The sequence below is a fragment of the Drosophila obscura genome, unplaced genomic scaffold (genome assembly GCF_018151105.1).
Source record: "Drosophila obscura isolate BZ-5 IFL unplaced genomic scaffold, ASM1815110v1 contig_73, whole genome shotgun sequence".
Taxonomy (NCBI): Eukaryota; Metazoa; Arthropoda; class Insecta; order Diptera; family Drosophilidae; genus Drosophila; species Drosophila obscura.
The window spans coordinates 2,503,472-2,625,367 of NW_024542865.1; the positions used below are offsets into that span (position 1 = coordinate 2,503,472).

General features: G+C 45.5%; 4 protein-coding genes across 5 annotated transcripts; 2 read left to right on the forward strand and 2 right to left on the reverse strand.

Annotated features, from left to right (window-relative positions):
- The first annotated feature begins 4,681 nt into the window (after positions 1–4,681).
- Positions 4,682–11,848, forward strand: LOC111064964 (solute carrier family 46 member 3). Of its 2 annotated transcripts, none has more exons than XM_022352879.2 (5): positions 4,682–4,965; positions 9,509–9,933; positions 10,009–10,410; positions 10,479–11,219; positions 11,310–11,848. In XM_022352879.2, exons 2-5 carry the CDS (start codon positions 9,527–9,529, stop codon positions 11,599–11,601), a joined length of 1,842 nt encoding a protein of 613 aa, XP_022208571.2. In that variant the 5' UTR covers positions 4,682–4,965; positions 9,509–9,526; the 3' UTR covers positions 11,602–11,848. The 2 variants fall into 2 exon arrangements, with proteins under 2 accessions (XP_022208571.2, XP_022208572.2); XM_022352880.2 differs by having other exon boundaries at positions 4,713–4,735.
- Positions 11,849–25,089: 13,241 nt separating this feature from the next.
- On the forward strand, positions 25,090–92,487 carry LOC111064965 (netrin-B). Its single transcript, XM_022352881.2, has 7 exons — positions 25,090–27,345; positions 88,131–88,319; positions 88,617–88,766; positions 88,868–88,984; positions 89,062–89,127; positions 89,194–89,425; positions 90,172–92,487. The coding sequence occupies exons 1-7, from the start codon at positions 25,809–25,811 to the stop codon at positions 90,311–90,313; spliced, it is 2,433 nt and encodes an 810-aa protein (XP_022208573.2). The 5' UTR covers positions 25,090–25,808; the 3' UTR covers positions 90,314–92,487.
- An 8,177-nt stretch (positions 92,488–100,664) lies between these two features.
- On the reverse strand, positions 100,665–102,205 carry LOC111065132 (gamma-butyrobetaine dioxygenase). Its single transcript, XM_022353133.2, is given in 3 exon segments — positions 100,665–101,101; positions 101,199–101,998; positions 102,001–102,205. Coding segments are annotated over 3 exon segments (1,266 nt in total). The 5' UTR covers positions 102,145–102,205; the 3' UTR covers positions 100,665–100,779.
- Positions 102,206–102,406: 201 nt separating this feature from the next.
- LOC111065133 (protein phosphatase 1 regulatory subunit 7-like) lies at positions 102,407–103,649 on the reverse strand. The gene has a single exon (XM_041595434.1). The coding sequence runs from the start codon at positions 103,541–103,543 to the stop codon at positions 102,536–102,538; it is 1,008 nt and encodes a 335-aa protein (XP_041451368.1). The 5' UTR covers positions 103,544–103,649; the 3' UTR covers positions 102,407–102,535.
- Between the last annotated feature and the right edge of the window lie 18,247 nt (positions 103,650–121,896).

The window sequence follows — 121,896 nt, forward strand, 5'->3', positions numbered from 1 at the left end:
TTAATTGCATACACATACATAGCTTATAATGTTTTGACTCGACAAATTTCAGGCACAAAAATCGTCTGTCATGGGCGCTGCGCTGCCATTCTGATTGTTGTCGTGAGCGTCTGTCCGTCCGCTCAGGCTGTGATTTTGCTTAACTTATTTGCTTGTTGTCTTCATTGTTGTTGCTAATTTTTTTTTTTTTTGGTTTGCTTTAACTTCATTTCTCCAGCAGTGGCGTACCATGCAATGATGTAGTTCATGCGGCATATTGGGTTGCATGACGAAGAAAAAAATCAGAAGGTACAGCGGTACAGACTTTTCTGATGTTCTGGCTCATAAATGATTGGATCAGCTATTAGATGTCTGTACTAAATTCTTTAAAAAAAACACTCGGAATATTTTAAGCACACAAAACCAGAAAACATAAATTTAATCTACCATTTCCTAGAAAAATGTAAAATTAGTTGCTATGAACAGCAAAGCTGCACGCTCCATTAGCTACTGCTCGCATATTTTAAATTTAATATTTTTTATTAGCCTTAAATTAATTAAATAAAATAATATTAAATATCTACCAAAACTCTTCGAGTTTGCATCACTCAGAAATGGCAATCAAAATTGAAGTATAATTATTTTCATTGCCATTTAAAGTAGGCTATTTTTTGCCCCTTAAAACTGAGAAAATCCAACAATTTCTATCTATAAAATGCAAAGGGTATTTTTTAGTTGAAACAAGCAATTTTTTGTGCCACTGTTTCTTTGTCCAAGTCACCCACAGACCCAGCCGGTGGAGAAGGCGAATCAGCAAACTGCCATTAAAACTCGAACAGAATTAGATACAACTTGTTATTTCTTGTTATATCCATTGTCATGGAGGCTTTGGACCATGGACCACGAACGTTATAGCTGCTGCCCTCGGACCATCGTCTTCCGTTGCGCTGGACAAACTTTTGACACCTGCCCCGTGGCAGCCAGTTTGCCATCTCGGCCAAAAGTTAACCCAAAAAAAAAAAAAATAAAAAAAAAACCAAAACAAAAACAAGATATATTAAATATGTATACATAATGGAAATTGGCGATGTCGCGGGCTGCTGCGGAGCTAAACAGCTCATTTGGTGGCACGTGATTTGGCCCGTTCCGAGGCACAGGCAATGCTCTAACGAAACAGAGAGTTGCACGCTACTTTGAGGCATAGTGTGTGTGCCACATAATGGCAATGAGATAAAAATTATTCTAGTATTACTCTAAGCAAAGAAAAAGCATTGAAAATCCCCTCAAAATAATCTAAAGCTGTGAATAAACAAATTGTTGAATATATATACAATAAATAAATGTATATGTATATTGAATGGCATTATCAAGTGTGTGTTCAAATGCTGTTTAGTGCTTTCTATCAACATCACAGGCCATGCCATTTGAATACTGACTCCACAGGTTCTGATTGTGATGCGATGCGATGCTCTAATTGTTCCAAGAGCTCCAGAAAGAGCTTCGCACTGGCGTCGCGACAATCGATTTGGGATCAATGCCTTATAGGCAGACAACTAAGCAATTAAATATTGCATTTAATTCCGAGATAACGATAGCTAGCCCAACAAGCGATGAGAAAGTACAAAACCAATAACTGAGATCTACATTTTTTGTTTGCTAAAAGAAAGGAAGCGGATTGGTTTGGGAGCTCTTCGTTGGGTGGTTTCCAAATGGATCTGAGATAGTATTTTAAAAGCAATTGAAAGAGCTGAAAACGAGCTGCCATATATTTTGTTGCCTCAATCGAATTTAAAGAAAACTTTTGTTGACTTTTGAAATGCCATTGGATGGCATTCGAAAAGCAGCTTACATTTATGGCATTTGCATGTGCATGTGCCAGAGCAAACAAAATGGAAGCGATCAAACTGTTTAAACAACAGTCTGTTTGTGCCATGGAAAACTCAGCTTACACAAAGAGAATACTTTGGCGAGTATAGAACAAATGTTTATGGCACAAAGCAGACAGAATGAATCAGTTAGGTAAGGGTATTCGGCAACATTGTATTATCGGGATACGCTTTTATCGTTTCTTGTTTTTTTTTTTTCTGCTTGTTTACCTTTCGCTTTGCTGTTTCTGCTGTTTATTTAACGATCTAACAAGCGCCACAAAAAACCAAAAAAAAAAAAAACGAAAAAATAAATAAAATTGATAATCAAGAAGAAACAACAAAAAATTATGCAAAATCGCAGCTGTCATGATATTTGGTTAATTAACCAAATAACAACAATTAATCAACGGCATAGCCGTCGATCGAGTGAAAGTGTCGCCGCAATGGCATTTGTTTGGGCACACTCAATGCTCAATGGGTGAAAACTATTTATAAATAATAAAACTATCATTGCTGAAATGATGTCACCAACAAAACAAAACAAAAAACAAAAAACATATCCTATGTAGCGTGTGTACATATATTCCTCGAAGATCAGGTTTCCCCTTGGTTAACTATGTCAGAGTTGGGGGGGTTTCGTTTCAGGTAAATCGAGTCGAGTCGAGTCGAGTCGAGTCGAAAGAGACCCGCGACCAGAGGGCTCAACGATTACCATATTAACAATCGAATATGCCAAGTCGTTGCTTGATTTATCGATACTCTGCGAAGCAGCGGTAATTGCAACAGACTCCACTCCACCTGCCACCTGCCACCCGCCAACTGCCACTTGCTGTCTGCCGAATGCCAAATGCCGCTGCTTGATTCCCTGACAGTTGTCGTTGCCGCATTGGGTTGCATTGTCTGTTTTCGATCTAAGGTTTCCATTAATTATGCTAAAACAAAACTGCAATTGCACAAAGAAACAAAAATCAAAGAAAAGAAAAAAAAAACACAATTAGCATGCTACAAAAGAGCCACAGAAAACAGTTGCAAATGGCTGAAAATGTGCACTGAGCGCAAAAATATAGCGATTAAAATTAGAAGAATTCTCTGGGATCAGTAATAGTCATATAATTTTGTATATTTATATTTAATATACTTCGCTAATACGAGAACAAATCAAATGTTGGAAATGAAAAAGAAACAACTCGAATTATATTTAGTAAATATTCTTTGCCATCCCTCTGTCAGTCTGCCGTTTTCGTATCACAGATCGTTGGTTTTGTTTGTTTTCTCTCAGTGTGCCATCCAATTGGAAATCCATCATCAATTTCTCCCTCAGTAGCGAAGCCATAAGCACAGCCCAGCACAGCCCAGCCCAGCCCAGCCCAGTAAGTAGCTATTAAGAGTGGCAAGTGGCAGCTGCCTGAGCCAGCAGTACGAGGCCCAGCCGTGTACCTGGCGCTTTTCATTCCCCCAGAACAATGTGCACATTTATTTATTATCGTGCATTAAATTACCAAATAACTAAGTATTATTATATTATTATAGATAGATAGATGCACTGGCTGTAGAGTGACAGGGGGTTGGGGGGTTGGTGCTGCCAGCTATGCCTGTTATGCTATGCCTGTCCCGCTAATCGGCCTCTCGTTACACTCCAGCAATGACGGGGTACGGAGAGACCAGAGATGAGTTTCACCGCCCTTCCGAGGCCCCACCCCCCCCTCACCACATTACCAGTCCCTGAGCTGCGCGAGTCTCCGGTTGCGGTCTCTGCCGGCATTTGCGGCTTTGTAAGTCAGGGCCCTTCAGAGGCGTTCAACTCCAATCGATGCCATGCAACGAGCCATGAATTAATAAAGCAAACTTAGCATTAAAGACATTTAAAGAGAAAAAAAAAAAAAAAATATTTTTTGTTAAAAAAGTAAAAAAAAAAAAAAATTATTTGGCTTATATATAAGCGATCTATAACGTTCTTACTTAAAATAGAAGTTTTATTTTATAATTTTATTTTACATTTTATAAATCTAAGCCTCTTCAGCTGTCAAAGACAGTGGCTGCAGGCAGGTGGTGACTGGGAGGCTCTTTGGCAGACGCATTGAAATGCGTTTCATCATCATGTGACAGGTAACATCATGTTGGGGTAGGTATCCACCCATGAGAGACCATTGAGGCGGGATTCCAGTGCATCATTGAGCAGCTAAGCAATCCAACTTTGCCTTTGCATATCCTGCTACTCAAATGTTTAAATGGCTACAAAAAAATCTGCGCTACCGAACAATAGTTCTAGGATCTAGGATCGATCTACCAACAGTACGAACCCATCGCATTAGGGGGTGCGGGTTGGAGTTTGATGGGCACACAAATTTCCCTTCAATTATTTTACATTTCGTTTGTTTGTTTGTTTTACTCAATTATAATCGCTAATAATAATGGAGAGAACTTTAATTTTTGTTTTTTGGCTAATTGAGGCTTCCGCGACACATTGCACACTAACACACACACACACAGAATACAGATATAGATACAGATACAATTGTAACTTTATTTTGCCCTATTATAGTCGAAAAATAATGTTTTTTTCTGTTGTTGTATTTCTTTACTGTTGTTCCCAGCTGTTTCCAGTGCTTATCGCTGGCGTCGCACCGATCGTGGCACACAGATACAACGACAACGACAACGACGACACCTCTGTGGAAGCAATGCTGACAGCGGCAGAGTAGCCAGTGCCAGTGGCAGTGGCAGCGACAGAGGCAGAGCCAGCAGCGGCAGCAGCAGCAGCAGCAGCAGCACGTATTTTACCGTGCTATGGGCTGTGGGCTGTGTGGCGGCACTCATCAAATCCAATGCGAGTGCGGGCATTTGTAGTCGCTGAGTTCAGCTCAACGCCGCTGGTTTAGACACTCCCCGTAAGCTCAAAATACGCTCCAGCCAGAGGCTGGAACTAAAAAACTGCAAATAGATATCGGCCACCGCCTCCCCACACACCCCCCCCACCAGCAAACACACAGGCAGCAGCAGAGCAGCCATGCTTAACTAGACGTAAAAAAAAAAACCAAAGAAGTACACAAAAATAGTTCATCAAGGGAGAGCCGATTGCAGGATATTCCCAGAGACAACAAAAAAGAGAGAGTCACAGGTAAAACTAAACGAGGATTAATCCCCATTAAAAGTGCAGAGTATCAACAGTGTCTGTGTGTGTGTGTGTGACTGTGTGTGTTTGTGTGTTTCTGTGTGTGTGTGTGTGGTCTCTCTTTCTTTTTTTTGTTTGTCTACTAATTTTATTAACGACATGTAAATTAAATGAAATTCGCGCGAATCGCCGCTTATGGGTCTCCGGTCCCGGTCCCCGGTTCCACACACTCTCTCTTTCTCTCTCTCTCTCTCTCTCTCTTTCCCGCTCGACCGCTTTCGCTGTTTACTCGTTTATGTGTGTAGATTTTTGTGGGATACAAAAATTACGAAATTCCAAGCCATTTGTCAAGCCAAATTAATTATAATTATTTAAATCAATTTAGTTTACGCTTTTGATTCTTTTTTTTTTTTTGTTTTTTTTTTTGACTGTTGTTTTGACTTGAAGATTTCTCAGTCACACATTTTATTATTTGTTTTGTTTTGTTTTGTTTTGCTGCTGCCGGAACGGAAGATCGTGTGTGTGTGGTGTGTTCAACTATTTTTAGCAGTTAATTTTACCATTGAATTGTGCATAAATAAATCCCCCAAAAAAAGAGAGAGAGCGAAAAGTTACGCCAGGCTAATTGTATTTAATTATTCTCAATTTAGTCAGGGACTAAGGCAGAACTTGTGCCTCGGTGTCACACACAGAACAGACGACGGACTCCCCCCCCCACCCGCCTATCACGGCTATGCCACACGTGTAAATATGTATTAGGTGTGTGTGTGTGTGTGCACAATGTATTTGTATTTTAGACATGCAATTAATAACGTAACTGGGCAATTTGGAGCGCCATCGTTTGTTCGATTCGTTTTTGTGTGTGAAAAGTTTTGTAGCGCGCCCGCCCGCAGCCGGAAATGAAGCGCTTCGAAAAATTGTCCCTAACAAAGCAAAACAAAACAAAACAAAACCAAAAAAAAAAAAAAACACAACCAAAACCAAAATGAGTTAATTAAATAATATTGCAAAAATTGTCACTCGAGTGGCTAAATAAATTTGTTGTAATTGCGTGGGAGAGAGACAGAGAGAGAGAGCTTTGCAATTGTTTTTTGACATGAAATATGCCTAAATGACTTCTGCTGCTGCTGCTGCTGCAGCTGCTGCCAAATCCGATAAAAAAAAATTGATTGTAAAAATGCTTCCTGGAGTTAAATGTACTCTCGCACCCGCACTCGTACTATCCATAAAACTATAGCCATATTCAGCGGTAAAGTTAGTTAATATGCCAAACACACACACACACACACACACACATAGAAGAGACACCGACAATCCAAGCACCGATCACCGAATCGGGGGAAGGGCGCCTGAACGACCTCAATAGCTCTTCTTCCCCATACCTCATGCCCATACCCATACTGTGCATTGTTTGCTGTACGTTTTTGAGTGTTGTGTAGGTTGGTTGGAGCGGGTGGGGTTCAACGCACGTCTGCCGCATGTTCGTGTGGCATTGACGGCCGTGCCGTGCCGTTCGTTCTGCATTCAGCTTCAAAATGCAAACAGAATCGCGAGACAAGCTCAAGATCTGCGCTATCCAAGCGATCCACGCGCACAGATCTCAATGTCAAGAGTATCAAGTACCGTACCGTACCCTCCCCCCCACACACACAACTCTCAAGAATAATGATTCATTCAGTGTTGAAATTGAGTCTGCCACAAGTTGCCACTTCAGATTGTGCATAAACGATAATGATGCCACAAACTAAGAGGCACGTCATCGATGCTGCCCTGAAATGGGAGTCGAGTCGTAGCTTTGAATACTTCAGGGATTCTTTGGAGTTGCAAATAAAATATTTTAGATGGGTTGGCAATTCACTTGGGATTTTTCTTTGCTACAAAAGAGTATCGGCGATACTTTCTGCAATTTATGCTTACAGATTTATAATCATAAAATGCATATAGATTTGTTTAAAAATATTTAAACTGGAAAAAGTTCGATTGAAAGCATTTAAGGCCCAGCATTGAAATTATAATTGGTTGCTTCTTCAATTAAATCTAAGAAATAAAAGTACAAATAGAATTATGTATCATTAAGGTAGAAGCAGGAATACATTTCTTTAAATATAAATACGAATGTGCCTACAAATGGCAGTGCATTTCTTGAAAGTAAACTCTGAGAATAAACCAAAATTGATTGGGCTTTAGCAGCCGTTTATTAATGTGCTAAATTGTATATTAAATAAGAATATTACTCAGCAAATACCATTCTAATAGTAGGTATTCCATAATATACCCCATTGCTAAATTTAAAAGCAATTACTAGCAAATCCCTTTGGCACTTTTATTCAGCAATTTTTGCACTGCCCGTTTTTGTTGTTGTTATTATTATTGTCTTGATTCTAAAAAGCTTTTTATTTAGTTTGAAACTCTGGTGTCTTAAATGTTTATTTTTGAGCCAGCAGCAATTAAAGGCAATTGAAGCCAAAGGCAAAAGCAAAAGCAAACGAGATTTGCCAGTTGTGGTGACCTGCACAATGCCCTGAGATAATGAACCATATATCCATCTGCCATACATATGTATGTACGAGTCGAAATACAGTGACGCCACAGTCAAGAGATCTTTGAATGTTGATTGTACTTGTACTGCCGCTGTACTGTCGCTCTTTGGCAGGTACTACTGTAGATCAAATTACCAAATACAAAGACTGCGTCATCGCTAGACGGAAGTTGAAGATTAAAACGCTCAGTGATGCACTTTATGGGTCGCTAGACCCCCTCACTCTCTCTCTATATGTATATAGGGGTGCATGTGTGTGTGTGTGTGGTGTGTCAAGGTCAATTAGCTTTTGACTAAGTTTTGGGTAATTTTCAGAGTACGAGTACTTGCTGATTAAATTAAAGCCATTGCCAATGGGACTTACATTTTGCACAGACAAACAGAGAGGGAGAGCCGCCATAAAAATTGTTGCTACTAAATGCAGATGGAGGAGAAGTCTCTTAATGATAGGAAATTGTATACAAAACATTCGAAGAACTATGCTGTGGGATAGAGAATATTATTAGGGACCACAACCAGTGGGTAGGCTATGGGTTCTGGCAGACAAAAAACTGGGGAAAAATCAGCTTAATGGGTGGCAAATATGTGCTGAATGTTTCCAGTTCTGGTATGCAACATAAAAATACCTAAAATAATGAAAATACCCTCTTATCTAGTGCACTTTTAAAGCCCAAAGTGGCGTCTGCTTGGCCAAGCCAATGACTGCAATCTGTGCCCAATTTGAGTGGCAGAAGCAAAAGTATTTCTAGATCTAAAAATTCCATTCCAGAGAGAGTAATTTGCACAGAAAGTATTTGCCTTAAGTTAAAATAACAATTCTAGCAATTACAGTGCCAAATTATCTTTAAAACTCAGCAAACAAACAAAATGAGCCCTAATAAAGGGTTAATGCGCTGTTTAAACGTGATTGACTGATTGACTGATTGGTAATGGGTTTTTGTACAGCAAAAAACGGAGGAGGGGAAAGCCAAAGCTGCCTGCCGCAACAATTGTGTAAACACTTTCGTCGAATGCACTTGAAAAAACAATTAAATGCGATATCAAAAAAAAAAAAATTGGGAATGTAAAAAAATGGAATTTCCAAAGTCGCCGAAGCAGCCCAAAGAACTCAGCGGGTAACGAGAGTTATCTCTGCGAGAGACAGAGAGAGAGAGAGAGAGTGGGAGTTTCACTAATTACATTTCAAAATTCGATTATCAAGATACACACGAGACACAGCGGCAGCAGCGGCTGCCTGATCAGTAGTTTTCCACTACATATCGTACAATTGATATTCAGTAATGACGATGGAGCGGCAACAGGCATCATTAGCGTGTGTCAAAGCGGATGCTGCGAGCAGAACGGAGTGGGAAAACCCCACACCACCCCACACGGGGTGCTGCGAGGAGTGATAACGAGTAACAGAGAGAGAGAGAGTGAGAGAGTGAGAGAGTGGGAGACCTGCGATAACAAACGATACCCATGCGTGCGTGTACCCAAGAACTCAGAGGTCGCATTTTGATTGTTGCCGAACGCCGAACGCACGAGGGGGGAGTGGCGAGGGGGCGGCAACAACAAACAGTAACCGAATAAAAGGTGAATGAAAACGAAATGATGATACAGTAAGAGTACTGTACTGGTAGTATTCATCACGACAAAACGATCCAATCAAAGGCACACACACACACACACACACACACACACACAAAAGCCATGCAAAACTTTGGTGAGTGTCGCCTGCCACGCATACCCTGGAAAAGTGGCAAAAAGCAAGCAAAATTCTTAACAAAATTAAATAATTTATTGCCTAAAAAAAGTCAATGTTAATTCGATTGAAATAATTAATAATAATTTAAAACACGAGGCAACTGTAGCGTATTAATGGATTATGTTGCTTATGTTTAGCTGGTTAGCATAATTCGTATTATTTTCAATTTATTCTTAGACATTGAAAGGTTATTCTATTCTATTTGGAGACGCAAACAAAGATATAATAACAATATGCCTGCTCTGCCATTTGTGTGCCCTTAGAGATCATCAACCAGCAGCATGTCGCCCAAAGACGGTAGCCTGGACGATGCCAAATATACTGTCAGTGATTCGCCACCATCCTCGCCAGCGGCTGCAGCCCAACCCACACAGCCCACACAGCCGGAACAGGCCTCAGCCGCCGCCGCGTGCCCCGTGAAGATGACACCAAAAGCGACTGCAACTGGGACTGGGACTGGGACGACTGGGACCACGGCAGATGTGAAGCGAACATGGCGCGAAAAGTTTCGCCTGATATCGAATAATATCACCGTGGAGCCCATACTGGCGGCATACATTATGCCCAGCGTGCTGTCCAATTTGGCCACACAGAATCTCAATCTGGAGAAGGCATGTCGCGTGAATATGGCCTACGGGGATGTGGTGTGCGATGCTCTAACACGCCGCCAAACGGCCAATTATACCATGTAAGAATGGGCTAGAAGGGATGAGTTTTGCCCCTATAGACAGGCATTTAATGCGCCATTTATATCTGCTTTCAGGGAAGAGGAAACGGTGCAGCAGATGGTGGCTAGAATGGCCGCCTGGAAGACAGTGATCCAATCGCTATTCCCCTGCCTGTTGATCCTGTTTTGGGGCTCGTGGAGTGATCGTCATCGACGTCGCAAGCCCTGCATGCTCATACCAGTGGTGGGTGAATTTCTGGGCGTTGTCGGTCTGATGCTGTGCGTTTACTTTGAGGATACACCCATGGAGGTGGCCGCCCTCACGGAGGCCATCTTTCCATCCCTGAGTGGGGGCTGGTTCACCATGCTGATGGGCGTTTTCAGTTACATTGCGGACATCACCACCGAGGAGGAGCGCACTCTAAGGATTGGCATACTCAACGTTTGCTTCTCTGTGGGTGTGCCCATTGGCATGGCCTTCAGTGGGGTGCTACTCAAGTGAGTGGTGGTGACCAGCCCACCATACAATTGGCATTTTTAATTAATTCATTTATATTTTGTGGCAGGCAAATCGGTTTCTATGGCGTCTTCTCCATCTCGGCCTTCTTCTATGTGGTGGCCTTTGTCTATGGCTTCTTCTTTCTGGAGGAGCCGACGGCCCGGCCCGAGAAGAGTCCCACGCAAAAGAGCCTGCTGGCCGATTTCTTTGACAAGGAGCATGTGGTGCAGACGTTCCGTGTGGCGTTCAAGAAGGGCGAGAATCAGCGACGCAAACGCGTCATTCTGCTGATGATCGTTGTGATGGTGATCATTGGTCCGCTGCATGGCGAGATGGCTGTGACGTATCTGTTCACCAGATTCCGCTTCAACTGGTCGGAGGTGGAGTTCAGCTTCTTCTCCACCTATGCCATGTTCACGGGCCTCATCGGTGTCATCTTCTGCGTGGGCATTCTCTCGCACAAGCTGGGCATTGACGATGCCCTCGTGGGCGTTCTGTCCAGCACCTCGAAGATCCTGTCCGGCTTTGTCTATGCCTTTGCCACGGTGCCGTGGCACATGTATCTGGGCGGACTGGTGGAGATCTTCAATGGCACCGCCTTCATTGCCATGCGCTCGATAGCCACCAAGCTGGTCTCCAAGGACGAACTGGGCAAGGTTAACTCGCTGTTTGGTGTCGCCGAGGCCCTAATGCCCATGGTATTTGCACCGATGTACACGACACTGTACGCGGCCACACTGAGGGTGCTGCCGGGCGCCTTCTTTCTGCTTGGCGGTGGCCTAACCATGTTCTCCGTTGTCATCTTTCTGTAAGTGCCCACCATCATCCGATCCAGCCAGTTAACCCTGATCTGATCAATTTTATTCTCCCTTTTTTGTCGCCCCATCCATACGTCCAGTTGGATGTACCGCTTCCAGGTGCAGCAACGTCGCCAGCTGGCGCGCACCGATGCGGAACGGGCATCGATCAAGGATCCCAATGGCAACATCAACACCATTGAGGCTCTGGCCCTGGCCAGCGAGGCCAAGGGTCAAATGAATGGCATCATTTCCAATGTGATACACGAATCCCTCGAAACATCCGCTCCAGCTTCAGTTCCAGCTTCAGTTCCAGTTCCATCGCCGCCTATTCTGGGCATTGAGAATCAGGCCTATGTGCCTGAGGAGCAGGGCAAGGCCAAGGAGGCCTAGGGCTACGATTGGTTGGGTATTTGTCTGTGTAACATATGCGTATTATCCTTTTGTTTGTCCTATTGTACATATACATATTCTGCTGTGGGAATGCATACAGGGAGATCAATCGATTGGAGTTACGTTTCCAGAGTTTCTAGTGCATCTTTTTCGATCAAAGCTCCCACGAAGACAATTTCCATACGCTGCTGGCTCTGCTGTTCTCTCCTGCATGCCCCCCCCCCCCCCCGCTCTAACCGTACTTTATTATTATTATTATTATTTTTTGTAAATTATTTTTAAGCTTTTTGAAGTATTTGCATATTTTTGTGTTCACTGTAATTATAATTTTCCACTTTGCTATTATGACTATATGCATATACATATACATATACATACATATATATACATATACATACATATACATATATATATTTACAATTTTTTTTTCTGTTTAGCTCTAAGGACCGTGTAGAAGTATTGAATAAATTTAACAATGTCCCCAATAAAAAAAAAAAATAGCCAACACCAAAGGAAACAGCCGAAACACCGAAGGCAGGAAGGACAGGAAGGGCAGGAAGGGCAGGAAGGGCTTGAAAGGGGTATGGGGGTGTATGTATAACCAGAGGGCGTGACCCGGACATGGATGCCGTGAATTTCGACTATTATTGAACACCGTAATCAGTGTAGCCTGGCAAACAATTACACACACAAATGAACCCGCTCTGGAGTGGACTCTGGAGTGGAGTGTGTAGATGGTGCGGTCAATGGAGTCCGGTCCGAGTCCTGGCTCCAGGCCTATCTATCGCTCTCTTCCTGCACGGACACACACACACACACACACAGGCACTGACAAAGGATAACCCTGTCGCCATGGACAATGGAAAATGGAGTACCCCTGGCACAAGCGGGCCACTGAACAATTGGTTTGCTCATGTCGCTGATAATTGTCGTTTCGGTTGCACAAAACGGATGCATTCTGTTGTCGTTATTGTTGTTCTTTTTGGTGGCTGCCACATGGACAGAGAGAGACAGAGATAGAGAGAGAGTGTATCCACTCTCTGATAAGTTCGGTGGCATCCTATGTGGTTCAGGCTAATGTGCGGCAGGCAGGCATTCGCAGGCAGACTTGTAAAGGCTAAAACACACACACACCTAATGGATGTCGAAGTGTTGCGGATTATATCGGGTTTATATCTACTACTTTTATTACTTCCCCTGCACAGTTTTCAGCCATTTGCAAATGGAAAGAGCATCTCTCTGTTCGTTGCATTACCGCAGCCCCACTTCATTTGCCATTTTCTTGTTGTTGCCTTTTTGCCTTTTTTCGTTGACCGCATGTGGCACGTATTGCACTTGACAGCCAAGTGCTGGGCGGTAGGCGTGGCAATGTGCAACGTTTAACTGCGACTGGCATCAGCATTTAGCATCATCATCATCATCATCGTGGCGGCGGTGGCAGCGGCGGTGGAGGTTTCCATTCCTGCCACGCTTGCCTTTAATTACTTTTTTGCGATATCGACTGCGCGCCCACCTGAGGGACACGCCCTGCCCCAGGCCCTGCCGAACCGAAAAGCAAATAAAACAACAAGAAAGAGAAGGTATTGCAACGCGGCGCCCACTCGATCGCCAAAGCCAATTCCTTTGGCAGCACTCGCAGACAGTCAGGTTCCGTCCATCCCCCGTCCCCCCTGCCGACCAGACCCCAGCAGCCTGCTGGCAACATGTGGCAAGAGAAACTCACCATTCAGCTGCCTTGGCAACATGCTGCAATGCGAATAAACCCGTTTGGCCTGGGCTCAAATTGGTTTAGGAATAAAAAAAATATAAGATTGACATTGGGATGCTACACATGATTTGTCATTGAATTAAAGACGATCCTACGGAATATTGCTGGGGCCCCACACCCACACATCCCATCCCACGACTCAATCAAATGGATGATTTCATGATGCAGTTATATATTATTATATGTATAAGGTGGTCCCGTCGGCTGCCGAATCGTTCGGTTTTTGGTCCTTTAACGTTCAATGCGTGCTCGCTTGTTGAACAGAAAGGTTGCGTGCGGCCAAATTTTTTTCGGAAGCCATAAGCCTTGTGCACAACAAAAATGATGTATTGTAGTTTTTGCCGCAAGCCAGTGCAAGGTGTAGCAGGAGCAGGAGGGACAAAATGCAACATTATTGATTGCAGCAGCCTCTAGAGCAGAGGCCGACAAAATCTCGGGCAGCGCAATCGGCACACGTACAGCGTACAAGCTGCGTGTAGATCGGCTCGGCTGCCGCAGCGGCAGAGAACTAACTTTGGCTGTTGCTCGCCTGTTTTATTCCTCCAATCTTTCGATTGGAACAAGAGGGGCTCATGGGCCGAAGTGGAAGTGCAAAAAGTGAAGGAGAATGGATTGAATTGGGATGATGTATATATGATCAAGGATATATTTGATCATTGGGTTTAATGAATACTTTGGTTTTGGCTTCGGGAACAGCTAACCATGTGGTCCAATGAAATCAACCAGTGGTCTGCGCAATCACAGCAGCCACTGTTGAGGTCACTCCAGGAACAAGGAAAGATGGAACAGTTACAGTATTCGCCAGCGGTGCCGTCACCAGCGAAGACGACAACAGCGATGACGACAGCCGCGAAGACGAAATGGCCAAACATCTATCTAATATTAACCGCTATCAATTTTTGTGCTACTTGTGCAAGAAGCGAGGAAACCTCACCAACGAGCATAAGAAGGGGGTAAAGATGACCAATGGAGAGGGAGGGAAAGAAAAACTCGCAAAGAAGCATGACCCAGTCTGAACAGCCTATTGGAGAGAGAAGCGACAGCGCTAGAATTTACTGTCTAAGGGAACCGACTCTCCGACATAATATATTTTATAATTGAATTTAAACTCAAATAATTTTGCATAAACTGTTTACGGATACAAACACGCATACATACAAATAAATATGTGTTGCCGCTCACTCGCACTGACATTAAGGTCAGTGATGCCCAATTTAGCTTCTTTCAGCATATTCTGCCATTTGTAGCATATAAGTAGTAGCTTTGGCACTTTTAGCTTCTTTCAGGCTAAATCTGATAATAATAATAATAATTATAATCTTCTAATTATATTCAGGATGTTTTTTTGCTTTGCATCTTTTGTTTATCGCTGCATAAAAAATAGATATGCAATTAAATTGCATTGTTTTTATAAATGTTGAATGATCAGGAATAAATAACGCCCCCGTGGACAGAGGGCGCATAATTGTAATTTTACCTCTTGTTTATTCGTCTTTGACTGCTCGTGAAGTCGCTCAGTCGCTCCAACAACAAGAAGGGCTTGGCGAGGCCGTTACTTTTCGGGCACATGTCGGCCCAAGGAAAAAAAAGAAAAAAAACTATGTTGCTGGGGCAATTCTACGGAATGCTTTGGGAGGGATTTCCACGAAGCATCACTGCATATTTTTCTGTTTTTGTATTGTCGTTGACAATACATTTTAAAGTTCCCTAATGGTTGGATCCATGTGTACAAATCTGCCACAACATGTGGCAAGAGAAATTCACCATTGTGGCGCAGCCTTGCAACATGCTGCGGGGGTCAACTTTGAAGGCATCATTGAAATTTGATAGCCTGCCTTTCTTGACTTGTTCATGTCGTTCATTTTTTACCCATAAATAATTGGAGTTAACAATAGGAGCGAAACGAATTCGTATTCGAATCAGGGGGGGGAATCAGTGGAGTGGACCTTTTGGGGCAGAGTGTGTGGGGAGGGGAAAACATGGGGGCAAGGGCTGACATGGTGGCTAGTGGCTGTGGCTCAATAAATCAACAATGAAATGCATTTAATCTGGCTTAAACACGCATTTTCTTGACAATTTCACAGTTAACCGTTCGCTGGCCCATGTTCCAGAGCGAGTTTTTGAGGGGTAAAATTAATGGTGCCCTATGCCGATGGTTTGTATTACCACCACCGGTTCCCTTGGATATGAGCATGAGTCCACTTTCGAGACGCCTGATTACTCAGACCCGAGACCCTGCCGTCAAATCAAAGGCTTATCCTCGCAATCCAATGAAAGCGATGTAAATCCATTTAAAATCGAGACACTCAACACTGAAATGCCAGCGCCAATGCAGAAAAGGTTCTATAAATTTAGCAGCACAGCAGCTATTCCAGTTATTCATAGTAAAGGTATTACAAATGGGTTTGAGCTGTTCTCTCCGCGACGAGTGGAAAGTATTAGCCTGCGTTCTGTTTTGGATAAAATATGGCCAAAAAACTAGTACCCAAAACAGAAACACACACAAAACGAAAGGCTAACAATGGCTACCTGAATTTTATTAAAAAAAGTTTGGAGGGACCCATGGAAAAGTCAATAAGTTCAGCTGTGCAGCAGCAGTTCCAGAAGCGAACACTTCCTTGTGCTTCATCAAGCGATGCCGAAGACAGGGCTTTTAATGGGTTGTTTATCATTGAAGGAATGGAGGGACCATCAGCGGCTGAAAAATGGTTTGATGTAATTGCTTAAAGATTATACGAAACCTAACAAAACCATAAAATCCATAAAGTCCTAGTTTTACAAATAAATAAATAAAAAAAAAACTTTTACTGGTCAATTATATTATTTATATTTTCTGAGCCGCTTTGACAACACTTTGCAAACGGAACAAAGCAGCATAATTTTGCCCTTAAACTACCGCCGGGTACAGTTTTTCTGGCGGAGTCGCAGGCTCCACGAAAATCGGTTGCTGTGCACGTGTACGTACTTGCAGGTTCTGTGCGTACTTCTCTTCCCCAAGAGATGATTATACATGATCCATTTGCCCCATTCGAGTCACAAGTTTAGCAGCACAGCAGACGGGCATTCAGCTGTGGAGCAATCTCAGTATTTCAAAAGAGCCAAATTCCAGCAGGCAACAACAGCGCCAAGAGGCACCCCTGGGCTAGGAGGAACAACCAGCCCAAGCTCAACCTGAACAAGAATTCAAATTAAAATTCTTTTAGTATATTCTTTAAAATTATATTATTATTTATCACTCAAGACTATTTAAATGTTAAATAAAAATTGTATTTATTAAGAAATAGTAAGTCAAAATAAATGGAGGAGAACTTGTCTCCATGACGCCCAAACGGGAAGTGAGGCCTGCCGCTGAAACACAGTCGCACGTCGACTGCCTTTCGCTTTTCATTCTGTTGGCAGGCCTGTTGCTAGGCATCAGATCTAGGGATGGGCGTCGGGCCTTGGGATGAGAATGCACTAGAGATGGGCAATTTTTCGATACGACCCAACAGGGCACAAAAACTAAAATTTGCACACGCACGGTAAATAGTTTTCCGAGCACAGTCCAACACGCCAGATAATATTAAACAATATAAAGCTTAGGGTCATAGTTTAAGTATTGAACAAATTATCGGTTATGGATTTTTTTTTTTTTGCTTGTTTAGTAAATCTGAGTAAAAAACACGCTCTGATTGGAAAATGAAATCTGTTCTTGCGCGAATAAATTCTCGTCGTGTTTTTTTCGTGCCAATACCGTACTGAACGAACACGCACGCCCATGGACAAAATTAAATTTTTCAACATGCGGGCGACCGTCGCGACACAACGAGAGCACGGTCCATGCCCACGATACAAAAGTTAGAAGAGCAAAGCTATAGTGACGCGTATGACGTATGTATATAATGTACGACCGAACACCTGGTTTGAAATCAGCGAACATTTCGGCGTAGCAACTGAAAATAAATTTCTTCATTCTGGCTATAATAATAATCAAAACTGATCCAGATTCGGCAATCTTGTAGACATGAACATTCTTTATGATTCTGCGTTTTCGGGTTTCTCGTATTCTTTAAATTGTGGATACCGCAGATTTTCGCCCCTTTTTGTGAGGCGGAGCGAAGGTTTGAAATACACATGTAGCAGCGTCACATAACAGAAGTCTGGATATAAAATTTGGTTGCTCTAGCTCTTATAGTCTCTGAGATGGATGGACCGACGGACATGGCTTATCGACTCGGCGATTGATGCTGGTCAAGAATATACATATTTATGTATATAGTTTATGGGAGGCGTTACACACATCTACTTGACCATACAACTAATATATCCCCAATACAGGGTATTATTTTGTAATTTTCCCTTAACTGGCAACCTTAAACACAATAAGTGTGAGCGAGATGCATATATGCGCTCTGTTGTTGGCAAGCGACATTTTTGACGCATATATGAGCAAAATGAGTACAAAATGGCGGCATTCTTTGCGCCATCTTGTTTTTCTGTATCGTGGTCTATGCGTACTTTTAATGGTGTGTTTCTTGCTCGAAAATCGCTGGTAAAACTCTCAAATTTAGATCCGTTAAGCAGAGATAGTCCCAATATAAAAAAAAGAAAAATAAAATCACCAAATGCCAACGTTAAATATCTGCAACTATCGAACAGGGCTATCGATGTGCAATCTCTCATCTCTAGGAACAGCTGTTTTTTTTTTTTTTTTGAAAATTTCAACCATTATTAAATTTTGTTCCAGAGATGCGCAAATTTGTTGGCATGGATGAGTAAATGATTGGGAAATATAAAATAATCTGTGATTAAATTCAATAATACGATTTTGGAAGGTAGGAATGGACAGAAATTAAGTGCTGGTGGCAGAATGCAGAGCTGCTGGGATTTTTAGGGTGAGTATAAATTGTTACATGTACAAATATGATGAATATGTATATTAATAAAGCCACTGGGCTACCGATAGCCATTGATTCTGGCTTCTTTAAGGCTAGAAATCTGTTGATTCGAGCCAAATATGACATGGAAAAGTAAAAAATATCCCCACGAGTAAAAATAAAGCCCCATGAGCTGAAGAAAGCCCCCAAAAGAGCCTCAAGGAATTTGCTCTTTGGACAGGAAGAAGTCAAGCGATTTGACCGTTAAATTCCCGCAAAAGGGACTTAATAGAAGTGGGAGGAGGCTAAGTGGGCCAACAGACAGACAGGCAGACAGACAGATAAACAGACAAACAGACTGAGAAACAGAGAGACAGAGACACACATGTCAGTAAGCCTATTTTGTCTCTTGACCTCATTCCCCGGTCTGGGCTTTCGCTTTTTTGCCATTTTCGTTTTTCCTTTTTGCTTTTGCTTTCTGCTTTGTGTTTCAGTTGCTTTTGCTCTGTTTCCGCTACCGTTTCCGCCACCAGCCTTCGCCTTTTGGGCTTCAACTTCAACTCTGGGAGTCCAGACTCCGCCTCCGTCCCCGTTTCCGTCTGCGTCTCTGAGTCCCACTTTTGCCAGCAGAAGTTGGATGGCGGCAAATGCTAAGTAGTTTCGCTTTTAGTGCAAAACACTTGCCACCTTCCATGGTGGCCCCTGACCGGCGAGGAGTTGTTGCCCCACTTCTGCCACACACACTTCACATTTGTTTGACTTTGATATTTGCCACACTCAACGAAGACGATGGCGATGGCGACGGCGGCGGCGGGGCATGCCTCTCGCTCTTTTTGCACTGTGCTGGCAATTTCCCCCTCAAGGGCGGGACTTATTGCTCCATCCACATACCAAATCGCCATGTTGCCTGCCATAATCAATGAAATTGTTGTGGCCCTTTGACCGGGGATCAGGTCCATCATTGATTGCTTCGCGGAAATTAGGGGGGACCTGCGGGTGGTCCTCAAAGGAATGTTCTACGCACCGCACCGCTTGGCTTGGAATGCAGAGTCCATCCCGTTCCCGTTCTTCGGCTTTGTTTGCAGTTGCAGTGCGCTGGCAATTAAGTCAAACAATTGCAGCAGGAAGTCATTGTCTACTCCAGCGACTCCTTCACGCTTCCCTTCCTGCTACACCAGCAGCAGCAGCGGCAGCGGCAGCTCTCCTCACTTGTCAAGTCAATTGGTTTGCCACGAAGAACATTAAGGTGGGAAACCACCTCCATCCACCAGCAGACTGAGCAAACTGAGCAGACTCCCTCCCTTCGATTCAGACTGGGGCTTAAGTAAATATTTGGCCTACGTGCCCATTACGTGATTTCCCGATAGTCGTTGTCTCCCATCGATGACGATGCCGCCAGCGACGACGACGACGGCGATGAGCATAGGCTGAGGATGATGATGAGGCTGATGCACTTGAGATATGACCATACAACGCCTGGGTCTCTCTCTCTCTCTCTCTGTCTGCCTGCCTGCCTGGCACTTGAGCAGAGCGTAGAGGAACGATGCAGGCCCCGCGGCAAAAGTGGAGGAACGTTGCAGTTGCAGTTGCAAAGGAATGAAAAGATATGCCTCAATGCCGAACCGAAATGGGAACTGGGAAATGCGAGTTTCGATTCGAAATCCTATGTTGAAATTTCCCTCGTGTTTTTTTTTTTTTTTCTTGGTTCATTTGATTTGGTAATCCCACCAGCAATTGGTTTTGGATTGGATCGATGGGAACGGCATCGTACATGGGAAAGCCATAAAAAGAAAGCAGCAGCAGGGGAGAGTTGTAGAATCGTAGAGAATAACCATATCTTCCAGATTGCCGAAACTCGATCAGATCGGCTCATTATTATGAAAATACCAAATTGCAGTGGCATACTCAATCTCCCTCTCTCTCTCTCACACACAGTTTTCCTCGTGCAGTGTGCACTCTCTGGCGGAGGAGATCGAGGAGAGAACGACGTTTTGGTGTGAGAGCAAAGCCACACAGATTTAGCAAAATTAAAAACAATAGCGAAAAAATGGAAGCAATGAGTGCCCGGTATAAAAGTAGAGTCGCTGCTTTTGCAGCAGCTCACAACGTTGCCGTTTTTTAATTAAAAATTAGTTAAATTTTCAAGTATTCATGCAAAATATAAATAAATACCAGGCTAAGGCATACATTTATCTATTACGATTAAGTTCTTAAAGAGCTGACAAATATTTCAATTAAGCCACTTATTTTTATGACCATCATTTAGCATTTAAATCTTCTATTTTAAGGCACTTAAGACCCATCTTAAAAAGAGTTTCTTCTTGTATATAAGTATGTACATTTTGCAGGATTGTTTGATGGACATGCCTGATTGGATACAAATAAGGATACAACACACAGCTTTGGCTTCTTCAACAAACAACAGAAGCGGCAAGGAGGCGGAACCCCACAACAAAATACACAATGTATTCTGCCTTCCTTCCTTCCCTCGTTCAATTCCATTAGGACTTCCATTGACTCTCTGCCCGCTTCTCTCTTGCCTCCTTCTCTTGTATTGTAATTTTCTAATTTGTTGATTTAATATTTCCTGCAAATGAAAAATGCCTATTTAATATCCTGTCAGGAGCAGAGCGAACCAACGAACGAATGAAAACTGCACAAAGTATATTTACATATGTATATACATACATATGTATATGTACATACGTGTATTTTTTGGGGAAAACCACACAGCAATGTACAGTGAAGACGTTCCTTAGAGGACAGTTTTCCTGAGAGCAAAATCAGGTCAGTGTGGTGGAAGCTTCTGAGCTTGTAGCGTTCTTTAAGTACTGTTTTCACTGTATACCACATCTGCAAGCCAAGTTTTTGCGTTCATTAACTGAATGTGGGAGAAAGATAAAGAGCGAGAGCGAGAGAGAGAGAGAGAGAGAGTGAGAAGCAAACAGCCACAGAGTCAAGAGCTACAGCAATGAGGATATGTTTCGTGTCTGTCTGTCCATTGCCATGTCCTTCCGTTCCAAAACCTGCACCGCCCCGCCCCGCGCCACCCCGCTACCTCTCTGCTCCTCCTCATATACATACATATAGGGGAAACAGTATGCTTCGTTAAAAATGATGTACAAATCAAATGCCAGAAGCAATTTCCCCCGCACACAAAAACAAGACCAGAACCAAAAATTCTGACCAGAAACAATGCGGCGCTGGCCCCCCAAGATATGTGATGGGTGGGGAAGGGGGGGGCCCCCCGAAGTAGTATACGGGGCATGCCAGCCAACTCCTACAAAAGTCAGAGATTATTTTCGTGCGTCTGCATTGCATGCCGAAAGCTTTGCGAATGAGCAAAAATAAATAAATCATTTAAATGAAACAAATTACACACACACACACAGACACACACGCACACACACATGAGAGGCAGTGGTCCAGTCCGAGACCAGGACTGGGACCGGGACTCGACTCCAGTCACCCATAAGGCTCATTAGAAATACATAGAAGCCGCAAGAACAACTCCCCCGGAACTCTGAACCCCACAAAAAACCATTGGGGCGAGTGCGGAAAATAACAAATATTCTGGCAAACATTTTGCAAAGCAGTAAAGCGAGATATTTTTCCGGAAAATGAATTGAAAATTTAACACAAATGCAAATAAATAAATACATGCGAGAAACAGTGGGTGGAAACCAGAAGGGGGGGACTCTGTGGTCTACATCGGTGGTATGTCTGTGTATGACCGAAAAACTATATGGCATGGATACACGGCATAAATAACTTTGCTCCAGCGGAGTAGTTGAAAGAGTGGGGGGGAAAACTCTGATTGCGTTTGTTACGATGAAAAGGTGACGCATGGGGGCAGATGCTTCAACTTGTGACGTCAAAGGTTGTTGCTAAGACACACTGTGGAGAGAGCGGGAGAGCGACAAATTGTATTTGCAGTAGAATATTTTAGAACCTTCTTTATCATGGATTATTATATATATAGATATAACCTTAAAATAACCTTTGGAAATTCTTCCCAAATATATTTTTTTATTTGAAAATATTTTCAAAAATCATTGGGAAAACAGTGCGTCACCCTACGACGATGCATCCTGGCTTTATGTTGCCTCAGAACCTCAGAGAGACCGAAAAGAGAGTGAAGTGAAAATAGTTTGATTTGTGTGTTGGTTGGTCATTTGCCTGGCCTGTCTGCCATTTTATGATTTTGGAATTTGTTTAAGAAGAGCCGGTGCCCAATGCCTGCAAGCTCCTGGATGTATGCATGTGTTTGTGTGTGTGTGTGTGTCATAATTATTCTTAGCAATTTATGGCATTGGATTGCAGCTCCAGAAAGCGTTGATAAGCTTGATTTAAGTGAAAATGTTTCCAAAATGGCTTTGAAACGCATTTAATGAATTTTCAAAGAATTTCAATTCATTTCGATGAGGAATGTTCCCATTTTAAAGGCTAAATCATTCCAGGACAAGAGGAAAAACATTGTTGGTAAGAGCCTATTAGAGTGAAAGTATTTCTCTTTTTTTGGAAACATCTTTTGAATCCATCAACGCGCAGTTTTTGGAGTACGCCTTCAATGCCACAGAGGCCCCATCATAATGATCATAATGATCATGGCCATTTAGCGGCACTCGACCAAGTGGCCCCGGCGTCATAATTACACCTTTCTGCTCCACTGAACGCCACGAACCCCGGAGCCATCCCATCCTCCAACGGAGGAGACAATCGCTGACAATAGTCGGATCTGGAACTGGAGCTCCAGCTCCAGCTCTGGAGTGCAGTGGAATGGAGTGCTGTGCTGTGCTGTGCTCTGGGGGCTGATTTCACTCGAAAAGAAAAAAAGAAATCGCCTGCCACTTTCCTAGGAGCTGCGGGATGTACGCAAATAAAATTAAAATTCCATTACGGACAGCACGAAATATTGTATAAAAAATGCGGACCCAAATCAAAATAAAAATCCCAAAACACAAAAGCAAATTAGTTGTTGCGACTTGCAGATACCCTCTCAGTAAAAGATAATTCTTGCCATAGAAATAATTTCGATATGATAAAGTCATCGAATATTAATCAATTTTTGCAGAATTATTTAATAATCTATTATAATAAAAAATAATAACTAAATAATAGTGAATAAATAATTTATGGTTTTTCTTTTTTATGGAACCGTTTATAAAAAGTTTAAAAAGGCGGCAGCGTCGTATGCACTGTGCATAGGAAAAAATTTCGAGCAGCGCAGTCGGCACACGTACAGCGTAAAGACTTCGTGTGGTTTCGTTATTCTGCGCTGCTTACGTAGCGGCAGAGAAAATTCTGCCCCACTGACGTAGCGGGCAGAGAAACATGCTTCGCGCTATGCACAAACGGCTTCATATTCTGCTCGCTTGCCTCAGCGGCAGAGAAGCATTCGTGTGCCCTATGCACAATTCCTCGGCTTTCGCAGCGGCAGAGAAATAAGTAACGTATTTGACTTCGTGTCTGTTGTCTTCGCACACAAACGCACCAAAAAAATATGTGAGGCTGTGCGCGGACCCCTGGTATACACAGAAGAGAAACAAAATCCACAGCAGGTCAAAAAATAAGCAAAAAAGGAATCATAAAGGGAGAACCACTATCCATCTCTCCTTCTTTCCGCTCTCCCCGGCTCAGCACTCGCGGTCTCTCTTTGTCCCTTTCCCACTTACCCATAAATATTTATAAACAATGCACGACGAAAGGCCCAAATCCGTTATAAATAAAACATAACGACGGGGATTTCTGAACGCAGAGGAAAGGGCAAGGGGGGCAACCACTTGAAGCGCAGCCCCGACGTCAACGTCGACTTCGGCTGCGGCTGCGACTTCGAATCGGACTCGAAAGCCGAAGAAATGTCACAAGCAATAAATCAAAGAGAAATAAGCCAAGGCAATGGGGGGATCGAAGCATTGAATACCCTGTGTTCTGATTTTCGTTCAATTAGGTTCCTGGGCAGTGCTCAGAGCAGAGATCAGTAGTAATCACTCGTTATGATATACTAGCTGTCCAAGTTTCCTTTAAATTGTTTGCATTTAAAAATATCCGCAATATCCACACGCAAACCTCTTTACAAAGGGTATCAAAATCAGCAGAGCAGCGGCAGCGCAGTGACTGTGAGAGTGTGTGAGAGAAGAGGTGGAGAAAACAACAAAGGTATAACGGAAGCTCAGCGAAGATCTCCCACGGCACGTTCCCTCTCGTGGCACTGTGGGTGAGTGTGAGCGGGAGAGCGCGAGTGCGGGTGTGTGGGTCACAGGTAATGCGCTCTTTACAAATTGCTAAGCACTGCAGGAGGTGTGGCGGGCGGGGGGAAGAGCATGCCGTGGGTTAAGCTTTGAGTATTAAAATCCATTTGCAGGAAGCGCTGCTTAAGTGGAAGAGGCAGCGACGAACGAAACGCATGCTGAGAAGATTGCGCAGGCGTCGCTCTGTCTATGCTGCTCTCTCTCTCTCAGTCTCGCTCTTTCTCTGTCTTGCATGTTCTTGGTAGACAACGGATGTTGCGAAGCTTTTGCTTTTATTTCACTTGTGGGATTTCCTGTTTAAGGAGTTCTGCAGACAAACGCATTAATTCGCAGATTTGGTAAGGATTAAACCCATTTAAAATATGTCTAGATCCCCTTTAGATTCCCCCTCCATCATTTATGTATACAAGTCCCTAGCAACAATTGTTGCTAAGCAAGCAGCACACAAGCGAAGCGAGTGTGAGCACGCAGCAGCAGCAGCAGCAAGTGTTGCTCAGCAACACTCGCAACACTGGCCAGCAGCATCATCTGTTGGCAACACTCCAGCATCAGCATCATGTTCTGTGGCCCCTGCATTCATGCATTCATTCATTTATTCATTCATTCAAAACCGTTAGCCAGGTGAACAACGTGAAGCGGCGCAAGCGAGAGAGACAGACAAAGCGAAGCGTAAAAGCCGAAGCGTAAAAGCCGAAACGAAAACGTAACCCTCCGTCGTGTTCCACGCATTTTTGTTGTTATCTTTTTTTTCGTGTGCGAGTTCGTTCGTGTTAGCTGGCTGTGTCTGTCTGTGTGTGTGTGTGCAGCAGCCTCCGCAACATGCGTCCGGCCCCCAGCCACCCCCAGTGGTGAGTTTTACCAAGCAGCACAGCAGCAGAGCAGCAGAGCAGCAGCAGCAGCAGGATACTGCCGCCAAGGAAGCGACAGCAGAGAACAGAGCAGCGCCGAAGGTTGACCGAGTTGGAAGAGAGCACCGGCTGTTGTACAATAAACACTGAACGAAAGAGAGCGTGAAGCGTAAGTGGTGCTGGCTGGCCTGGTGGCTGCCCCAATAAGAGACATTACGACGAGCGCGCGGGCAGCTGTTGCATGTTGCATGCGGCCGCCGCTGCTGCCAGACTCAGTGACGCCTGTGACGATCCGATCAATCGCGTGTGTGCCGCGCTATAACTGTTGTATTTTTTTTTTCTGTTTGTGTGTGTGTGACTGATCCTCGCGAGTGAAGAGAAGAGAAACAAAACTGAACGAAGAGCAGAGCCTTTGAGCCGCAGCAAGAGAGAGTGAGAGAGTGGTAGAGAGAGAGAGACCGAGAGAGAGTGAAACGAACACGATATGGAGCTTTTGGTGCTCTTCCTGGCCTTGGCCCCCCTCTGCATCTCCGGCGGCATTGCCCCCAACGATCCGTGCTACTTCGAGGGGAAGCCGCGCAAGTGTCTGCCAAGCTTCGTGAATGCCGCCTACGGGAATCCCGTTCAGGCCTCCAGCATCTGCGGCGGCCAGCGGCCGGAACGCTACTGCGAACTGCAGCGTGATGGCTCGCTGGGTGAATGCCGGGTATGCGAGCGGCATGCCGCCGGCGGTGGTGGCGCCTCCGCATTGACGGACCTGAACAATCCCAGCAACGTGACCTGCTGGCGCTCGGCGGGCGTCAATGTGCCCCACGATCCGGACACAGCGCCACCCGATAATGTGACCTTGACCCTGTCGCTGGGCAAGAAATACGAGCTTACGTACATCTCGCTGTCGTTCTGCCCCCGTGCGGCACGACCCGACTCCCTGGCGATCTTCAAGAGCTCCGATTTCGGGCAGACCTGGCAGCCCTTCCAGTTCTACAGCTCCCAGTGCCAGAAGTTCTACGGCCGTCCGGATCGCGCCAAAATTTCGAAATTCAACGAGCAGGAGGCGCGGTGCATCAACTCGCAACATGACATTGGTGGCGCCGCCCAGAGGTTCGCCTTCAATACGCTGGAGGGCAGGCCGTCGGCCAACGATTTGGACTCGTCGCTGGTGCTGCAGGATTGGGTGACGGCCACCGACATTCGTGTGGTGTTCCATCGACTGGAGTTGCCGCCGCAGCTGCTGCTGCAGAAGGAGCGCAACGCGAATAGTTTCAGCGACGAGATGAGCGCCAGCCAGGAGGCCGAACTGGAGCTGGACGAGCACGAGGACGACTACGACTACAATCTGCAGGACAACGACAGCGCCGGCTATGACGAGGAGTACGAGGAGCCCAAGAAGCATCTCGAGCTGGACGACGATCTCCACTTGGACTATGCCGCCGACAGCGGCAGCGATGGGCCCAGCGGCAAGCGACACTCCAAGCAGCACAAGGGCGGCAGCAGCGCCTACGAGAAGCACTACCAGACGAAACTTGCCACAGCGGCGGCTGCCGCCTCGGCCACCACCCCCAGTCCACAATTGAAGGCTGCCGCCGCCGCCGCTGCCGCCGCAGCCTCTGCGTCCGCCACAGCGCCACCGTCAGCGGAGCTGCCACTGCCACCCATCACGCAGCACTATGCTGTGTCGGACTTTGCCGTCGGCGGACGTTGCAAGTGCAACGGTCATGCCTCCGAGTGTGTGGCAACCATTGGCTCTGCGGTCTCCGCCTCCGCCACCGACACGGATGATGGCCAGGATGATGATGCCCCATCGCCAGGAGCTGCGGCAGGAGGCGCACTCTCCCATGGACACTTTGGACGCCCTGCCTCCGGCTTGCAGCTGCAGCTGCATGGCCAGATGAGCTCCAAGCTGACGATGACATGCGCCTGCAAGCACAACACCGCCGGCGATGAGTGCGAACGTTGCAAGCCCTTCTACTTTGATCGCCCCTGGGGCCGTGCCACCGATAATGATGCCAACGAATGTAAAAGTGAGTACAGCGCCCCCTTCCTTTTCACTCTGGGGCATGCCCCCGCACCTGTAATATCCATTGCCATTGGAAGGCCCTAAGTCTTTGGGGCATTCTTGTCCAAATTCTCTGTTCAAGGAGGCCTCCAAAGGCGTTCTTGGGTTTTATTTCCCTAATTTTTTACTGCAACTAAAGGAGAGAAAAATTCCCATAAAATGCATAAATGTTCCTGCCAAAGAATTTTCCTAAAGAAACCCTCGAAAATATCACTGTTATCAGCGGACATTCCATAGATAAAGCTGATAATTTGAACTTGAAGAAAAAAGCATTTTTTAATCTGAGAAAACAAAAGTTAGTTAAGTGTTCTATGGGGATGTCTCGCATTTAAATGATGACAACTACAAAGCATAAATAAATAAATGTTGTCTAACATTAAAGGAAAAATAAAGGAGCATGCTGCTAGGATATTAAAGTACTTGATTTCCATAAATATAAATAACAAATTTATATGAATTTCTGGCTGTGGTTTCCATAGAATATAATGGAAATATTGGCAACGCGTTTTGGCATTTATTCGAACTGCATTCCTGATTTAAAACTGTGTGTTAAAGATTATGCACAAGCCTAGAAAAAATATAAAACACATAAATCAGCATCCATCAATGGATGGTAAAACGTGAGATGTGGGAATGACTGGGTATACGGAGATACTCTGACTGTAATTGTACTCCCAAATGTGCAGCTATTATCTGGGCACTGTTCTTATCCGTAACTCAAGAAATATATACACGAATCTTATCTGTTGTGTGTGGTGTAGTGGCTGTTGAAAGGAGGTTCATTCATTCATTCATGCACAGATTCATTCATTAAGTCTTTTACTTGAGCCACCGATTTCCGATTTCCTCCCCTTGATGCCTCATGCCACTCATGCCCCTCTCGTCTCTTGCAACCCTCGATTGAAGCCTCAAGTTCAAAGTTCTTTTCATGGTCATTCGCGTGGCATTGGACACTGCTGCGGAAAATCAAGTGCATCATCGCTGGGGCATCATCGAGTGCCGTTTTCAATTGCAGGCATTGTCTGTCTGCCCCTCGCCATTGGGGGGCACTATCCTACACGGCCCCAAGGCCCCACTGCTCTGGCAATTGAGCGTCGATTCCAAAATTGCCATCCAACATTCTTTCTTTCTTTCTCTCTCTTTTTTTTTGGATTTTTTTTGTGTGTTTTATTTGAACACTTGGAATGGCATAGCATAGCCGCTCGTTGTGAAATTGCCGCTGCCTTCTGGTATTCCCTGTGGCGCTGCTCGATGTCTCTTACTGGACTTCCATTTCCATGTGTCACATTGTTGTCAAAAATATTGTCATCTATATCAGAATTATGCCGGAAATTCTCTTTAGGGAAAACACTGGAAAACAAGAACCCCTTTAAGGCCTTGAAAATATTTAAGGCATGAGAAATATATGCACAAAATTAATAAGAAACGATTTTAGAAGAGAAGAAAAAACGGACAGAAGCAGATAGTTTCCCCACAAGACATTTGCTTCAAGCGGACATTGGTTTCCATAGTCAGAGATTTCGAGGAGTTCTTACAGAAGACTCCAAATTAAAATCCACAAATTGAGAACATTCTTTACCTAGATCATAAATGTTGTTTATATTTTGAGCTGCAAATGCCACAACTTAATTTCCACTGAATCCAATAAATTCCCTTAAAATATTATGCTGTAGAATTTCCCAGTTGTCATTAAATATTTCCTTCAGTGCAGTGCAGTGTCTTACCTTTTGGATGGGCACGCCCCCTAAGCCGCCTCCAGAGAGCCATAAATTACAAACGATTAACTTTTTGTAGGCCATCGATGTCGTCTTTGTCTTTGTCTTTGTCGTCGTTGTCGTTGTCCTCCATCCAAATATTAATCAAAAAGACAGGACTCAGTGCCGTGGGTGTGGATCTGTGGATCTGTGTGTGGGTGTGTGGGTGGGTGTGGGAGTGTCATTCAGGCGGGGGTTGAAAGGTCAGCGGCTTAAAGACTCAACCGGTAAAACGTCAGTGAAAGAGCTAATTTATGGCCCTCACTCAACATCCCATGACAATTGCAAAGGGGCAGTGAAAAGTGGAGAAGGAGAGGGTGAAAAAAAATAAAGAGAAGTGCGATTACAAGATTAATTCAACTAATTATAGGAAAAGCTCTCTGCTGCACGAATACTCCCCTAAGACAAGGGACAGGGAGAGATATTTCCTGGCATTATCTTTTTTGTGTTTTCATTGGCATCATCTTGGGGAATAATAGGTAGTACTCCCTTTAAACTCTGACCTTGAAGCGGCAGGAGTGTCCCCCCCCCCCCAGAAATATTGTTTGTGCTTATCCCATGCCATTTCCTTGGTTTTCCATCATCTGCCCATCCTCGTATCTGTGCCGGAAGAGGAGTAGCTGGCCGGGTGCTGTTTCCAGGAAAATATTAATTTTCTATGGCTTAAATTTGAATTAGTCTACGGCGGAATACACCAGAATAGTCCACCCGTACTTCATTACAAATGCAACGAAACAGGAAGAAAGCCCAGGGATAAAAAAGCGACAGAGAGGCAACGAGAGAGAGAGAGAGCGCGAGTGAGAAATAGAGAGAGAGATAGAGATATGGGGATGGCAAGTGATAAAAAATATTTATGTCTAAAGCGAAAGAAATTTCCAGCCGATTTTCAGTCCGTCCACTGGGATGTCCGTACCCCCGCCGGTGTCCGTTTTGTGTCCCATTTCCATATTTTATCTTCTCCTCTGTCGCTCACTTTCTCTGTCGCTGCCTGCCTCTGCCTGGCTTTGTGGCATGCAGCAGGCAGCAGGGCAGGCAGGCAGGCAGGCAGCCTCCCGTCCAAAGAGTAAATATGCGGGCTTGACCCGCAACGACGATAGAATTTAAATAAAAAAAAATTACTTTCACCCCCCCGCTCGGGGGGGGGGGCCCTTGGGCGGGGGGGCATGCTGCGGACTCGCGCGCGCGCGCGGCGGCGCGCTGTCTCCCCTTTTGAGTAGGTAAAAAGGAACGCGAACGCGAAACAGAGTTTTGCTACCTGCCGCATGGCTTATCTCGGGCGGGGAGCAGGCACCTTCAGGCGGCTCTGCTTTGCGCTCTCCCTCTTGTGGCATGCCCCAGCCACTGCCACTGCCCCTGCTTGTGGCAGCTCGTTTCCGACTCATTGAGTCGCACATTAATATTTAGATTTGCTTTATTCGTTGACGATTTGTTTCGATTTCGTTTGGTTTGTTGCTCGTCGAGTAAATTGCTCCGATGTCCGATGGATGTCCATGTCATCCTCCCCCGCACCCACACAAGCAGCCAACCGCTGACTGTGGCACAAAAGTAGTTAAAAACTGAATTGGAAAATTGTATATATATTTGTTTAAGCAAAAGAAGTTTTCTAGCTAGAACAGTAGAGGGGAATCCTTGCTAGAAATGGACTACAGAAGAATGTAAAAATTGAGATACAAATCCAATCCAATACAGACACATTAATGGAATTTACTGAGTTATTAATACAAGAAATAATCACTTGATGAAATTATAGCAAATAAAAGAAAACACATAAATCGTTTATTGAGATTTGGATTAATAAGTTTCCTTCTTTCATTCAGAAATCTTTCAGTGCCATTCATTTGATTGCTTTATTTTTTGTATTATTTTTCACACTCAATAATTAGCCTGTTCGTGCCACAGTGCCACAGTGCTGCTGCGGCATGGCTCAGCGCTCGCTCGCTTGTCCGCTCGCGGGTCTCTGGGGTCGAGTGAGGCGCATCTAATGCGAGACATCTGTTAAATTTTTGGCTGCAATCGCTACGGGTGTGTGTGTGTGGGGGGGGGAGAGAGTGGGTTTTTAGGAGTGGTATGTGGCATGAGGCATGAGGCAAATGTGGGAAATGGAAATGGAAACCGAGAAGCCAAAGGGCATTGTTATACGAGGAGTCTGCTGCCCATTCGACTGGACTCTCATTGAGATGCTGCCTGCCTGCCTGCCTCTGCCTGCCTGCTGCCTGCCATTTCTATAAAACATTTATTTTTGTGTGTGATTTTCATATGTTTCCTCCACCCCGCCTCTGCCTCTGCCTCTGGCTCTGTTCACAGTGCTGTTTGCGAGGGTGTGTCCTGGGCCGCACTCCGTACTGTGTTCCATGTGGCAAGGGGTGCAAGGGCAAGGGTCTGCTCTCGGGGGGCTCGTGCGACTAATTCGCTGCGTTTACATTTGCAAATTCCGCCCGGTAATCCCGGCAGCTGTGCGCATTTAACACACAGTACGGCGAGGGGAGAGAGCAGAGAGGAGTGCGGAGAAAGGAGTTCCATAGAGCCATAAATATACAGATAGATCCACAAACACTGACTTGCAACAAATTGCAAAAGCTTAAGTTACGGTTCTTGTGGCAGGAACTGTGGCTGCAGGAACATACTGATAGAATTTGTGGGCGGATGAGTACCTGAGTGCTGGAGGGAGATTTGAAGATGGAAACAGTTTTGAGGATCAGTGTTGAAAGAAGGAACAGAGTGTTGGAAAAGATGGAGTGTTGAGCAGCCAACAGCCAAAGGAAACAGTTGAAGGCGTTGGAGGAGCAATACTCCAGGCAAGGGCTGAAGAAAATGATTACCAGAAGCAGTTTAAGAAACAGTTGGAGGGAGAGTGCCTGCCAGGAGTATTCGGGGGAGGAGCAGTGTTGCACAATGAATGTTGAAGAAAGGGTTTTTGTGGCAGCCACGAATGAATAGTTGTAGGAAGTGTTGAGAAACTTATTAAGAGTGACGCTCCAAGGGACAGTTGCAAGAACACCAAGAGGGAACAGTGTTGTGTGGGAACAGTGTTGCACAATTAGTTTGAGGCACAGTCCTAGGCACTAAAGAACTTCGGTGAACAATTAAAGGAACGACACCGTTTGAGGAAATACTCGTAATAGTCTAGGTCTTGCCGGAGAAGAGAAGTAATCGGAACATATGGCGCGTGTACCAGTTGCAGGTGCAACAGCAGCAACAGCAGCAGCAGCAGTGAGAGCTATCTAGTGGTTGTGTGGCACAGTCAAGCTTGTTGGAACACACACTCACACGTGCAACCAGAAGGATTCTGGGGCGGGGCGGATGCAGAGCAGGACAGACATTGCCATTGCCGGTCTGTGGCAATGTATGCAAACCGAAAGCAAAATGCAACATTTTATTGCATAACCGCAACACTGTGGCTCCCATGGCAGAAGGGGCAGCGGCAAGCCAGGCTGTGGGCAGCAGAGGCAGGAACAGGAGGCGTGTCAATGTGATAAAATGTGCTGGGCAGAGGCTGCGCTTCCACTTGGTTCCGTTTCGTTTTTGTTTGCATTTTGCCTGGTTCTGCTTCTGCTTTTGCCCTTGCCTTTTTCTTTTGCTTTAGCTGGCGCTTCGTTTTGTTGCACGGTAACTTAATCGAGGTGTCAGGGCATTCCGTTTCTGGATGGAGATTATGCGAAAGGATCTATGGAGACTTTTGAGAGAGCTTTTGTTTTACGGGATGTGTACGGACATTCCTGCATCTGGGCTGGCTAAGGGTTTGGGAATATTCCAGTGATTTCTTGGAACGATACACCAAAATGCACAACACTTCAATAAATATTACAATCGAAGCAGGAAGATCTGCCAAGTGATCTCTGCCATAAGGGGTATCCTTTAGCGGGCATCCTTTTTTGGCTTATTGCTTTTGAAGCATAAACTGCATAGTTTTTTTTTAGCTCTTCTTTTTGGCTGGCAACGCAACTGGCACAAAAAGTGTTGGGGCATTTAAAATAATCCATGGAAATAAAAACTCCTGGCAAAGGCAAGCAGAAAGCGGAAGAGAGAGAGAGAGAGAGATAGAGAGAGTGTGTAAGTAAGGGAGAAAGGGAGTAAGAAAAAGTGGGAGTATGAAGCGGAGCGCGGAAGTGCATAATGAGTGTCCTTTGTGTAGTGGCAGGACTCGAGACTGTACTTAATTTGCATGCAACCGGGCATCGAGGCAGGGCAGTCGGCAGGCAGCCAGAGCCAGTAGCCGTGCCAACGAGTTATGTGATGTGATTTTGTTGCCCCACAGAGACTGCGAGAGAATCATAGAGAAATGCAAGCGGAATTTCGCTAGCGAATTGCACAAGAAATGCGCAATGGGAATCTTAATAAGGTTGAATTACACTTGCCGTATAGCCAGCCGGGACTGTACTTGTGTTCTTGTGTGCCATTCCACTGCATGGAATGTGTGGTGCTTTGAGGGCAGGAGAAAGCAAAACAAAAAAAATAAGCGAATAATCGGTGGGAGTACTCGCAGTAGTCGTTCTCGTATTGGAATGCACACAAAAGGATTCATTTGAGCCTTTGCCTCAAAAGCATTCCACAGAGACGTTCTCTGTGCAACGAATAACTACAATTAAAAGGTTGCATGTGGCGTGTGGCAGTACGCTTGATAATCGAGAAACCACACATTGGAAAAGGAATCAATAGAATGTTAGAAATACAGAAAGATTAAGAGAGAGAGAAATATATTCAGTAGAAGGTAAATTCTGCATTCAAATGCAATTCTTTATCCAGATGGCTAAATGGAAATATACTAAAAAAAAAAATATCATTCCATGCGCTGACTGTACTTCTTTTCATTGCAAATTGAGGAAAGATATTTCTCGAGTGCATAGAAATGGCAGAAGATTATAAATAAATGCAAGTAAACAAATGATTTTATATGGCAAAATGATTGCGCAATGATCGTGAAATGTGATGCCTGTATTTTAATTGAGGTTCAATGCCAATGTGGGTACTGTACTTTGTAAAAGAAATTCAATTAAAAAAATTTTAAGCCATGAACAATTTTTAAAAGTGTTTGAAATTTCGAACAAAAATGGTTCTATTGCTTGAAGATGGACACATCGATTTCCAACCGATGCACACTGCTGCATGACGCATGAATCACCAAACGGTGACTGCACTTTAAATGCAATGAAAAATGAATAAAAATAATTGGTTAAACATGGAATGCACAAAGACCACCAAAAGAAAGAGTTTAGTCATAAAAATAAATTCAAAAAAAGTAATTAGAGGCACACTTCGGGCATTTTCCTGACTCTAATTTGTGCGCAGCAGCAACTGTACTTTATTTACGCCATGCAGCAACTGTACTTATTTGCCTGCGGGTAAAACGAATACCCTGGCAGTAGATTTGTGGACCAGGAGGAGATGCAGTGGCACCACCAGTTGCAAGAGCAACAGCAGCAGCAGCAGCAGCAGCACTCTGCTTTGGGCTCTCGTGCCGTCACATTTTGATTCATCACTTTCGACTCCTATTTAATTGCTCCCCATAGCAAATGCGATTCTTGGCCATCAGTTCTTTTTTTTTTTGTTTTTTTGCTGGTCTCCACTCCTGCCCGCACCCCAATGCCATGCAACACTTGGCAAAACATTGGCAGATTGCTTTTGCTGGAGCCACAGATTCACAGATCCACAGACGGTGGCAGCCCCCCCGTCTCCACATGGCCTTGCCGTTGCGCGTTCTATTGTTCGATGGAGACGGGAACCTGGATACGGGAAACGGAAAACGGGCACCGAAAAACAACGATAAGTTGATGACTTGTTGGCTTTTAGCTGGCAACTTGAAACCTTTCAACTTGCAACTACGAAACATTCCGCAGACTTCTGCTGCTGCCTGCTGCCTTCTGCCCTGCCTGCAGCCTCCTGCCCTGTCTGCTGCCTCCTGCCCTGCCTCTTGCCTGCTGCCTCCTGACCTGCTGCTGCTGTTTGTTGCATATTTTCTGTTTCTGACTTTTTCTCAAGCAATTACTTTTTAATTTGCGCAAGCATTTTGCGCCACAGCAACAACGACACCATCCGTGTGGCAGTGGCAGCAACGGCAACGGCAACGGCAACGCATCACGACGGTAGTCATTGTTCACGCCCCCTTAAGAGGCAAGGCTACGGCTACGGCTACTTGTCTTACGTTCAACGTTTTAGCGGATTTGCAGGGTACCCGTACCCTGCTATTACACGGTTTCAATGGGGCATATAACCTCCAGTTTAATGCCAGAGTTCAATCGAAGAATTTCCTCAAGCAATGGCTGTCTGTGGCTATGGAAAAGAATTTCAGAGCTTCGAAGAATTTAAAGAAACCTAAAAAAAAGTATAGATTAAAAATTAGAAAAAATTACAGCCCAAAAGAGATTCCTCTGTGGAGATCTCACTTAGCAAGGATGTCACAGCCACCCCATGATAATTCTGACCACCAAAAGGTATGCCAAGCGTCGTAATATCGACTATCCAAAGCGTTTTCACTGCTGCATATTTTTTTTTTTCGAGGTATGTAGCCACTTTTGGCTGTTCTATTTGGAGCGGTTTTTTCGTGATTTTTTTTGTGTTGATTTTTTCGGATGTTGGATGACAAGGTGGTGGTGGGGGGACGGCGGTCGACCACAAGCTGCTTAAGCCAACACAAGCCTCTCCCGCCCACACGGTGCCCCAACGGAATGGAATTGTTGCACGAGCACGAGTATCGTTTCTTCTCTTCTCTGCTCTTCTCTTCTCGTCTTCTCTTCTCTATGGTGTGTTTTTGTGTGTGTGCTTTAGCCCATATGGAAGTGGTTGACCGCCGCCCCTTCTGGTCGCATCAACTCGTGTTTTTTATGACTCTTTTGGCTGGCTGTCTGTTTTTGGCCAGGTCCAGATCAAGCAGCAGCAGCAGCAGCAGCTGTTGGAGCTGTTGGATCTCTGTGGCTAGAAGCACTTCAAAGAGCTGCTGCTGCTGCTGCTGCTGCTGTCGTCATCGTCGTCGTCTTTTTCGTTGTTGATGTTGCTCCAATTAGTTTTCGTTATAAAATTTAAATTGTAATTTATGATTTCGAAACAACTGACCAAAAAATGTAGCCACAGAAAACACTCGTCTCAGGCTCTGCCTTTGCCTCTGCCTTTGCCTCTCCTTTTGGTCTGCCAACTGGTTGATGGCTTCTTCTGTTGGCTTTTGCGGGGCTAATTTATTACTTAACTCGACAGCATTTCACAGATTTACAAACATATGTATGTAGGTATTGTATGGATTGCTCCTTTGCGCCTCTGTGGTTGTTCAGGGCTGTACTTATCGCTTTTAGGTATCCTCCAGAAACCCCATATGTGCGTACACATATATTTCCTTCTGGTTTTCCACTTTCTCAATGCCCAATGAAAATGCATTTTCTAGCAGGTAAATTTCCCCATTGCTCGTTGACCTTCTTGGTGATTTGTTTATTGCGGCTTTTTATTCACTGGCGGCACTCGGACAAAACCTGTGGCCACCTGTCTGTCCGGCGGTATTTTAATTGCCAAATGCTTTTGTACCAAAGCCGCAGAAACAACTGGGGAAAACAAACCAACAAACAACTGCGATTACATTCGGTACCAGAAAAAATAAAAAGAACAAAACGGAAATAATGTGTGTGGGCCAGTGGGCACGGCATGGCATGGCAGGGCAGAGGTTTTTCTGGGTTTAATTTTCCCCAGAAGCCGCCACTGCCGCCACCGCCGCCGCACAGAACTTCATTTAAAAGCAATTTTCATTGCAATCTAAATGCTTTTTTGGTGCCGGGGTGGATGGTGGGGAAATCGAATGGCGTTTTGTCTCCATGGCCTCCTCATTCATTTTCCCCACTTCCACTTCCACTTCCCATTTTGCCCCATCTACAGTTGCCACCTCAACTTCTCGTTAGCTGACTTGAAAATTCACATAAATTAAAGGCACGGAAAAACTATTAAAGCATTTTGTCGTGCCCATTGGCTGTGGTGTGTGTTCATGAGGGTGTATCTGTTAATCTGTGCATCTGTGCATCTGTATGTTTTGGGGTGTATCTCTGCGGTTTCTGTCTCTGGGTTAATGAAGAAAATTAGATGCTTGGAGCAGCCAGCGACACGGTGGAAAATGCCGCCTGCTTACAATAGTCGGAAGAACATCAGCAACGGCACTACAAGCCAAACAAATTTGTGTGTGCTCCCGGTATTTAAATGGTTCCCTTAGGGATGGAACAGAGCAACAGAAAAAGGTGTACTTTTGAGCGATTCGTGAGGGTTTAAACGTGAGAATTTTAAGGTAAATTGTGCCGTAAAATATATTCTAGAGTTTGTTGTGCCCGTATGACTCTATGATTTACTTCTGAAAGCTTTTCTTGGTTCCACTCATAAGTCTCTTGATAGGTTTTTCTATTCTGAAAGGATTTTGCGGTTTAATATAGGATTTTTAGTATATTTCTAAAATTTTCAATTAATTGAAAGTATGCTATTTTCATTAACTTTATTTTCTACAATTGTTCATAGTACTCTTTAAATATTTTTGTGGTATATTTTCTATTCATTTTCTGGAATTATTTATAGCATTAATTGTGGTTTTCCTTGTTATAATTTCCAGTAATTTTCCGATATTATTTTTAGTAGTTTTGCTATTATTTTGTAGTATCTTTGCTCTGTTAATTGCTAATATTTTTTTTTTATATAATTTCTATTTCTATTATTTATTATATCTAGAATTAAAATGTTTATTATTTTATAGTTTCGTTTGTTTGTTTTAGTTTAAAGTATTTTTAATTTTATAGTATATTTTTCGTAGCATTATTTCACGGCTCAATTGTTGCGTGCCACATACGTGTTGTATGTTCTGACCTGCTATGAAAAAAGAAAAGTATTTCCAGAAGCTGCCACAAAAGCAAATACTTGTCCATCGCTCACGACTCTAATGGGTGCCGTGCCCCCTCCCCACATAACCCATCTCTAGGGCCATGATTCGATCAAAGTGCGGGGGTTAAGGGACGTGTGTGTGTGTGTGTGTGCAACACAACGGGGAGTCCCCCGACACGCACACAAATTAATTTTCAAGCAGCATTTTGGATGGCCTTTTCCTCTCCTCTCGCCTGGAAAATGTGTGGCAATGGGGGGCTGGTGGGGAGGAGGGGATAGTCGTCGGTTGTCGGTTGTCCATGGGGGGAGTTGTTAATAAGTTGCAGCGATTTGTTGCCTGTCTCTGGATATCGCCCCTGCCCTGCTCTGACACCCTTGCCCCTCCCTCCCTCCCTCCATCCACCCGAACCCCATTTGAGGGGCACCTCATTCAAGTGTTAATTACTTCCAATTCGAATTTGTTTTTGTGTATATAATTTTTGTTCCCCTTCTTTGTGTGTGTTTGCTTGTGTTTTTGTTTTTGTTTGTGTGTTTGTTGTTGTTTTGAGGGGAAATATTAATGTAGACTTTTAACGCAAAACACTTAAGGCTGTGGGAAGGCGTTCGTTGCATGCAGCATGGGGCAAGAGTAGGCGTCGCTTTAATGGCAACTTCTGTTTTGAGTTCCATTTGCAGTCTCATCCATTTTGGCTCTGTGAATCGGACTGACTGCCAGCCGAGTGGAGCAGTGTCCCAGGGATGTTGCAGGGGTGCGGTGGCCGAAGGGAGAGTGTCCAGAGTGCCAGTGTGGCAGTGTGGTAAAAGGCAGTTAAAAACTGCGGCACGTAGTCACCGCAGTTGCATGTTGAAAAGCGCGAAAGCGTAGCCGTTGACTGCCAAATGAAAAGCCAGTCCAAAGGCAAATAAAAGCCGGTCAAAAGGGCCTTCCACTGTTGATGATGATGATGATGATGGTGCAGCATGGTGGGGCATGGTGCGGCAGAGGGATTCGATTACACACTGACCCACGCGTGCAACAGAGACAGAGCAAGAGAGAGAGAGAGAGAGAGAGTGAGTGTGTGCAGGGGGGGAGGCATTCACAGTGCAACCGCAGAATCATGCGGCTTCGGCCTTCGGTTTGAAATCGTTTTCTCTCCTTGCGCAAAAAGCATTCACAGATTCCATTTCCATTTCTTTCTCTATGCAAAAAAAAAAAACCCCCCTCCCCACCCTGTTCTTCCCACCGTGTTGCCATTGCCTTTGACTTGCCTCAAACGGGGGAGGGCACGCAGAAGGTTGCAGCGCGGATTGCTGGGTTAGTTGAGTGCGTCTCGTTGCACTTCATTGAGCCGTGCAAGTGTTAAAAGTGTAGCAAATTGCGTGGTTTTTATGCCACCACCCCACTCCACCCCACTCCACCCCACTCCACCCCCCTCCACCCATCCCTCGCATTCCCCTTGAACCCTTGCCACACAAAATGAAAGAGATAGCAGCACATTCTGTAGGTAAATGCCCCATGAAGAGAGTGTCTTAATGATGCACACATAGCGAAGGGATTGCGATTGCGATTGGGATCCGCTTTTTCTGTTGAATTTTCAGCATGATCTTTGTGGGAGTTTATCAATCTAGATTTGATGTGTATCTATATGGATATATATTCTAAAGATTTTTCATTTCATTTATTCCATTTGCATATATCAGGAGAGAGAGAGAGAGAGAGAGAGGGGGAGTGAGAGATTTATCTTCCAGGCAGAATTTCCAATGTGAAGGGCTTCCATTTTACAGTGCAACATGAGGCAGAGCAGCTTATAAAGCAGAGCAATGAGGCTGAAAATGCGAAAAAAATCTAAAATTTTATTTTTTATTTTTAGATTTTGATTTCACACTGTCCATTTCAATTGATATTCCCCACCGATTTAATTAATAAATATATTTGCAATAAATGTCTTTGCACAATTAAGACACTTGTGTCTCCTATATGTAAATGCAGCTTTATCTCTCAACTTCTATTAATTCTTTCCCCAAGGAATTCAAAGGCGAAAAAAACACTTGAGGCAGCAAATTAATTTTCAATCAATTTCGTTCACAAAAACAAACTCCAAAGGTTAATTTCTGGCGACTGCAGCATGCAACTTAAAGTTTTCTTGTGGATATGGATAGGATTTAAATTCCCTATGGCTCCATGCCCTGCACTGGCTGCTGCTGCTGCCGCTGCGTCTGGCTGCATGGATGGTTGGGGCATATTAATATTGAATTATTTGTCATTTTGGCCAGCGGCTGCTCAAACAATGGAAAATTAATTGACGAGTTCATTAACTCTCAAATGAATATGCTAACAAGAGAGGAAAAGCAGCAACAACATCGATAAAACCATTAACAACAAATAAAAGGGAATAAATAAAAAAAAAAAAATTCAAGAGGCAATTTAATTTTAAACTGTCGCTAATAACATTTTTTTTTTCTCCCAACCAAACAGTTGCCCAATGAATGGCCGATAAACTAATGAAGGCCTTAAATGATGTATTGTTTGTGGCATGCCACCGGTCCATGCCACTGCCACTGCCACTGCAGCCGCCGCTGGCTAATGAGTTGTATAGCGGCGGCAGGGCGGGGGGGGGGCAATAAAATGCAGGCTAATTAAAAACCAAAAATATAATATAAATTAAAAATGGGAATGGAAATGTGTGTGGAGTGTATTTTACATTAAATTTGAATAATCCGCATGTGTGTCAAAAAACTGATGGAGCATTAAGTCATCCAGCATTAACTGGCCAACAGTTTAACTGACAGTTTAAGTAGGTGTTAAAATGTTGGGTACTGCAATAACTAGGAATGTTTCTTTCACATGCAATAAAAGAATCGCCAAAGCATAATACAGAAAAAAAACTAAAACTTAGAACAACAAAACACCAGAAAATATTACCACTAAAATAATAGAAATATTTCTGCAAAATATAATTAAATTAAAAGAGCTGGAAGGAAATATTGCCAGAAATAGTTCCAAAAATAGCACAACAAATTGGGTTCTCATAGGGCTATAAATTAATATGGAAAGTGTGCTCTTAAAGATCAAACTTCTGTTTCTTGGAGATAACTTTTTAGATAATTCTTAAGCTCTTCTTTGGCATCATTATGCCCTATTTTAGAGAGCACCTGTAATTACAGGGTATCGGCTGCTGCTGCTGCTGCTGCTGGTTTGCAAAAAGCAAACGAGAGCTGCTTAACAATGTGATTTAGTTTCCACTCCACGCCACTGCACAGTTTTCCCTGTTTTCAGCAGGGTTCATTACGCAATATTTATGGCCGCAAAAGGCAGAGGAAACAAAAGCGATGAAAAACAATCCATCGACAGACCATCCAGACCATTCCATCCATTCTCGCACCCACTCACACTCACACATCGTTGATAAACAATAAAATGCACTAATAAAATCTCACATATTTTTGACTTCATTAAAATGTAGCATGCATCATTTGTTTTTTGTTTTTTCGTTTTTTGTTTTTATTGTTGTTGTTGCTGCTGCTCCAGAGCATTATTATTATTAGCATAACAGTGAAGAGCCATAGCCATAGCCATGGCTGCATGCAATTTAAGCTTTCATTCATACATTCAAAGAGAAAAATGCTCGTGTGGAAAATGCCATTAAGTTCTTATTTGGCCAATGCGGCGTATGCTTTATATTTGAAATTCGTTAATTGTCCAGCGATTTGACCACCACAGAAAGGAGGTGGTGCAGCTGGAAAAATCGAAAAGCCACAATGCCAAAAACGTGTCTATGCATCAAATTGCCGTAATTTTATTTTGTGGTAATTTTTTCGAATAAATAAAATCGTGGCAAAATGTGGCCTAAAATTTTCGATTGAAGCAAATAATTAAGCAATTAAATTGAGAAATACTCGAATGCAAAGCCCTCTATACATAAGCTTCATTTTCAGTGCATTTTCTGTACATTTGCCGCACAGCTTGCTGCTTTCTCCAACAAATATACTTCCATTGTTTTCACAATCCTCATTGAAGGCATTAAAGTCGTTTAACAATCACTTAATACGCGTATTCGTACTCCTACTCGGATTCGGATTCGGATTCGTATATTCGTTTATTTTCGTTCACTCGTTGCCTGTGCTTGCCACAAAAAGCCGCACAATTAACTGCAGCAACGCATGGCATCGCATCGACTCTGCTGCTGCCGCTGATTGGATTGGATTTCAGTGAAAAGTTGGGCTGGGGTCTGGGGCAGAGTTCGTGCCTGAAATTTATACGCGATAATTAAATCGAATGCATTTTTAAGCTTCGCACAAATGAGTGCAATCAATTTTCGGTTGATTTAACCAGCAGTTAACGATACGTCTCGAACGAGTACGTCTGTCTGTGTGTGTGCCTGGGCGTGTGTGTGTGTGTGTGTGTTTTGTGGCACACCTGGCGTATGAGTGATGCCCACGAACTTGCCCTTAAATCAGCGCTGAGTGAATCAATCCCAAAGAACAAAAAAAAAAAAACAAAGAGATGTACTCTAACTAGCAGTTAGTTGTGCCATTAGTCACTTGCTTCAGGGGTCTCCGGATTGAGTTCTCATTTGCTTTGGCATGAGTCAGTTTTTGGCCTGAGAAATGTTTCTGCTTTTGAGTGGTTGAATGAATGGTGCTAGTGAATGAAATCGTTAAGCGCAGTCAAGGAACAATTGGAGTTGTGGCTTAGCCCAGAATTAGATATCAAGTAATGCCAATTATCTAATCAATTGCTGTTTATCCCTCAAACGCCATTCATTATTTTGATTATTTGATTAATGCTCAATGGATTCTCGTAAGTCGTTATGTAGTTGGCAGACTTTTGCATTGAAATTCATTTAAAAGAAATATTATATTGAATGAAATTTCTGGCCCATTGAGCCTCAAATATAATGAAAATATGAAATTCAGACAATTATATTGATATATTCTACAAATGGAGCGGTAAATTGAAAATTAATCGACTCTAAAACGATTTACTCACTTTAAACAATCGAATCTGCCATCAAATGAATAATGTTTTTTTTTTTTTTCCGCTTAATGAATGAGAAAATATTTATTTTCGAGTAATTTCTTGGATTAGGCATTAGGCATTTCCTGAAGCTTTACAAAATGTGGTACCCCCCATATTGGAATTGAATTCTACCTCCTTCCACCAACGAAAAATATTCTTTATTTAAACTGAAATTTTCATATTGCCAATTGATGCAAAAATTCGTTTACATTTGCCGCTCAATGGACAAGCCAACCCAACCCAGCAAGCAGATGATGATTGCGATGCGAATGGAGTGGAATGGAATGGCATAGGGATGATGGTGCTGACGGGATGACATCAATAGCTGGGCTTTGATTACAGTTCAGTTTCAATTTACCGCCCACACCACTTTTTTTTTTTTTGGGGTATAGCTTTCCTCAGGCAAAACAAAGAAAATGAAAATTATTTTGCGGTTTTGGAAAAAGAAAAAAAGCGGAAAAGCAGCACCAAACAACAGGAAAAATGAACCAAGAAAAATCATCAACAGGCAGGCCCTTGCTAGAGAGGGCCAGAGGCAGGGCAGGGGCAGGGGCAGGGGCAGGGTACAAACCGGAAGAAGGGAGAGTTCTCGCTTTACGCCGGAAATGAATAAATTATTTTTTAAAATTAAATATTTGAAATGGCAAAGTTATTCATAAAATAAAAAAAAAGAAGAAATCCGAAGCGAAGCGAATTATGCGAGCGAACAAACCAAAAAATGAAGAGAAGAAAAAATAAGGAAAAAAAAATATAAAAGAAAATATAGAGAGGCAGAAAGAGACAGGGGGTATTGGATGATGCCCCCCCAACCCCCAACCCCCACCCCCCACCAGCAAACGGCAGCGTCCCAGCGGCGGATGTGGCCGGCCGTTAAAACACTCGAAATGAACTGTCGGAAACACATCCCCAGAAAACGCACAAGAAAAAGATGAGATGAGATGAGGAGATGGAGGTTGGAGGCTGGAGATTTGTTTGTGTGTGTGTGTGTGTGTGGAGCTGTCGGCCACCGCGATATTAATTTTATGCAAAGTGTGGAGCATTCAAATGATTGTCCGTCGTATGTCCGTCTGTCCCCATCGTCAAATCAGTCGACTGGACATAATGCGATACCTTCACTCGCGCAACGAGAGACTTAGACAGAGAGCGAGAGCTAGAGAGAGATAGAGAGAGGGGCGTAGGTCAAGCAGAAGTTTTGTTACAGCAACTGCGGGTATATGTGCTAAGGGAAGAGCGACGCAACAGGCAGGGAGAGGAAATGCTTGGGATTTGGATTATAGTTTAGGAGATTTTTTTTAGCTAATTTTTTGGCAGATTTCTAAGCGAAGATTTACAACAAAAATCATCTTTATGTGGGGACTATTTTGGGGGAGAATATGCAGAAGAATTTGCGCATATTTTTGAGCGCTACTTGGGAGCTGCTTTGAGAAATCCAATCCAATCAAAATGCACCTTGCCAGAGCTCCAATGAGTGCAATAAGTGAGGGTAGGTAGGGTATACCCTAGTCGCTTGTGTGTGGCGGTGCGTCATGGGTTTGGGCTTTGGTTCGGTTGCATATGAGAAGTGGAAGATGGAAGATGAGTCGCTGACAAGCTGTCTAGGCCTTGGCATAGACACGAAGCCCAAAGGGCAATCGTGGCTGCAGCAACCAGCAACCGGCAACCAGCAGCAGAAGCAGAAACAGAAGCACAGTGGCAGCGGCAGCGGCAGGAACTTCATGTCGAGTCTTTTGGCCAGTGGCAGAAACAGCAGGGGGGGGGGGAGTAGCCCCCGCAAGAACCGAAGGCCCCCAATGCTGAAGAGGCACCCAGGGTGGGCTTGGGGGGGTGTGGGCAGCTTTGGGGCACGACTCGAGTGACAAGTACGTGCAAATGATACTACAGCGTACGATGTACTTGACTTTGCCCCGACTTTGTTGCTGTTGCTGTGGCTGCTGTTGGCTGCTGTTGTTGTTTTGACTTCAATGTTGCCACTGCATGTTGCATGTTGCTGCGGTGCGCGGCGTTGTATTTATTACACTTTTAATGACAACGACAGGCAACGACGGCCTTTCGAGCCGTAACTCCAGGGCCGGAATAACCTTGTACTAATCTGTGACATCTATTACTTGGCACCGCTCCTGAGAAAGCGAAAGAGTTGGCTGAAGAGAGACAGTGAGGGGGGGGGGGGGCTTATAACGAAAGAGAAAGAGACTTTTGATACCCTTTCAGAGTGGCAGTGCTTGAGGGATTTGCCTTTGCTTTTGTTTACTATCAGAAGGTCTCTCTTTCTAAGGCTAGCTCTCTCCCAGTGTGGATTAGCCTGTTGTAAAAATATGCAACAGACAAATAGTTAAATAAATATATATGTAAAAAGTCGCGTCACATGGGCCTCTACACTCAGCGCACTCAGTACTCTTGAAGCTTAATTATCGATGGCAAAACAAGCCACATAACAGCCAAGAACTGCTCCGAAAACAAAGCCACTTGAAGGGTATCTTCGCCAGCGACTTCTGGCCCCCGATTGTTTCGGCGAGGCGCCTCGCTGTATTTACCTTTGACTGCGTTTTTGGGGCAAACACAACACTGAGTGAAAGGTGCTTTTCACAAGAGGGGTGTGAGTTTACTGGAAGGCAAAGGCCAAGGCAGTGCCTCTTGTTGGGGCACGCGCGTTGTTTTCTGTTTGCTGTTGTTGTTGTTGTTGTTGGTCTGAGCATTTCCGGCTATGGCTGGCATCGTAGTCGCTTCGAGTGGGGGAATGTGTCTCCTGCTCCCTTTTCGCTTCTTTTTTTGCCATCTTTTGCTGTATCGGCATGCAGATAGAGTGAGAAAGATACCACCCCACAATCGCAAGAATAAGAGAAAATACTCGTACTCTCGCAGTCACAGTCATTGTTGGAGCAGGATGGTAAGGGGGGCGGGGAGGGGGTAACATTTTTATGCGCTTTAATGAAAATCCTCTTATGCTTCCGTCGACTGGCGACTGCCGACTGCCGCCTGCCGCCTGCCGCCTCCCGTCAGAGAGAGGGCAAATTCTCGCAGTGAAGTCACGAGCCGACACTGTGATTGTTATTATAACGTGATTTGTGAAAGCGCAAAGCGGCTTAAAAATGGGCGAATATTCTCTTAGTTTTTCGGTATTCACGAGTGCACAGAGGAGTGGAGCAAGCGCACGGATGTGGCCATGTGAATGGAGTGACATGAGAGGGCTTACAGGTCACCAAGTCACTGCACAAAAGTCACCAATAAAATGCTGCAAAAAAAATAACAGCCCGCAATGTGCCTTGACCCTAACGATGCCTCCTCAGGACTCGTACAATTTATTGTTTGTGTCGTTTAATTAATTTTTAGAGACACTTTCGAGTGGGTTGCACTTCAAAGTAATTCCACAAGCTAACAGATTCACATACGATTGTGGCCCCGAGTCACATTTGAGCTTGTGATTTCAGTAGCCCCAAGGCACTCGCTGCTCATCTCTGTGCAACAAATAGCTTGCAACAAATAATACGAACCAACCAAGGCGGGGAGCTGCAACAGCAGGCAGCCAGGCAGCCAGGCAGGCAGCCAGGCAGCTTTGTGCCAAGTTTTGTTTAAAGTTTACTTGGGTTTTTTTTCCTTTGCATGACGACGATGACGATGTGGCATCCACATTCACATTCACGACCGCATCCAGACAGCGGAGAGGAGAGTTGCAACAACAACAACAGCAACAACAGCAACAACAACAATCTGAAGAGTTGTCGACGCTTGACGATGTCGTTGCGGCTGTTTGGATGCTGCAACATCAGACGTTGCTGACGTTGTCTATTTACCTTTGAGTTAGTTAAACCCGATGCCGATGCCCCCCTGCCCCTCTGCCACCTGTCACCCCCTGCCCCACTGTCTCTGTCGCTGCGTGTATATTTTACTAATTTAGATTAACCTGCAGCAAAAGCAGAAGAAGCAAAAAAAAAAACTGAAAGAATATAAAGACTGGCGCTGCAGGCGAAGCGAAGCAAGGGATACCCTGCATTTAGGTGGGGGGTTTTTTTTTGTATCCCCATAGAGGGTACACAGGCTGTAATTGATTGAGAGAGTTAGTGGATTACCCTGTGCAAAGCTTGTTTAAAAATATCTGCAGAAATTCACAGCCCAAGGTGAAAGCAAAGAATCGGCCGAGGGGCGCTGCTGCATGACGTTCATTTAATGCTTCCACTGGCAGTATCGTATAGCGAGTATCATCTATATGGCAGTACCTTAAAAAGAGCAGCCCTGAAAGAGATCTGAGGATCGTTGCTGCTTCCTTTTACGTACGAGTATAAATGCCAGTCTGCATGCAGGGTATATCGAAAGATGAGGAGGAAAAAAAGAAAAGAAAATTCTATCGCATTGCACACATGAGCACGTATGTACGTGGCTGGGTTCCAAACCAACCAACCAACCAACCAACCAACCATCGCAGCCCAAACAACTAGCAAAACCTCACCGAAACCCTCAACGAACCTGCGCGACTGGGGTCTGTGGGCCTGTGCCTGGGCCTCTCGCAATTTAAGATTATGAACCACAACGCAGACAACGGGGCTACATTGCGACAGCGGCAGAAAGATAGGGAGAAATTATATACACGAAGAGAGCCGAGAGCGGAGAGTGGAGACAGAGGCAGTGGCAGTGGCTGTGGCAGAGCCAGTGGAGGCCTAGAGGCATGGTCTAGGCCTTGGCATATGCTTTGGCTATGGCTCTGGCGCATGGCCAAGAGCCGGTACAGGTGCAGGTTACGTTTTTTTCGTTGTTGTTGTTGTTGTTGCTGTCTCTCCTTCTTTCCAGCTCCGTTGTCGCCTGGGAGGTCTCTGGTGGTATGTGGGACTTGGTCTGGGTCTGAGTCTATGATGCTCCCGATTGCCTTGCCAGCAAATTGTAATTGTGGGAATTAGCAGTCCCCACACACACACACACACACAAACACACAGCCACACAGCACTCCCCTCATTGGTGGCACGCCTTCGTGCGGGTCTGCCCCCAGACGCTGTCCTGCCACTGCCACACAGCGACTTCATTGCATATTGTAATTGAAAAGTTTAATCAAATTATAAGCTAAAATTTCATGTAATTGCAATTGAGTTTGAGCATTTTGCTGAGGCAACACCCACCGTTACGTGCCCAGCTAAATTGAAGGCGTTCATGGGTGGCATGGATTGGTTGGTGCACGGGGCTCGCACAGGCAGTGGCAGTGGTAGTGGCACCTGCAACTTGCTGCCTTTGGGGGAACGTGTGCCCAGGCGTGTGGGTGGTCGGTCAATGAATATGCATGCAACAGCATTCTGATTACGAGCTGGCTCTCAGATGATGATGATCGCGAGCGGAGGCAAAGGAATTGCCGTTTGGGGCTGGAATGGAAAGTGATGGAATGACCAGAATATACCATTAAATTCCATTTCAAGCTTTGATGTTGATCTAAACACTTTGGTGGCACTTATCGATACATTTTCGATAAATTATCTTTAGGCTATCGAACATTTGTTTGACTTTTATTCGCTTAAAGCCATATTAAACGCTTTTAATGAGCTTTTAATTATAAATCGAAGCTAAACTGAATTTATCGATAGCTGATTCTAAATGTGATCGATATGTAGTAATGTAGTAGAAATAGTTTAGCTTTAATTGATATCTATGCAGTTTAATAATGAAATTCTTAGCAGTTTTGTTACAATTTATCGATAAATAATCGATATATAGCTATCGAAATAAGCCAAAACCAAGCGTAAATCCCCAAATATCACAACAATGGGAACTTTAAATTAAAATCAAAACCACTAACGACCCCACTGCTCCACACCGCAACACCACCCCCTCGCTACCCCTCACTCTATGCTGCACTCCACCACCATCCGGGAATGTACTACTCGGCAGACCTGAATGCAGAAACTCAACAAAACTGACAGATGCACTGAAAGTGAGATTGCAATTTGACATTTGCTCTGTGACCCCCCCCCCGCCCACTAACCCCCTGCCACTCCTGCCCCCCCACAACGTAGTAGTAGTTGGAGCCCAAGCCCGTAGACAACTGCTCTCTGGCGTGTTCTCGTCAGCACGTCAGCTGTCAGCTCGTCAGAGTTCTGTGTTATGAAACATTAAACACTTTGGATGTGAAGTGATGTATCCAAAGTTTTGGTTGCTTGCTTCGCTGCATTTTCAGCAGAGGTGCAGCAAGCAAGCAAGGGGCTGGCACAGAGGCAGGAGCAGGAGCAGGAGGAGCATGTGGCATGTGGCAGGCGGTTACAAAACATTAACAGACATTAATTTTGCTTTTGCATGTGTCGACGGAGATGCCCGTCGCTCAGTTTTCGCTTCTGGGGGCGCATTGTTATCGCTGGCACACATCGGATCGGTGGCCACAGACCAGAGAGAGAGAGAGAGAGAGAGACAGCCCAGAGACCCAGACGCTGCGGTACAAATCCAACCATAGACCAGAGAACAGAGACCAGAGACCAGAGACCTGTAGACCAAAGTCCCCCCCCCACCCAAAACAGTAGCATCGAAGAGCAGTCGGAGGCTGCTGCAACACGCACACAAAATGTTTGCCGACATCTAAGATTGCCAAAACGTAGCCCCCGGGTTGCACGGGCAACGCTCAACAATGATGTGGATGATGATGATGATGATGATGATGATGATGTGGGCGCGCACACACACTGGCTGTAGCGGTGGCCTGGCGGGGAGAGGTGGGCTCTGCGGCTGGGGGTTGGGGCAACTGGCAAACGTTGTTAATTGTTATCTATGTAACTGCCTCTGTTGTCCTTCGTTTTTGTTTCAACGCCCCACACAACAGCAACAACAGCAGCAGCATTAACTACCAGAGGGAGAGGGAGGAAAAGAGAGAGGGAGGGAGAGAGAGGGAGAGAGAGGGAGGGAGAGAGAGGGCGGGAGAGGGAGGGAGAGAGAGGGAGGGAGAGAGAGAGGAGCAGCCAACAACGTTCTGTGGAGTCACAAGAGCAGCGATTGGGAGGCTGAGGCTGAGGTTCAGGTGCCACAGTGGAACAGATGAGCGCAGGAGATGGACGGGTAGCGGAGCTAAGGAGGGATATCTGTGTGGATAGATTTACTCATTTGATAATTGAGAGTCTGAGCTATGTCTGCTGCCCCGAAATCGAATTTTAAAGATCAAATTATCGGGTGCAGAAACGAACAAAAACTACGCCTGTTTCTCTCCGGTTCCTCACTGATCTCTCGGGTTCTATCTCACGTTTCTTTTCCATTATCATTCCATGTAGTTTATCAATCGGTTTTTGTTAGCTGCGATTACTTTATCCTTCGCCCCCCTTTGGCTGGCTGCAGGAATTCTTCACACTAACCGTCGCAATTGTCGCCATTGTGCCCGACATTCGTTTATGGCCAACCCCATGCCGTTTATGTCTACACCTCTCTGCCATTCCTCCCATTCCTCTCCTCTCTCTCTCTCTCTCTCTCTCGTTCGCTCGCTCTATATTTCTAGCACGCTCCTCTCTTGCTGTGGCAAATCAGAGTCAGCAGAGTGAACACGCTGCGCTGCGTTGCGTATACGTTATGCTTAGGTTAAATGTGTGTCTGCCACTGCCTACCCACCACGTGCCCCCGTGTCCCATGGCTATGGGATGAAGATGAAGATGAGAATGGCCTGGCCTATGCCCTGGCTCTGTGCCAGTGTCTCCTCATCCTCCTCATCCTCCTCCTCCAAACACTCCTTACCAACACTCCCCAACGTTCCCATCGTCGCCATCTCCCGACAATGTCTGCTCGGTGTGTGTGTGTGTGTGTGCTCTGCTGTGCTGTGCGCCTTTTGAGTTAATTGCGTTTTGCTCAATTTAATATTGAATTTAATTAGGGGCGCATTTTTGCTGAGGTAAGGCAGAGCCAGGGCAGTGGAGGGGGCGTGCCAGCATTCCGCCGAATGCTGATGACAGTAGGGGCGCCGGGCCAGAGCCAGAGCCGGGGCCCACCCAAGACACATTAAAAGCTTTTAGGGCAAATGAGCAAATTAAATTTGATATGCGATGCGACCGCCCTCCCCATCCCCATCCCCATCCCCATCCCCATCCGTGCCCAAAGCCCAAAGCAGGACCAAATGGAGGACACGGGAACGTGGCCCATCGCTTCCATCTACTGCTGGCATAATCCCATAAAATTAATGCGTTTAATTGAAAGTGTTAAGCATTTCTTCTGGCCTCGGGCCATTCGACAGCGAGAGACAGAAACAGAGACCGAGACAGTGTCAGGGACAGGGACAGGGACAGAGTCAGGGACATCGAGGGGCAAAGCATTTGTTTAATTGCGGCAGGCAGCATTCACATTTTCGCTTGCTGCCCCGCCGCGGGGGCAAAAGTGGCGCAGTGGCCAGCAACAGCAAAAGTGTTGCCAACACAATTGACAAACTAATTGACAAATTGTCGCTGGAAAGTAGGCAATGCCTGGGGGTGTGGGTGGTGGGTGGTGGGTGGTGGATGGTAGGTGGGTTGCCGTGGAGTCCTTGGCAATCAATTGCTCATTAAAATGCTGTAGATCCGGCAAATTGTATGGACAAAACAGAGCAGGCAAAACATCAACGAACGGACACGCGGTCCAGACACGGCAAAACGGAAACACGGAGTTCTCGCAACGCATTTGCAGCTCGTTTCGCCATGTTGCATGCCACAAAATCATCAACACGTTAATTGAATTGTTGACTGACACACACATAGGCGGAGAGCGGAGTGGATTGGGTTGGATCAGGGGGCAGGGGCAGGGGCAGCAGCACTGCCGGACAGGCTTCGTGCGAATGCGGTTCACCGCTTTTGCCGTAGAAGAGTGAGAGAGAGACTGAGAGGCAAAGAGGCAAAGAGGCGTGTGCCCCTTGTTGCAGGGGAATGCGTTTGCTTTCATGGTTCGCTTCGCTAGTGGCATGCAGCAGGAGCAGCAGCAACAGGGGCACCCTGGGTCCGTTCTGGCAGTCACGTCAGCGCCATTTTCGAAAAGCCTCCCAACTATAAAATGGCTGCAAGTGGCAGTCAGGCAGGCAGGCAGGCAGGCAGCAGAGGCAACATCAGAGCCATGTCTGGCCACGTCTGCCACTGTCTATGGAGTGTGTGGATCCTGTGTGTGTGTGTGAGTGTGTGGGTGTGCGTGAGTGTCTGTGTGTGAGTGACTGGTAATTAATGAAATTGCAACGCATTTGAATTTTAATTAAAACAAAGCGCGCAAATTACGACAGTTGCAAAAGTGATAGAGAATTGGAGTCATAGAGGAAAGTAGACGGAACTGGAGTCATAGAGGAAGAGCAAGAGAGCAAAGAGACAGAGAGAGAGGGAGAGGGGACAGGACAGGACAGCAGAGAAGAAGATTGAGGATACAGACAGAGAGGGCGAAGGATAAAAGTCACTTGAGAAGTCATTGGATATGCGACGCTACACGTGCACTCGTATTTAGAAACCAAAGAAGTAGCCCCTCGACTGACACTGAGTCAGATGGAATGGATTGCAATACACGCATGAGAGGGCAGTGAACAAAAATTAAATAAAGGCATGCAATGCATGCACATTCGATGAGCAAATCATTGGACTTCCACAGAAGTGTCGATAGATCAGAATGGAAAATCTTTTACATTGATTTATTGATTGACATTAACATTAGCATTGAAATTTCTCTTACCAAATGTATATTGAGAAACATAAAATAGTCGATTTATCGGTAATCGTTAATCGTTAAAAAAACCGATCAATTATAATCGATAATTATCGATTAATATTGAAAAATTGGCCACATTTTAAAAGCTAAGGAATTTCGGAGGAAGTTCGAGACAGATAACAAATATCAATCGATATAAAATCGATATTTCTTATCAATAAATATGTTTGATAAATCCATTAAAACAAAAAAAAATTGATAAATAATAAAAATCGATGAAAAATACTTAAATAAATAATCAAAACTCAATCTCGTTCACTGCCAATATTCAATATTACCGCAATGGGATTTGTCGGTGAGGGAATCACAGCGCTTTAAAATATACAAGAGGAGTGTCCTTGCTCATCCTTACAGTCAAGTGATTTTTCAATCGCTGCTCGGTAGACTCTCAGCGCTCACCGGTGCTGGCTCTGGCTCCCCATCTTGCCAGCTCCCAGCTTGCCAGCTACCAACTCCCAGCGGTGCCATTGCCAATTCCTTGGCCTCGGCCTTTTTAGCAGCTAAATTGCTTGCTTCCGTTAACTTGCCCAGAGGGCAGGGCCCACACACAGCCAACTACGAGCATACAAAAAAAACGTAGAAAATAAAAAAACAAAACAAAACAACAACAAAATGAAAAAAAAAAGAACAAACAAACTTCTTCTGCTACCTGGGATACCTGGTTGAGCGGTTGAGGCTCAGAGACAAAAGCTCGAGTCAGTCCAAGTGGCTGCCTATTATGCGAGTAAGTGTGTCCCCCCCTCTCTCTCTCTCCCTCTCTCTTTCTCGCTCTCTCTCTCTTTCTCTCTCTCTCTTTCTCTCTGTGTGAAGGATGCACCGAGAGAAAAGAAACACTAATATCAGGGGTCGAAAGTGCATTGAGTGATACTAAGTCGAAAGTTTCAGTGCAGAAATTGAAAACCAACCGAGTTGCACTGCTGCATGACAAGTGACACGAAGGCTAAGGGAACCCTCAGGAATTATTGGATCATGTACTATTCCATCTATTACTATTTAAACGATTTTTTTTGGAATGAATAAAACGGCAACCATCCTCTTCCTAGATTTTTAAATATTATTTAAAGCTTGCAGGTGCTAGAAAGATTTTCTTTTGTGCAAAATGACAGATGATGGCTTCCTCTTTGCTAGTATAAAAAGCATAATCGATTTGGGTCATTGATTAGTTAATTATTATTGTTTTTCCTACTGTTTGGTGTTCCCTTTGGGATTATATTTGGCAGTTGCATATTTCTTAAATCAATTAAAATAATTTAAATGCATGCCCACTGTTCTCTCAGTGCACGCGTCGTCTATTGAATGCTTCACAATGTTCAATAAGCCCTTGGGGAGCCCAAGGAGAAGCGGGGGAGCACAGTCTGGGCTCGCCCGACGGGCAATTGCTTTTGTTTCGCTGGGCATCCCCGCCTCAGCCTCAGAAATATTCCCACATGGAGGAGGAACCCGTAGTATAGTCCTCCAATGCCGTTGTCCGAGTGAGAGAGTCCGTGTAATTGCGTTTGTGATATTAGCCTGAAGTCCACTTTGCTGTTGCTGATTTTTTTTTCTTTTTTATATTTTTTTTCTTGTTGCTTCCCTGCTGCTGCTGTTGCTGCTGATTTTTTTCTGCCATCGCTTCACTTGAAGTTTTTGCCTCTGTTGCAGTTTTCAATGGGGCACATGGCCCCCAGGAGCAACTGCCCATCCATCCATCCATCCATCCATTGCCATACGATCCATTGGGCCTCCCTTTGGACCATGTTTAATTTGAATTGTTTTCATTTACAGTTGCCATTTATTCATTGACCAAACGTCGACGCAGAAGCACGGAGAACGGGAGCATGGTGGGGGGAGGCAGTGCCACTTGATTGGCAAAAACCAGAAAAACCAAAAAACAAAAAGAAAGAGGAGAAAGAGCTGGGGAAGGTGGCTACATTTTAATATGATTTTTGTGTGTATATTTTGGCTGTAGCTTTTCATACAAATTGAATTTCATATGTGTGTGCATTGCACTACACTGGAAAATACTGGCATGGAGCTGTTTCGTTGCTGTTGTTGTTTGTGGTGTTTCCCTGCAGCTGGCTGGTTGCTCATTTTGCACATGTTGAGAGATACATTGGGCCATTGTAAGGGAAGGGCTAAATCAAGGGTAAATTCTTCCTTGAGTGTCATTGTACAGTATTTCTATTGGAAGGTGTGTGTGTTGCTGCGGCTCTTCTTTGCTGCCGGGCCATTGGCATTGCTGGAGGTGTCCTTGACTGCCTTGAGTCGGCGCTTGAACTCGGTGATAGCTCAGGCTTAGCCAGCTTCTGTGTGTCGCTGATGCAGAAAAAATTGGGCGCTTAGCAGGGCAAGAGAATAAAAATTAAATAAATCATATCACACGATAATAATAATAATATTAATGTCCGAATTATTCATGCATCAAATATAACTCTGTAGTTTTGTGAGTCCACAAATGTTAGTCACGGGACATATGTATGTATGTATGTATGTGTATGTATGATTGAAAGGGAAGATTAAGGGCATAATTGATTGATTCTTTTCTTAAGCTAAATTTTCACTCGAAAGTTAATGGACTATTTTTTCATTCTAAGTTATCTGCTAATCTACTCTGTAATAGATGCTGATCACTTTTTACTGCCAAGCTACACCGTGTGTGAAAGAGAGAGAGAGCTAGAGGCAGGTTAGTCAGCCAAAGGAAATTCATTTTCAGAGCTGCATTCTGATGGAATTTCAGGAAAATATTCTTGAAAATGAGTGTTATAAATTCTTGTGCATTTATCTAAATATTTTCGGGGTAATATATTAAATTTTATTGCCTTAAAGTGCTTTATGCCATAGTTGATGGGTATTCTTCAGATCTTTCAGTGGACTTTCTCCGCCAATCCTATGAGTGTTTTTGTTTTTGGTATCCTGTAAAATTACTTTGATTAATTTTCTTTAGTAAACCGCATGAGGGGGAAGCCCTTCCAGGCATGAAGTAACACTGATGTAGAGCATTGATTTATGTGGCTCTGTAGGGCGCACTTTTCACTTTTCAGATATCGTATGGAGATAGAAAGCTCTTGGGAATCAGAGAGAATTATGAGCCAGCTCCATGGATGCACCTAAAAGGGGAACTTAAAAGTGAGGCAAAGATTAAGCGAAGGTTAATCCGCAAAACTGAATGCAAAATAAAGTCCATCCTTCATGACTCGTGAGTCACGTGGCAGATTGCATTGCGAGATATTTGCATTGCGCATACGACACGTTGACCCAGTTTCTGGGGCCGCCCCCCCCGGCTGTCTGCCTTCTCTTTTATGAAACGAGGAGTGCGGGGGGGGGCATATAAATTATAATTTCTCTTTGTTGATGTTGTCATTTGTTGTTAAGCGTATTTTTGGCTAATTAAAAAAGAGCGACAGGCGAATAAAGCAGCAAAGACGACAGCGAGAACTAAGACCAAGACCAAGACGCAGACGAAGATGAAGATGGGGAGAAACTGAAGAAGAATGCAAATTAAATGAAGAAAAATGCGTCCAACGGATGAGGTGCAGAGGGAGCTGTGGAGCTGTGGAGAACCAACAAAATACAAGCGAAGCTAAATTGAAAAAAAAAACAATGATAAATGTATAAAAAAAAGGTTTACAAAATTATATAAAAATGATATGAAAAGCGGGAAAAACGGAATGGGATGGGAAGGCAGCAAACAAGAATAAAGCCACGTCAAACAAATTTCATTCTGACAAATTATGATTTATTTTACAGCCGAATGCTGCCACTGCCCCTGTCCCTGTCCCTGCCCCTGCCACTGCCACTGCCTGGCTGCCGTTTGTGCTTGTTGTTTTTTTTTTCTTTTACCTTTTGTTTGGTGCTTGTCGTGCGGTTGTCACTGCCTTTGACGTGGGCGCCGATGCGATGGGGTAAACGCAGCTGCAAAGCCAACTTGTGGCTGATCAACAATTTTTCGGATGAAACAAAGGCCCAGCATGATGTGAATGCCGTGATTCACGCGTGACACGTTGACACAGCATGCCCCCGAAAGCTGGAAGGGTCCTCTGCAGTGTGAGAAGTATGGGTGACAGAACATGACATATGTACATACACACAATGCATTTATTTGCATTTGAATTTTGGGCATTTTAGGGCCAGAAGTTTCACCTAAATTCCACAGACAGAAAAGAAAGAAAATGCACGCAAAAAATGATGGAAATATGAGGCTAAAAAGACAGTGAAAGCATCTCTAAATCAGTAGATATATTCCTGAACAAGACTCATGTGAAAAACTACAGGAAGATTTCATGGCTTCTAAGCCAAACGAATTGAATCAAGTGCCCCTTGTCAGAGAGCCCACAGCCCCCGTCGCTTGCTGCCCTCGAGGAATGCTCAAACATCGATGAATGATTGCTCGTAATACAATATACTCGAGCGAGTACGAGTACGAGTACAAGTACGAATACGAGTGCGTGTACTCGTACTCGTAAATGCATTTGCCAGCTGTTTTTCTTGGCAGTGAGTGCGGGGTACAGAGCAGCACAGAACGCATCTATGCCCCTGGGGCATATGGTAAAAGGCTTGACGCTTCAATTACACACACACACACACATACACACACAAGCTGGAGTGTGGAAGAAGAGAGAGAGAGAACGAGATGGAGCTTCGCTGACCAGCGGCGATCGTTAAAATCCAGAAAGCATCAAACCCGAATGTCTGGACACATACTGCTCCTGGGGCGCTACTCCTGCGAGGACTGCTGCAACTACAACTACAACTACAACTACTATGTACAACTACTCTAGCAGCTGCCACAAACTACTGCCTGCCACACGGCTACGCTGCTGCTGCTGCTGTTGCTGCTCTTTCAACTTGTGCCTTCTGTTTCTGCCGCCTGTTGAGAGTTGACAACTGTGCACTTGCATGGCCTACGGCTATGGCTATGGCTAGAGCCATGAAATATCTTTGCAACGATTGCATGCCTCCCGCCTCCTGCCCCACGCCGCATGCCTCCTGCAGGTTGTCATGCAAAATCAGCAGTTGCAAGCAATAAGAGGGGGACTGGAACTGGGATTGGGGCAGCCCAGACGGAGTGCTGGCATGCGATTTGGTCAAACATTTCTCAGTTGCTCCTCCAGGCAGGAGGCATTTACATTTACTCGACCATTTCTCATGCTCATCGACAGAGCGAACGGACAGTGGACGGTGGACAGTGGCATGGGGATTGCAGCACTGGAAATGGAAGTAGCAGAAGCAGCAGAAGCCGGAGGAGTTGGAGGAGTTGGTGGGACAGTGTTTAAGGCAGAGTATTAGTGACAGTAGCAATATATGGGAGCAGAATGCTAAGCAGTACGGGTAACAGTATGAACAGTGATTGCAGTGGGAATTCGCCTTAGAAGAGGCAACTGTGATTGCAGTTATCATTGGCATGGAATCAGCAGACACAACAGTGGCAGAGAAGTATCCGAAAATTGATTAGCTAGTCAGTGAATGCAGATTACTGGCCAAATAATGGGCAATATCACTGGAAAAATGTGTTTAAAAGTAGAAGAAATATTTACAGTGATAGCTTGAAATGATGGAAAAATAAGTGTAACAGGAGGCGGATGAAGGAAATGCTTTTTGGATGAGTAAAAGTAGCCTAGAAAGTAGCCAGAGAACAGTACAGCATTATCACCAAAAGATAGCAGCGGTGGTGCTAAGCCACATTGGAAGAGAGAGAGAGAGAAGAGCAGCAGAAGAATGCACAGAAAGATTAGGAGAGGCGTAGAGAGAGAGTGAGAGAGCGAGAGTGAGAGAGAGCAAGGTGATATGCAAACCTCAAACTTAACTGCTAAGCCACACTGTAAGAGAAGGAGCGGGAACAGTAGCAGTCACTGTCACAGTCACCGTATGCCCATCGCATCGCTCATCTCTGACGACCACTCAATGCGATGGCTTCTCGTTTTGTTCGGTATCATCTCTCATTCAGGTCTCCCTGCTTCCTTTTTACCTACTCTGGGGACGATGCCGTTTAACTCGAAATTCAAACACACTTTTCGGTCTAGCGCTGATTGTGAAATCTTGTTTGTTTGTTGCCCCATCCAATGCTGCATGCTGCATGCTGCATGCACCACTGCCACTGGTTTAGCTACCACTCTCTCTCTCTCCCCCTCTCTCTCTCTATCTCTCTGGCAGTGCCACCCACTCAATCATCGAACATTGGCCATTGTCCAGTTTTCGAGTGGAAGCTCCTTTCGGGCATCCTCTTTTGAACTCGCCTGCGGAGAACAAGTTTATAGACGAAGGATAAGGCAGAGCACACAGCGCACAGCGCACATTTCCATTGGCAAATTGAGTCATGGACCACAAAAATTGAAATTCAATCAGCGTTGGAGGCGGCTTCGGTGGCTTCCGTGCCACAAGGTGTCGCTAGACAACGCACACACGCCACATCTACCAGCGATCCCCAATCTGATCCGAAGGCGATGCGATGCGATCAACTCCACAGCGTGTGAGTGGAGGGGATCGCGTGTCGACCTTAAAGGAAGGGCGGGGGCAACAGAGAGTGGGGCAGGGGCAGGGGCAGGGGCAAAAGCATCGCGTCAAAACTAATTAAATAACTCGTTCCTTACGACCAAGCGGTGCGGTGCCCCCACAGATGTTAACGAAGCTGCAGATGGCGGAGCTGGAATCTGATGCTGATGTTGAAGTTGAAGCTCTCCCTGGCTCATGTTCAGCTGTCGAAAGCAATTAATTTTCAATTATCTCTGGGAAATTAGACAAAAAGCCCAGAACTTGGACTTGGATGAGAATGGGAGAATGGGAACGGCGAACGGAGAATGGAGAATGGAGAACGGGTGTCAAAGCAAACAAATACCAGCGTGGAAAATATTTTCATAAAAGTCGGCCAAGCAAATTGGCCAATTAAAGGGCCGCAAAAGTGTTTGATCAAATCAAAACTTTTCAGAGAGAAAAACAAAAAAGAAAAAGGGAAAACGTTGGCCAGCATAAACCATAATTATTATAATTTCATGTTTGGTTTTGGCTTGGAGAAGTTATTCCCCAAGTTTTCCATTGTTCCATGAGAACTATGGCGGGAGAGAGGGAGAGGGAAAAGTAGTTCTCGGAGTGGGTAAAAGAAAACAACTTGGGAGTCAGCTAAAAGAGACACAGAAATAAGAGATGTGAGATCTTTGCTGCTAAGCCACACTGGGAAGGGGCTTACAGTGCTCTCGCCTTGAAAAGCGATTAAGTCCATAGGTAGATTTTATTTTATATTTTATTTGACTTATTTTATTTTTGAATAATTCCCAGCCTTAAAATGAATTTTTAAATGCAAGCGAATGAAACCTAAAATAAGTATTATCGCAGTTTGAGGTTCGAGCAGTCAGTGTGCCCGAATCAATGCCAATATCCATTGCAATAATCATAATTCTTTTTCCTCTTCTTGCAGGTAAGTTGAAGATCCGTTTTTATCTGTAAGCGTATTGTGTGATATGCAATCGGTTAATCCAAGGGTAAGCCAGCGAGAAACTTGCTTAAATTTATATAAATTCATACAAGCATCCATTTGAGTTGCCATTTATGCTCTGCTTTTGTTTGAAATGTTTATTTAATAAATCAAAGGCCAATATCCACCTGAAGAATGTCTGTCCATGTTTGCCAATGCAAAATGTGGATATGGTAATGGCTTTTAGCCGAGATTCGAGCGAATGTCTACAGAGTGCAATTCAATTAAATTCAAATGGAAATGCAAATGCAAATGCGAATGCGACTGCGAATGCAATTTCAATTGGAGAAGCAACCAAAGATGCAAGCCGACACTCAGCGCCTCATTTTGACCGCAGCTTTTTGGCCAGACTGCGGCTGTGGCTCTGACTCCCCAGCTCTCTCTCTCTCTCTCTTGCTGTCTCTCTCTCTCTGGTTATGGCAGTGGCCGCCCATAGGTAGGTCCACCGGCAACAGCTTGTCTGTTGCTTGTGTTTCTGGCAGCCCCCTGTGGCAGCGTCTTGTGTCTGCGCCGTTTTGTCTGCATCTGCAACTGCATCTGCATCTGCATCTGTTTTATCCCTGCCCCAGAGACCAGGGAGAGCACAGAGCCCTGCCCCCTGCCCCGTGCCCCGTGCCGCTCGATTCTGTCGTCATTTAAAAATAGCTTCAGCAAACGGCAGGAGGAGGGTCGCCGCGAGGCAGGTTAAGCTAAAAATATGACAGCAGCAGCGGCTGCCTTCTGTACACTGTGCGGAAAGTTGTATTCCGTTTCATGGAAGGCTTCAAATAATTTTCAACTATTTTTTATGCCTTTTGGTTACCCCTGGAGTTCGATTTAGATGTTTAACTATTTATTAGCAATTATTTTCTGGGATTTACTTTACTTATTTAAAGGGTTTTCGATCTGGCTATGCAGCTGCTAACTGTATCGAATTTCGAGCCGCAATCTTTTGCCATTTTCTGTCAGATATCGCACAGATATCGTAAGTTCTCTGGTAGTAAGTCCCTTCCGTAGCGGGCCATCAATTTGAGGCTTCCATAAATTGATTCCTTCTGTCTTTGCAAAAAATACTACAAACAGACACAGACACAGACACAGAGATATTTCGCTACTTTTATCTGCCGTTGCGAACTCTTAACCAGTTTCTGACCATTCCATGCCATTCCCCCTGTGCTGTCCTGTGCTGTGCTGTCCCTTTGGGGGCCCATGCACCTTCATCACCGTCGCCCCCGTCGTTTGTGAATCCACAATGTCCATTGTCACATTGGCAGAGCGATTAACTTATTTGAGTAGGAGACAGCTCTACAGACTCCACTCCTGATGACTGGCAGCATCATCATCATCTGCTGCTGCTGCTGCTGCTGCTGCTGCTGCTGCTGGTGGCCGCCTTCCTTGGGTGTTTGGGGGTGTCCCTCCGTTGCGTTTCTCTGCTGGCTGTTTGCGTTGCGTCTTTTGCTTAAAGTGTAAATATTATTTCAAGATACTTAGCCATGTTGTTGCCATCGTTCTTTTGGATACCCAGCAAGTCCCCAGAAGTGCCAGCAGTGCCAGCAGTGCCAGCAGTGCCAGCAGTACGGGGATGGATTAGCTTATTCCGCTGGAGAAACGTCCTTGTCCCTGTTACTGTTACTCTGTTCCCTTTCCAGTGTTTGCTGAATGACTGAATGACTGATGGATTGACTGACTGACTGACTGACAGACTGACAGACTGTTGGCTTGTTTGCTTGTTTGCCTGTTGAACGCTGTGTGCCACTGACAGGCAAACGGATATAAAAGTCAGAGAACGTCTGGCAGTCTGGCCAATTAATAAGCCGCACTAATGGCATTGCCCGCTGACGGATATGATGCAGCGACGACTTCCAAAGAAGATGCCACGCTGCGTTGCAGCTCATTTGATGGGGCATGGGGGCTCCCGTCCCTTCCCCGCTCTCTTTGAGCACATATTTAGGCAAAACATCATCATCAGCAGCAGCAGCAGCAGCAGCAGCCTCCACTCTATATATATCGTATCGTTTCGTTTCGTTTCGTATATATATCTCGTATCTGGAGATTGGAGGCAGCAACAAACGCGCTGCACAGACGGAAACTCATTAGCGAAACTGTGTCTTGCCGCTGCTGCACCCTTTATCAAGCGTACTGCCGCTTCCTGCCACACAGTTGCCCAGTTCCCTTTTTGCATGGCAGTCACCTGGCAGCATCGTTATGACGCGCCCGGAATTTCTTTTTCGCACAGGTCCTGCCAGGAAAGGGCACATCAGCTATTGCTTGGAATTTGCCAGCGCTCGATTTGGGCGGTGCGGGGGTGCAATCCATTCCATTCCCAATTTGTTGACATCTTTGATAAATTTTCAGCACACATTTCTGGTGGTTTCAACGCTGCGAGATTTGTCTATTTTTTTTTGTTTTCTGTCGATATTTATAGCCGCCCCCTCGTAAATTAGATATAGAGCAGGCCAGCCAGCAGAGTGACATATTTATGAGCTGTGTTTGTGATTTGTTGGCTTTTAATGATTTGAAAATTATTATTGGGAATCTGGGGGGTTTTTTTCTTCCGATTTAATTGGGTTTTGGAATCAATTAGTTGTGGGGGGGGTGGGAAAAGGTAAATGAAAAGATGAAGATAAAATCGAATTCAGAAAGATATCGGTATAATCGGTTTGAAGTGTTTCAAAAATTAATAATTAATCCAGTAAAATGTACAAGACGCGCTTTGGGAATCATAACCGATTCCCAGCCCATTCCCAGCCGATTCCCAGCCGATTTCCAGCCCATTTCCCAGCCGATTCCCAGCCCCTTTCCCAGCCGATTCCCAGCCGATTTCCAGCCCATTCCCAGCCCCTTCCCAGCCGATTTCCAGCCGATTCCCAGCCCCTTTCCCAGCCGATTTCCAGCCCATTCAGCAAAAATACCTGCGAATAAAAAGCGCTTCATATTTGAAGAATAAGTGTATGCCGCAGTGCTGTCTCTTGTGGCACTGCTGCCATTTGATGTTCTCGCGGTCTCCTCACCGCCACAGTCCCCGCCACAGTCGCTGCCCCACGACCGCCCTCCTATATACACACATAGCTTTAGTGGCGACACATTGTTCTGCTTATATTCCTTCTTCGTTCTTTTTTTTTTCCCGCGCGTTTTGTTCGCGTGTGTACACAAATTTTTATGACGACAGGTTGGTGGGTTGCTTGGTTGCTTGTGACACTGGAGCGGGTGTGTGTGTGGGGGGGTGGCTGTGGCTGTGGCATGTGGATGCCCCGCCGACTGGCAGCCCTGGCAAAGCGATTTCACGCTTCATGTTGCACGGTGCACCCAGTGGCGCCAGCTAACGGGGGTATAGCCAGCCAGTGGGGCAGCCTCTTCTGTTGCCACTCTCTCTGCTCTCTGCTCCGCTCCGCCGATGACGTTGCCGGCACGAATGAATGAATGAATGGCTGGAAAACGAGCAGCCAACAGCCAGAGGAGGACTTGCCGCGCGCTTCGAGCTGCCACTCGGAGATGGAGATGGAGCTGGAGCTGGAGCTGGAGAGCGCGCAATCCGGGCTGGAGATTCAGATGAAACTCCGGGCTGAAGCCCGAGCCCGAGCCCGTCCGTCGCTACTGCCACTGCCACTGCCACCCCCACTGCCCCTCTGCTGTGGAGGTGGCGCGCTGCAGCCGAGTGAGATGAGTGGTTGACATGTAGCCGCCATTAGCGGTAAGATGACAAGCGTTGAAAGCGCGCCCCGGGAATTAAAACGCGCAAAAAAAATGGAAATGGAAGCAGGCAAAAAAAAAAACAAAAAAGAGAACCGGAAAAAATAACAAAAAACCCAAAGGGAGGCGGGAAAAAAGGGTATAAAAAATGAGAGAAAAACGAGGAGAAGAGAGAGGGAGAGAGATAGAATTGGATGCGATAGTTTTTTCCTTTTGCCTTTTTTTATGACAGCAACCGCAGGCGGAAGAAGGGATGGGATTGGGATTGGGGGGCGGGTGCATGTGGCATAAAAAAGAGGTGCAAAAATCATCAGCATGCTGTCAGTGGCAGGCAGGCAGCAGCCACCTCTATCCCCGTACCCAGCCGAACCAGAGATAGATCTCTTTCTATGGTGGCAGCCGCCTGTCACATTAAAGTATCATTTACAGTCACTTCGTGCCAGTTGCCCCTCTGCCCCTCTGCCCCACACAACCAGCCACGTACCACTTACCGATTAAAGTCAATGGGGTGCAGTGGCGGCACTATAGCCTACCATCCCACCCACCCACCATTCGTAGTATATTGATTTCAGACATAATTTATGGCCTCGCGATTTGAGTGCGTTTTCCATGCGATTTCGCTGTGATTTACGCGCGTTTTGGCGATGCGTTTTTAGTCGCCCTCTCTCGAACACACACACACACAGACACAGACAGACACAGACAAGTGGGGCGTCTGGCAGTGAGTTGGGGGCGTAACAACGGAAGCGATTTGCAATGAATAATATTAACATTCATAATTGCCCAATGCCCCAATGACTTTTTGGCTTTGAATCGCAATTTTGGCAACTGTTTTTTGGTTTTTATTTGGTTATTTGTTTTGTTTTTTGTTTTGTTGCTGCATAAAATTTGGTTAGTGTCCAAAAAGTAACGGGGTGTGTGGGTGTGTTCGTGTGGGCGTGCTGCAACTTCGGAGGTTACGCCACAAATTGGCACTGTGAATGAATAATGAATATCGTCTGAGACAGGGGGACAATATTACCGGCATTACCAATGATGAGCGCGAAGCGCATGTGGGGCCTACCCGATTCATGGCTGATTTTTTAACTTATTCATAAGCAATTTATAACCGATTCATCGCCGTCAACCGATTCATAACCGATTCATAACCGATTCAGAAAAATTAATTGTTCGATTTTTGTTTAGCCTTTTCTAACAGTACCATTAAAAGTATTTAAATTTATATTCCAGTGATTTTCGATTATTTTTTGGGTATAACATAATTTTTAAAAGAATTATGCAGATCCACTCCCGACTTATAGATGTTCCTTAACATTCATTTCTGGCAACATTTATGTGCTCGCCGCATCAATTGAAAGTATTTTGCTGATTAAAAACGAATTATGCAACGATCTATAGCCGATCCGCCATGTTTTAATGGCCCCATCCGGGAATGCTGCCAATTTGCATAAAAGCGGAAGCCCAGCCATAACTAGTTTTCGAGACACGGGCCATATATCAATTCGATTTATAGTTGCACAAAATTCCAGAACTCGGAAATACGAGACGCGACGGAAAAACTTTACGGCCCAAGAGCTCGCCAGAGGCTTTTGTTTGAGGCGGGTGAGGCGGCCACAGGGAAAGTCAGAAATTATGTGGCAACAGGATGCGCTGACATTTATCACCTGCATGCATGAGGCGGTGGTGGGGGAGTTGGTGTGGCAGCATAGTTTGTGGCAGGTCTCCCCAACACATTAACTTCCCCTTGCCCTTGGCACTTAACCCGCATTCGTGTGGGGCATTTCGTAGCAAAGTTTTTTTTCGGCAATTGTAGTCAAAGTGGCAGACACATTTTGTGGCCACCAATTGTAGGAGACACAACGGATAGGATACCCTTGCCAATTATGGAGCCCACATGCACATGTTGTATATCCGGGCCAGAAGAGATATAGAACTCCAACTGAATGCCGTATCCCCTCCGAATCGGTGAACTTTTCCAGGCAGCATGGCAGTGCCGATTGGCGGGTATCCCCATAGCCCATATATCATCATCCATAGGGTTTCTGGTGCTGGTTTCTGCCTTCTGCTGATTATAGACAGCGAGAGAGAGATGGAGAGAACCGCAACAGACGTAGCCAGCAGCCAGCACCCGTTGCAGAGGCAGCAGAACATTAGCATTAGCATAAATTTTGAGAGCTAGCGCTCGACACAACATCGGCGTATGAATATATAATATGTGCCGATGCCGGTGCCGGTGCCGGGTCTGTGCGTTCGTTATTTATGAGTGACTGTGTGCGGTGTGTGTGCCACAGAACTTGGGGGCAACTTTTCGACTGGAAACATGCCAGAAATGAGGGAGTGGGGGGTGGCAGGAACTGTGTGGCAGGATAATCGCTGCTTAATGCAGTCGCGCATATAACGCGACCCATCCGTTCTTCCTGCAGCCATTTGTCTTCCAATCCTACTCAGCCATTGATAGCATCCCCCCATCCCATGAATCTGCTCCTCCTGCCCCTGCCCCTCACCCTGCTGCTGCTCCTCCCCCTGCTCCTTTGGGGCGCATTGAAGAGCATTCAAATTTAATTTGCATGCAGGCGGCACAGGGGAAACAGAGCAAACTTTTGTTTGCTTTTGCGGTAGCGAAATCAAATTTGAAATCCGCTTTCGAGTGCCCCAACCCTTGTGCCATGTGGCAGGCCACCCCCCCAACAGAATATATCAAAGGGATCGCTTATCAAAGTCGACGTTGGATTTGTGTAGAGCGTTTTGCGACTAACTAGGCCGCCGTCGTCGCGTCTAAGCCCGAAAATCGTTTAAGTTTTTTGACCAGAGCCATGAGGGCTTTTCCCCACTTGCCACGCACACACACAGCGCTCCCTGCCACTGCCACTGCCCCTGCCGCGCACACAGGTGGCAGGCATAAGCTGTTTGAAGTTCTCCATCAGAGACGAGCCGAACCCTGAGCTTGGCGGCTGGGGGTTTTTACGGGCTTGGCGTAGGCAAACGATGCCAAATTATTTTTATTTATTCGTGCGTTCAAAGAGATTAGCGCTCTCTCTGGGTTTTCGGTTAATAGGCAAAAGGCTGCGCCGTCTTGGGTTTTCTTTTTAGCCCGAAACACGAGTAAACCTGAAGAAAGACTCCAGGAAAAAAGGTCTCAGGAATGCACTGAGCTAAAAATTGAGCAAAAATTTTGTGCAGCGAGGGGCGTATATTTCCAGAATGAAGATCTCGATATTTAGAGCCTAATAAGTGACTCGAATTAATGGAAATTCGTGCGAATGAGGTGCTGCAGCGCGCGCTCTCCTTCTCACTCAACCTCTTCCAGTGTGGCTTAGCAGATAGCTTCAGGCTACGGGCTATTGTAGCCTGAAGCTATCTGCTATTGGATATTCTTTTTTTTTAAGGATAATAATTGTTAGGACTCCCTGTAGAGGGCCAAACTCCATTGTTCTCAATCATCTTTGATTGCATTCATCCATTTAAATGTATCCATTAAACGTATCCATTAAAAGAGACGGCGATTTTTCGCGCTGTGCACTTTATGAGGCCTCTTAAGGGGTTAACAGGTCGTACGCATTCCGGCTGGCACTCCGATAATCTTAAATTCAATCGATTACACGATTACCGCTATTAACGCAGCGCCAGTGCCAGCGCCAGCGCCAGCGACAGCGCCAGCTCCTTGTTGGAATTTATGCTCCTATTGCGAGTATTTCCTATACATATTTTATTGATGTTTGGTTGATGGCTGGCTGCCGCCGCCCTAGTTGCCCTTTCCCTTCGGTTGGCTGCTGCTGCTGCTGCTGTGGCTGTTGGCAAGCTCTTTGGCAGCTCATAAAACCAGCAAAATGCGGCAATTGGCGGCGCAGAGGCCGCCATTGAGCCGCCCATTAACCTCAACGTGTTACCTGGCACATGAATAAATCAAAGTGTGATTCACAACCAGCCCCGACAATCTTCCACTCACTCCATGGCAGCAGCAGCAGCCCACTCGTTCAACTGCCAGATGATAAATGTGCCTGGCTGCCTGCCTGCCTTTGCCTCCCTCCGCTTCGCTGGCTTTTGGCTTCGCTTTGCGTTTTCGGGCTTTCGTCTTCGATTTGCTTAACAAATTTGTAAGATTCTTAACACATTTGCATATTGCGTAAGCGGAATGAAACCTGCCACTGCCACTGGCACTGCCACTGGCACTGGCGCTCCGACTACCGACTCCCCCAAGCAAATTGCATGGCTTGGGTGTCAAGTGTTGAGAATGTTGAGCATTCCAACCGTCTTCTATTCCATTCCATTCTATTCTATTTATTTTTCTGTATTTTTTTTTATGCGTTGAAAGGAGGGTATTATCATCTTAGCTTGGGGCAAAGCGAAGCGATGGCTTTGACACCCTGCAGAGGTGTCTCCAGCTCTGCCGTAGAGAATTTCTTTGCATGAGGGAAAACCCTCATATATCTGCACCGAATGCCAGACAATATGTGACTTAATAATCCTAAGAACTGTCCATGCTGTGCCATAAAAGAGTGGTAGAAAAGCAGCTGCTCTCTGCTAAGTCACACTGGAAGAGAGGCAGATATCAGTGGCTGCTTGCCATCTCCAATATTTGTTCTTTCATTCAGGGTATCCAATGGTTCGATCTACAGCCTGCGTTGGTGCTTTCTTCCTGGCTGTTGCTGTTACTCGGCTGTGTATACACTCTCTGCCCCAATAAGTTGCACAGTAATGACGACATTTCCTTCCGACATCCGACATCAGACGGTTGACATGGGCGGGCACACTGGATAGCTGGATAGCTGGATAGAGAGGGCTGTCGCTGTCGTTTGCGCTTTTTATTGCCGTCGTCCTCCCAGTGAGAGATCCCATTTAAAAATAAAAAAAAAAAAAAAGAGAAGAGAAGGGATTTCTGTATTGGAGTTTATTTAGCTTCTTCACACGAAATACACGAAATCGAAGACAAGAATTGAGGCACTGTAGCAGGGCAGGGGACATCGCTCAATCGAAGTTCTTCAATAAAAAATGTGCTGGAATTCCCTTGACATTTTGGCCAACATTGACGCCACTCACGCCCCCCACCCTGCCCCCCTACCCCCCTACCCCCCTACCCACTGCTTCCTGCCGGATGTCAGCCATTCCTTCGACTCCTACTCTACTCCTATTCTTGGCATTTTCCAATGACTTTCGACAGTTCTTTTTTTCTTCGTTTTATTTTTTGTGCTGTCGCCGTAAAACGTTTGGAATTTCGTGCGATTTTCATCGCTGCTTCTCTCTCTCTCTCTCTCTCTCTCTCTCTATCTCTTTCTGTCGCTCTCTGTGACACTCTTTGGTGAATTGACCTGCATTTGTGCTTTCGCTTGAGTGTGGAATGCCAGCAAAAGGTACGAGTATTTGTCCCAATCATTTGCATTAAGTAAACGTCTAAAAGTACGAGTCAAAGGTCAAGGGTCCAAGGGCTTTACACTTAAGCAGCGTGGATCCTACGCCTCTACGCCTACGCTTCATTAGGAGGTAAGTTCATTCATTCAGTCATTCATTCATTCATTCATTCAGTCATTCATTCAGTCATTGGTTGAAGTTGAAGGAATGTTCCTGGGGAACTTCCGCCATTTTACAATAGCAGAGTGATGGGCTCTTTTATTTGATGATAAGTTAAGCCAAGATATTGGATTCCTGAACTGCATTTTGGAAGATCTATGGCTCAAGCCAATTTCGCATTAAAATTAACCGTCAAACTTAGTCCTGGAATGATCTTTAATCTTATATTTCTAATTTAAGATGATTATTGATGGTATATCTAATATATCTCACATATCGTTAGTTACCTACAGATTTAAATACTATTTTTTGGACTGTATATATTCTTCTTTTTTCTATTAATTTATTTTCCACAATATTATCACATGTTTCTTGTCCCAATTTTCCATTATGATCGCATGGATTTGATTGATATTATTAGTATAATTAATTCGCTCATTAAGCTCTCTCTTACAGCGTGGCTTAGCAGTGCTCCTATGCTGGTTTTATTTTGTTTTTTTTCTCTGAGGGATTTATTCACATATTTCAGCAGTTCATTAAAAAGCTCTATTAAATCCCTCTGTGCCAACCTTCGTTCTCTTTTGCATTTTTGTAGCCCCCAAAAAGTAAATTCAAATTCGACTTTTATCTGTTATTTTTTTGTTGTTTTGGTTGCTATTCCCTTCCCAGAGGCAGAGCCGATGGATGGGTAAACAAGCCTATTAAGTCCACTCGGCCACCTTTTCCCCTCACATGGCCCACAATCTACTTGGAACTCCAGGACATTCCCTACCCCCACAGGACACCTCATAAATTGCAAAAAAAGGAAAAAAAGAGAGGAGAAAAACAAATTATTTTTCTGCTGCTTTGGCTAAAAGTTTATTTTTCTCTCTCTCTCTCTCTCTGTCTCTCTCTCTGGCAGGCGACCTTCGACCTTGCTTGTGGGCGGCCACTGACCCACTGAGGGGGGTTGGAGCAGAGAGAGACTTTCCACAAGGGGAAATCCTTTTCCCTCACTCTTTCTCTCTCTCTCTCTCTCTCTCTCTGTCTTTGGGTTTTCTTGGCATTTCTCTGCTTTCTCCACTTGCCTTTGCCCTCCGTTTGGTGGGATGGGGCCACATAAAATTTAATTAAGTGCAACATCGGGGCACCCCGGCAGCAGCAACAGCAGCGACAGTGGCAGTGGCAGCATCGTTTATAAAATTCACATAATAACAATAAATTTTAGAATGCGTCTGCCAGCCCAGAACCCCCCAGCACCCCAGCCACAGCCCCAGCCCAGTCATCGCCCTGAGTCCTGTTCTAGGTATTAAAATTTATCGCCAGTTTTGTGTAGCACGCGCGCGTAAAATGCGTGGAAATTTGCGTAGCACCGTGCGACAGGGTGTTTGTTGCAAGAAAAGGGGCGGCAAGCAGCCAGAGTGTTGCAGGAAGCAGCCGCCGCAGCAGCAGCAGCACCAGCAGCAGCCGAGCTTAGTGTCCCCCGAGGCAGCAGTTGAGCTTCCGCTCTTGGAATATATATATATGTACCTACTCGTACATATACTCGCACATATATGTATATATTGCCGATCAGCTTTAAGAAGCTTTATGAATGGGCAGTCACATATGCTGGCTGTCTGTCTGCCTGTCTGTCAGTCTACCCGCTTGTGAATCATTTGTCTATTCGTTTGCTCATTCATTTGACTCGCATTAATTACACGACACGACACGCACACGCACACGCAGCCGAGCAGTGTCTCCCGCCTCTTGCCTCTCGCCACTTCCCCGAATAATTTATGAAAAAATACCATAAGGAAAATTCGTGTGCTGCTCCTTTGGGAGCACACATCACTCCAGACACCGCATCTTCCAGACACCGCATCCTCCATCCAGCGTTCGCATCATCATCTGCTTTTGGGGTTTTTTTGGGTCCTTCTCGTCAACCCAAATGACTGTCTCATGTTATCTGCTAAGCCGCCTTAGGATTGGGCGGTTGGAGGGGGCCCTCACCAGAGCTCCAGCGCTCCACTGACTCTGGGAGCTGCCTCCTGCTATGATTCCCGGCAGCTTCCTTCATGTATGATTCCGGAGCTTAGTCCTCCTATGATTTCGGCAGCCCTCCTCCTACTTCTACGATTCGGAGGCTTTTGGCTTCCTATGTTTCGGAGGGGGGGGGGGGGTTCCAGCTTCAGCATCACGGAGTCCCAACTCTGCCCTGACTTTCCGCTCGACTCTCGGGACTGGCAGGCTCCATCTCTGGCTCGACTTGCGGGACTGCCATCCCTCATCGCTGCCCCGACTTTAGCTCCCAGTCCGCAGCCTCCATTCAGGTCCCAGCTGTATGGTATGCCTGCTCCCCTTTTTGTTACTTATTTAATTTGTTGCTTATTTGTGCTCGTGGAGCAACAAGCAACAGCAGCAGCAACAGCAGCAGTCGACAAACAACAACAGAAACAGCAGCAGCGGCAGAGGCAGATGGAGACGCCAGCAAGTCCAAGTCCAAGTCAAAGTCTCACCCAATCCGAGACGACAAATGTCGGGCTCCATTCACTTGTTTGCATATGTTTAACATGGATTCTCCGGCTCTCTGGCACTCCTGGCACTCCTGTCTCCCTGCCTTCAGCCTTCAGCCTGCTGCCTTCTGCCTTCTGCTTCATTGTTTGTTTGTTTCCGACTGTTTGCCCTGTTCTTGGAATGGGAAAATGGGTATGGAGGGGGCATTGTGTCCCGAACTTCGGCCCCGGCTTTACTTGTGTGTTTGCTAATGATTTTGCCAGGGTGCTAATCAAATTGGCCTGCCCTGCAGCAGGGAGTAATGTCATTACCAAAAGGTGACGACCAGACAGACAACGGCAACATCGACAGATACAAATGGCAGATACAAATGGCAGATACACAGGCAACTTTCAACCATAGGTAGGAGTGTACAGAGGGCCGTATGCAGGGGGGACCCACAGCTATTAGTAGGGGCACAAAATTCAGAGCTTACAGCTTAAGCCTGCAACTCCATAGACACATCTCTGTATCTCCCACTCCCAGAGTAGCTTGGCAGCCAAAGTTGAGCACTTGTTTGCTCAAAGAGCGCTCACCACTTCCCGCTCTCGCTCTCGCTCTCGCTCTCACTCTCCATCTTTTTCCATCTTCGCCGCTGGCTCTCGCTCTCCGCCAGCTTTTCTTTTATCAGAGAACATTTTCTATGGGAAAGTTTTCGTATCATTACACACAATGTTTTCCAGTCATTTGGCTTAACGTTTTTCTAAACGTTTTACAAACATCGAAATGTTTTATGAGTAGATCTTTTACTACACCATTCTGTGAGATGCAACCCTTTGAGAGTCCCCCTTAAAGTGGCACAGACACGAAGGCAACTTTAAGAGCATCCAGCATCCAGCATAAATGAGGCCAGGCACAAGTGGAGAAATCATTTAATGGCTGATGGCTGATGGCTGACAAGGAAATTCAAGCTGAAACAATTTAAGCTCAATCGAAATATCTCTCGCCTACCATTTGTATCATTTAATCGATGGATGCCAGTGAGTGCAGCGATTCTACACTGAAATCTAAAACGCTATGCAGTGCTGCCAAATTGATTGTTTTCTCCTCTGGGACCCGGGACCCGGGGCCATGGCCAGGGCCAAGGCCTTGCCTCGGAACGGAAATCCGAATCAAATTTCTCTCTCCTGCAACTCCGTGCCGTTTCACTTGAGGGCTGTCTTCGCGTGTGGCACCACTCCCAGACCCCCCCACACACAGCCCGAAGGAAGTTTGCTGCTGCAGCTGCAGCTGCAGCTGGTGCAGGGAACAGGAGAAGCTCCTTTGCTGGGGCTTCTCTGGGGCTGGGGCTGGGGCTGGGTCGCTTGGTCGCTTGGTTATTGCTTTGGCGCATTTTTCGATTAAAATTTATTTGCACAACTTATGAAAACTTAAATGCCCATAAAGGAGGCGTCGCAAAGGACTTTCCTGGCCGTCTGGCTGGCCCGCTTTTATGTGCTGGCCAAATGGCGCCTTGGCGACTGCCGACTGCCGCCTGCCGCCTGCCGCATTTCCTTGGCTAAAAAGTTTCAAATATTTCATAATTTGCAACATATTTTATGGGCTGGAGGCATATTGCACTTTTCCTGCCACGCCCCACACACACACACACACACACAGAGTCATAAAACAAGAAGGCTGCAGAAGGGCGGGCTGCAGACTGCAGACTTCCCCTTTCTTTTGCTCTGCTTTTGTGGCAATTTCTGGACAATTTCTTTTGCTGGATTTTGCACCACCCACCACATTACTCATGCCACGCCGCATTTTCTCGCGCTGGCGCTGGCGCTGGCTCATCGTATGCAGGAAAATTAGATTTTTCCCTGTGGCATGACCTCGTTTCGGCTGCTCATTTCTCTGCTAAATAATTCAAATGACTTCCGACGCAGACGTTGACATTTTTGGGACTGGCGCTTTTACCTTCATTGGCAAAGGCAAATGAAGCGCAGCGTCTGCCACTGCCACAGCCACCCCCCCCGAATCCACAGGTACGCAGCGCACTTAAAAGGTAATTTTATTACACAGCTACTTAGAGAAAAGAGACTGAGACACCGAAGAACGAGAGGGGCAGGGGCTGATAAGAGATTCACAGCTCTGATAGTCGAAACATGGAATACCCTGGGAAAATACTCTTTGTTGGCAGTCACAGGAAAATTCCCCGCCACAGCTACAAATTTATCAAGCATTTTTGCATGCTAATAATATTTTCTAGGCTAGCAAACACATTGGGAAAATTCATGCCAACCTTTCAAAAGTTTATTTAAAAGTAAAATTTTGGCGCTTGAAATTGTTTGTGCTTGCTGCCACGCCTCCATCAGTGGCAGGACTCGCTTTGAACGCCCACATTGTCACACTATGGCCAGAAGTTTTATTTAACCTTGCCACCGCGACGACAACTTGCGCCCTGCCGCACTGCCGCACGGCCGCACGGCCGCACTGTCGGCTGGCCTCCTTTGTTGCTGGATGATTGTTTTTGTACTTTATTTTTTTCATCTTTTGCCATCGGAGCTTACAAATTTTTCTCATTACACTTTTACCTTCAGTTCCTCTTTGGCTCTTTTGACTTTTCGCTGCAGTTCCAGCAAAAGAAAAGCACAAGAGCTGCGAACTTTTCCCATGCTCTCTGGCGGGGTTTTGCCATGGCTTTCTTTCAATTTTTTGCCCTGCCCTGCCCTCAAACTTGAGGGCTGCTGCAACCCCCCACCGTCTCACGTCTTCCGTGTCCTGTCTCCATCATCCTTCTGGCCTTTTTGGCTTCTCTGGGAAGGTAATTTAATGACTCGACGACTCCTGGCGGCTCCTTCGACCCGGACATCTCGTTGAAAGGCAGTCAGTCCTTTCAGGCTAGAGTGCGGGTGGGGGGCTGGCTCCATAATGAGCATCCAATGGGGTTTGACAACACAAAGATAACTTTCTCTCTCTCTCTCTCTCTCTCTCTCTAATTTGCCCCCAAAAAAATAAAAGGACAGTCGATTGGGGCAGAGATTTTTATGCTTGTAGCATATCTTATCATCAAGCAGCGGCAATGATTCCCTGGGAATCATTAGTCCAGATTTGATTCTCTTTCGCACTATTTCTCACAGTGTGGCTTAGCACATCTTCCGTACTCTGTCCACCGCTAGCTATATTCTATTTTTGTAACTAATATACGGCATGGGATAAACATTTTATTTATGCTGATTCACAGGCGATGATAAAATTAACTTTTACTGGCAAACAGTTAAGAAATATATTCTTGTTATTATTTAAAATATTTTTCGACATCACTTGGGGAATAATAAGACCTTTGATTAGAGATTACACATTGTTCTTACATAAAACAAATTTATTCTGTATAAGTACTGGTCTATGTCATGTTTTATAGGAAATTCTTGCTGGGTACTCCGATATATAATTTGTTTTAATAACATTTTACTTAGTCGCCTAAGGGCAGTATGCTCTTTATTTTTTAAAATCTTCTACTTATCATTTATATTCCAGTAAAATATGTAAAATATTTCTACAGGAATTATTCACGTTAATGGCGCAATGGCGATATTCCAGCAGATCTTAGCTAATTTTCCATACAATATCGGATGAGAAATGTGGGAGTTCCTACATATGTAGATCTAATTTCTCTTTTGTATGTAAATTTACTATCAAAACTACGACATACATACATATCTCTCTATTATTTCTATTATTTGAATTGCGTACATTTTGTGATGCAAATGCTCTTCATATTCGTTATTTGTTTTTTGCTTTACTTTACTTTCTTGTTGGGTTCTTGGCTTTTTCTTTACCCAGGCCCATCCCCCCCATGCCCTTACTGTGTCTGTGTGTGTGTGTGTGTGTGTGTGCCTCTGTTGCTGGCATTTCATTTAATTACTTTTGACATCAGGTAGAAATTTTCGCTGCCTTTCGCTTTTTCAACCCTTTTTTGCAATCCCCCCAACCACCAGCCGCTGCCTTGAGGAGGGTTGAGCTTGGGTTGCTTTTTGGGTGGCTTCCAAGGGGGAAGGGGGGGAAAAAGAGTGTGCCAAATATTTGTTTAGGCCAATATTTGCCAATGGCCAATGGTGCTCTCATATCCTGGAAGCTCTTTGCATCCTCCGCACATCCTGGCACACGCATCCTTCATCCTTCATATTGTATGTAAAATTTTCATATTTGCATTTTGCTTTTTCACCGTTTTGCTTTCATGTGTGTCTGTGTGTGTGTGTGTGTGTGTGTGTGTGTGTGTGTGTGTGTGTGTGCTTTCCCTTCTACTCGTTTGCTCGCTTTTCCCTTTTGGCATTTATTTTGATGTATTTCCGTTGCTGGCAAGCAAATAACCAGAAAGAAAATGTGGAAACTGTGGAGAGGGCTCCTCTCCCCTCTCATGTGAGAGTTTTCATTAGCTGATAGTTTTAGGGGTTTCTTTGTGGCAAATATGCGCTGCTCTTCTACAAGTTTCTCCCTTTGGCTTTTTCTCTCATTAGCGGGTTTCCTTTCGCCTCTGGGCCAATGGGGAAAAATCTTTGGCAATGGAAATACTCGAGCAACTTTGGCGCTTCGCTGCATTGTGCTTTTAATCAGTTAATCAGATAATCTCCATATGTGGCGAGTATTAATGCATTTTTCGCCAAAAAATACACACACCAGGAACGTGCCACCAGCAACAGCAACACTTCCATTTTGCCCCTCCTTTTGTTGGTTTTTCCTACAGCTCCATTCTGCACTTTGTTTTTCTTTTCTTGTTTTTTTTTTTGGCAACGAAAAGTTTTTGTTTTTTTTTTTTGTTTTTTTTGTTTGTTTGTTTGAGTTTTGGTTTCGCTTCGTTTTTGCCTCGTTTCTCCTTTCTCTGTCCTCTCTCTTTGTTTTTGCATGTTTTTCGTGCCTTTCTCTTTTGGTTTTGCCTCACTGTTTGCTCTGCTACTTTTAAAAGCTTTTTTAAGTAACTCGAACTAAATTAAGTTAAATACATTTCACGTTCTGCATAAAGATGAACCAACGACAAAGTTCTGCTTGCACACACAGAGTGAGTCAGAGAGAGAGAGACACGCAACACACACGGGGCGTATGCGTAACGTGACCCAATAAAAAAAACTCCATGAAGGGATCCTACACTTAGGGTTTGTTCTTCCTAATGGATTTCCTTGCTGCTGCCATCTGGCATGCTGGAGGATCAATTCAATTAACTCTGACACACATACAAATCCTTGAACTCTGACCCCAAAGACACAACAAGTGTCTCGGTGTCCCCTCTATGCCGCTGCTTCTCTCTCTCTCTCCCTGGGGAACCACTTTGTGTGTCATATATAATGAGCATTCAATAAGGAGCCCTCTGCATGCCACATGCCCCGCGCTGTCTCCCGCTCTCACTCTCTCTCTCTCCCTCTCTCTTCCTGTGAAAAGCTTTTAGCTGCTCAGGATGCGTGGATATGTGGATACGTGGATACGTGGGGGAATTCCGCCGTATGCACTTTGCAATCGAGTTGCCAGCAGCAGCAGCCGCGCCCCTCATGCCGCTCTTTTCCTTTCCCCACTGGCTCTCTGGCCCTCTCCCCCACCCAGCCAGCGCTCCTGCTCCTTTGAGCTCTCGATATTTATGTGTTTCTGGGTTAAAAAACTGCAGTGTGACAATTTAAAGACCCCCCCAGCACCAACAAAGGGTTTAAGGATGATGCATTCTAAGCGAGTAGAGAAATGGGTACTGCATGTGTGTGTGTATGTGTGTGGGTGTGTGGAGGGATGGGGGATGGGGAGTGGCTGGAGCTACGCGGCAGCTTTCTTTTGTATTTTTCCTGCTGCTTATTTTGCACAATTTTTCTGCTTTGTCAATACGCAGATGCTGCTCCTCACATCTCCATCTGCACAGAGAGAAAACTGAAACAGCAACTGTACTCTACTGCTAAGCCACACTGGCGGAGATGGAGCAAAAGTAACAAAATAAATAGAAATCTCTTTGAGCTATTTTTAATCAATATACTCAGATTAATTAATTATCAATTACTATTAATTATTAATTATCAAATACAGAATGGAAATATTTATTTTTATATTATATTTTTTTAAATAATTAAGCAATCTTTTAGTAAGGATTAATCTGAGTGTTGTCCAATCTCAAATTTAAATCTAAAATGTATTTCAAACCTAAAATTTAGCACCCCGAAAAATTCCAACCCCAAAATCAGAATCTTTCTTTGATTGCCAATTTTTAATTATTTTTCTCAGTGTACGCCTTTGTGTGTTTAAAATATGGCAGCATGTGCATTGCACATACCACTTATTTCTTTCAGTGTCTGCTGTTCTGATAACCTCTGGCGTTGCTGCTGCTGCAGCTGCAGCTGCAACTGAACTTTGTTTCGCAAAAGGATTTTCTATGTTTTCCAACAGCTTTTGTTTGCCGCTTAGAAAACACACACGCGCACACACACACACCCACACACACACGCACACATAAACACACTAAATGAGAGCAAAAGAGATGCATAGATGGAGAGAGCTTTTAGTTTTGCATTTTAAGCATTTTGGCTTTGCATTTTTACCCGTTTTCCCTCGCTCTCCCACAACCACCACCCCACCCGCCCCCCTGCCAACACTCCTTTCACAAATACGCAAAAATCATTCGACAAAAAATACAAATACGAAAAATTCTCATGCATATTTGCTATCTGCCTGAGACTGTGTGTGTGTGTGTGTGTTTGTGTGTGTAAATATAGAGGGAAAAATAGTGCAGCTTTTCCCCGGCAAGATTAGAGAACTATGCAAACAGTAGAGCGGGGTGGGGGCGGGTGTTTTTCCCCTGAAAGCCACAACAAAAGTTCCATCGAGTGGCAATCAAAGTTGTAAGCCCTTCAATTAGGTGCAAAATGTTGATAGGGAAACTGGCAAAATGGAATTTGCCCCACCTGCAGCAACGAACGAGCCCCACCTGTCGATGGATTAAAAGACTTCACATGCCACGCTCTACTCCAACGGGTGGAGCGGCGGTGGAGAGGCTTAGAGCAGGCTCTAAATTGGCCCATAAAATTGCTACTAAGACACCTCTTGGATGCCACTAATTGTGTGTTTGCCTAACAAAATGGAATTTGATTCACAGATTAGCCACTTCCCCTCCCCCACTGCTCTTTAAAGTGGTTTAAAATTTATTTAGGAATTCTTTTTGTATGCTATTTGGCTTGCCGTTTCCCCAAGACATTTAATTAGGCCCAACTGCTGAAAGCAGTGCCATAAATCCTCCGCTATATTTCACACATACATCACTTTAGTTGTTTTATTTTTTTGCTGCTTTTCTTAATCCTTTAACATTATTTATTGGCTTTTCTTAAAGGTATTCCTTTGCCTTTCGCAGGGTATGTTGGCTCTCTAAACAGTCACGATATATGCTTAATTTGTTTGGGTTCTAAGACTGACTACAATAGAGAGAGAGAGAGTGGGAGGGACATGCAGCGAGCGCTTTAGTGCTCAGCCCCTCTGAGACAGAGAGCGCGCGCGAGTCTTTTAAGCCCTAAAATCTCTATAAAAACTGCATAGAGTATTACCGATTCGTGTTGCTCATCTGGCTGCATTCTAACCGGCTTTCGACGACGAAGACGACGACGACGACGATGATGATGCCAACCCGTTTGACACTTGCAGCTAGATGTGGCACGATATCCATCGATTGGCAATAGAGCGCCAGAGCCATAACAATTTTCCCCGCTGTGTCAGCGTGGCCGTGGTCCTCTGCTTTTAATTGCATTTTGATTTGAGACTAAGACACGAGATTCCGACACGAGACAGACACCCGTGGTACGGTGTGTTTGCGGTTCGATGATATCGAAATCGAATTGCCCAACCGGTTTCTTAGGTGCCACAATCGTAATCGAGGCTTCGATTCGATTCGAGTGGAGTTGGAGAGGAGTTGGAGAGGAGCCTCATAAATCGTTCCATCATCGCATTGGCACATTGACAACGGCCAAATGGTCGTATGTCATCTGCTGCAAACCAGTCTGCTTCTCTCTTCTCCACATACTTCTTCTCCACACTCCACACTCTACAAATGCATTTTCTTTTTATTGCATTTCGCTCTGTGTGTGTGTGTGTTTCTTTTTTTTTTTTGGGTGCGCGCCTAAGTTGGGAAATTAATGCAATTTACTTACAAAATGTCCCATTAAAAGCGCTTAACCAGGCACTGGAGAGAGACATAAAGCAATATGAGCTTGTCGCAGAGTCACAGAGTCGCCTTGTCTGGGTATCCGCATCCTCAAGCATCCCCGCTCCACCGCCCTGTCTGTCTCTCTGTCTCTGTCTTTGTGTCCGACAGTTTCCTTGTCTGCCAGACTCGGCTGTGGCTGTGGCTCCATCTCCTTCGCCTTTGCCATTGCCTTTGCCTTTGCCATTGCCATGGGTTTTGTAGCCCATGTGAGAGCGTAATTTAATGCTGCTGCAGTTTTTCTTTTTCTTTCTTTTCTCTTTGCATAGCAGCAGCCAGCAGTAAGTCTGTCCTTCGAGTGTGAGTACGAGAGTACGACCCTGGGTATGCCACAAATTACCCAGCCATGGGTCCGTCCGTAGAGCGCATTTAGCTAAATCGCACAATTTATGTCTTATGAAAATGCTCGCGTCTCGTAACTGAAACCAACGCCAAAACCAAAACCAAAACCAAAACCAAAGACCAAACACTCTGGGCAGGGCAGCAGCAGCAGCAGCAGCAGACTGAGGCTTAAGCTGGAGGCCACAGCCAAAGGCAATGCTAATGTACGAGCTCCGAGAAACGCCAGGGACCGACACACAACTTTTGTCTGAAGAAAACGATATACGATGGGATATATACCCTTCCTAAAGGAAGGCCTTCAAATTTAACTTAAAAGTTTGTCTTGGGTGCTTGCATTTCGGGGAACAGACAGAACCAACAGAACAATGTTCCATGGCTCTTCTCTGTCTCTCGCTATTTCTCTCTCACAGTGTGGCTTAGCAGTAAAGGAGCGCTCTCTCTCTCTATCCCAGTGAGACTCCTTCCTTAATTTGCTCTTGCACTTTCCTTGTGATTTTTCTCGCTTCTTCTTTCTTCATTTGGCGCCTGCATTTTGCTCAATTTCCATGTTCCACTTACCAACTTTCCCATTAACCATTTTCCGCCGTCTTTGCCTCGCTGTCCTTGCTGCAGCAAATCAGACCTTAAAGTTGCACCGAAACGTGCAAATTATGGGCGTCTCAATGGATTTTTACCACTGATTGTGCGCCGCTCGCTCGATTCCCAGCGGAATAAGTGCGAGGCGCACACAAAACTTTTCAATTCAATTATCAAACGCCCAGGCAATTTTGATCCAACCAAGGAGACTGGGCTATGGAGGGGTTGTGGTGGGTGTGGCTAGAGAGTGCCTCGATTTGGCTCCGATTTGGGTCTGGTCTGCAATTTTTGGTGTTTGTGTGTGTGTCCCAATGCACAATTTTTGGCATAATTTGTTTGCCAAATTCGCGTGTTGGCGTCATCGTCATCATCGTCATCATCATCGTTGTCATAGTTGTCACTCCATCGATGGTTGCCAGTTTTGTGCGGCTGTGTGGGGGTGTCGCTGGCACCACACTAATGCAATGCAACGCTCCACCCACCCACAGGGCCATAAATAATTTTTGGATGCCCAAAAGCCAATTTCGCGATTCGCAATTTTTGCTGGGAGAGTTTAATTTCTCCATGGCAGCAGCAGGCAGCAGGGAGAAGGCGTTGAAATTACATTTATTTGAAAGCAAATTAATGAGGGGAAAATGCTGCTAAAAGCGTTGAAAGCGTTGCTGGGTTTCAACTTGCAACATGCCATGTGGCGGCTGTTAAGTGATCCATGTTATTCGAGTGAATAAATGTAAGCTAAATAAATATCACAGCAAATACAGTGGAGAATCAGCGTAAGAAAGAAGATATTACACTGTCCCTCTCTCTCTATATATATTTACTCGACTGAGAATGAGAATGAGAATGAAGACAGATGCACTCGATGTCTAAATATACGAATCGGCTGGTTGTCATTCAAGCGACAAATATTTTGGCAAACCAAATTTTTCAAATAGACCCAAAAATATGCGTAAATCTGTGAGAGGCAGAACGAGAGAGAGAACAGGAGACAAGAGAGTGCCCAAAAAGGGGAGAGAGAGAGAACTGTCAACAGGATTTAAGTGGTGGGGAGTGGAGTGGAAGGAAGTGTACGAAGGAGTGGAGTTGGAGGCTGGTGCATGGATATCATAACAGACTTAGGCCATAAGCCAGCAAGTGCTTAAGGATGTAGACAACACCCAGCCCCCCCCCCCCACCCAAAGAAAGAGACAACAAAAAGGAAGAACAACAAAAAAATAACAAGCAAAACGAGAAGGAACGTGTGAGTCGCTTCTGGGGACCACTATACCCGACTCAGCAGTAATACTTGGCTATGATTTTAGAATTAAAAAAAAAAAAAAATTTACATTTAACTGCTAACCACATGCTACTGTAGTTGTACGTCCGTGCCCCACTGCCGGCAGTGGGGGGTGGTGGTGTCGTGGTCGGGGGGGGGGACACTGATCCGGCTTATGACTCCAGTCTGGTGGTATGGGCTACGCGCACTTAATCCTCGCCGTGTGGGCGGGGCGGGCGAACCGTTCCGGGGAACCAATTTGGCCGTCTGCCCAGGCGACAGCGCGCGCGCGGCAGCGGACGCGGCGGACAGCGACATGGCTATAGACTCGGCTATTGATGCTAAAGATTCTAGGGTGCCCCTCTGCGCACCTCCCCCACAATCTAAAACCCCTTAACCTTAGTACGGGTATAATTATGCGTGGCAGCACATTTGAAATCAGGCAAAGAAATAGCAACAGATGGAAAGAGAGAGCGGGAGAGAGCGGGAGAGACAGTAGAGTAAAAGAAATGGCAATAGAGGGAGAGAGCTGGCTAATGGGATATGTATGAGAGGCGTAGAGACAAGAGTCTCTGTCTCTGTTCTTGTCTGCTTCATGCCTTCATGCATCACTTGATTTACGCCCCCCCAGCAACCCACAATTTCCAATGAACAAATTTCAAGTCGAGGGACAGAGGCGCGGCAGCAGCAGCAGAAGCATTCCCCTCGGAGAAATGGGCATCTCATTGAGAATTCAAATCACACCAAAATTCTAAAACACACAAACCACCAAAATCGGCGTCGAGTCGTCGAATAAAAATGCGAGTGCATAAAAATAATAATAAAAATAAAAATAAAATCACGCACACACTCAAAAAGGGCCAGCAAAAAAAGGGCACACGAATGGCGAGCAAAAGGCACAGAAACTGAGACCGAAAGAGCGACAGAAACAGAGTGGGGAAATTGCAAAAAAAAAAAAACGAAAGCCAAAATAAACCAAAGGCAAGAAATGAGGGAAACTTTCTTGTCAACGGGCGCGAAAATTACACACACAAAAAAAACAACAACAACAAAACGAAACGAAAAAACAGCACAGCTAAAAGTTGGTCGAGGTCCTTGGAATAGGACACGGAACGGGACTCGAATAACATTTTCTGCAGGCAAAGCAAAAATTCAGCTGGAGCAAGAGTCTGAGTCTGGGTCTGGGTCTGATGAGGCAAATTTACGAGTATTTCCCAGTGTGTGTGTGTGTGTGTGTGTGTGCATCCATGTGGCATGTGTGGCAGACACACAAATTATATGCCACACCGAAAATTATGAAAGCGAAAGAGCAGTCGCCGCCGCTTCATTGCTTGGCTCTAAATCATTAGCCAAAAGCCATTTTATTGTAATCAAAACGAGCAGAAAATATGAGAAAATGCAGGAAAATGCAGGAAAATAATGTTTAAGGCAGAACCTGTAGAAAGTGTGATGAGAGCAGAGCGAATCACTAGGCAGAGAAGTCTCTGTTGCTGGCTGTTTTTCTTTCAGCCCGCAGCTAAGCAATTAAATGTGACTTTGTTTCCATTAATCATAAATCCAATGAAAAATTGAATTGTTCCCAAATAAAATATGTCCAAACCTGTCCCAGAAACTACACTTCCAAGCCTGAGAGAATCTTTAAGCGTATAAATATCCATATGAACCCCCCGTGTCTATGTCTAAACCCAACTTGAATATGCAACTCTTCATCTATTTGAGAGCTTGGCCATAAATACTGGCCACATTTCCCACACTTGTTTATGGGGGGGTGGGGGGTGAGATACGAGTGCTAGCCCATATATGACCTCTGCTTTGGAGTGCAGTACACTTCCTGGCACACAGCAAGCAGCCTTGCTAGTGCTTGTAATTTATAGGAACTCTTCTTGTGGCTCATTTCCATTTGCTAACATTGTGCCACTCATTCACTCTTGAGGCCAGGCGTGGCGCCTCTTCCTCGCCTCGAATGCGAATACATATACTTGTACGAATACTTGTACTCATACTCAAGATCATATCATATCGGATTGAGGTCCCAGACGCTCCCAAAAAAAAAAAAAAAAAAGAAACAACAAAACACTGGCCAGAGTCTTTCTTTCTTATTTTTATTTGTATTTTTCTCTCAAATTTTGTTGCAGTTCCCTCCCACTTTTCTCTTTTTGTTTTCCTTCTTTTTTTTTTGCAGTCAGAAATTTAGACATTTTGTAGCCAGTTTATAGATGGGGTATATGGATGGGGGGGGCCTGTCAGGCGGCTCCACCGTCCCAGCAACTGGCGGTGGGTAGGGGCCGCTCTCCCCGTCTCAATCTTCACAATTTCCGAGGCCTGTTTGGTTTTCGCCCATAATTTTTGTGCCGTTTTACAACAAACGGGCACATAACTCCCAGTGCGACTCGTCGACCGAAGAACCTCCTCTCTGGGGTCCAGTCCAGTCCCGTCGGTATGTCTGATTGTCGGCACATCGCCCGTCGCACCGTCGCCCCGTCGCCCCGTCGGCCCGTTGCCCGGCTTATCTGTCGGCGCCAAATGCCCCAATGCCCCCATACTCCTGTGGCCTGTGGCATGGTGCAAAATGATTTTCACATGTTTTCCTTTATTTCTCTCTCTCTCTCTCTCTGTGTGTGTGTGTGTTGGTGTTTTTTTTTTTTCGCACTTTTCGTTGGCTTTTTGCATGAGTTTTCACCCGTCGTCGATTCCCATTCTTCCATTGGCATTTCCATTCCCCATTTTCTAACCCAAAAAAAAAACAAAAAAAAAAATATAAAGAAAAAGAAAAAGAGAAGCGAAGCAGAGAGTGTTCCAACGGAGTGTTTGGCTTTTAATTAAAATTGCAGCTAAATTATGAACTTTTCTTTTCTCGACCGCCTGCAAATTTTCTTCAGCTGTGGGTCTGGGTCTCCGGGCCATCGTCTGGGCCAGTGCCTGTGCCTGTGCCTGTGCCTTCCCGATCTCCAATCTCTGGCCGTATATCAAAAGAGCATTCTCTTGCCGTGAGATGTGCAAATTGGGGTTTCGAGTGAGAGAAACATTGGTGGGGGTGGGGGGCTGCTAATGCTAATGCCAATGTGTTTCTGTGTGTGTTTTCCACAAATCAAATGAACTGTAAAGAAAATTCGCGTTAAAATGCGTTTTATTGTTTCCTCCTCTCCAAATTATGTTGATTGAGTGCTGCCCCTGCCCGCTGCCCCTTCCCCGTACACCGTTTCGTTTGGTTCTATAACATTTCGACATGCCTCAGTAAATCCCGCACTATATATGGCGGGGATTATACATACTGTGCCATCGGCACACCGGAGATACAAATTTTGTATTTGTTCCACTTTTGAGGCTAATTTTGTGGCTGGCTTTTTGTTCACAGTTCACTGTTCGGTTGAGGTTTGAGGTTCTTTTCTAATTGTCTGCCAATGGAATGGAATTTATGTGCGGGGGCCCAACCAACCAGCCAACCAGCCAACCAGCCATTCATTTCGATTGGGGCATGCGACTCATTTACAATGCGTGTCAATGGCAACAACAGAGAAAGAGACAACGTGCCCCCAGGGTCAGACAGTGCGAGAGGGCGGGAGAGTGCCAATGGCGGAGCAGGAGAGGAGGAGGTGGAGTGGCGAGGCGGCATCTTATTATTATCATTATTGTTATCATTAAAAGTGATATGAGCAAACAGCGACAGGACAACAGGCAGAGAGCCACAGCCAGAGCCAGAGCCCTGCCTCTGCCGCCTGACAAAAGGTTCGCCTTCATAAGATTCATATTGATGCGAACGGACAATGACAATGGCAATGGCAATGACAATGGCATTGCAGATGAGAGCTGAGAGCGGAGAGATGCCAAATGGAGATGAGTATGAGAATGCCAATGCGAATGCGAATAAGATGGAATTCTCGAGTGAAGCAAAAACAGAAACAGCCAAAGAACGAACGGAAAATGCTCTAAGAAATCAGATACAGCAGAAATCAGCAGATGCAACAATTAAGCGAAGCTCGAAGCGAAATATAACGAATAAATATTCTATAAATTTTAAATCAAATTTGAACCCAAAGAAAAATTCAACGATTTCTTTGTCTCTGTCTCTGTCCCTTCAGCCTTCAGCCTGCCAATATTCTATAATATATATTGCCACATGATCGTTTATGAACAAGCACTTTCTGCTCCAGCCCCATAATTCCATTTGGCCAATGCCAATGCCAGACCTAAAAGTCGTTATGCTCGCTGGCTTTGCTTGGTCTCTGCTCTGCCGCCCCAACCACCTACTGCCTGTCCTGCCTTGGAGAGAGACTTCAGAAGAAGTCGAGTGTCAAGTAAAAATAAAATTCATTTTAATTTGTGCAACGACCACAACGAGAGAGCAACGACAACGACAACGACAGCGATGAGGCTGAGAATGAGGATGAGGATGAGAATGGGGATGAGGTTGAGGAAGACAACGATGACGACAATATGTGTGTGTGTGTATGAGTCTGTGTGTGTGTGTGTGTTTGCGGGGGTAGCACATGTTGTGCGCCTGCTGCAAGGATAAGGTTCGTCGATAAGTATTCCAAGGATCGTCCGGGCCTGTGTGTCCTGGTACTGCTCCAGCTACTGGCTCTAGCTCCTGTCTCAGTGTCTGCTCTTGGTGTCCATTGTTGCTGCTGTTGCTGCTGCTGCTGTTATTATTTGCCAAATAAACGGACAGACGGACGACCGTTCGCGTTGTCATAGCCGGGAAGTTGCCCCTTGCCCCCCCCCACCAGAACATCTCCTTTTGTTGTCAGGCTCTGCTACGTCGTTGTCGTCGTTGTCGTCGATGATGCAGACATAAGATATGAAAAATATGAGGCAACAGCAATCACAATAGTCGCACCAGTCGCACCAGCCAGGGCCCTGCTCCCCAAGGGCCTCCACACAGCACACAGGCGCTCATGCGTGCGCCCTGCGTGCGCCCTGCGTGGGCATCGATGGACAACCCCCCCCATTGCCAAGCCCAATGTGTGGGTGCTACTGTCTCTGTGTGTGTGTGGTATAAATCACGCTTAATGCCCTCAGCCAGTGGATAGACACATATGGAGGGAGCTGAATGCGAAAGGAAACTCCAGGGACGACCATAAATTGCAGTCAAGTGCTGCCAATTAGTTGCTAAAATTATTTTATGATATTGTCCAACTAATTAAATGAACATTAGGGGGCACCTTCGAGTGCCCGTTCTGGAAATTGTGGCCAAAAATCAATAGCAACAACAACAACAAAAAACAAAAAACAAACAAAATAAATATCAAACGAAGGGTAGCCCCCGAACACCACCAATGGACCCAACATCCATCGTATCATCTCTGCCCTTCTGCATTAATAAATCCCCACACTCGCCCGGTTTCCAACAATTTTCATCAATCAAGGCAACAATAATCAATCATAGACAAATACAGGAGCCAGCCACACCCCCCACACCCCACACCTGTCCAGAAAATAGAACACGTAACAATTTCCTATGATTATTAATTATTAATGACAAAACGAATGGCGGCTAAGCGGGGCTACGTGGACGTGGGGTGGCCTGCCATTAAATGATTAGGTTTCTTCAGCTTCACTGACCCGCACTGCAGGCTCCATGGAGCCACAGCTCCCCTCCTGCTGCTCTGTTGGGGCCATCCTTAAGGATATCTGACGTCTCTCCTGCTGCTCAAAGGCTGCTGTTTGTGCCAGAGCAAGCGGCTTAAGCTCGTTAGCCAATCACTACAATTTGGTAGCAGCGATGAGGAAAACTGTTTACGCTCAAACTGGAGCTGGGCGCACCTAATTGAGTACAGTTGTGCCTGGAAAATAGGTCAGCTGTGCAGGGAAAGTGTATATAATAAGAGGAAAACTGTAAACAAGATAACGAGTGCTCTGTGCAGCTTTAACTTTCAATTGAAGTCACTTAACCTTCGCTCGTGACATTTTTCGCTTACTTTAAACACTAGATATACGAGTATATATATGTGTGTGTACATAATGTACGTATGCATAATCGTCGTACTCCTTATGATTTATTTATAGCACATAATAAAATGTATTCCATTCATATTCTAACCGAATGTATTTCTTTGCTCTCTTTCTCTCGTGTGTCAGTGTGTCAGTGCAATGGACACGCCCGTCGCTGTCGCTTCAATCTGGAGCTCTACAAGCTGTCCGGTCGGGTGTCCGGAGGCGTGTGCTACAACTGTCAACACGATACGACAGGACGGTATTGTCACTACTGCCGCGAGGGCTACTATCGGGATGCCACCAAGCCGCCAAATCATCGCAAAGTCTGCAAACGTAAGTCCCCCGCCCCCCTCGTATCCTATTCCCATTTCATATAAATAGATTGAATCAGACAGCTGAGACAGCTCAGTGGGAGGGACGGACTCCCAACCCCCCTCCCTCCCGCCGGTTGTGCGGAATTGGAGTATTCCTTGATATTGATAATAAGCTGTCATCAATCAATCAGTGGTCTGTCTGATGGTAGCTGCCAGATGGATACAACTCATCTATGAACGAGATGGCAAAGGCAAAAAAAAGAACTCTCCGCTAATGAGGATGTTGTTTCCGTTTCTGTTTCTGTTTCTGGTTTAGGTTGCGACTGCCATCCGGTGGGATCCACGGGCAAGACCTGCAATCATCTGAGTGGACAGTGCCCCTGCAAGGAGGGTGTCACCGGTCTGACCTGCAACCGCTGTGCCCGCGGCTACCAACAGACGCGCTCCCATGTGGCGCCCTGCATCAGTGAGTGCCAACAGATTCCTCCTATCCTCCTATCCCACTATACATATACCGGATCCTTCTCTAACTTTTGTTTCTACTTCTTCTGCTGCTGCAATTAACAGAAGTGCCCACCAACGCGAACATGATTCAGGCCGAGAGCGCTGGCGGAGGCGGTGGCGGTGCTGGCAATGGCGACTACAAGGAGGGCGGCGGCTCCCAGGCCGAGGAAATGAAGAAGTGTGAGTACACTCAAAGAAAAACGCTTCGATTCCTCACCATATATGTATATCCATATCTGTATGTGTCTAATTCACAGATTGCGGCAAGTGCAAGGCCAGTCCCAAGAAGCTAAATCTAAACAAGTTTTGCATGGAAGATTATGGTAAGTACGCCCCTCTCTCTCTCTTTATAACCTTTTTTCCTATACATTCTCTTGGCATAATTACAGCCATTTTGGCCAAGGTTATTGGCCACGATCGCGCCTCTCAGGACATCAGCACGGAGAAGTTCTCGATCGAGCGACAGAACGAAATCTACAAATACGAAATCAATATCCAGACGATCTTCAAGCGGAATCCCATGTCGGGCACGACCAGCTCCCTGCTCGGCCGTGGCAATATGATGCTGCTGGTGCCGCGCAAGAGCATCGAGTGCCAGTGTCCCAAAATCAAACTGAATAAGTGAGTAATCCAGTAGTAGCATGGGAAATATTTAGGGGTATCTATGTATGTACATATACCTTCGTTTGTAAGAGAAACGTGCAAGGTTCTATGCCCATTTATTCAAGCTCCGCTGATAACTGTTAATTCCGTTGCTAATCCACATCCACTTGCCCTTGAAGCGATCCTCTCTTCAGTTTGGCATACTCTCCTCCTCTCTCTCGCTCTCTGCCTGTGCTGCTCTCGCGCTGAACGAGGCGTCGGCAGCGGGTTCGTTCGGCTGCATGTGCCGTTGAGCATAACTAAATGCTGCTGCAGCGCAGCTGGCTGCATCGTTTAGGCAGCGCTTTGATTGCGCTCTCAATTTGCGCTCTCATTATGTTGCTCTCTCGCATGCAAACGAAATCTAACTGTTGTTTTGCACTGAGCACCGTGGGCGCTAGGTAAGGCAGCTCGCTCTACGCTCTCTCGCTCTCTGAGTTGATGAGCATGCTGGCATGTTCTTTCTCGACCTGTTTCTTCTCCAAAAATTTTGAAGAGGAAAGCAAAAACAGTTCTGTTTGCGTAGTGCAGGGCGCTGGCGCTGACTGCCTTACCCCACAGTTAATAAACCTTGCGCTGGGCCCCAGCTCATTGCTCTCTGAGCATACCGGACTTCAAATCAAATCTAAAAGTTGTCTCTTCTGATTTTGCTGTGCCCGTGCCTCAACTGAGTTGTTTTACTATTAATCTAACATCGCTCTTATCCGCTCTATTTGCATTCACAGATCATATCTTATACTTGGACGCGATTCGGAGGCGGCGCCTGGATATCTGGCCATCGGTCCCAGCTCTGTGGTGTTGGAGTGGAAGGACGAGTGGTCGCTGCGCATGAAGCGCTTCCAGCGGCGGGCCCGCAAATGCAGTTGAATCGAACCGGAAACGGAATATGTCAGAGCGGATTTCAATTTCATACACTTGGCTAGGTATCGGTTTTTGTATAAATTGTACAGTTTACTCAAGTTTCTGACCTTCTTCGGCATCATGCTATAAATTAATCAAAACTCAAAACTCAAAACTCAACACTCAAAACTCAAATCTGCCCCCAAAAAATATAAGAAAAAAATACACACACAGAGAGAAACACTGCTAAAACATCCTCAATAGAATCTTTGGCGTTCAGCCAATGATTATTAATTATCTCAGCATAATCTTCCTTTCTGGGGGCATTTCTCTAGTCTATAAAATGATTTTACAAACCGAAAATAATTACGTTACTCCCTTTTAATAGAACAACAACAAAAAAAATACCAAAATGCTAATTACAGTTACGTGACATCGAAAGTGGTTGGATGAGGGTGGGGGGGATGGGCCTGGTGGCACAGTGGAATGCAGGCCATAAAAAACAGTTATAAATTGAACAACACAACAATAACAACAACAACAAAAAAAAAAGCAAAAACAAGTGCGAAAAACGTTCAGACGTTGCGTGTCGCGAGGCCACCATCAGACCCCATCAGACATACAAACAAACGGACAACGAACAGCTGGGGGGGACGGACAGGACTGTGGGGAGAGAGTGCGGGGCGGGGGCATAGACAAACAGGCCATAGTCAACACATAAGTGCAGTCATAAACCAACAACATGAGCCTTGACCAGCGTTACCAGATGGCGGCAGGCTTCCACACACATCACACACACACACAGAGTTTATTAGGGGCACTCGACCGAATGGGGCACACGGAACACGGAGCGAAGCGAGCCAAAAGTTGGTCAAGGAAATGTGTTGGGAATTTATGCGAATTTACTGCGGGATTAAAGTTTCCATTGTGGGGCAAGAGATACGCTATACGCTGCAGATGATACCAGTTGATAGTGATTGGAATACGAACTGGAGTGGAACACTTAACAAAGAGATCTTAATCTGCTGCTAATGATGCTAAATAAAATGGAACACTTAAAGCAGATCTCAAGCCTCAGTTGATGATCAGCAATAAAAACAACAAAATTAAATACAAAGCAGAATTGATGTAAAAGATTGCTTTAACAAAGATTGATACAACGCATAAGAAAACTAAAGCAAAGCGAAATAAGATAAAGCAATCAATTTCCATGTTAATTATTTTGAACTTCAATCGAGCAGCATTTTCCACGTTAGACTTTGATCCATTAAGATTATCCACAATAGTTTCAATGCCATGAAGCGGAGTACCCCCAAACGCTTTTACTTTTTTATATTTTAATCTCAGTTTTCAGCATATATGCCATTCATTCTCTCAAGCAAACATTGATTCCATTTTATGATATTTGCCAAATTGCTTTTTTAATATTTAACATTTGTTGCTGCCACCCCCACGCCATGGCTCTTCTTTTGTTTTGTGTGAAACGTTTTAACGTTATCCATTCCGGTTTTTGTTGGCTGGCTGGCTGGCTGATTGAAAAGCGCCTCTCAAGAATTTATGCAAACAAAGTTTTTGCTGTTAATTATGCACATGTTTATTGACAATTTACTAGTTGATTTTTCACGCGCCTTTGCATAACAATTTGTTTGATGAATGCATCAATAAAATGTCAATTCAAGCGCCGTTTCACCATCAAACACCAAACAGCAACAGCAACAACGCAGCAACAACAGCAGCAACAACAGAAAAAATACTCATTTAAAATGCATTTATTTGAATTTAATATTCAATTTGAATTATGCATGCAAATTGCCTTGCTCTGTCCCACTCTCTCTCACTCTCCCACTCTGTCTGAAGCTCAATTTCATTCGATCTGAGTGTGTCTTTTTCTAAAATTAAAGACAGACAACAAGAGACAGAGAGGGAGTGAGAGTGAGGGTAAAAGATTGATCGTCGCATAGGGCTTTGAGGGGGCAGAGTAACTTTGTAACTTGTTTTCCAGCATATGTGTGTAGGCCATGGAGCACTTGAAGCGTCCGAAAACTTATTTGTGGGGGAACCTCTTCATACAGTGATAGCTCGATGGATCAGTTACAGGTTACACGTAAAGGTAGAGGTTTTTCCTACAGAAAAATGTTTCATTCCCGCTTAGCTGGTTGGCACTGTGCCAGCGCGATATGCATCAACGAAACAACAACAGACAACATGGTTCCACACGTTACACAAATTACAATAAAAGCAAACAGAGAGCGGTGAGGAGAGCGTGATATGGGGAATGAACTTCGTGGGCTGAGGCCTGAGCTAAGCCCCCCTGCGTTCTACCCTCCTCGAACGATTGCAGTTACATTTTTGTTTCCCCCCCTGGCTGGCACGCGGATTAAACATGTTTCGAACTGAACTCAAAATGTAACATGATATATGACAGCCAAGTGTCGAACTTGATAAATGTTTTAATGAATTTATTTTCATGTTTATGTTCTGCCTGCCTGTCCAATGTCCGCTCCGTTCGCTGTGTCAGCCATCCAGCCTGTCCAGTGTGACTGAATCGAGATCTTTGGGACACACCGTCAGAGGTGCGAGACACCTACTCTGGCCAGCCGATTGCCTTGCTGGCTGTGGGGCCTTTTGTTGCCGTTGCCATTGCCATTGCCATTGCCAGTATGATGTGTCTGATGGCTGTCGCCTCATGCCCATTCCCCATTCCCCATTACCATTGCCATTCCCGTGATGGCTCCCCTCCAGAGCCATTTACCATTCACAAGTTATTCAGGTCCGACCATGACCATGATGTATGATAAATCAAAATGGGGGCAACATATGCAGGGACTGTCGGACAGTGGGACATTGGGACAGTGGAACATGCTGCCGCATTTAAGCCGAGATTTTTGTTGGCATTCACTCTCCGCCCAGGGACGCATAATTAGCCGTGGCCTTCGGTCCGCTTTATGGTTATGGTTCTGCATCTGCATCTGGCTCTGGTTCTGCTTCTGGCTCTCCGCTGACCAACATGGCGTATGAGTCATAAACACACGTGTGTCCACCACAGACACGGCCGTGGACACGGATGGGGACATGGACATGGACATGGACATGGACCCTGACATGGACACTCTTTTGGACAGGGAAGGGGAGTGTGTGTCCTCGAGCAAGATAAATGCAAAATTGTCAACTGTAAACTGTATAAATTTAAACAAAAAAAAAAAAAACATTTTTATGTGCGTTACCCCCGCCCAATGGCTGTGCAAAAACAGTTGGTACACACATACTCCAGGGGGAAAGGTTTGCAAGGGGGTGACGAAGAGGGGAGAATGGGTATAGGCTAGGGGAGTCTACCTTCTATTTCATTAGATATTTTTCATTTCAGAAATAGTTTCCCTAATTGTCTGAGAGCCATTGCCATCGAAGAGCTTCAGCCAATACTTGCAAGTATTTCTGCAAAATCTTTCCCCCTTATAGTCGTTTTTTTCCGCGAGTATCTTTCCTCTAACTATCGCCTATGGGTCATAGAACATTCTGTAATTTGCGCCTATCCATAGTACACATCCACATCCCATAAGAGTACCAAACGTCCATTGTTTGCCTTCATTAATAGATCTTGTCACGTCTGCCCCGGGAAATACTCGTAAGCCCTTTACCTGCACAGAAAAAAGGCATTAAATAAATGTCGAAAAAAGTGCGATTCGGTGGGAAAACAACGGCCAAAAAAAAGAAGCGAGTAAATGGGGGAAATTCAATTGCGGGTTCCATCGCGTGGCGCTGCCGACTGTTGCCGACTGTGGCCGGCTGTGGCTGCTGCCTGCCTGCCTGCCTGCCTTCATGCATATTTAAATGAGATTTTGCGTTAACTGAATTTTGTCAACGTGCGGCAGGGCCGGTAGGGGGGCGTGGCCAGTCGGATATGAAAGTATGTGTGTGTGTGTGTGTGTGTGTGTGTGTGCGGGGGCGTATGGCCATGAAAAAGCATATTAATTTATATACACATATGAGAATACACGCGTATAAAACATTTATATATATTTAAATAAATTGGGTTTTGGCTTTCTTCTGTACGTCTCTTTTTTTGTATTATTTTATTTCGCTGTTCATTAAACGAGTGACGTGAGGGGGGGAGTTATAGGGAGCATGGGGCAACGATAGGCGTGGCAATGGGCGTGTTGTCGCATATGTATTTTAAATAGGGATGCCAGAGCTCCATTAGCATATAAATTGATGCGACGATGATGGCCCTGCAGATGGAGTGACATTCTCTTCTCTCACACACATTACATGACATGTTGGACAGGGGCGGGGACAGGGTTGGGACGGGGCGGGTCGATTACGTAACTGTATAACTAGCATTCTGGTAACAAAAGATTTTCAATATGCCCACCAAAAGAACCTAAACAAAAACAAAAAGCAAAAGCAAAAACAAACAGTATATAGCACCCAAAAATCGACTGCAAGAACAACAAGAACATAAGCAACAACAACAGCCCCAAGCTGACAAATTGACTTCCGTTTCCGCAACAACAGAAAAAAAAAATGATAAAAAATTAAAAAAAAAAGTAAATACTCTTTGAGAGAAAGAAAGAGCGAACGAAGGAGAGAAAGTACTTAAAAAATACTAAAAAAAAAAAGAAAGAATTACAACAACAGCAGCAGCAGCACGTAAGGAGCGTGGCAGAGGAGATGGAGACGCAAAAACATAACCAAATTAGTCATTAGTCGATATGTCAAGCAGTTTATTTATTTAAACCACATTTTTTTCCTAATCTTAACGATAAATGAATATATAAAACATACAAGTAAACGGATAAATGATAAAGGATATATGCAAAATGGATATATACACTGTATTTATATATATGTTACGAATGGAAAGGAAAAGAAAAAAGAAGATCGGCGATCGGAGATCGAAGTTTCGGTAGTGCATTCTTAGAGAACATTTCCCCCACCCCACCCCACCCCCACCACCTACCATAAATTCGTTTGTATCCCATATTGTATGCCTTATGCATATTCTGTACTAATCGCACATATCCTTCAACACACAAGAGAATGAAAATTAATTAATTATATAATAGAATGTTTTTTGTTTTTTTTTGATCGTCTAACTAATACGAATATATCCAGTGTGTGTGTTTGTCCAGCAGAAAGAATTATTCATATGATAAGCTATATACATACATATATATATCTATAGAGTGCATACATACGCACATACATATAAACATAATCAAAAACACACACAAAAACAAAACAAAACAAAACAAAGCGACACACAAGAAAAGAGAAAGCCTTTTTTTCTTAGAATTTTTGTAAATACTCAAAAAAAAAAACAGCAGAAGGAAGCAGTTGAAGGGGAGATCAAAAGGTAATACAGAAATGATATCAATTTTGATTATTGCTAGATATTTTGTTGAGCCACGAAACATAAAGAAAGAAAAAATACTTACTGCGAAAAGAACAAAAAATAAATAAAATGCGTTGCATGCGGCAGAAGAATTCACATTGTCTGATATTAAAGTATTGTAGTTGGTACTTATATAATATATAAAAAATCTATATATATATATACACACATATATATACATTAACATATGGATTAATCATAATTATACACACACACACACACAGCACAGTAAAAAAAATATATGCAATTTTTGTGTGTCAAGCGGAAAACAAGAACTACATAAATATATCAAAGACAAGCAGTTGGAGCCACCGACTCCAAGTTATATATACAAAACAAAACAAAAAAACAACAAAAAAAAACAAGCAAAAACAAAAGAAAAAATATATATATATATATGTATATCATTTATGTGTACTTGAAAAAGTAAAAAACCGAAAAACAAGCAAAAACCAAGCATGAAAGTTTAATCGAATTAAGTGGACAAATTGCTAATAATAATACAATAATAATAAAAATAATAACAAAATCAAATGCGAACGATTCTTATTATTTGTGGGTATAGATCTATTGGGGATATACATATGTATGCAGCTGAAAGGGTAAGTTTTTCCACTTGGATGTGCAATATTTTCTATATATTTTCTATCAACATTTAATACTTAATTAAGGCTGCACCTTCCACTGGCTTGAGGGGTTTCTAGTTGAACCTGAACCTGGTTAAACATGCAAAAATTTAGATAGATACCCAAAATGCATTTATTTGGGTACATTTTTGTGTCTACAAAATATGTAGCACACTTTTGCGCTGCTTGATGAAACTAATTTAGCTTTGGCTGAATCTGAATGAATCTCACCTGTGCCAACAAGCAGCGGCATCAGCTTCATTCCATCTTTATTCTGTAAATTAATTCCCAATTAAAATTAAGCAGCGTTCAACAAAACTGCGACGACTACGTACGCTCCTGCTGTGAGCTCTGGAGTCCATTCCGAGTCCATTCCGAGTCCATTCCAGCATCAGCACATCTTATTGATTTTGCATTTGCATAAGCAGTTTATTGTGCCAGACACCAACCCAACTCTGTCTGTCTGTCTGTCTGTCTGTCTGTCTGTCTGTCGTCTGTACTTTGCCCAAGTTCAAGTTCTAGTCGTAGTCCTGGGGTCCTACGAGCAGTCCTGCAGTAGTGCTGCATAATCGCACTTTTGGGGGTTCGGAAATCTCGGCACGGCACTCGACACCACTCAACGCATAGAAAAGGGCGGAGCTCTGGCCGGGAGAAAATTAATTTAAAGCGCAATTTAAGTAAAATTTCCGCCCGGGGGCTGTGTTTTTTTTTTCTTCTTTTTTTTTTTAGTTTTATTTCGAGCTTTGCCTCTCATTTCTCGCCCAGCCGTGGGTCTTGCGAGCCGGCAACTGAAACTAATATGTACGCATATTTATCAAATTTCATCGCCTCGGGGCTTGGCAATGGGCTGGAACTGGGCTGGAACTGGGCTGGAACTGGGGGTGGCTGCTGCTGCTGTTGCATCCGTGCCTGGGTTCGTTTGCGGGTCCGGGTCCGGGTCTCTGCCCAAAATGTACATTCATTGTAGTTGCCCAAAAAATGCCTTGCAGCGTTCGAGTTTCGGCTGTGGGGTGGGGAAGAGAAATGGGGATGGGGATGAGTCGGAAAAGAGTCGGAAGTCGACCGCAATGCAAAGCTGCGGACCAAGTTTTTGGTCTGGCAAACTTAACAAAGAAATACAAAATACAAAAAAAAAAAACGAAGAGCAGAGAAGTAAGTGCCGTAGCATGTCACTGGCTGGCTGATGGACGGGCGAATACCCTGGCAAATGGAATTCCATTGAAATTCACGAATATTAAAGCTGATTAAATGTAGAAAGAAAATGGCATAGAAATGGAAATAGAAAATTCTGCGATCTTCCACTGGGTAGCAGGCGCCCTGCAAAAAAAATAATTCAAGCTACGCGGAGTGGCGAGGTGGATGGGCTCGGCTCGGCTCGGCTCATGGGCCAAGGACTGGGGCCCGGTCTCGGCGTTGTCCTGGCAATGTGCAAGGGACAAAAGCAGCAAAACGCGACGCGTCGCGACGCGTCTGTCAGCGGCAGACAGTGGCACAACAAAATCCCCCTTTTAGCCATGCCATCCCCCTGTGCCCCCGCCCCCTCACGACCGCTTGCACGCTTCATAAGCGCAGCGAATGAATTTTAATTTGATTAAAGTGAAAAATTGAAAAATGCTTCCGCCCCCCTCCCACGGCCTGCCACCCAAAAGCTTTCACTCTCACTTTCCACCAGGACTTTATTAAATGTGCTGTGCATAGGGGGGTGGGCTGTGCAAAGATATGACGGGGATTAGTTGGCCAATCAGCGGCGGCAGGCAACTGGGATTGGGGATTTTGTGGCCTGCTGCACAACCTCATCAGCGCTTTGGGCTTGTGCCTGTGCCTGTGCCTGTGCCTGGGTTGCCATGGCTAGAAATGCCAAATGCCAAATGCCGATTGACGACCAAACCCACAGACCCACAGACCCACCCCCCCCGCCAGCACTGCCACCCACCACCACAAGGCAGAGATATCCAGCAGAAGGAAGGAAGACTCACACACAGAAAGAGGTGAGGAGGCGGAAGGAGAAAGGAGAAAGATGGAGACGGAGATGGAGATGGAGAGCTTAGGCCGCATTAAACCTTTTTCCTCAATAATGTTGTTTTTGTGCTCCCCTGCCACCCCTGCCCCCCCCCCTGCCCATCCCTGACAACAGCTCTCAAAGGCTCTTTCATTCTGGTTGGGGCAGGACAGGGCAGGGCAGGGGGGGGCGCTACTTAGCCCCAGCTAAGAAGCATTCTCGTTCTGGTCGTCTGCTGGAATTACGCCGCTTGGATTTCAAGTGCTGCCACTTGTTGTTGCAGCAAATGTTACACAAAAGTTACAGCAGCAGCCCAAGCCCAGGAGCAGCCCAAGCCCAGGACTCGCTCTACTTCCCCCCTCGGATCACAGGCACCAAAGATCCAGAACAGAACAGAACAGAACAGAACTGCGGTTCCATAGTTGCAAGTTTTGCCGGGGGGGTTGGGGGGCCGAAAGCCGTAGATGCCAGTCGAGTATAACAGAATTTTGCACTGAACCCTAAACGAGGGGCGGTGCTAGCTGGCTGGCTGGGTGGAGGGGGTGGGTGACATCCACATGGGATGGTGTGTGGTGTGGTGGGGGAGGAACGCGCATTGTGAAGTGCAAAAAAGGCGCATTTTACAAGATTTTTATTACATATAAATGCGAAAAGTATTAAAAAAGTAAACTTTTTATAGACTTTTCATTTTCTCTCGCTTTTCCAAGGGGGGTTCGGGGTTGCCAGGGGGGTGGGGTGTTGGTTGCGCAACGAAAAAGAAGTTGTACGCTTTTCGTCTGGGCGTCATGATGCGTGTTAAGGGAATACACTCAGCACTTTGCCCTCAAACATTTGCACAGTGAACGGCAGCCCAAACCCAAGTCCAAGCCCAGGCCCAGGCCCAGGCCCGTACGCCTTGCTGTTTCCCATGGAAATGCCTTTGCTTGTGGCCACAACCAGCACACGTACATAGTGTGTGTGTGTATGCAGTGTGTGTGTGTACATAGATGCGCTACATTCAGCGAGGAAGATCAATTCAATTATAGCAGAGACAGCGGCCCAGCAGGCTGCTCAGCACAGAAGTATGCAGCAATTTTTGCAACATTTCCATTGCCTACTTTTAGGCAGTAAATTAAATGCCAGAGCGTGATGTTTAATATGCAAAAATGTACCCAAATCCATGCAAAAATGTACCCAACGAATAGAATATTTATTTGATTTGATTTAAAATTTAATTAAGATTTATTTTACAGTGAAAATTCCGCTGGCATTGGATATTACTCCACCCCCAAATGGTTATATTCATGTGTGCAGAAATATGCCAAGTCGAGTTACCACTGTGCCAGAGCGGACTGTCCGCCATTACAGCGACTTTCGGTGCCGCTTCAGCCGAATGGCAGCCGCAAAAATCTTTGCTACAACTCCTACAAAAACTCCTTCGCCTCTGGCGCTCCTTTTTTATGCTCCTTTTTTCGCCCTTCTCATTTTTCTTTAGACGTTTTTTTTTGCAACTGGGGGGGGAGTTGTTGTTGTTGCTGCTGTAATTGTTGCCAGTGGCATGGGAACACGTAGCCGTAGCCGTAGCCATGTCGATGTCGAGCTGCTTTCGCTGTTGTAACTGCTGTTCAAAATGTTTTCCAGTTTTGCAGCCACAGACTTTTCATATTTTTCTTAACAATTTTCTTGCACCCACAACCCCACAACCCCCCCCCCAAAACGGACCACACTTCAGCACACACTTTTAAAATTTTATTTTATTACTATAACAAGACATAAGTAGGCATAATGGAGACCCATAAAATATTCAAAGGCAAATTGGCATAGAAAGTTTCTCCTGCCCAAGGCACATATTTCGGGTTTTTTTTTTTTTGGCGCTCAAGGACCCAGGCCAGGCTGGCAGCAAGGAGCGCGTGTTAAGCGATTAACGGTGTTTCAGCAGCCTCCCCTAGGGGCGGCGGAGCAGGTTGGGGTGTTACCAGAATTTACTCCACTCTGAGCGGAGCGGAGTGGAGTGGAGGTGTTGCCACTTGTCTGGGTTTGCCCCCTGCCCTCCACAGCAGCCAATTCCCCATTCCCCTGCCCGCTGACTGTCAATCATTTTCACAAACGATTTGTCAGGCAATGCAAATAAGCAGCGACATACCCAGGCCCAGGCCCAGTCCCAACCCCAACCCCAACCCCAGGCCCAGTCACAGCCCCAACCCCAACCCCAGGCCCAGCCATAGCCCCAACCCCAGGCCCAGGCCCAGTGGCTTTTCCATGATTTTTTACAACTTTTCATTTTCGCAGTTGAGCGGCTTTAACTGCCGCAAAATCTCAGCGCCTTGAGCTAAAACCAGGGATTAGGGCGGAGGCAGCATATGTGGCAGGCAGGCAGCCAGTAGGCAGATAGCAGGGGGGGGGGCCTGCGCCACTATTCAAATCGCAGCAAAGCTCCTCCCTTAAATGGCTTGGAAAATATGCTTGCTTTTGGCAGGCGTTTGTTTGTTTGTGTGTTTTATTGGACGGCGGCTGAGCGCTTCTTGAGCACCCGCAGCCGCGAGTAGACGATGTCCCAGTCGAGATAGGCGCCCACAATGTAGCGCGAGTTGTGCTCGGTGTCGTCGTAGCCGGTGCGGCCGTGCAGCAGCCGGATGTTGTTGAAGGTCAGCACATCGCCGGGCCGCGTCTTGAACGCGTGCGCATCGTCGCGTGCGAGCCGCACAAAGCGGCCGTACGACTCGTACCAGGGCTCCACCTCCGCCAGGGGCACACTGAAGTGGCTGTCCCGCTGCGGTACGCTGTGATTGATGCGCGTGTACTTGCCCTCGGCATCCAGGCTGCAAGACAGAAAACAGGGCAAAATGTTAGCCAGGATCCACAAGGGATGGGGGACGGGGATGGGGACATGGGGCATGGGGCTTGGGCTTGGCTCACCAGATGACGGGCGCACGCCAAATGTTGTGGAACTCGCGGCCATCCTCGCTGCCAATGTCGTTCCAGTCGACGGGCACGCGGCAGAGCCGCTCAAAGTCCGCGGGCCGCTCGCCGCGCAGCCGGTCGGCAATGTGAAAGGCGTCCACGAGGAGGTTGCTGCCGCCCGGCGAGGCCGTCTGGGTGACGCAGTGCAGGATGTTGACGCTGGGCTTGTACTCGTAGTAGGGCAGGTCCGTGTGCAGGGGCAGCGGCAGCGAGAGGTAGGCAAAGTTCTGGGCGCCCGGCTTGGCCTGCACCACGAACTCCTCCCCGTAGGTGGTCCGCCGTATGAAGCCGACGCGCTCCGCCAGCCGCCGCACCACGCCCCCGTCCAGCGGCGCATCGCGCAGCAGCGCCACCCCGTAGACGGCCAGCGCCTGGAGCCACTGCTGCAGTGCCGCATCCTCCGCCATCACCTGGCCGTAGTCAAAGTGGCGCGCAATCCGCTGGAACTCGGCGCCCGCCCAGTGGCGCGTCGCCGGCCGATAGAACTCGTCCAGATACGCCCGCTGGCGCCGCCCGTCGAAGCTGCGCTGCCGCAGCCAGTCCAGCGGGTAGCTGCTCTCGTGTGCATCGCTCCAGCGGACGTGCAGCTGCTGCTGCTGCTGCTGGCCGGCGGCCTGGTCCGTGCGCACGCCGACCGGCCGCACCCGCGTGTCGAAGCTGTCCCAGTCGAGGCGTCGCGACCTGGAGCTGCCGTGGAAGCATTCCGTGCAGCGGCAGTTGTCGCGCAGCCACACGCCCGGAAAGGTCATGGCTTCAGCCTTCCCTCCGACTCCGACTCCGGCTGCACCACGATGCTTGTTCCTTGCACAATCCTGGCGCTGAGGTGTCGCCTGCACTGCCCCTGGCCGTGCCCGTGCCCGTGCCCGTGCCCCAGGACGCGGCCGAGTCTTTGCAGCCACATTTAAATTGAAAACTCTACAGAGCTCGCTCTGTGCCTCGCCTCGCGAACAGTCTCTGAGTGCTGCGAGCAGCGAGAAAGTGAAATCCGTAATCAGGCATCGGCAATCAGCAGCTGGATTGGGGCTTTGGACTTTGCCTGCCAGCTCATCGCAAACATTGACGCGGAGTGGCGCTACCCCACGGCTCCCCAGCAGCTGCTGCAAGTGGCTCTGATTGTGCTTGACCTGTCCCCCCAATGCCTGCCTGCTGCCAGCCCTGATAGAGCTACGCCACTGAGTCGCTGAGTCGCTGAGTCGCTGGCTATTGCTTTTAATTTGTGAATAACTTGGGAATTTGTAGGCTGCAGAGCTGACAGCTGAGAGATGGGTAGAGACTGCAGAAGAGTCTCTTGCCTATTGGCCTGGGCCTGTGGCTGCGCCTGTGCTGCTGTTTGGCTGGCTGCCGCACATTGTGGCATCTATTTTGTGCAGCTGCGGCAGTATTTCGCACAGCTTGCTGCGATAGCGAATGTCCCTGACCAGCGGATTGGCCTCCAGGTAGAGCGTGTGCAGCGCCCCGTTGGCCCGCAGCAGCGCCACCGACTGCCACTCCCCGATGGCGTTGTGGTTCAGCCAGAGCTCCTGCAGCTGCTGCAGCGCCTCCAGATTGGCCACGCAGCGCACCCGATTCTTGCCAATGTCGAGCGTCTCCAGCTGCCTGTTGCCACCGAGATTCTCGATCGTCTCGATGCCGTTCTCGGACAGATACAGCTCCCGGAGGCTGGTCAGCCTGTCGAGATTCTCGATGCGCACAATGCGATTCGCCTGCAGGCTGAGTATCTCCAGATGGACGAGCGTGTCCAGATTCTCCAGCCGCTCGATCCTGTTCTTGCCGAGAAACAATTGCCGCAGATTCACCAGCGACTCGATGTTCTCGATGCGCTTCAGCTTGTTGTCGCCCAGCTCCAGCATGGTGAGATTGGTGAGGGCGCCCAGCTGCTCCATCACCGCGATGCGATTGGCCACCAGATAGAGCTTCTCCAGCCGCACCAGCTTCTCCACATTCTGGATGTGGGTGAGGCGATTGAAGCTCACGTCGAGTATCTGCAGGTTGGTCAGCTCCTCCAGATTCTCGATGATCGCTATCTGATTGTCGTACAGCTCCAGCTCCACGAGCGTCTTCAGCGTCGACAGGTTCTCGATCTTCTTCACCAGATTCCAGCGCAGCGACAGCCGCCGGATGCGTCGCAGCGGCTCAAAGTGCTCCAGCCTCTCGATGCGGCGATGGCTCAGGTCCAGCTCAAACACCAGCGGGTCCTGCGTGATGGTCTCCTGGATCGAGGCAGTGCTCTCGGCCGCTATCACCACAACGCCCGTCGTCGTCGTGGGCTCAGCGCTCAGTGCTCGCTCCTCAGTGTCCATTTTTTGTATCAACACCTCAGCGCCTCAGCAACACAAGGCCTAAAGCTTGTCTCTAGTATTTTTTTGGCCACTAAAGCCAGAGCCCACTGGGGCATAGTTTTCTCTTCGACTCGTAGCTTGTGTTAGCCTCCCTCCTGCCTCAAGGCTTTCTTATCAAGTGCGCCCTCTCTCTCACTCTCTCACCCTCTCTGTCTCTCTCTCTTGCACGTGGCCTGGCTTTGGCTTGACGTCACTGGGCGCGCGATAAGCTAAGCGAGACCTTATCGGCTGTAGGCTGTAGGCTGAAGGCTGAAGGCTGTATGCCGCATGCTCTGCTCTGTGTGCTGCTTCTTTAGCTGAAAGCGGTCAATCAATCAATCAATCAATCAATTGAATCATCTCTGTACAGGCTGCGGGCACTGCCAGCTCTCTCTCTCTCATCGCTCAGCGCTCTGTGGCATTTCAGACCTTTAAAGGGCTTCTCCTGTCTCCTGCCTCCTGTCTCCTGTCGCCGGACTGATTCTCGTGAAAGCAATAAAAATTGCAGCGCCTGCTTCCATGTGAACCTGACCTGTTGCACAATTGAATGTGGAAGGGGAGTGGGCGGTGGGTAGGGGGCAACGCGCTGCTGCAGCTGAATCGAGTGGCAGCCAGTGGTCGTCGAATGCCCAAATGTCTGCCCTGCTCTGACCATTTACAGAGCCAACAATAAATTCTTCATGCAAGGCTGTGCCCCCCCCCCTGTCCCCCCTGTCCCCCCCCCCCCTGTTGACTGCTTTGCTGTTTTGCTGCCGCCTGGAGGCTTTTGGAAATGTTGCAGAAATTCCCAAGCCGGCGGCCATAAAAATGCGGCTCACATGTGACAACGATTTGTACTTTGGCTCCTTTTATGGCACTCAACTGTTGTTGCCACTGCCGTTTCCTCATCCTTCTGCTGCTGCTCCTTCCTTCTCCTTCCTTCGCCTGCCTCTCCTGCCTTCTCCTGCCTTCGCCTGCTGCTGCACAAGTCGCTGAACAAGTCGCAAAGTTGTGCCGGGCAAGTATCCAGACCAAGGGGATACCCACACAATAAACTGATTTCCGCTGGCTACAAAATGTGCAAAACACATGCGAAAAATAGGCACAAATTGCAGCCTATTTATGTCAGAGTTTTATGCCCATTAATGGGGTTTAATCTTTGTGCATTTAAAATATAAAATATATGTATATTTTTGGCATAGGTTTTTGCCACAAAAGTTTCACCAATTTAATCACACAAAAATAAAATAAATCTCAGAAGTTTCCCCAGCCATCATTTGGCTACAAAATAAATCCCCCCCTTACGCGTCGCCATTTGCGAGGTATACAAAAAATCCACCTCAGCTCCAGTGCTTACTCCTGCTGCTGCTGCTGCTGTCCCTCCTTCTGCTACTGCCCCTCCTTCTGCTCCAGCCCCTTCCTGCTCCTGCTCCTCCTCCTTCTGTGTGTTTGTGTGTGCAGCCTCCTCTGCCGCCCCATTCCGATTCCGATTCCGATTCCTTTGGCGATGCTTCGCTTTACAAATCTCAAAATCGCATCAGATTATACAAAGTTATGCGTGGCAGCGGGGGGAGCAGCAGGGGGGGGGGCAGTAGGGGGGGCTACTGTGACCATTATTGGTCATATGCCGTTTTGGGTTGGTTTTTTTTTTGTTTTTTGTTTTTTGTGGGTCAACGCCTCCTCCGTCGTTGCATTCTAAAATCCTCACACCACCACCCCCCCAAAAAAATCATAACCATAATCCAGCACGCCCCATCCTCCAGCCAGCCCACCCCGCACACCCAACCCCACACAGCCCACACAATTGGGTCAATTAACACTGACGACCCTTGAGGTTGATATCGCCTATCGCTGGAGAGGCTGTTGGCTGTTGGCTGCTGGCTGCTGGCTGTTGGCTGTGTCCTTCAGTTTTATGAACCGCTTTGATATGGTGAGTGATTCGCTCAGTTGCGATGATTATCATGTCACATGCCATGGCCCAAAACAATGGGGTGAGCACTTAAGAGAGTGCCTCAGAGAGCGCCGCACCCATCGCCCATCGCCTGCCCCCTCGTTGTACGCTCGGGGAATGTTAACAGTTTTCGTTTCATGTAATTAAGTGCTGCTGATCCACTAGTTTTTATCTTTAAGACTAGCTCTGAAAACGAAACGAAGCGAAAGGAAACGAACCGGACAGGACAGTGGACAGGGGACAGGGGATAGGGCATAGGGCACAGGACAGGATGAAAGGATGGCTGCAGCAGAGATAGGGAGTGAGTCAGAGGGAGGAGCAGTGAAAGCTTTTTGGCTTCTCTTCTCTTCATTCTGCGAAACAAAAGTAGGGTAGGAGGGGGTGGGGTGGTGTTGGGTGGGGGGCAACTTGTGTTTGCAAACTGTCTGGGCGAGACAACGTTGTACGTGCCGATGATGTCCGTTGTCCGTTGTCCGCCCAGTTCCAGTTCCAGTTCCTGTGCCCGAATGTCCTCAGCCAGAGCCACAGCCACAGCCACATTGAGCGTCCGAGCGAGCGTTGAGCTTCGCTTCCTTCTGCTGATTGCACTTCAGTCGGGCTCTCGGGGTGGCGTGCCCCCCCAAAAAAAATGTGTTAAGAGTCTAAACACGAACGTGCCGCTCAAAGGCCACTCGTTAACAGGCGCCGGGCAGGAGTTGAGAGGCGACAGCCGAGAGAGGTTCGATTCGTGTAGGAGGACAGGCACCCCATCCCACCCCCACCCCCACTCGTACATCTCTCTGCATCTTTCCACATATATCGGGGCATGGACAGCATCTATTGGTAAATATTTTTACTATTTGCGACAGGCCAAAAGATGAGCCAAAGGATGCAGCCAACCCCCGGACTGCCCCCAGGGGCAATGGCGAGCCAACCAAGCGCAACTAGCTTCATACTATCTTGGGATACCCAGGCACAGGGGCATATTGTCTGCGTTCAAATATAAGCTGCAGGTGGGAGGTGGACTTTGCTGCATAGGTGAAGGATTCTCACATCTGTGGAGCGCTGCAAAAATTATTTAAATTAAAATCTAAAGTTATTTATTTATTATTTATTTATTATTATTTATTTATTATTATTTATTTATTTATTATGTATTTATTTATTTATTATTTATTTATTATTTATTTATTTATTTACTATTATTTATTCATTATTTATATTATTTATTTATTTTTTATTATTTATTTATTCATTATTTATTTATTCATATCTATTTATTATTTATTTATTATTTATTCATTATTTATTCATTATTTATTCATTATTTATTTATTATTTATTTATTCATTATTTATTTAGTCATTATTTATTTACTATTTATTTATTTATTATTTATTATTTATTTATTTATTATTTATTTTTTATTATTTATTTATTTATTATTTATTTATTATTTATTCACGCCCAAAAACCTATCGCGAACTAGTGGATATCCCTCAGTTGATAGCCTTGCCTAAACTCTCACTTATTTTCGTTTATTTTTTGTTTGTTTTTTGTTTTTTCCCTGCTTGAGCCTTTTTGCAGGTGGCAGTGCCGCCGCCTGCCGCCTGCCGCCTGCCGTTGCAACAAACATCTTCAAGACGGCAATGTCTGCAGCCATTTCATTTCGTTGCTTATTTTATTGCCTGGTCCTGGTCCTGGTCCCGGGCACCAGACAACGACAGACAGTTGGCAAACAAACAGGGACAGGGACAGGCACAGGCACAGGCACAGGGACTGCGACAGGGAGCAAGGACCAAGGACTACAACGGTGACTGGGTTAGGCTATATCCTCAGCTAAGACATGTCTATATATATATATGTTATATATGTTTTTTTTTTTGGGCGGTCTTCATTACGAATGCGGCAGCAAAAATAAAAGCGAAATGCAATTCATTGCACAAGACATTCTCTGGTTTACTCTCTCTCTTTTTTTTCTTTCTCTTTCCCTTGAGCTGCAGCAGGAGCTGGAGCAGCACAAATATGTGTTTCGTGGATGTGCCAGGAGCTGCTGCTGCAGGTGTCGCTGAGGCATGCCATTCCTTGGCTCATGTCAGTGGCGCAGCTGACAGAGAATTGTCTCGACACTTTACGTTGCTCCATTAGCAGTTTCTCCATAGAGCTGCGAGACTAGAGCACGAATCAGTGCGGAATATATGCCTAAAAAAATCAGAATAAATCCAAATTGATGCAGGAATTAATTATAGTTCATTTATTATATATTTTTATATATTATATGATCTATTTGATATATTTAATATGGCTGGTATTAATTTTAAATCTTTGTTAAGCACCAAATTTTGTATACATTTTGCGTTAAACTTTCCGGCAGTTTTTTTTTTATAAATAAAAGTAAATGAGAAAAAAGACCTGCAAAGACACAAGAAATAAGTGAGTTTATGCTGAGCAAGGGATGCTCCATTATGTCCAAACAATTGAACCGAATCTGTAGCTGTATCTGTAGCTGTATCTGTATCTGAATCAGTATGCTGATGGTTCAGCCAAACCACTTTAATGGCGCCTTCGGGTTATGTTCTCTCCTGCACTATCTTTCATTCTGTTTGATTGACTTCTATGCATCCCCCCACACTCAACCGTTTGCAACGCGAGATGAAGTCTGTGCCCTGTGTGCAGCTCTGTGCATATATTTATGTGTACGTACTGCTCAGCCTGTGCATAGTTTACACATTGTCTGCCAGCAGCAGGCAGCCCTCCTGACAGACGCTGCCTCTGCCAGCAGGAGTACAAGGGGGCAGGAGCTGGTGTCTGCTGCATGTTATCCTTGCCATCCTTCCCCTGGCTGAGCTTTGGGTAAGCCGCGTCTAAATATCCTTTTTCTTCTCTGCCATTTTTACAGCTCATTCCGGGCGACACTCCTCGAGGAGTTGTTTGCGCATTGTTTACAGCTCGGTCTTTGTCCCTAAACAGACAAGACGCTGGCGCTGGCGCTGGCGGTGGGGGGTGGGGCACGGGGAGGTGCTGCCAGTCCTGAGCTTAATGCAGTCTGCAGTCTATATCCGTCGGTGGCTTTGCCAGCTCTCTCGGCGGCTGCTTCTCTGCTTACAGTTGGCCTGGCAAGTGGCAGGAATACAAATCAAATTAACCTCTTCATTTTCTCTCTCTCTTTCACTCTCTCTCACTCTCTATCCGATTTCCACTTAATTAGTGGGCAATGAGGCGTGGCAGCTTGAGCATTTGCCAAAGTTTTTTTTTTGGCACAATGCAATTCCACTCCCACTCCTCCAGCAACGAAGCGGAGTGCTCGCAGCGGATGTCAAAGTGCGGATATGGCGGATAAGCCACTGATTGGGTGGCACACCCTTCCCTTCCCCACCCCGTCCCTTTTTCCCAATTAAACTCCTAATGATATGTGTGTGTGTGATTTTTCAATGGAAACTATTTCCAACTTTGCTTTGGCTTTAGCTTCAAAATCAACAAACACTCGAAGGCACGGCCGTGCTTCTACACTTCACTCCGCCTCACTCCTTTTTCCCCACCGATCTCTCACTCTCTTCTTCCTCTCTGGGAAGTTGCTGGAAGCGTGTTGCGGCATATATTAATTTTTATTTTTCCAGCCTGCCTGCCTGCCTGGCTACAAATTAACGTGAGACGCTGCGGCTCTGCTTCTGCTTTTGCTGTCTCTGCCGCTCTGCTTTTCTGCTACGTTCTGCTTGCTGCTGCTGCTTGCTGCTGCTTGCTACTGCACTGCTTTTGTTTGTTTAGCCACTGAATGATGGATCACACTCACACACTCACACACTCATTCTAAACACTCACACTGAAATGCATCTCACTCTTTCGAAACACCCAAATACACTCGCTTGAAAGAGTTTCGAAAAACAACTTTCCAGCGATTCCGATTGCATTTTTCTCGGTGAAAAATATCTTGTTATACCCTACAGAGGGGTTATTCTGAATTTAGAATTATAAGCTGGTAATGCATACATATGTATGTGAAGAGATCCATCCATAGAGATGCTTAAGAATGCCAGAAATCGGCTCACAGTTTTATCTCCATGCAAACTAAATCCTATCTGAATTATACAGGCAGGGCACTCCTTTTGCTGCAGTAGCTTTTGTACCTGGACAAATTGTAGCTGCCCAGATCGGTGTGAGTGCCACACGATTTAATTATATTTATATTTATTTATTTATTAATTATATTTAAGGCACTAGTCACAAAATTATTTTCATCTTGTAATATGCATTTAGCATTGATAAATATTTACCTAATCGTGATTGATTTCTTCTAAAATAAATTCTAAATTTGAAGTTGAATATTATGGTTTTGATTTTAGTTTTATTTTTTTTTGTATGTTTTTTATTGTTTTTTTTTAAATTATTTTTAATTTTAAATTTTAGGTTGAATATTTTGGTTTTGTTTTTATTTTTATTTATGTTGGTATTTATTGAGTTGTATTCGTTTGCTAAGGTTTTTTTAAATTAATTTTTTTTATTTTAATAATTTTTTTTTCTAATTTTCTTATTGCTCAAAGGACAAGTTGCTAGGGAAAAGTCTTTAATTTTAGTATCAATAGCAGATATTATAGTCTTCAGTACATAATCTCTCTGAAAGATCTAGACATATATCTTTCGTGGAACCAACAGATCTGCCAGAGTATCTTTAGCTTCGACCCCAGACAGAGTCTTTATTTTTGTGTGTGATTTCTTTTGTATTTTTTTGTTTCTTGTCTAACACTTTTGTTTGTATTTGGAGAGTCTCGGCTGCCTGCCCCCACCCCTGGCAGCATCCACCCCTGGGGCCTTTGTGTTCAGCATGCCTGCCTCATTATTTTCACACGTTGCCTGGCACGCTCTCGTTCCGCCCGGGTCCACGAATCGTTTTGTTTATGTTTTAAGGTAATTTTCTGGACCGCCACCGCCGCATTACTTGCAACTGTTGCGCCCATTGAACCTACGAATATGCCCCCATGCCCCCTATGCACCCCGCCACCGCCACCACCAACCAGAACAGCAAACACACGCACGCACATATACCCCGTGCTTAGGAGAGCCCCGAAACAACCAAACCACTCTTAGCCATAAAAGGTCAATGATACTTACAGTTTGAACAGCAGCGGGCACAGCAGACAGACGACCAAAGCAGAGTGAGAGGGGGAGAGGGGAGAGAGGGGGGAGAGGGGGACACTATGAGCCTGGAACGAAGTGTTCAAGTGTCTTGAGGAAATTGAGAAAGTATGGGAAAGATGATTATACACGGGAAGAAATGCTGAATAGATATAACTAGCAGCCAGAGAGGAATTTAATTTAATTTAATTTTTTCATTTTTATTTTTATTTATTTAATTTTATTTTAGAGAGGAATTTAATTTAATTGAATATAATTTTAAAATTTAATTTTATTTATTTAATTTTATTTGTTTCATTTTATTCCAGAGAGGAATTTAATTTAATTGAATATAATTTTAAATTTAATTTTAATTTAATTTAATTTATTAAATTTTATTCCATAGAGGAATTTAATTTAATTGAACTTTGAATTTTAATTTTATTTCTGCTCTCTTATTCAAATTTCGATGGAAGAAAAAAGGCGCTGAGCTGCTGGAACTTGTGAATGATTAAAAAGTATATCTAAGAGAGATCCCCAGAGAGTGAGAGAGAGGGATATACATTAATATACATATATGTATTCTGTTTCCTCAATATCCAATATCTTCCGCTTTTCGCTCAGTGCCTGAAAGAAGTAAAAACTTGGTAAAACCTCAAGGGTTGAACGGGGGCAGTGGTTGGTCGAAGGAGGATGCTGATAGCTGCTAGCTGCTTGCTGCAGGGGGCATGGGTAGCGGTAGGAGGGGAGGGAAGGGAGGATAGGGCCACTGTGAATGTGGTCAAGCTGCATGAAATTGAAATGGTCAAAACCATAAACTTGGCCATTTGTACTCTCTGGTCCGGTTATGAGTGCAGAAGAGTAACGTAACACAGAAAAAAAAACAATAAAAAAAAATGGCAAAAGGAAAAGGAATATGAAATGAAGAAGAAGTCCAGGAGAAGTTCAGGAGAAGTTCAGGAAGTGGACAAATGGAATAAGAAAATTGCCGCAAGAAACAGAAAAATATGAAATGCGCGCAGAGCCTTGAATGTAACCGAAAGGATATGGCTGCTTATGGCTACACATGTACACATGTATGGGTGTGTGTGTGACTGACTGAATGAGCACTTAAGTGGACAAACTACAAGTGGGGATGCTGATGGGATGCCAGTGATCCCGGGGTACACCATAAATGCTGAGTGAATTGAGGTAACAAAGCGTTTTTCGCCACACATTCAAGCAGTGCCCTTTACTTGCCACTTGCCACTCTGCAACTCTGCAACTCTGTAATATAATAATATTTCGAATATAAAATGTTCACAGAGCAAGCAGTTGCCAGGAGTCGTTTGAGGGGGGGGGGGGCATGGGGCAGGATTATGGCAGTTCCTGCAACTGTGCAGATAGTGGACAAATTTTGAAGAGTCCTCAATGGAGTTATTTAATATGCCAGCTGCCAGAAGGAAGCTCTTTAAGCACACCCATCCACCCATCCAATCCATTAACCATATATTAAATAATAAAATAAAATAAAGCGATTATGTTAATAATTTCAGCACAATTAATGATTGGTGGGTGGGGAGCACGAAAAAGTTTCACCAATAATTACCTACAATTAAAATTGATTTATGAAATGAGAGCGAGAGAGCGGAAAGGAGCGGTATGGAATTCAATTAAAAAAGGGAGTAGGAGTAGGAGTAGGAGGAGCTGGAGCTGGAGCTGTAGCTGTAGCTAACAGGACACCGAGCCAGTGGCAGGAGCAATAATTGTGCATTGGCCAATCAATTAATAAGAAAATGTCGCTGGACTAAGGGCCTCCCTCCACGCGCTGATGTATGGCCCAATAAAAGGGGATGAGCCCCGCCCACCAAAGGACACTGCGTGAGCGAGTGGAGTGCAGTGGAGAGGAGTGGCGGAGTGGCGTAGGTCTGATCCGTGAATCGTTATGCAATTACGCGTCTCTACGGCTACGGCTACGGCTACGGCTACGTTCAGCTTCGGTTGAGCTGTCCATCGGTGCACTGTTGCCACTCCTCCTAACATGGAATGCCTCCATCCAGAGGATAATTAACGGACGCACACGCTGGATAAATGCGTTTATTTAACAAATTAATTGGCGCAAAGGCGGGGACGGAGCGGGAGAGGCAGTGTGTGTGTGTGTGTGTGTGTGCGACAGAGCTGGACACATCTTCAAAATGTCTCTCGCTCTATCTGAGGTGAGTGAGAGTGAGAGAGAGAGAGGGAGACTGAGCGGCAGTCGGTTCAGTGCTGTCCATGGCCGACAATTACTTACACATTGTTGAACCTCTTGCAAAACAATTTTTTGCCAGCAGCCACTGCCACTGCCTGGTGCTGATGCTGAAGCTGATGCGCCTGTTGTGCGATTTCCGGTTGCCCCCAGAATGTAATTAATAAACGTATTAAAAACGCATGCAAGTGAGCAAGTGAGCAAGCGTATGGGACGTGGATGTGGATGTGGATGTGGACAGGACAGGACAGGACGTGGCCAGGACATGGGACATGCCGGTGGTCTGCTGCCGAAACGTGACTTTGGCAGTACGCAATCGCCAGTCCCCCCATTCCCCATTCAGTGGCATGAAAACCAATTAATCAGCTGCTGGCTCACCGTTCCCCCCCATCCCAAGCCCCAGCACAGCCCCTGCCCCACTCCGCCCCACTCTGCCCTGCTCAATGGTCTATGAAATGGTGCTAAAGCCAGGAGAAGACGCCTCTCAGAAACCAACCCCCCAAAACGACAGCCACCCCCCTGTGGAGTTGTACCAATATTTGTTGTATTAAGCAGCAGGTCCCAAACCCCACCCCACCCCACCCCACCACCCACAAAACAGAACAATAAAAAGCTGCAGGAATGGAAATGGATGAGTAGATGGGCACGAAGAAGAATGCCAGATAATGGACAATTTTTATATTACAGATTTTGATGGTAGCGACAAATTATGAACAGTTATATATCAGCCAAGGGGGGCTCAGCCCAACCACCCCCCCCCCACCTTCCCAGCTTCCAGATTTCACGACTTCAAATTGGGCCATAATGAACTGCTGCTGAAGTTGGCCACAGCACAGACTCCCATTGGGCAGGAATTGCTGGCATTGGGCAAATGATATTTCAGTGTGTCTAAGCTAAATGAGAGAGAGAGATACTCCGAGAGAGATGTGACTCAGATGAAGCACTAATTTGCCATTTATCGAATTAAATTAATCAATAAATAAATACAAATTAATAAAATAAATATGCATTGATTGCCGCCTTAGATTTAATATTTTATATTGTATTTAATTTGAGACAACAAAAAATAATTATAAATAAATATGTAGATATAGATGAGTGTCTGGGGGAGGATTTATTCGATGCAAAAAGTGCTGGAGATCAACTAAAAGGATTACAATTTGAATGCCCAATTTCTGGCAATTAAATGATATTGGAAATAATATTCAGAGTTGGCACTGGCTAGCTGGCAATCTAGTGTATGTTCTGAGCCGGAGAACCTGCTGCTAGGAGCTGCCTTTGCCTCAACCTAATCCCGTCATAAATTAATTTCTAATGCCCTTCGATGCATCCAAATTCTAATTCAAATCAAGCCACTGCTGAGGAGATTCTTTCGCACTTTTTGGCAGATATTCCAAGGGCATCCAAGCTTCGTGGGATCGCCCCTCGGCAGGCGGCAATTCCTTCAGAGATCAACAAACCAGAGTAGAGGAGAGACAAAAAAAAAACAAACCACATCCATTAAGGTGGAGTGTATCTGTTTCCTACTTGCCAACCTTTGGAACTGACTTTGCCTACTTTGTCTTCGGCACTGCAGATGCTTATTTATGGCTTGCGGTGGGGGTGGTGGCTGGGGGGGGGATAGACGAGTGAGTGGGAGGATGACAAATCACTGCTGCCAGGACTGTTTGGTTGGTGACTCTCTCTCTCTCTGTGGGATTGGTGCTGGGCTGGGTGGCATCCTCTGCAGGCAATGTAATCACATTTATTCGCGACACTCGAGACACTCGAGCACTGCTCGGGGTGCTCGGGGTGCTGGGGTGCTCGGGGTGCTCGGGGTGCTGCAGGACTCGAGCCTCGAGCCACAATTATTGTCTTGTAACGCACACGCCCCCAGCAGCCAGCAAAAAATGGGAATCAGTATGAAACATTTGCAATCACACTGCCACAGCCACAGGAGAACACTTTATACAAATCGCTAGCTCAGAATCCGCAGAATCCTGTCTGCCACTGCCACTGGAATGGGACACAGAGAGACAGAGAGAGAGAGGGAGAGAGTCCTGGGGTCCTGGCGTCTCTGAGTGATGGCATTTTTGCCCTATCATTTTTACGTTTTTGTGATAATTCATGTTTATAAATTGTTTATGTATTTCATTTGCCATTACAGTGCACAAAAATTTCGGCTGAGACGGAGACTGTGACAGGCAGCAGCGCCGCCCCTGCCCCAATGCACGGAGCATAATGCCGACTGATGAAAAATTCATACCGTGAGCAGCAAAAGAAAACAGAATTTGCGAATTGGATTACACAGTCCGAACAGCAGGAGCAGGCAGGGGCAGCAACAGGCGGGAGGGCTCACAGGACACAAAAGTAAAAATCTAATAAAATCAAAAATCATTGTCAAGTCATCTAAGTGAGTCGTAAGCTGGTAAACTCACTTTAAAACTCACCCAGCGACTTGCGAGCTGAGCTGAAGATCGCCCTCTCCTCCCCCCACCACCGCCGACAAACCCATTTGGGGGCATGTTGGAAAACTCAATTTTCCTCCTCACGATTTACAGGGAGCCCCCGCAGCAGCCACATCGGTTTTCAATCAAACTTTGCATCCATAGCATCCATCAGCAGGGAATCACACATCAAAGCCGCATATGCGTGTCAAGAAAAGAACTCCCCATGCCCCAGACATACCCCAGACATTGCCAGACTCCACTTCCTCCCAAATTCCACTCTCAGCAATCTCCCAATGCCCCCAACCCCAACCCCATACCCATACCCATATCCATACCCCACCATGGGGAATGGCTCTCTGTGAAAACGCAACAAATTAGGCTAAACACCGACAAGCTCTCTCCTCTCCACACTCCACTCCATAGATCCATTGTTTGGGGGCTACCTCTCGAAAGGCGACGCAAGATTTCCAGTGGAAAATAGCAATAGAAACAGGAACGAAACGGAACGGAACCCAAATGTGAGTCAAACGCTGACAGTGCTCAGCTACTGCCAGAAATGCACTGCCAGAAAAACTAAAGCAAATATTTAAAGGGTAAGCTTAAAAATAGTGCGCAAATAGGTTTTAAAAATCAGGAAAATGTTATGGAAATCAATGAAAATAAATCGCAAAAGTAGCAGAGTTTTTATTATACTTTTTAGGTACATAAAATTAAATTAAAATATATATAAATAAATAATATGCAAACAAATATTGATTGGACACACAGAAAAAACTTTCTTAAGATTTGTTTATATTTATTTTCATTTTTACAGGTGCTTCAGGCTGCATGGATATTTTCGTGCCTCAATTTTCTATGTCTAATAATAAATACTAATAAATAATACTCGTAGTAAATAGTAATAATAAAAAATTTAATAATAATAAATAATAATAATAATATATATTCTTTATAATTGTTTATTGTTGCTGTTTAAATATAATATATATAATAATAATATAATATATAATAATAAAATTATTAGCTGTAAAAAATCAAAGAAATTCCTTTTGCAGCCAAGTCTAACAGTTATCATGGCATAAAGTCAGTGTTTAATCCACAGTGCCATTTAAAATGGAGTCTTTTAGTGACACTTAAACATATCCTGCACGAATCTGCCCAATTTTTGTGCAGTGCATAACAAACGCAAGTCAAAGTTTGATACTTAAAGATGGGATGCGAATTGGCGATGGCATTACACACGGGGGGAATGTTGCATAAACTTGGAAAAAGAACTGAAACTTCGACTTGCAGGCAGGCAGGCAGGCAGCATTTCATTTGTGGAATATATGAACCACAGATAAATGATTTTAATCATTGCTGAAAGCAAAGTTTATGCCGCAAATAAATATTTTATTTTTTATTGCACGCCTTTCTTAGCCTTTCTCCGGCTCACACACTACAACTATCAACTATAGCTACACGGAGAGAACAGGACACCTCCAGCGAAGTGGCTCTACTTTTCTGTCAGTGCAGGACAGACAAAAGGCAATAGAGCGAGCGCAGACCCACAGCCAGAGGCATAAATCATACATAAGTCTAAGTAATTGTGTGCCACAGAGAGTGCTGCTGCTGGCTGGTGCTGTGCTGGCTGGTGCTGGTGCCAGTGCCAGTGGCAGTGGCTGGCCATGCACAAATCTCTACACCTTTGTGTACGTACCTCGCACCTCTGGCCACACATTTGCCACCTTGCCCCCCCCTTAGACCATTCAAATGCTGACGCAGCGGCGTCTGTCGAAGTTCGCAAACACACTGACTGCGCATATCCGCAGCAAATTAAAATTTCATTTGGAGCAACAAAAACGGATGCATGATTGGTGGGCGGATGGGGGGGGCACGGACTCCAGACTCCGCACTGACGCCTCCGCGAGGGATCAGAGTGGAGGCAGGGGAGAGGGTGGGGTCCGCATCTACTACAGATTTCGGGTCTGAGCTGCAGGGACTGGGCAGCAGCAGCCACGGCTAGTTTTACACTTTGGTTGGGCAAAGGAGCAGAATGGAGGCAGAATGTTGACTGGAATGAATGCTGCTGGCTGGGGCACACACACACACACACACACACACACACACACACACACACACACACAGTTGTTGAGGCACTTTCAAGACTCTGCCGCTCCTGCGGCACTCGAGTGTCGAGCTAGCGGTAGTCTTGGGCCCAAAAGGAGAGAGCCAAAGATATGCAAACACTCGTATTCACATTCACATGGCACTCGTGGCTTGTGGCTCGTGGCTCGTGGCACATTAAGCCGCTTAAACAGGTTACTATGATTAAGTAATAGCTGTGGCCCCTGGCTCAACACTTGCTCTGGATTCTGTGCAGCAAACTACAGCAGCAACTACATGAAGACAAAAGCCACGAAATAGCAGCAGCAGCAGCAGCAGCAGCAGACCCGAACATAATGGGGATGATGTGAATCAGCGCACACTACAGTGAGGCCTGGCCACAGGCACACAGCTGCAGAGCTCCTCAGATGAGTGCCAAATGAAGCTGGAAATTCCAACTGAAACTCTATGAAAATCCAACCACAGCCAGTGCCAACTGTAGCTCTCTTCCACTCTCTCTTCCACTCGCTCTCCCCTTTGTGTGTGTGCTTACATCCTCAAGCGAGTGGCCCCACCATTAAGAGGACACTAACAAAGTCTTTTGTGTCGCTTTTGAAGACTTTACTTGTATTTGAATACGTATACGCCCCGTATACACAAGCACACACGCACACACGCACACTAATGTAGCATGCTCTAATGCGTGTTTCGTGCCACACAGCACAGCAGGAACCCTGCGTATGTGTGGGGTGGTGGGGTTTAGCTAGAGAAGGGCGCTTTGTTGTACAAACATACCTAATTAGTGTCAACTATTAACATAAAGAGTGCACTTCACATAAGAACTTGAGACGGCAACGACAGCAGCAACAGCAACAGCAGCAACAGCAGCATTAGCAGCAGTGAGGCATGCAACAACCAGCCAACTGGCGACAAGGATGAGCTGCTGCTGCTGCTGCTGGCCATAAACTAACTCTCGACTTTGGAGTTGACTAAGCTGCCACAACAATGCCACTGGAGGAGCAACAGCGGAGCTCGGATGGCGTGTGTCCTGTCCTTAATGTTGTACACTAAAAACACAACAAAGTTGTGGCACAGGCGGTGGCACAGGCGGTGGCACAGCCGCTGCTGGCAGCAACATAATATGCGTGCATTATCAGCGCTCTTCAAGTGGCAAATGGAGTGCGAGCAGGCAAGCGAAGGGGTGTGGGGAGGGGGGGGGGGGAGGGGTTGGGTGCCGAGCTTCAAGTATCATTGCGGCAATCATGAGATGTTGCAACACTTTGTTTCACAATGAAAGTAACAGCAGAGGCAGCAAGCAGAGGCAGCCAGCAGCCAGTGGCCAGTGGCCGTGGCCAGTGTCACCCAGCAACCACGTGCTCCTGCCACATCCTTGGACACATCCTGCAACAGGAAATCAGCAGCATGCTGCTGCACACACGCATGGGACGGGGACACAGGACAAGCGACAAACGACAAACGCAGGACACAACGTCGGAGCTTGCTGCAGCAACAATAAAGCTTAAGACAACATTTAAATAGTTGCCACACACAGAGAGGCGGCACCCCGTCAGCCTTCAGCCACTGGCCAGTGCACTGGTGCGGCAGTTGGCCTCGCCCCTCTGCTCCTCTGTGCCACAGTTCTTTGGGTTGCTGTAAAGTGTTGCTGCTGGCACAGGCACATCAGCAGCAGCAACAGGAACAACAGCAACAGCAGCAACAGCAGCAACAGCAGCAACAGGAACAGGGCAACAGCAGCAGCATCAAATGATTTTGGGAGATGAAACTTTTGCCACTCATGAGCTCAGCCCCTGCTTCTGCTCTCTGGCCCACTGCCCCCCTGGAAGTATTTTTCAGCGATCTTTCGGCAAAAGTTGAACGATTGTTGTGCCCGCGCGATGAGGGAACTTAGGAGCCTTGGCTGCAGGCTGCGGGCAGGGCGGAGTGGAGTGAAGTGGAGAGGCATTCCGAGCAAAGTTTAAGTGGTCGACAGCTTGGGCGACGAAAACTATGCAAAAATTATGTGAGGCAGCAAACCAAAAAACAAAACAAAACAGAAAAACCCAAAAGGGGGGGGCAGCGGAGACGCTTTAATGCAGTCATAAATTTGTCGCCTGCCAAGGGGGAAGGGGCTGCAGTGGGGCAGAGGGTGTGAGGGTGTGGGCTTGGGCATGTCCAGCGTGGGGAGCTGTGGGCACAACTTCTGGCCTGCAACTATTTAAAAGCCATAAAAGCCGAAAGCTGTTGCCAAACGGATGTGCCAGCCGGATGCAGTTGATAGGCACACACACACACACACACACATGCACACATGCACACACCCATAGCCAAAGCCAGCGACAGGACACTACAGGACAGGATCCCCCCCCACGAAACAGAGTTTGAGCCTGCTCCCAAAGGCCGAAACACTTTCCGGCACATTTGGGCCACACAAAAGCACACCGCAAACAATAGTCGTGTGGGGCAGGGGGCAGGGGGCAGCTGCCCAAAAAGTGTTGCCAAAGCTAGCGGAGACTTTTGGCTGCAGAGAGTGAGAGAGAGAGAGACAGCTGCGCACTAATTGCAACTCATGTAAATCGACAAGGACAACCCACTCAGGGACACACACACACAAGCACACAAGCACACGGGGGGTGGTGATACACACGGGGAGGGTGGGGGGTACACCTGTGTGTCAGGCACTGCTCTAAGTATTGGGGACACGCACACAAAGTCGTAATGACACAACGGCAAGGACAGGCTGCAAACGATGCCGACAAGCGACCCAACGACAGCCAAGCACAAGGAAGGCCAACTAAGCCGAATGCAGGAATACCCTTGCCAATAAACAAATAACAAATAAGATCAGAGATCAGAGAAGAAGTGTGGGAATGCCCCTGGCGGTTAATCGAAGGTTTAAGTTGGGCAGCATTTATTTTATTTATTATTTTATTTATTTATTTTATTTATTTATTTTATTTATTTTTTATTTATTTTTTATTTATTTTTTATTTATTTTTTATTTATTTTCATTTATTTATTTTATTTATTTTTTATTTATTTATTTTTTTTTTATTTATTTTTTATTTATTTTATTTATTTATTTTATTTATTTTTTATTTATTTTATTTTTTATTTATTTTATTTATTTATTTCACGAAAAGATTTATGCCATGGATTTTGAAGCTTTCATTGGGAAATCTTTGCTTGATTTGTTGCTAACTTCTGTTGTATAATATCTGAGTATAATATAATATAATATAATAAAAAATAATATAATATTATCTCTCCATGCACATAGAAAGATATCTGGGACAAGCAGTGGGAAGGCGTCTGCCATGTCTCCTAGAGGCTCCGCATCTATCCTTCAGCCAGCCCACACATCCCCTTCGACATCACACTGCCAATGCAGTGGCATAGCCGAAATACCCTCTGGAGAGCGCAGCGCATTTGTCTCACTGTCGCTGTTAGAGGAGGAAAGTCACTCTGGCGGTAGATCTACAGGGAGGAGCAAGGAGCAAGGAGCAAGGAACTGGGAGCTAGGAGCTGGCAGCTGGGGAGGAGCTGGGCGGGCGAGTAAATGCATATATCCTGTGTAAAACTTCAAGTAGTGCTTAATAGTTAGTTAAGTCGAGTTGAATGCGTTTTTCGACAAGAGCCAAGAGCCAAGAGGCAAGAGAGAGACAACGAGCGAGCGAGCGAGCGAGAGGAGAGAGAGAGAGAGATGCATTCTCCTCTGTGCTGCTTTTGAATATTGAGTGAAATATTGCTAAGCTCTCGCTAAGGGTAGAATACAGTGAGCTGGAGAGAGTGATAGAGGGGGAGGAGTGCAAGGGAAGGGAAGGGAGGGTAGCTGGTTCCACAGAGGCAGGAAGGAGGCGGCACTGCTGCTGCTGCTGTGCAAGTGTCGCCTGTAATTTATTTACATTGCAATTAGTTCTCAGCTCCGTAAAAGATTATAAACTTTCGCCATTCCAGCCACACAGCCCACACAGCCCACACAGCCCACACAGCCACCCTCTAGCCTGTCTCTATCTTTGTGTGTGTGTTTGTGTGTGTGTCTGCTTTATGTGTGGCAAAGTGTGGCAGAATAGCAAGGCGGAGCTGCTTGCATCAAAATGCAAGTGCAAAGAAGAACCCAAAGGAACCAAACTGAAACTTATGCGCTTAACAAATTGACAAATGCATAAAGTCCTTCCAGCCCAAAACTTTTGCTCTCGTCACCCCCCCCCCCCTTTAAGTGCATTTACCCAGCAGAAGGGGGTGTGGGGTGGGCTGGGTTGGGTAGGTGCAAAAAACCCCAATTGAGATAGCAAATTATGATGTCATTCATTGATAGAGAACGATGAGGCCACAGCTGCTCGATTGATCGATTACGCCACAAGACTTCATTTGAATAAAGCCCAAAGCCCCCTATAGGCAGTGGTAGGGGGGGGGGCAGTTGGGGAGGCTCTATTGGAGTCTATGGCTGTGCGGAGTGCTGCCTGTGTGAGGCAGCATTTAGGCATCGTTTTGGGGTATAGAACTTTAATGGATTCCCCAGCTAAAAAGGGTTCTTCAGCGCTGGGATTATCGCTGGGCGTTAACTATATTATTTTGT

Excerpts from the sequence above, each read along its gene's own strand:
- LOC111064964 (XM_022352879.2), top strand. The coding sequence starts at position 9,527 with ATGTCGCCCAAAGACGGTAGCCTGGACGATGCCAAATATACTGTCAGT. Across the intron at positions 9,934-10,008 it reads CAAACGGCCAATTATACCAT|GGAAGAGGAAACGGTGCAGC; the intron begins GTAAGAATGGGC and ends ATCTGCTTTCAG. Across the intron at positions 11,220-11,309 it reads TTCTCCGTTGTCATCTTTCT|TTGGATGTACCGCTTCCAGG; the intron begins GTAAGTGCCCAC and ends CCATACGTCCAG.
- LOC111064965 (XM_022352881.2), top strand. The coding sequence starts at position 25,809 with ATGGAGCTTTTGGTGCTCTTCCTGGCCTTGGCCCCCCTCTGCATCTCC. Across the intron at positions 88,767-88,867 it reads CCATGTGGCGCCCTGCATCA|AAGTGCCCACCAACGCGAAC; the intron begins GTGAGTGCCAAC and ends TGCAATTAACAG. Across the intron at positions 89,426-90,171 it reads CCCAAAATCAAACTGAATAA|ATCATATCTTATACTTGGAC; the intron begins GTGAGTAATCCA and ends TTGCATTCACAG.
- LOC111065133 (XM_041595434.1), bottom strand. The coding sequence starts at position 103,543 with ATGGACACTGAGGAGCGAGCACTGAGCGCTGAGCCCACGACGACGACG.